Source organism: Crocuta crocuta, unplaced genomic scaffold (genome assembly GCF_008692635.1).
Source record: "Crocuta crocuta isolate KB4526 unplaced genomic scaffold, BGI_CrCroc_1.0 scaffold102, whole genome shotgun sequence".
NCBI classification, from domain to species: Eukaryota; Metazoa; Chordata; class Mammalia; order Carnivora; family Hyaenidae; genus Crocuta; species Crocuta crocuta.
Genome location: NW_027530019.1, coordinates 6058141 through 6202319, shown reverse-complemented (window position 1 = coordinate 6202319; position 144179 = coordinate 6058141). Strand labels below are relative to the sequence as shown.

General features: G+C 38.8%; 4 protein-coding genes and 1 long non-coding RNA gene across 10 annotated transcripts in view; 3 read left to right on the top strand and 2 right to left on the bottom strand.

The window, feature by feature from the left end:
- LOC144231756 (uncharacterized) overlaps positions 1–27243 on the bottom strand; it is a 64184-nt gene extending 36941 nt beyond the window's left edge. For 2 of the 3 annotated variants that reach the window (XR_013335178.1, XR_013335179.1), the window contains exons 1-2: positions 27146–27243; positions 3087–3210 (exon numbers count right to left, since the gene is read on the bottom strand). This is a non-coding gene — a long non-coding RNA (uncharacterized LOC144231756). Of the gene's footprint in view, positions 1–3076; positions 3211–27145 lie in introns of all 3 variants that reach the window. The other variant, XR_013335180.1, reaches the window with a different exon arrangement.
- Positions 27244–55923: 28680 nt separating this feature from the next.
- Positions 55924–82025, top strand: SLC24A5 (solute carrier family 24 member 5). The gene is made up of 9 exons (XM_077764458.1): positions 55924–56044; positions 56745–56924; positions 74244–74327; positions 74422–74525; positions 74859–74959; positions 76645–76925; positions 79005–79211; positions 81090–81191; positions 81703–82025. The coding sequence occupies exons 1-9, from the start codon at positions 55924–55926 to the stop codon at positions 82023–82025; spliced, it is 1503 nt and encodes a 500-aa protein (XP_077620584.1).
- On the bottom strand, positions 81947–133405 carry MYEF2 (myelin expression factor 2). The gene is made up of 19 exons (XM_077764366.1): positions 133351–133405; positions 129810–129993; positions 111773–111997; positions 106924–107132; positions 105633–105685; positions 104441–104448; positions 104245–104338; positions 100560–100751; positions 99692–99845; positions 99096–99145; positions 98912–98975; positions 94009–94110; positions 92489–92539; positions 92122–92190; positions 91783–91881; positions 91427–91489; positions 89483–89691; positions 89352–89403; positions 81947–82767 (listed from the first exon to the last, which is right to left on the bottom strand). Exons 1-19 carry the CDS (start codon positions 133403–133405, stop codon positions 82604–82606), a joined length of 2097 nt encoding a protein of 698 aa, XP_077620492.1. The 3' UTR covers positions 81947–82603.
- Positions 129724–138307, top strand: CTXN2 (cortexin 2). 2 transcript variants are annotated; one of them, XM_077764328.1, is made up of 3 exons: positions 129724–129866; positions 131382–131416; positions 137511–138307. In XM_077764328.1, exon 3 carries the CDS (start codon positions 137568–137570, stop codon positions 137811–137813), a length of 246 nt encoding a protein of 81 aa, XP_077620454.1. In that variant the 5' UTR covers positions 129724–129866; positions 131382–131416; positions 137511–137567; the 3' UTR covers positions 137814–138307. The 2 variants fall into 2 exon arrangements, with proteins under 2 accessions (XP_077620454.1, XP_077620455.1); XM_077764329.1 differs by lacking the exon at positions 131382–131416.
- Positions 138308–143286: 4979 nt separating this feature from the next.
- The window catches only part of SLC12A1 (solute carrier family 12 member 1), a 98754-nt gene continuing 97861 nt past the window's right edge, over positions 143287–144179 (top strand). For all 3 annotated transcript variants that reach the window (XM_077764326.1, XM_077764325.1, XM_077764327.1), the window contains exon 1: positions 143287–143703. In XM_077764326.1, the coding sequence (XP_077620452.1) occupies positions 143287–143703 (417 nt within the window). The remainder of the gene's footprint in view (positions 143704–144179) is intronic.

The window sequence follows — 144179 nt, the reverse complement described above, 5'->3', positions numbered from 1 at the left end:
ACAGATCCCTAGATTTCTCCCACAGAGACTCTGATTCTGTAGATCTGGGCTTGGGTCCTGGAACTATAAACCACTAGGAGCTATTGAAACATAAGCATCTGGATGAATGAAACCAGGTTAGGAGGCGATCACAGCAAATACAGCAACAGTGACAATCATAGTAATAACTATATGCCACGCATGGTTGTAAACTCTGTTACCTGTTTGATCTGCATATCAGCCGAATTAGCTCCATTTTACAGAAGGGGAAACAGAGGCACCAAGAGGTTAAGGCCCTTGAGTAAGATAGAGTGGCAGCATCAGATGGGACCCAGGAAATTCTGTCTTGAAAGCCTGTGCTCTGAACCACTCTGTCATTCTGCTCCTTGAGGTTGGACAGGGTCCTCTGGCCTATGACGAGCGCAGGGTTATGTCCTCCTCTTGCAATGTCCTCTGGGTGCACAGTGTCCCCTTCACATTAGATCACCTCCTCCACACTGCCACAGTCCAGCCGTCTGTCCAGTTAGGTGGAATGTGATGGAACCATCCGGCACTTCCTTTCAGCTCTGCCTTCCATGCCTGTTAGCGGAGAAAAATTGAAACTGCCTCTGGAACATGTGCTATTTTTTCTTTCTGATGTTAATCTAAACAGGTTCCTTATCTCCTTAGGCCAACTGATGGTGCAGCTCTGACAGCAAGTAGTCTGGGAATTAGGCTCCAGAATCCAAAGATTATACCAAACCCTACTTATCTGGGTCAGACACTTCCCCAGGTTTTTAGGCTGCAATTTGGGTGGTTTCCCCCTCGGGGACATCTTTAGGACTCCTTCCCATCCAAATGCATTCTGCTGAAATCCTTGGTTTTCCTCGGGTTTCTTCCCTGTCTTTAATCTGAATGTTCTCTTTAGCTGACCTGTTCATAACATGACCCTAAGGAATTCAAAAGTGGAGGTACCTCCATTAGGAATTCGTGATTCTTGGTTTACCATTAGAGTGGCTCAGGAGTGAGGAGAGCGACACCAGACTTGGGAACAGAAATGCCTGACAGAAGTCACTTATAGATGCTTTGGGGTCAAAATGGGAATGTCCTTCAGAAGCTTCGATGAAACTGCAAGGAGATTCATTCTTTATAAGTAGCAAAGCACCAGCATTTCCTACAGTCCAATAAATCCTCTCTAAGGCCAGGCCAGTTTGTCACAAAACACAAAACAAAAAACCCAACAACCTGGTGCAGGATAGGGCTTGTGCCCCATCTTAGCATCTCTCACCTGCTTGGGGAAGGACGCCAGAATCTAAGTTTCAAGACCTCACCTGTGCACGACTGTGAGTCAGAGGCCAGATCACGCAGCAGAGCAGTCCAGGAAACCCTCAGGCACCTTTTCTTCAGAGTTAACCTGTCCTTGAACAGTTAAGGGAGGCTGGGAGGAGTGTCATTCTGACCATAAATATAATAAAGTGGATGACGGGTACATTGCTAGGAGGATCCTGGAGACCCTGTCCCCTCCAACGCAGAGGCAGGACAAACTGGGTCATTGCATTGCAGTGGCATGTGGGATGCAAAGCCAGAGCACAAATTACGATGGTGCTCACAGCTCTAGCCCACTAAACATCAGCACGGTGGAGACTGCAAAACACCTATGCCTGGTGTGGATGATATTTTGAATGTTTGTTTATTAGGCTGGTCTGGGGCTGTTGTCTGTTTCCTAAGAGCAAAATTGTCTCATGAAGTTCTCCACAATTGCATATATGAATTTGGAATATGAATACTAATAAAATAAAGTGATACACCTTCCACTAAAACTTTATTTGTAGATTTTATTTTCTGCTTACAGGAACATTGATGTGAGTGCTTAGGTCTTTGCTGCATTTAAAGTGCCTCTTTAAAAATCTCATCTGGAGCAAATATTCCATTAACGTTTTGTAGTATTTGGCTCCGTTCCTTTGTGTCTTCGTTGTTTGCCTCCCCGCTTCAAGGGAGGGATGGGAAAGGGGGAAAAGGAAGGCAGAGTTCTGGCCATCAAAAAGGCAATGCATACATCATAAGGCAACAGAACAGGATGAAACAGACAGAGCCCAGCAAGATAAATTCTTGTAACAGCAAAGGCAAATCTTGTGGGAAAATTTCACTCTCCCCATAGTCCCTAAACAGCAACCACCAAATCTTTATTTTGATTATTTTTTATATTTATAGCCATGTTCCACAATGGATTTTAGGTGGCTTCGAGTAGCTATTGTGATTAATTTATTTTGGTAGTTGACGAAACCATCTCTTGGAGTTCCCAAATATTTGGCCAAATGAATTGTGCTTCCTGGGATCTTGGCAGAATGGATCCATCTTTCCAAAGTAGTTCTGATGACCAGGTCAGTCCTGGTCAAGGGCTCCTAAAAATAAAACTGACCATTTCGCTGGAGTCATCCCAGAGTTTGGGTGAAATATTTCACCACACAGAACCCCTGAAGGAAGCCCATCACTGATTTGTCTCCTTTCATTAGAGCTATTTGAAAGTTTGTGTAGTGTCTCACCACATATATACCAATAGCTTAGGAAGGTAAGGAGCCTTGGTGGGGTTCATACCTTCCCCACAAGCTCTTTGCAGGAAGCCCAGACAAAGGGGACCAGAGACCACTGCTTCATGAGGCAAGGCATTGTCACAGAACTACAGGGCAGATTAAAGCCTTGCTCTACTCTGATCCTAGAAGAAGATCTTGAGAGCCCCAGGTACACAGCTGAGATCTGGTGCCTCTTAGCTACTATACTACATGGCTCCATAGAGAGAAGAAAATATGCACAACAGAGCACTTGTGGAGGGCGAGGTAGCAGCACATTGACCCTAAGTCTTAACACAAATAGTCCCAGCAAGTGTCAGAATCAACCCAATTATGCTAAGCAACTTGCACCGAGGAAAAAGGCCAAGCCTCAAAGGTGGTGCAGTAACAGGCTGGGGGCAGTCGTGACTGGGAGCATGTCCCCCACTTTATGTGGCCATTTACACTAGTAGCCTTGGTTAATCAGAATGTAAAGGATCCTCAAACCCATATAAACACAAAATTGATAAGCCTAAAACTGTGAGGTCCTTGATGTCACCTCTGTTACTTACCCAGACTTACCAGGCATGCTGTTGTTTCCTTTGCTACTGCAAAGTCTGCCCAGAGATGGGATGGGGAGGTGGAGGCCAGTCACGGCAGAGCTCACACCACTGGAGCACTTCTTCCAGCCATCAATGTTCAAGCTCTATGGAAAAAAAAGACATGTGGGGCGCCTGGGTGGCTTAGTCGGTTAAGCGTCCAACTTTCGCTTAGGTCCTGATCTCACCATTCGTGGGTTCGAGCCCCTCATCGGGCTCTGTGCTGACAGCTCAGAGCCTGGAGCCTGCTTTGGATTCTGTTTTTCCCTCTCTTTCTCCCCCTTCCCTCCTCACGCTCTGTCTCTCTTCTCTTTCAAAAATAAAATAAACATTAAAAATTTTTAAAAAATGACTTGTCTGTGTGGTTTAGGGCTAGTAATAGCAAAATGCCCAGCACCTTGTAAGCAATCAATAGTATTTTCTGAATAAATGAATGAATGGAGTCTACCCTCAAGAGAAACCTAAAAAAAAACTACTTCAGGGTATCTTCCATTGCTGTATTTATGGTTTGGAAAAGAAAATTCCATGGACTGGATCATAGAAGTCAAATGATGTCTGAGCTTCTAGGAGCAGAAATGAGTATCGTGAGACAGCTCAGCCAGGCCACCATAGGAAGACGGCAGTGAGCAAGGCAAGGGTAAATCGCGTGGTATCACCAGGAGAACCCGGATGCACCCACAGTCCTAGAATGCTGGCTCTTGAAAGGACTGTCGATGTCATCTCCTCCATCTTCCCTGTCAATGAAAGGACTCCTTCTCTGTAGGTTCCCTCCAAACAGAATAGGATGCAACAGAACTACCCAGGGCAGTTTTTAGGTCGCAAATAGGTAGTAAATGAGCATCCCTCACCTCCCAAAATCAGAATATCAGAAGGATATCAGTATAACCAGAAGGAATAACATCAAGAGGGTATTATCTTTAGAATGTTTAACTCATTTGTTCAACAAATATTTATTGTGTCCAGGCTCCCTCAGTATAAAAGAGTGGTTGAGACCTAAACTCTGACCCCTAGAATAAGGTACCACTTGCATATGTAAAGCACTCCACTGTTTACACGCAATTTGATTTGATGTGATGGTATGGCGACATCAGAAGTTGCCAGTAAGGAGAAAGTGGCTTCCTCCTAAGGTCTTAAAACCCAACCACCCAGCATGCCTGGAAGTTTTCCGTCAAAGGGTAGCAAATATTCATCATCCTGCAACCCTGCGTCCTCTCCCTTTGCCTTAGTCCTTCAGATCGATAATATAATCATGCTCTAGTCTGCAGGTTTTACATTTTCTATTATTCTTGTTGATTGCCACTCGATTTTTAAAGTTTATTTTTAACTTAATGGTTCTAGTGGATTTTCTGGTTCATTAAAGATTTTGGTTTTATGGTAGACTTAAAGGAACAGAAGAATATAATTTTATCTGATTTTCTTTCCTGACCTACAAATCTTAGTTTGACAATATTTGCCAAGGGTGATTTTTTGTAAGTGAGTGTGTTCCAGGGACCATTATTTCCATGAATGTATAAAGTTAGCTACAAAGAATAAAATTCTCTTTTGTGAAATAACAATTTGGGAGTCTGAGGAGATTAGGGTGATTCAAGGTGTGAAAATGGAGGGAAATCAAGCAAAGTAGGAAAAACTCTGTCTGGTTTAACTGCCATCTCTATGACGCTGGGTAGGCCACCTGCCTTTCCTGAACTCCAAATTTCCCATCTGCTAAAAAAAAAAAAAAAAAAAAAAGTGATGGCAAGATTCTGGATAGTATGTGCAAGCACTGGAAGTCCAGCTAGCAGCAGCTATCACGGCGGCAAGTGCGTGCCATGAGGCAGCCACACTCAGGAGCTGCAGGGCGGGGGCGTCAGGCTTGTCTAGACACTGGCTTTCCATGTAGGGTGGTGGGCACCTCTACTACGGCGATGCTAATGTAGACACTCCTCTGGCAGTTCTGAAGACTAAGCTGGGGTACTCAGCAATGGGGCATGAGGTCTGTCTCAGTCTCAGAGGGCTAAAGTGCACCTTCTAGACCAAGGGACCCATTTGGGGGGCACCTGGGTGGCTCAGTCGGTTAACCGTCCAACTCTTGACTTCGGCTCAGGTCATGATTTCACAGTTCATGAGTTTGAGCTCCATGTCAGGATCCACAATGACAGTGAGAAGCCTGCTTGAGATTCTTGTTCTTTCCCTCTCTCTGCCCCTCCCCTTCTCCCCCTCTCTCAAAATAAACTTTAAAAAAAAAAAAAAAAGACCAAAAGGCCCATTTGGTAAACAAGGCCAGCTGCCTGAGGAGGAGCAAACACCCAAACACCGACCTTCTAACTCACCTAACCCAGTGCTGTTCTCACTCCACAACAAAACTCGCGTCTGCTACCCTTGTTATCCTCAGCCTCGAAAACAGGTGGGAAAACAAGATTGCTACCCAGCTTTTGTTCTTTGAGATTTTAACAGTGCCCCCCTGCAATGTGGGCCCTCAGCTCACACTGTTCACACAGAAACCTCTAGCACGTTTTGGGAGAGGCCAGGGTGTGAGCTCTGGAGAGTGACAGCCATAGTACAGGTTTCACCAACTCCCACACCGGGCTCAGCCCAGGCTGGCACAAATGTCAGTTTGTCCTGGGACCTTGCTTGTGCTGCTGCTTCTGCCGTTCCATCTAGGAAAGCAGATCTTCAGGTGGAGCACAGACCACACTCTTTCCAGTCCTAACCCCAGTTCACAAACACCCTCTCCACACACTTTCACGTTCAGGTGCCGATTCGCTCCCCTGAATTCTCCAAACGGAGTCTCTCCTGCTGTCCCCAGATCCCACAGGTCTGAATGCATTTTTTAGAGCATTTCTCTTTGGACACCCAAGAACCTGCCTTGACCCCTTCTGAAGATGCCCCAAGGTAGCCTATGGTTAACCCAGCCCTGTAGCCACTGTCTTCAGCTTATTCACATGTCCTGCCCCAGCCTTTCAGGACATAATCCATGTCACTTTCTAAGACTGACCAGGTCTGGGGTCTTCCAAACAGAAGGTCTGCCTCTTTTTTCAATTTTCCTTATCACTTGTCTGCAGCATCTCTCCATCGCAGAACCTTGAAACACAACCTGAGGCTCAGTTAGGCACAAAGCATTCGACTTTACTATAAAAGTGTAGACTTTCTAAGGGACAAACTCTCTTCAACTATATAAAAGTAGATAAATCACAGCCATGCATTATCTAAAACCAGAGGCTTGGAATCTGTTTCATCCCATGTTCTTTTCTCATCCTCACCCTCTCCCAGCCTGTGCCCATCCCCCCACACGTAGCCCTCTTCAACACCCCAGCAAAACATAGCATCTGCCATAATGGTGTGGGCCAGTGTGAATGCACCCTCCTCTGTGTCTGGTTTCTCTGCATCTTATCATCCAGTTGAGGCTAGGCTGCACTCCAAGTCACTCTGACATTCGGAGAAGTGCTCCTCCCCCTGCCTCCCACAGACTTCTCCCTGGGTTCCTCTCTCCACCAACTCTCAGTCTCCCCTCCATCTCCTAAACCACTCCAGATTGTCTCTGCAAACTTGCCTTTGGTCACTCTTGACCATCCTGCAAACACGGGCACATCCTTGAGCTTTCAGGTCCTAGGCTCTCAAAAATGCCTTCCCTTCTGTTCATCTCTGCCCCATGTTAGATAGGGCCTATGTCCAAGCTCATTATCAGGGTCTCAGCAAGTTTCCCCTCTGGGGAGACAGAATCTTGGCAAGGGGAGCAAAGGCTGGATTTCAACCCTGACTTGCCCCTAGAGTGGGCTCCTTAAGTTCCATAACTGTAAACAGATGCTCTGCTGAAGACGTATACTTTGACTATTAGACAAGGAAGAGACCACAGGAAGGGGAGTCCCCAGGAGTTTGAGTTACACTCCCAAAGTCACACATCAATTAGAGGAGCCAGCTCAGAACTATAGCCTATGTCTCCTGAGTCTTAGGCGTGGGCTCCTTGCACTATTCCACAAATGCTGGCGATCACTGCGCTTCCTTGACATCATTAGCACACTACCCTCACATGTAAATTCAGAGAGGTTTCTGCCTCAGTCAGATTCAAGTCACAGAGCAGCACAAGATGAGGGATGGGCATTTCCAAGATTCCCATTCATGGATTACATCCACGGTAGTGCTGGTTGCGGTTTACCTGGGCCTGAGCCTGAGGTGTGTGAAATCCTTAAGAAGAAGGAGGTTGAGAGGGGCCAACATGGCAGAGAAGTAGGGAGATCCTACTCCCTGCATCTCCCAAACAAAGAAGGGCTAAAGGCAAAGGGCTCTGAACCCCAAGAGTCTGGGGAGAAAGGAGACGGAAGCTATAAGGAAGAAAACAGGAAAACCAGACAGCCCAATAGGTGCGTGATTGCAAACTGGGGGAGATAAAACGGGCTATGGAGGCACAGAGGGAAGGGATCTCCTTCTGCGGAAAGACAAAGGAAGAGAAAGAGCAGTTGGGGGAGCGTAGGTCTGTATCTGGACAAGAGACAAACCTCTGACCGGGATGGAGAGGGATCCCATCATCCCATCTCTAACTGCAGAGCTTTTTTTTGGACTGGAACCGGATACCCTGTTCATATACCTGGGGAAGAGGGGAGTCACCTCCGGGTTCAGTGGTACGTCAGGGGCACAGTCGGCAGCAGGAGAATCCGGTCCCCTCCCCCGAAGTGCTGCAGCACAGCCAAGGGATTACATTTCGTCAGCATCATTAAAGCGCACAGAGCAGGAGTTTAAAACGCAGCTAAGTGTGGGACATAGGAGACGGCGGAGCGAGACAGCCACCTTGACTGCATCCCCGGCACAGTGAGGATGGATCCAAAGGAGTGATTTGGAACACCTGTTCTGTGAAGAAGGGACTGGAGGGTCGCCATTTTTCTCCCCACAACCTCCAAGGCAGGGCTTCAGGGGTTGGTCGGTGGGGTCCACAGTGGAGGCGGGGCCCTGACATCAAACCACGCCTCTCGTTGCTAGACAGCCGCTTCTCTACTGGAGCTGCGGAGATGCTACAAACCAGACCAGCACTGTGGCATTGCCTGGATTAACTCTAGGTCAATTCTTGTTATTCAGATATACTCTGCCCTTTCTCTTTCTTATCTCTTCCCTCATCTAGGCTGATCACTTTGGTTATTGGTTTGCTTAAACTGACAGATTTAGTGCATTCTCTTGATGCATGTTCTACACCTCCTGCTTTCCTTTCCTTTCTCTCTCCCTCTTAGAATAATCAGGCCATACAGTTTCTCTGGGAAACTTTATCTTCGTTTCTTTTTCCTCACCTCCCTCCTTATTCTCCTTTCTCTCTCTCTGGATTAAGCCTTTTAGTCTCTCTGCCTGGTCAGTGTTCATTTTCTCTTTCTCCCCGCCCGTCATTTCTCTCTTTATATATGCTCTTCCATTAGCACTGCCCCCACCCTCTTCTTGTAGCTGGTGTTTCTGGTTCCCTGCTTTTAGATTATCTTTTGTTTTTTTGTTTTGTTTTGTTTTTGTCTGTTTGCTTTTGTTTTATTTGTTTGTGCATTTGCATGTTTTTGTTTCCTGTTTTTTTGTCTGTCTGTTTTCTTTTCCAGAGCTACTTCAAGAAACAAACCAAATGACACCTGGTGGAGGATCCAAAACATCACTGTGAGTAGGGAAATAAAATAACCAAAGTCACAACAGAGAACAAGTAACACTCTCCAATAAAACACCTCCTGAATGGGCAGGCCCTGGACAGTGTATGAGCCCCCTTTAATACAGCAGTACTTGCTAGGTGCAGAGCACATAACAAGCTTCTAGAACTTACAAGGGACAGGAAACTAGCCAAAATGACAAAATGGAAGAATTCTTCTCAAAAGAAATTCCAGGAAAAAGTGACAGCTAAAGAACTGATCAAAGCAGATATAAGCAACATAACTGAACATGAATTTAGAATAATAGTCATAAAATTAATTGCTGGGCTTGAGAAAAGCATAGGAGACATCAGAGACTCCATTGCTGCAGAATTCATGGATCTTAAAAATAGTCATGGTGAATTTAAAAATGCTATAAATGAGGTGTAAAATAAAATGGAGGCAGTGACAGTGCGGATTGAAGAGGCAGAAGGGAGAATAGGTGAATTAGAATGTAAAGTTATGGAAAAAAGGGAAAGCTGAGAAAATGAGAGATAAAATGATCCAGGAGCATGAAAGGAGAATTCGAGAACTAAGTGATGCAATCAAATGGAACAATATCCATATCATAGGAATTCCATAAGAAGAAGAGAAACAGAAAGGGGCTGAAGTATGATTTGTACTTGAACAAATCATAGCTGAGAACTTCTCCACCTTGGGGAAGGAAACAGACATTGAAATACAAAAGGCACAGAGAACTCCTTTCAGAGGTAACTTGAATCGATCTTCTGCAGGACATGTGGTAGTGAAATTGGCAAAATGCAAGGATGAGAAAGAACCCTGAAAGCAGCTAGGGATAAATGGGCCTTAACATACAAAGGTAGACACATAAGGGTAGTGGCAAACCTATCTACTGAAACTTGGCAGGCTAGAAAGGAATGGCAGGAAATCTTCAATGTGATGAACAGGAAAAATATGCAGCCAAGAATCCTCTATCCAGCAAACCTGTCATTCAGAATAGAAGGAGAGATAAAGATTTTCCCAAACAAACAAAAACTGAAGGAATTCATCGTCACTAAAACAGCCCTACAAGAGATCCTAAGGGAGACTCTATGAGGGAAGTTGCAAGGAACACAAAGTACCAGAGACATCACTACAAGCATGAAACCTACAGATAACACAATGACTCTAAACCCATATTTTTCAGTAATAACACTGAATGTAAATGGACTAAATGTTCCAATCAAAAGACATAGGGTATTAAAAGGTATTAAAAAATAAAAAACAAGGCCCATCTATTTTCTGTCTACAAGAGACTCATTTTAGACCTGAACACACCTTCAGATTGAAAGTGAGGGGATGGGGAGCTATCTACCATGCTATTGGAGGTCAAAAGAAAACTGGAGTAGCCATACTTATATCAGACAAACTAGACTTTAAAGTAAAGGCTGTAACAAGAGATGAAGAAAGGCATTTATAATAATTACAGGGCCTAGCCATCAGGAAGAGCTAACAATTATAAGTGTCTATGCACCAAATTCAGAAGCATCCAAATATATAAAAAAATTAATCACAAACATAAACAATCTTATTGATAAGAATGTGCTAACTGCAGGGGACTTTAATACTCCACTTACAGCAATGGATAGATCAACTAGACAGAAAATCACTAAAGAAACAGTGACCCTGAATGACACATTGGACCAAATGGACTTGACAGATATATTTAGAACTCTACATCCCAAAGCAATGGAATACACTTTCTTCTTGAGAAAGTGGTACATTCTCCAAGATAGGTCACATACTGGGTCACAAAGCAGCCCTGAATAAACATAAAACAACTGAGATCATATGGTGCACAATTTCAGATCATAATGCTATGAAACTTGAAATCAACCACAGGAAAAAGCCTGGAAAACTTCCAAAAGCATGGAGGTTAAAGAACATCCTACTAAAGAACCAATGAGTCAACCAGTCAATTAGGGAAGAAACTTAAATATATATGGAAACAAATGAAAATGAAAATACAACAATCCAAACTCTTTGGGATGCAGCAAAGGCAGTCCTAAGAGGAAAATACTTTGCAATCCAGACCTATCTCAAGAAGCAAGAAAAATAACAAATACAAAAATCTAACAGCACTTCTAAAGGAACTAGAAGCAGAACAGCAAAGACACCCCAAACCCAGCAGAAGAAGAGAAACAATAAAGATCAGGGCAGGAATAAACAATATACAATAAACAAAAATAATAATAAACCAGTAGAACAGATCAATGAAACCAAGAGTTGGCTTTTTGAAAAAATAAACGAAATTGATAAACCTCTGGCCAGGCTTCTCAGAAAGAAAAGAGAGAGGACCCAAACAGATAAAATCACGAATGAAAATGGATTTATTGCAACCAATCCCTCAGAAATACAAGCAGTTTTCAGGGAATACTATGAAAAATTATATACCAACAAACTGGACAACCTGGAAGATTTGGGCAAATTCCTAAGCACCTACACAGTACCAAAACTCAAACGAGAAGAGATAGAAAATTTGAGGATATCTATAACTAGTGAAAAAACTGAATCATTTATCAAAAAATCTCCCCTCAAATAAGAGTCCTGGATCAGATGGCTCCCTGGGGAATTCTACCAGACATTAAAAGCAGAGTTAATACCTATCCTTCTCAAGCTGTTCCAAAAAATAGAAACGGAAGGAAAACTTCTGGATTCATTCTATGAAGCCAGCATCACTTTGATTCCCAAACCAGACAGAGACCCAGCAAAAAAGAAAGAGAACTACACGTCAATATCTCTGATGAATATGGATGCAAAAATTCTCAACACGATAGTAGCAAATAAATTCAACAGCATACAAAAAGAATTCACGATGATCAAGTGGGATTCATTCCTGGGTTGCAGGGCTGGTTCAATATTCACAAATCTATCAATGTGATACATCACATTAACAAAAGAAAATATAAGAACCATATGATCCTGTCAACAGATGCAGAAAAAGCATTTGAAAAAATACAACATCTTTTCTTAATAAAGACCCTCAAGAAAGTCAGGATAGAAGGAACATACTTAAACACCATAAAAGCCATTTATAAAAAGCCCACAGCTAATATTATTCTCAATGGGGGAAAACTGAGAGCTTTCCCCCTGAGATCAGGAACAAGACAGAGATGCCCACTTTCACCACTGTTGTTTAACATAGTGTTGGAAGTCCTAACATCAGCAATCAGACAACAAAAGGAAATAAAAAGCACAGAATTGGCAAAGATGAAGTCAAACTTTCACTTTTCACAAACGACATGATATTCTACATGGAAAACCTGACAGACTCCACCAAAAGTCTACTAGAACTGATCCGCTAATTCAGCAAAGTCACAGGGTACAAAATCAACATACAGAAATCGGTTGCATTTTTATATACCAATAATGAAGCAACAGAAAGAAAAATACAGAAACTGATCCCATTCACAACTGCACCAAAAATTATAAAATACCTAGGAATAAATCTAACCAAAGATGTAAAAGATCTGTATGCTGAAAACTATAGAAAACTTATGAAAGAAATTGAAGAAGACACAAATAAATGGAAACATATCCCATGCTCATGGCTCGGAAGAAGAATATTGTTAAAATGTCAATACTACCCAAAACAATCTACACATTCAGTGCAATCCCAAACAAAATTGCACCAGCATTCTTCTCAAAGCTAGAACAAACAATCCTAAAATTTGTATGGAACCACAAAAGACCTTGAATAACCAAAGTAATATTGAAGAGAGAACCAAAACAGGAGGCATCCCAAAGTCTGGGGACTTTAGCCTCTACTACAAAGCTGTCATCATCAAGACAGTATGGTATTGGCACAAAAACAGACACATAGACCAATGCAATAGAATAGAGAACCCAGAATTGGACCCACAAACGTATGGCCAACTAATCTTTGACAAAGTGGGAAAGAGTATCCAATGGAAAAAAGACAGCTTCTTTAACAGATGGTGCTGGGAGAACTGGACAGCAACATGCAGAAGAATGAAACTAGACCACTTTCTCACGCCACGCACAAAAATAGACTGAAAAGGGAGGAAGGACTTGAGTGTGGGACAGGAAACCATCAAAACGCTGGAGTAGAAAGCAGGAAACAACCTCTTTGACCTCAGCCACAGCAATTTCTTACTCGACACATTCTCCAAAGTCAAGGGAATCAAAAGCAAAAATAAACGATTGGGACCTCATCAAGATAAAAAGCTTCTACACTGCAAAGGAAATCAACGAAACTAATAGGCAACTGATTGAATGGGAAAAGATAGTTGCAATGACATATCGGATAAAGGGCTAGTACCCAAAATCTATAAGGAACCCAACAAACTCTACATACATTATTTGTTATTGAAAAACAAATGATCCGCGGGGCCTGGGTGGCTCGGTCGGTTAAGCATCCGGCTTCGGCTCAGGGCATGATCTCATGGTTTGTGGGTTCAAGCCCTGCATTAGTCTCTGTGCTGATAGCTAGCTCAGAACCTGGAGCCTGTCTTCGGATTCTGTGTCTTCCTCTCTTTCTGTCCCTCTCCTGCTCACGCTGTCTCTCTCTCTCTCAAAAATAAATAAAACATAAAATTTTTTTAAATAAATAAAAAAGAAAAAAAAAAGAAAAACAAATGATCCAGTGAAGAAATGGGCAGAAGATATGAACAGACATTTCTCCAAAGAAGACATCCAGATGGTCAACAGACATATGAAAAGATGCTCAACATCACTCATCATCAGGGAAATACAAATCAAAACCACACTGAGATACCACCTCACACCAGTCAGAGTGGCTAAAATGAACAAATCAGGAGACTAAAGATGCTGGAGAGGATGTGGAGAAATGAGAACCCTCTTGCACTATTGGTGGGAATGCAAACTGGTACAGCCACTCTGGAAAACAGTGTGGAGGTTCCTCAAAAAATTAAAAATAGAACTACCCTGTGACCCAGCAATAGCACTGCTAGGAATGTACCCAAGGGATGCAGGAGTGCTGATGCATAGGGACACATGTACCCCAATGTTTATAGCAGCACTTTCAACAATAGCCAAATTATGGAAAGAGCCTAAATATCCATCAACTGATGAAGGTATAAAGAAGATGTGATTTCTATATACAATGGAATACTACTTTGCAATGAGAAAGAATGAAGCTTGGCCATATGTAGCAACGTGGATGGAAATGGAGGGTATTATACTAAGTGAAATAAGTTAGGCAGAGAAAGACAGATACCATATGTTTTCACTCATATGTGGATCTTGAGAAACTTAACAGAAAACCATGAGGGGAGGGAAGGGGGTAAACGTTACAGAGAGTGAGGGAGACAAATCACAAGAGACTCTTAAAGATTGAGAACAAACTGAGAGTTGATGGGAGGTAGGGGAGAGGGGAAATTGGGTGGTGGGCATGGAGGAGGGCTCTTGTTGGGATGGGCACTCGGTGTTGTATGGTAACCAATTTGACAATAAATTATATTTTTTAAAAATAAAAAAAAGAAGGAGGTTTATTGTATTGGAGGAAGAGAAAGAAAAAGAAAAAAAAGAAAGAGGGAAAAGAGAGTAGAGGATTGATTTTCATTGATCTTCCTTTCTGGATTAATTTTGATATACATATAAAATGTCTTTTGATTTATTTTAAACCAATTAAGTATCTATTTGCTGTTAGGAAAACAAATCTCTAAACTGCTCTTTATGCTTTTGTCCTAAGTCAAAACATCTGTCTTTGTTTTGAGGACTGGGGTGTTTTTTTTTTCTTATTTTTCCTTCTTTTTTTCTTTTTGATAGTCCTCAAGATAGTCACCCCAATGCCACGGTGTCATTAACTCAGTTACAGCTTAGATTCTACTGGCTCTTCCCCATGGTTCCTCCAGCTGTTGGCAGCCCATTGTCTTACTCTGTAGAGAGTCTGGCAGAGACTGCAGCTCATGGGCTGTGCAATATGAAGAGATACCAGGGAGCCATCCTCCAGGCTTTCACAATGGGAAAGAGATCTCGCTGCTGAGAGCTTTGACATGGCAAGGAATCAGGAAAGAATGAGGCTTCTTCCATCTCTGCTACTCTGTTTGAGGCACAGTCTCACCAGTGGCCCAAGAGAATGAGGAAACCTCAGTCTTGACAGCTGAAATCAGCCACAGGATCTGGCCACAGGAGGTAGGCCACAGGAGCACCTACCAGGTGCTAGTCCTGTGCCGGTCTCTCCTTCTATATTCTTTCATTTTCCTTCTATTATTTTAAGATGAGGATACTCAAGCTAAAAGAAAGTGATGCCACATCATCAAGAGATAAATTCACATAAGGTAAAATTGTTACAGATAAATTAAGACTGAAAAGGGCCCAAGAAGCAAGATGGGGTGATGAGAAAATAAAAGAGGGGAGGCACCTGGGTGGTGCAGTCAGTTAAGTGTCTGACTCTTGGTTTTGGCTTAGGTCATAATCTCATGGTTTGTGAGTTCGAGTCCCACATCAGCACTGAGTGTGCTTAGGATTCTCTCTCCCTCTCTCTGCCCCTCCCCTGCATGTGCTGTCTCTGTCTCTCTCAAAATAAATAAATACATTTTTTAAAAGAAAGAAAGAAAATGAAAGAAAGGAGGAAAAAAAGAAAAATGACTATACTCACCATTAGGCCAGAATTTGGGTACCAGGGCATCTGTCTTCTGGTAACTTGAACCTGAACCCATCTTGTGACCTGGTGCTCAGGTGATGTTCAAACATCCCATGGCCCCACTCTTAACGTAGGCCTGGGTGAAGCCCCTATAATCTGGTTTGCTCACTTGCACGCCCATGGCTTGCTCTTTAGAACCAAGAACATTTACGTCTACTTTGTCCAATGGTGCACGTTGTCTCAACTCCTTTCTTCAGACTCCTCAGGGAAGACATAAAACTTCCCATTGGGGGGCCATTGGCTTAGCCTGAAGCCTTTATCCCAGATGGATTTGCATCTGGCTAACCACTCAGGACGTACAGGTGATATCCATATTTTCAGTTCACCCAGACCATCTGCTCACTTTGTAATAACGTTGTCCTCTAGTCTGTGCTAAGGGACCATTTAAGAAAATGCTGCTTTAGTAACTGAGCCCTTTGGTGAGAATTTAAGATGGATCCTTATTATAATTACCTTGATCTGATAGCCCATAAAACTATGGTGGGTTTCCAATAAAGTCCTAATTCTCTCCATGAAATGGAGACAAGAAGACATTACAAAAAGGTGGCCTTTTTTTCCCTCCTAGATACCAACTAAGTCATTCTTAAGTCCAGCATCAGAAGAACATTGTTGCCCAGTTTATTGATCTCCGCAAGCACGTATTGACTATCATGCATAAAGGTTTCTGATAAACACACAAAGGGAGACAGCCTTGATCAGATGAACTGAAACCCTCACATAAGTTTGGGGGGGGAACCAACATATGACCCTCATTATGCTAACATGGCAGGTTTTATTTTGCTGACTAGATATTTTTACTCTGACTAGAGAGTGGTTGTAGAAGGGGGGGAGGAAAGAAAGTGGACAAAAGTGCTGCCTGATATAGACATTTGATTACAATGTTGTGTGACTTATGATGGATTCTCACTTCCAATAAATACCTCACAAAACTTTTGAGAAAATCTACATTTTTGTCAATGTTTAGAGTTTGAGTTTTTTCCATGGGAATAGATGCACTGAAATGCTATGTTGGCAGAGACTTCTAAGGAGGACACAGCTACACGGTATTATGCAAAAGGAGATGAATGTGATTCTTGCCCTTGAAGAATCCATGATCCGGTGGGACTGATAAAACAATTAAAGAATACCATGGATATGGGGAGACTTTGGTCAGCACCCAAGTTAGGTGCAAAGTCAAAGCAGTTCAGAGCAGAGCATTCTGTTATTTTGACATTGCTTACATCATAAACATCAACTCAGTACTGATTTTTATTGTCCCATCTGGTGAAGTCAAGGGTGAAGAGAATAAGGAAGGGTGAAGATGTCTGTTTTTCATCTCACTTGATATAACCTAAAAATGTGTAGTTGTAAAAGTAATATGAGACAACTCACATAAATAATTCTATCCATTGAGATGGAGGGACTTCTAAGCAATATGCCAAAGTCATAAATAATAAAGGAAAAGACGGTGATATGACAATGATATCGCACAAAGCGCACACACACGCGCACACACACACACACACAAACTTAAATCTAGTTTTAAATAAACCTGAATAAATATTTGCGACATGTATCACACATTGTCATTTTTTAAAATTGGTTTACATTTACCTTGATTTTACGCTTGGATTCTTACCAAGCTCTGCCCTACGTCAATATAACAATGGTTTCTTCAAATCATTAATAAAAATATATGCACCTGAGAAACTTTCACTGACCAGAGAAGATACTAGGTAAATGAAAACTCAGTACAATGTGGAATCCTGGACTGGATCCTGGAACAGAAGAAGCATATGTACCCCAATAAGAAAATGAACAAAGCATAGGTACAGATAATTCAAAAGAAGAAATAAATAAAAGTGAATATAACAAATGAAATACAAAAAAATGTTCAATCTCACTAATCACCAAAGGAAAATTATTTAAGTTATACATACCATCCATATTACATGTAATATATATTACACATGCATGGATTGGCAAAGACAGATAGGTGACCTCCACTGTGACTCTGATATTAATTGATCAAATTATAAAATCATCCACTTTTCTGCTTTGATAACCTTATTATTGTCTGTAATTCGCACAAGTTTAAGCTAGTGTCATCTGTCACTTGGATGACTACAATAACTTCCTAACTTGTCAACCGTATTTATTCTTGCCTATTGATCAGTTCTCACCTCAACCAAAGTTATCTTTTTAAAATAGAAATATGATCCCTAAACCCTGTCTATATCTCCTTTTGCTATTGGAATAATAAGATCCTTGGTAAAATGTACAAATGCATCTGTGGCCTGCTCCCTACCCTTATCTCCAACCTCACCTCACACTGGGCTCCCCTTCACTTTCACACCAGTCACAAAAACGTTCTGCAAATCCCCTGCAGCTACATTTGCCCAGGCTGTGGTTGAAGAGCTCTTATGGCCCCACTAGCCTCTTTAACCACCACTCAAGCTTTAGGCCTTATCTGAAATGTCTCTTCCTCCAGAAAGCCATCCTTGAACTCCCCACCTCTGCCAAATCTTCTCTACCGTCCTCTCTAACAAGACTATATGTCTTTCCTTAGTAACACTTACTCCAAACTCCATAAGTCTGGGCAGGGATCACATCTGTTGTTATCACTATTGTTTCCTAAATACCTAGCACGTGGTACTTGGCACACACTTGGATCTCAATAACTATTGTTGAATGAACTATCAATTTTTCTGAAGACCAATTTGGCAACATATGTCAAAATTTTAAATATGTATATCTTTGACCCAGAAATCTGCTTCAGGAAATTTATCTTTCCTTTACTCTCTCTCTCTCTCTCTCTCTCTCACACACACACACACACACATACACACCAGGGAGTAAGTCCTGAGATTTTCCACTTTTTAAAGTATGTGCCTATTACTTACATAATCAAAAACAAACAAGATATTTTTATTCTTGGAGAAAATGTAAGTTAAGAGTGTCTTCTCTAAGTTGTATCAAAGTGTCCCCAGGTGAAAACAGTTGCATCCAAAAAGAGGACATCAAAACATCACCGTCATTCCAGAGACAACCTCAGAATGCTGTGGCAAAAGTCATAGCAGGTAGAGAATTTCAAGTAAGGATAGGGGATTTTCAAGGACTCAAGGATGTCATCAGAAAAGGTAGCGTGCAAGTCAGGTTATAAAGGAGAGTTAGGACTCACCTAGATGAAGAGGGGAGTGGTGGGGAAGAGTGTGTGTTAGCAAAAGCATCAGCACCAAGAGAGGTATGGAGATAGGAGCATGCAGGGCAGCAATGTGGCCATTTGGTTGAGTATAAGAAGCATAGAGAGAGGCAAAGTGCAAGACAGAAAAGGCAGGCTGGGGCCAGATCACAAAACCTTCAATACCCAATGGGAAACCATGGTGGGGGTGGGGGGGAGTTGAGTAGAGAGTAAACATGGCAGGTCCCATACTCTACTATTATTTCATTTCTTAGTTTTGAGATAGTAAAATATGCTATTGCTCCTAGTGCTGCAGTGAATATCCTTAGACATCTTTCAGGCGCAAGCTTAAATATAATTGTAGGAGACATTTTTAAACATGGAATTGATGTATGGAAGGGTATGAACATTTTAAATGTTGATAAATACTCTGAAATTGCTCTCTTTAGAGGTTGTATGAATTTACATCCTTAAAAAATGTGCAAATGTCTGTCTTTCTATACTCTTGTCAAAAACAAGTTGTCAAAAATGCATTTTAAGAAACTTTGGATATTAGGTGAAAATTGCAGCTTTAGTATACATTTGCTTATTGTGTAAGAACCTAGGCATCTCTTCAAGTGTCTTAGTACCATTTATATGTCTTTTTGTGAGTCATCTGTTCATGACCTTTACCAATTTCTCTAGTAGAGTGTTGGTCTTTTTCTTATTGATTTGTAGAAGTCCTTTATATTTTAACAAATTTAGCCTTTTGTCTGACATGGTTGTTATAAATATTTCCCCCTGATTTTGATTGGCCTTTTGACTTTATTTTTTGTCTTTCCTACCACACAGAAATCTTTGATTCTTAGAGACAAATTTATCAGTCTTTTCTTTTATGTCCCGTGAATTTTATCAAGCTTCGAAAGTTCTTTTCCACTCCCAGATCATTAGAAAAATGTTTTCCATTTTTTCCTAGAACTTTGATAGTTTAATTTTCATGTTGATAGTCCATCTGGCACTTATTTTTGGTTAAAGGAGTTAGGAGAATACAACTTTATTAATTTCCAGATGGCTACCCAATTGTCTCAACACCATTTACTGAATTTAAATTTTCCCCCACTAATTTAGATATGCTGCCTTTATCAAACACTAAGTGTTCATAAAAGTATTGGGATCAACTTCTGATTATATTCTATCTTTGTTCTCATTTATTATGTACCATTCAGCTATATTAATTATGGTCACTTTTTAATAATTTTTATATCTGTTAGAGTTTATTCCCCGATTGATTTCCTCTTTTCATAACTTTCCTGCAATATTTTATCATACTTATTTTTCCATAAGAACTCTCAGATCAGCTTATCTGGTTCCAGAAAAAATTTTTTAAAAGCCCTGTGGGTAATTTTATTGAGGCCTCATTAAATTTATAAATTAATTTGGGGAGAATTGGCAGTTTTGTAATAATTTGTGCTCTTGGCCTTTCCATTTATGAAAACTTTTTCTGTGTGTCTCCCTCATTAGCATTTGAAAGATTTCCTCACATAGATCTTAGGAGTGCTCCTCTCTATGAAGATTATTTGTCAACAGTTAGGAGAGGACTGACAGGAGAGGGCTGAAGCTGGAGGTGAGGTGGTCAGTGAAGAGAGAACTCCCCAGGCAAGACATAATGCAAAACAGAGCTCTAAGAAGTCAGTCAAAGTCAAAACAGCAATTTTTTTTTTTACTTATTGGAAGCTAGAAGCAAGGGAGAAAAAAAGGAATCAAAGTCTTCCCTAAGGTTTTGAGCTTAAGGAACGAGGAGTTCGGGAGGTAGTGTTATCAGAAAAAGAAAACAAGGGGAAGAACGAGAGTGTAAGCAAAAAGATGATATATTTGGCCCAGGAAATGCTGGCACTCAGGTTCCGGCAAGATGGCCTGGGTGGAAATGTCCATCAAGCAAGTGGGAACAAATGTCTGAAGATACAGACACAGGCTTGGAAAGTAAACCCATAGGGTGAAGATCAACTCTCTTCTGGGGGAGAGAGTTAGCTAGAAGCAGGAGGACAAGGGCACGACCTTGGAGACGATCTTGTGTGAGGAGAAGGAAGACGAGCCAACAGAAGAGTCAGGAAGTGAGCAGCCAGAGTAGGGGAAGAAATAGTCCAGTGAAGAATCAAGGAGAAGAGAAGAAACAAAGGTGAATGAAAACGCTACCGTATTTGTCCTACACCAAGCATTCTCAACCTATTTTAGAGACTGGTCATCCGAGGTTTAACTCTTGACTCTGTTACCTATCAGTTATATGGCTTGAGGCAACTTAATAAGCTTTCCGAGCCTCAATTTCCTCTTCTGTAAAATGGAGATAATAATAGTACCTGTTTCACTGGGCCACTGTAATGATTAAAAAAAGATACTTCTGGGGCACCTGGGTGGCTCAGTCAGTTAAGTAACCAATTCTTGGCTTCGCCTCAGGTCATGATCTCCTGGTTAGTGAGTTGCAGCCCTGAGTCAGGCTCTGCACTGACAACTGTGGAGCCTGCTTGGGATTCTCTATCTGCCTTTCTCTCTCTGCCCTTCCCCCACTCACTCTCTGTCTCTGTCTCTGTCTCTCTCTCAAAATAAATAAATACACATTAAAAAATAAAAGAAAATAAAAGAGATACTTCTGCAAAGATTGCGGGCACTCAGAAATACTAGCTCCCTCCTTTCTCCCTCTCTCTATCTGCTGGAGTTCATAAAGGTCTACAGAATTCCCAAGCATGCACAGCTAGTGAGCAGCAGAATTTGTGATTGTATGACACTAGAGATACTTCATTCTGGAGGAGTGTATGATCAGCAATAAGCAATGACATCAAGGAGGTTGAGAGTTTAGCAAGTAATTAGGACATCACAGGTGAGCCAGTATGGAAAAATTCCTCCACAACAGTTGGTACAAAAGCCAGATTCCAAGAGATTAAAAAACGAATGGCAACTGGGTACGTAGCTAGAGGAAATGAAAACTATTTCAAACAGATATGTGCACTCCCATGTTTCCTGAAGCCTTATTCACAATAACCAAGATACGGGAACAACCCAAATGCCAATCAGTGGATGAATGTATTTTAAAAATATGATATGTATATATATATACATATACACATATATAATGGAATATTATTCAACCACAAGAAAGGAGGATATTCTGCCATTTGCAACAACATGGACGGACCTTGAGTACATTATGCTAAATGAGGTATGTCAGACAAAGAAAGACAAATACCATGATATCATATTTATGTGGAATATGAAAAGTCAAACTCGTAAATAAATACAGAGTAAAATGGTAGTTACCAGGGGATCATGGGTGGGAGGATAAATTGATGTTATTTGAGGTTACAAACTTGCAAATAATAGTAAATAAGCCATAATGATATAATGCCTAGTAAAATGAATACAGATAATATTGTGCTATAATTATGTAATGTGCTATATATCAATACAATGGCAATCATATTACAATATAAAACTGTACCAAAGTAACACATGGCACACCTTAAATCTATGCAGTGTTATATGTCAAATATATGCAATTAAAAAAAAAAAGAAGTGAGTGGCTGATTCCCTCCTGTGGTCTCTGTTCCTGCTCTCCCATCAGCCTACTTTCTCATGTACCCTTCCTTATGTGTATACGCAGGTGACACGGATTCAAGTGTAGTACCCTGCACACTGTGTTCTATACCTAACTTTTACTAACAAATTTCCTGGAGCTTCTTCCATCTCTGTATATAGAGAGCATCTTCCTTATTTTATACAGTTACATCCCAGTGGGTGGATATATTATGATTTCGTCTGTTCTCCATTGATAAACATTTGGGTTGTTTCCAATCTCCTGCTTTCATAAATAATGCTGAAATGGTTAACTGTGTGTACATGTTGCTTCACACAGCAGTTCTATCTCTGGATAAATTCCCCAAAGTAAAGTTGCTACAGGACAATTTCTTCATCAGACTTACAAAGAGAATCGATGAATACATACAGAAACCATAATTCTTCTATGGGGTGTCCAGTTTAGCACAGGAGCAGATAACTAAAAATCCCTAAAGGAAAAATATGTCTTACTTCCTCTCTTTGCCAAAACAGAAAACAAACCCAAACACCCGTGATGAATGTGTTTTTTACTCCCCATTTAATGTGCTTTGCTCCAGATGTTATAGAAATCATTGGGTTTGATGCACTCCGCTATAATTTTTATTCACAATGCTGTTCGAAATCTCTTGAATAACATTAGGGAGGGTGGCTGAGCTTTGCAGGAAATAATATAGAGAAACCTGAGCTGGAGTTTGTTAGAGTGACAACTATAGAGCCCTTTTACGATGGCATAGCTTCAGCAATCATGTATCCCTAAATTGAGTTATCGGGTTAGTGGTTGGCAGGCATGCAAGTTCAAATTCATATTGTTCTCCCACTCCTTTCCTGGTGGTTTCCAGCACGCTGACCCCAGAAACAACTGTATAACCCTCCATTTATAACAAGAAGCCCGTTCTTCCATGAGGCTTCGAGGACTAAGCCAGCTATCATGTCCACGGCTGCCGGGAGTGGAGACTTGGCACTTTCAGTGTGTGGGATTGAAGAGCCAAAAGGGACTCAAGAGCCAAGGGGTGGCCTGCTTTACTTATTCCTGACATCAATCATTTCCTTCTAGATGATTCTGACAGTAAAAGAGCTGAATTTTTCCAGAGGAGCTCCATCCCCGGTCATGTCCTCATAAATCAGAACTAGCTCCCCTCCCACAGTTTCACTCCAAGGACTAGCTCTGCAGGCTAAGCAGAAGGCCAACCCAGACGCCCCAAAAAGCATGCAAGGGGCCCTTACTCAAGAGAGCTCTGTAAAACAGAAGAGGAACAGCTAAGCTAGGCAAAAGCATAGAAGTATTCAAGTGCTGTGCTTTGTAGCATTTTCTTATCAAATTAAAAAAATGAGTGTAACCACAAAGAAGTTAGAAAGCTTAGCCCTGAAGGAAGAAAGAACTGAGAGATTGTCAGACGGAGCGGGATGCAACCAGTGACATAATTCTGAAGATGGTGCCACCTGGTGAAAATTCAGAGTGAGTGTAGGGTTAAAGAAATCAGCTCAGGAAACTCCAGTGCGCCAGGAAAGCTGGGAGGAAAGGCATCAAAAATCAAAGTGCAGCTGCTCTTTTTGCTGTTTAAATCATTATATATTAGCTGAAATCTTAGTTTGTTGGCCAACACTCAAAAGTGACATATGGCCAATAAAAGGTTTGGTGGAGTTTTCCATCTGCTGTTCAACTTTACCCATGGCTTCCACGTGTACGGCTCAGTGTCAGGGCGGGCTGCGCTTCACAGTCCTTTCATGAACTGAATGCAGGCTGTTAAATGGGCACGATCCTACGCCAACATATGCCACCAACCCAGCAGGACATTTGACAAGTTGACGCGCATGGTGCCTGGAATTTGTTCTCCACTCAGATCCAACCAGCATCGGGGAGACATGGAGTGAGAAGCGCGTGAGTGGACCAGCCCTCTGGAGTGTTGCAGGTGCGGATGCCACAAGTTGTACAATCAGCGTTCTCCCGAGGTGTCATCTGGACACTCTGCAAAAAGCTCGGGGGACACAACATCACTCTGGGTGCTCGTTAAATTCCACTCCAAATGCAGAAGTACTGGCCAGTGCCAGTGGCTCAATTTTGGAAACCGTATTTATTGGGATTAAAATGCAAAGAGAAGAGGTTTCTTTTCCTGGCTTGGGGTTGTTTATTTCATCCACCTCAGAAGCAGAATTGCCTGCACTTGAGCAAATTGGCCCTCTGCCACTAATATGCAGGGACCCCTTGGTGGTCTTCCTGCACTCTCATTTTTATAGCTACCCCCAGTGGCGGACACATTTTGACTCCAAATCCTGGAATAGGAAGTATCCAAGATACTCAAAATCATTCTAATCCCTTTCTCATTGTTGTGCTCTTCAAAGCAGAATTGGAGAGTTACTGATATCTGCCGCAACTTCTTTGTTTAAGTAAAGGAACAAAAGTGGTCCCCAAAGGTGACTTCGCTGTAGCCCAAAGGAACACTAGCAAGAGAAACGGTGATGCACGCTACTACATCTGCTTGCATTTTGCATGATGCTCTCATCCCCCTTGCCTATTCTGCACCGGTCAGAAAAATACTGCCAGAGGCAGAGGGAGATTCGGGGCTAGACAAAGAAAGCCCTGTCGAGGACTCCCGTTTGGAATCTGTTGGCAGAGACGATGGAAGGGCAGGAGGGAGACAGGGGAGGGGAAAAAAGACTTGTTGAAATACTACATAGGAATTGATGTAAAAAACTGAAAAGTCCCTGAGTCTGTGAGGAGGTGGCACAAATTATAACAATGAATCATTTGCACAGAAATGGGCTCTCAGTTCTGACAGACAGCGAGGATTTAGGAAGACAGATTCCTCCCGGGTTCAGCAAGAAGCTAAGGCAAGAAAGCCAGTGGCGCTTGGGGTTTGGCAGAAAGTCACAGACTCTTTCTCCAATGTGCTGACTTGGCAAATACTCAGTCCTCGAGGAGCCAGGCTCTCCAGAGACTGTAATTTTTTTAACCCATGTGTATTTGAGGGAAAATTTAATCTCTCTGCCTCTGACTCGTTTACACTTAACTCATCAAAAAGTTGTTTGCTTTGTGCTATTTGATGGCCAGTAAGTTAGAGTCTAATTTAGAAACGGCCTCTGGTCCTGGGGAAAAAAAAAAACCCAAACCCAGATGACAGACTCAGATTGAGCATCTGCTTTGATTACAAAGTTGGGAGGTTACTTCTTTGGGTAACAACACTGCAGGGAAGGGGGTCATCATGTTTTAACTCCGAGTTCCCATGCTCCCAACACCCAGTGCTCACACATACACACACTCAGCTAAGGCAACAGGCCTGGTAGAAGGTGTTTGGAACTGGAGGCCTCAAGGCGCTGTCCCCTAATTAAATCAGGTCACGGTAAAGCTGCAAATAGCAACGATTAAGATGCATCCTCCTTCACCACTTACTTACAGGCACAGAATCTGGATGCAGATTGCCTTGGGTTCAAGTCCTCCCTCCCCTTATTATAGTACGTTAGGCAGGTTACTTCATCCTTATGTGCTTCTGTTTCTTCATTGGTGAACTATGGGCAGGGGTAATAGTGCCTGGGTCATAACGCTGAGGCTTAAATGCATTGATTCACACGTAGTGCTCAGCACAGCCTCTGCACAGAGGAAATACTTACTTGGTGGCAGTTTAAAATCAATGAACTGTAACCCTTCTCGCCAGGTGCAGCAGACACCATCAGCCACCTGTATGTGTCACCTCAGATCCCCTCAACCTCTCCTGACTTGCTGTCAGCGTGCCTGGCGCGATGCACAGGTGTCTGGCGGCAGGACTCACCGCACTCCCACGTCATGCAACTCTTACCTCCTCGGGCACCTCTCTACGGGCTTGGGTTAAGTTCTCCTAAAAGCGGATCCAGAGAGAATTTAGAGTGGTTGCTAGGAACACTGATGAGGGATGGGAAGAAAGCCAGGACTATTGGGAGGTGTTGCTGCGGTACCTGGGCCTCCAGGCCACTGGAAGCCTCTGGAAGAATGCACAGCACATGCCTTATAGTTGACTTGCCTAAGGGACGAAGACACCAGAGTACTTAGCACCAACTCTTAGTTCCCAGGAAAGTTAACTCCCTGGTATGTGGGCCAGACGTGCTTCTGCAACCAGAGAGAGACTCAAGCAGAGAGCTTCAAAATAGGGGGTGCTGATGAATGCCGGAGACCAAAGTGACCCCATCTATGACTGAGCCCTGGGGCTTCTCAGGATTCCACTCAGGGCCTACACATGCAACCAGGGAGCACAGGGAAACTACAAACCTGTGGATAACCCTTTCAGGGGACGGTGGGAAGACAAGAGCCAGTGGACAAATTCTTCCTCCTCTCTTGCCTCAGGTTTGACTGTCCTGGCAAAAGACCCAGTTTATACAGCTTCTTGGAAAATGGTGTCACGAGATGGAGCAACCCATCTCAAAGAAGGCGAGCTCCATAGTCCATCTTCACCCCACCACCCATATCCCTCCTCTTCCAGCCTCGGTTCCCCCAGCCCTCCCTCTTGCTCCTTGGAACTAAGTTGTTCCATTAAGCCTCTCAGGAAGCCTGGCTAGACAGTGGGGTTACTTATTAATTCCAGCCTCCAACACTGCACCAACCTCAAAGAAACTAGATCTTAGTTAAGGGGTACAGAGGTGCAATGTGACATATCAAATCACGTGTGACCTACGAAGAAGATTTAAGACCTTCTAAGCCATCTGGGAGAAAAGATTAGATCCTAGTACTTGTGTGTTCCTAGGAAGAGGGATATAGTTCCTACAGATTATGGTCCACCAAATGCAGGTCCCTCGATTTAGGAAAAGTAAAATTAATGCAGCAACGGAGGGGTCCCATTTGGTGACTTCTTGGAATGGCTGCATTCTAGCCGTTCAGTTTTGTCCACAACAACCACAAGCTGCCCCTGACGCTAATCAGCAGACAGCAAGGATCACCTGGTGGAAAATAGTCCTTAACAAACATAGATTAAAGCAGATACTGCAGTTAACTTCAAGTTAACTTCAAATGTTTCTAGACTAGTTTCAGTTTTTGATATGTTCCAGGTATTTTGAAAGAGAAATGAAGTCCCTTCTCTAACCTGGTAAAGGAAACAGCTGTCTGGACACACGACTGTCCCATGTCCGTGGCACCGAGGAATCAACCCCTGTGGTCCTCCTGCTCAGTACTCCTGGCACCAAGATGGCGGTCCCCATCCCGGGGCCTCCCTGCTGCCTGGCACCCAGAAAATACCCTCTGTGACATGAAGAGCACGTCGCTTTGCATCTGCAAGGATGCTTGTCAGTCTCTCACTCACCAAAGTGCAAATGGATATTCAGTGAGGATTGTGACCTCCATGGCCCGCCATGAAGGGGCAGAAGCAGCAATGACCCATGTGATGTGATTTCCGGATGCTCCTCCTGCCCAGAATTCACCACGGGAAGAACTTCCGGAACCTGCAGGAAAGGAAACTGCCATTTACCGAGAGCCTCTGTGTGGAGTCATATAGCAGCACCTTCCCACATGTTAGCTTGGGGATGGGCAAAATCTCCCTGTGAGGCCCAGAATGCAAGTATTGTAGGCTCGGTGGTCCATACCATCTGGGCAGTAACTACTCTACCCTACACCCAGCACAGCCTCCAAGCAGCCATAGTCAGTCAATACACGGGAGGGTGCAGCTGTGTTCCCATTCCTTTACTAAATCAGAATTTGGCCAGCAGGCTGTAGTGTGCTGACCCCCGGGCTAGCTCACATCACTTTCAGAAGCGCTCCCAGCTGTAGGCACTATGTTCCTGATGGAGCTTCTTGTCCAGTGCAGTCACTCTTGAGGGACATCACTCAGCAAATCTCAATGAATGCATGATTCAATCACCATCCACATTTCTAGAGATGAGGAGTGGAAGGAAACACAAGTCTTCAGGATAAATGCGAGTCTCAGGAGATGAAGAAAGAAAGTCAGAGGAACAAGAAAGGACGAGGTGACAAACTGTGAACTTCAGGGGTGGGGGGCAGAGTAGAGAAGGTCTGGGAAGGAGAAGGAGGGCTTTATGGACACCTTGCTGCTGGTTTGGACCATCCCAACTTTTCCCAGGAGGGCTGTAGGCAGTATCCCACCATGACTCAAATATGGTCTGGGATGGCTCAGTAGGTTAAGCACTGAACTCTTGATTTTGGTTCAGTTCATGATGTCGCAGTTCGTAAGTTTGAGCCCAGCATCAGGCTCTGTGCCAGCAGTGCAGAGCCTGCTTGGGATTCTCTCCCCCACCCCCAAAACAAATAAACTTAAAAAATTTTTTTCTGAAAGTCAACTGCTTTGATACAATGGATACTGCTTCTGACAGGTGGTGGGAACTTGGATAAATTGTTAGTTCTGGGCATCAGATTTCTCATCTGTCAAGTGGGGATTCCTAAGATTGAAGTGAGGATCCAATTAGATACTTCATGGAAAGTGCTTGGCCATGTGCTTGGTGTGATGTGAGCACTCACTCCATAATAGCTGACTGTTACTGCCATTTTTACCTGGAATGAGCCTAAGGAAGTAAAAGATCTCTGAATGAAAATACCAACCCTAGGTTCGCAGATGCCCTGAGTGGCTGTTCTATAGCTCCTCTCTCCTCATAAGTAAGAACCTATGGGGCGCCTTGGTGGCTCAGTCAGTTAAGAATCCGACTTCAGCCCAGGTCATGATCTCATGGTTTGTGGGTTTGAGTCCTGCATCAGGCTCTGTGCTGACAGCTAGCTCAGAGCCTGGAGCCTGTTTCAGATTCTGATTCTCCCTCTCTCTCTCTGACCCTCCCCTGTTCATGCTGTCTCTCTCTCTCTCTTTCTCTCTCAGAAATAAATAAAACATTAAAAAAAATTTTTTTTTAAAAAGAAACCTATAAGTGAGTCAGCTGGCCTGTCTGGGCTCATAATAATCATAAACAGTGACATACACTCAGACAGAAGTTCCTCCTTAAGCCAGCATCCATCACACTTTGCCCCAAGAAGTTTCCCTTCCCTGACTTTATACATTTAAATGTAGTATGTCTAGCAGTTGATCACTGATACCACAGGGGGTCCTTCTGTGGATCCAACCTAAATGCTGGGGCTTGTTTGTCCAGTCATTTATTTCAAGCATTCTTTCTGGAGGGCTTACTGGGGCTTGAGTAGAAATACAAGAAAAGATACAAATTAGATAAAATCTATTGTTTAGGATATGAAAACTAACTGCTTTTTAATTATCTTTGCATGAATTCAGACAAAACCCTGTTTGTGGCTCTTGAACCAAAGAGGTCAACATACAACAAGAAGATTAGAATCAAGAATTTAGAATAAAGTTTCTAAGAGAAAACAAAGCCACCACTAGAAAAATAGGAAAATGAGAATTGGAAATGGAATGTTTCCTGGGCTCAAAATGCTCATTTATTGTGGAGACCTCTGGCCTCATCAATCCTGCCCCCTCCCCCCCAGGATTTGCAGACTCACATGCTTTCTGCCTTCTCTGGGAAGCCTGAATTCACAGCTCGAGTTCATATTGGTTCCTGGCTTCTCTCGCTGCCTCTCAATCCTGGCTAAGTATTAAAAGAATCCAGGGAGATTTTTTTTTTTTTTTTTTACAAATAGTTTATTATCCAGGGAGCTTTTAAAAATGCTAATGCCCGAGGCTTCTCGGTGGCTCTGTTGGTGAAGCATCCGACTCCTGATTTTGGCTCAGATCATGATCTCACAGTTTGTGAGTTCGAGCTCCATGTTGGGCTCTGTGCTGACAGCACAGAGACTGCTTGGGATTCTCCCTCTCCCTCAATGTCTCTCTCTCTGCCCCTCCCCTGCTTATGCTCTCTGTCTCTCTCTGTCAAAATAAATAAATAAACTGAAAAAAAGTTTTAAATACAGAAGGGGCAAGATGGCGGAGTAGTAAAGAGCTCCGTACTTGCAGTCACGCCCATACATCACACGGAAAAGATCTGAAGTCATTGGAAGCCTTACAAAACCTGAGAGGTTGGGAGAAAAAAGACGCAGAATCCACTGAGAGAGACTTCTAATGTGAGTGCGAACCGGGGAAGATAAAATCGGGCCGGGATTGGAGACTCCAGGGTGGGAGGCGATCCCCCTCTACCCTCTATGGGGAGTGAGAGGGGGGAAAAGGAGTCCGAAAGAGAAAAACCTCCGCTCGGGGGAGAAAAACCTCCCCTCGGTGCATAGAAAGACCGTACTTGCCAATACCTGCACACCAGGTCCCCTCACGCCAACTGGTCCTGGGGGGAGCTGAGCACACNCTCTGGTCGCCAGCTTGCTTAAACAATCACAACAAGTCCATTCTGTAGTGGTATATTCTACACCTACCGACATTTTCATCTCTTTCTCTCAGGAGTAATTAGACTATATAGTTTCTCTGGATAATTCCAGCACCCTTCTCTCACCTATCCAACCATATTCTACCCTTTACCTCTTTGAAAAAAGCTTCTTATCCCTCCTGCCTGTTCATTCTATTTCCAATTTTGCCTCATCCCCGCCCTGTCTTCTCTCTCTTTCTCTATGCTCTTCAACCAGCACTGCATACACACGGCTATTTAACTGTAGCTGGGAAATCCAGGTATATGCTTTAAACCGTTCTTTGTCCATCGGTTTTTTTCTTTTTTCCTTTTCTTTTCTCCTTTTTGACCCTTTTATGTTTTTTATACTCTCTATTATTTGCTCTCCCTCCTCCGTCTTTTCTCTTAACTTTTTCGTTTTCCCTCTCGCTTTGCATGTTAGTTGAATTAGCCTGTGCGTTTGTGTGCTCCTGCTCCCTGTGTGTTTGTCTGTCTGTTTTCTTTTCCAGGGCTACCTCAAGAAACAAGCTAGAGTACACAAGGTGGAGAGTCCCAAATATCACTACGAATAGGAAAATAAAATAACCAAGGTCCCAACAAGAGAGACCAGGGGATACCATTCAAAAAACACTCTCTGAAAGGATAGGCCCTGGAAAGTCAAAGAGTCTTCTTGGATATAGCAGTGCTCATAGATACAGAAAGCATCTGTATCTATGTCGGTTAAGCANGGGTGTTATGTGGAAACTAATTTGACAGTAAACTATTTGTAAAAAAAAAAAAAAGAAAGAAAGAAAACAAAGGAAAAAAAAAGACAAACCAAAAAACAGACTCTTAACTATAGAAAATAGCCTGATGATTACCAAGGGGTAGTAGATGGGGGGAATGGGTAAAATAGGTGAAGAGGATTAAGAATACACTTATCATGATGATCACTGAGTAATGTATAGAATTGTTGAATCACTATTTGTACACCAGAAACTAAGATAATACTGAGTATTAACTATACTAGAATTAAGATAAATAAATAAAAATTTTAAAAAGAAAAAAAAGTTTTAAATAATAAACCCGATTTAGTTAGTCTAGGTAGGATTAGATATCATAATAGCTTTTAACTTCTTATTGAAATAAAATATTACTTTTGGAAAGTGTATACAAGTGTTCAGTTTGATAATTTTTCACAACGACACAGGCCCCTGTAACCAGCACGCAGATCAAAACTCAGATCCCCACAGTGCCCTTATGTATCCCTGCAGACCCCTCCCCTCCCTGGGGAAACACTATTCTGACTTCTAACAGCATAAGACACATTTTGTTCGTCTTTTTATTTGAGATAAATGGAATCATAGAGTATGATGTTTTTATATTTAAATAAAAGTTTAAATTTTAGAGCAGCTTATTTTTACAGAAAGGGTATAGACAGTACAGGGAGCTCCTGTATAACCCGTATGAAGGTCCCCCCCTGTTAACACCTTACATTACAATGGCACATTGAAGTATGATATTTTTTTTATCTGGTTTCTTTCACTCAACATTATACTAAAGAGAGTTATCCACATCGATGTGTACAGTTGTCAATCTTTCATTCTCATTGCTGAATGGTACTCCATTACGTGAATAGTCCATAATTATTTATCCAAACTACTGTTGATGTGCATTTGGAGAGTTTCCAGTTTGGAGATCTTACAAGTTGTGCTGCTATGAACACTCTCAGAGGCATCTGCATTTTTTAAAGAGCCCTCCAGGGATTCTAATACGCATCCAGAACTGGAAACCACTGATAGAATCTAGACCAAACAATTCATCCCTGCTTGGATTGTCATTCTGTTATTTCTCATCCCTGACTCTTCTCTTCCATGTTAGGAGGAAGAAGGATGGTGTTCTCATACTCCTCACGATGCACGGGATAGTGCTGGAGACAAAACGGGTCTTCAACAAATGCCTGTTTCTTGATTAGTCAATTGATCACACTTTCATATTTCACATCACTTTTTGCTCCAGGTTTGAGGAAACCATCTCTGTGAAGCAGCACCTGTCTGGCTGGTGGGGCAAGCTGTGTGGTGCCCACCTTGACTTCATCTGGCCTGCTGTAGACCTGCCCTCTGGTCCTCACAAGCTGGGTCCTGGACATGCATCTTCAGGATATACTTGAAAGACCAAATTTTGAGTACAAATTTAAGGGAGGCAGGATACACAATGAGCCCAGGTCATCTGGGATGTGATTTATCAGAATCTTCTTTTGTATATTAATTATTTCTCAATTTTCCTCACTTTTCCAAAAGGCATTTATCTTTTCTTTACTGATTTTTTGGCAGCAGCTTTTCATAGCGAAGGAAATCAACCCCTGTTTTTTTATCAGAGATGTACCACTTATTTTCAGTGTGTTTGCCATGGGCTTTCATATGTAGCGCCCCCTGGAAACCCTGTAATCTAAGCTTTTCTTTTCCTTCCACAATCCTCTCCAAAGCTCCGCCAATGTGCCCGGCACTGTGAACATTCCAACCTGTTCCCAGAATGGGACATCAGACCCTACTTCTTCCTGGAAACGTGACTGGGATGCCGCTGAGTTTAGCTATATGTTAGTTCTCTAGGGTTACTACAACAAACTACCATAATCCAGGTGGCTTAAAACAACATAGATATGTTCTCACAGTTCAGGAGGACAGAAGTCCAAAATCAAGAAGGTGGCAGGATTGATTCCTTCTGGAAGCTCTGCGGGACAGACCATCCCATGCATCTGTCCTAGCCTTTTCAGGTTGCCAGCAGTCTTGGTGGTTTTTGGCTTACAGACAGATCCCTCTAATCTCTGCCTCTATCTTCACATTATTTTCATCCCTGTGTGACTGATTCTCTGTTATTGTTAATTTTATGTGTCAGTTTGGATGGGCCATGCTCCCCAGATATTTGGGCAAACATTATTATTCTGGATGTTTCTGTGAGGTATTTTGAGATAAGGGTAACATTCAAATTTGCAGACTTTGAATAAAGCTAATTGCCCTCCATCAAGAAGGTTGAGGCTCGCTCAATCAGCTGAAGGCCTAAATACAACAAAAGATTGATCTCTCCACAAACCCAGTTGGACCTACAATCAGCCCTAACCCCTTACGAAGAGGAAAATCCACCAGCAGGTGACCTTGAACTGCAATTTCAGCTCTTCCTTGGACCACCAGGCTGATGGCCCACTCTAAAGATTTTGGATTTGCCTGCCTCCATATGCATAGGCCAATTCCTTAAAATTAATCTTTTTCTGGGGTGCCTGGGTGGCTCAGTCAGTTGAGTGTCTGACTTCAGCTCATGTCATGATCTTGCACTCTGAGGGTTCGAGCTTCACATCGGGCTCTGTGCTGGCAGCTTAGAGCCTGGAGCTTGCTTCAGATTGTGTGTCTCCCTCTCTCTCTGCCCCTCCCCCACTCACCCTGTCTCTCTCTCAAAAATAAATAAATATCAAATAAATAAATAAATCTTTTCCCCCCTCTCTTCTGGAGTATGTTCTCTTAGCATTTCTTCTCATCACTCTGTATAACCCACCTATATTCATCATAAAAGGACCGTTCACACATCCTGCCATTGTCCGCCATTTTCACATGCCTTGCTGAGTGGGGCTGAGTCATACCCACACAGCTCTGAAGGCATGAGTTAGCTATGCCACAAGGCTCCAATATTGGAAACTTCATCTTGGCCCTTGTCTCTACTACTGTACCCACTTATTGTACAGGAATGTTTCCATCCTTTTGGGGATATAGAAAATCTACCTGTAAACTGACTATGTTGACCTGCCCAATAATAGAAATTAACTAAGTTCGTAACTACTGGAAAACAAAGACATAAACAACAGAGACATGATGGAGGATCCCAAAATGTCTGAATTCCACCCCCAGAACAGATGGTAATGCAAGCAGGTAGTGTCCAAAGAGTAAGCCAGATGGCTGGATAAGTTTCTTAGAAAGCCCAAAATATAGGAAGACAACTGGCATCAAAATTCTTTATGCCTCTGATGAGAGGTGCTGAAGGATTTTCTTTTAAGTATATTCCTGGATTCTTGGTGCAGTGATGTTTAGGACTGCTAACCAGTAAGCATGGTGGAAACAAGCAACTCTGACTTCTCTCTACAAGCCACGCTCTGCATTGTGACCGAAGATGTTGTTCTCTACTCTGATCACACCCCTGTACTGATTCAAATGGCTCAGGGCTCCTCCCTCTATCATACAGGTCCAAACATAATCCAGGCCGAGACTTCCTCTAGAGAAATGGGTCACTCCATGCTCCTCACCCACACCTAACCATGCCACTCTATTGTCCATTACACAAACACACGGGGCTGTCACTCTTCCATGCCTTGGCTCATGCTATTCCCATGTGTGTATTTCCATCTTCCTGTATTCTGCTGGAATATATATATACATATATACATATATATATTATATATACATATATATACATATATTATATATATATAATACATATAAATATGTATATGTATATATATACATATACTATGTATGTATATGTATATATATACATATATATATATTTGGGCATCAGTGGCTGGGATATATATATGTGTGTGTGTGTATATATATATGTTTCCACTATACTACATTGCAATGAATAAATCAGAACTTGAAACCATGGTAAACTTGTTTTAAGGGGGATGGGGATGTAAAAACAAGTGTTACAAAGATACTCATAGCCTATGGGCATGGAAGAGCTTCAGTGAATTCTGGAAGCACGTTCTACAGCAGCCTCCTACCTTCCCCCTGTTCACACTGCTTAAAGTGGGGTTGCCGTTCAATCCCACTGGTGATAAAGGCTGGAACACATAATGCTTTCAGTGCTTACTCACCATTAGGGCTTAGTCACGAACTCCCGTTATATTACCTTAGACAACCAAATGTCCTAATCAGATTCCAAGCTTGGCTGTCACTAAAGCTTTGCTTCACATAAAACACGACATTATGAAGCAGCCAATTTGAGTTTTAAAAATTGGATTTGAAAAACTCGTCTGCACAACACACAGTCCTGATTGTTACCTCATCTCTCATCCTACCCAGCCTTGGCTGCTCACCATCCTTGCACCTCCCTGAGCTTCACAAAGCCCTTACTCCCACCTTCTCCTTATCTCATCCTTAATAGGGTGAGTATCAGAGTTGTAAAGGAAGGACTGGTTATAAGGGAAGAGGTGAGGCATGCGATGATGCATTGTGCTCAAGTGTTATTTGATAACTTCTTTAAAGGTGAAAGTGTAGTTGATTGTTTTATAGTCAAGTCAGAATGCTCTCAGATTGGAGCACCTGGGTGGCTCAGTCGGTTAAGCATCCAACTGTGGCTCAGGTCATGATCTCACAGTTTGTGGGTTCGAGCCCCACGTCAGGCTCTGCTGACACCCAGCTCGGAGACTGGAGCCTGTTTCGGATTCTGTGTCTCCCTCTTTCTCTGACCCTCCCCTGCTCACACTGTCTGTCTGTCTCTCTCTCTCTCTCTCAGAAATAAATAAAAAACATTAAAAATTAAAAAAAAGAATGCTCTCAGATTATCTGAACCGAGATGTCATGTGACACAAGGCAAGAAAATAGCAATTGCTGTGGCTAGGGGATGGAGATGGAAGGACCTTCACTTTTCAATATATATTATTAACACCATTTGCATTTTGTATTATGTGCATGCATTACCTCTTACCAAAGCATAAGTGAATTTTCTTTATGACTATATATGCCATTAAGGGACCCCTTGCACTGGGATCCTAGAGAATAGCGTGTGACAACTCCAGGAGGGGACAAGGTCAGTTAAAATTCCTATTAATTCCATTGTAGTTGTACCATTGCTTTGGTGGAGATGTAAATTTGAAGGTTCTCTTAGAAATGTTCTCTTTTTCTAATATTGGAATTGGAGTCTAGAATTGGCTGTGAACTTGTAAACAACAACTGAACATAGGACATAGGCTCAGTATCACTCCTCCTACAAGAAGCTGAAGAATGATACAAATATGTGTCTGAGAAGCAAGGGCATATTGAGGGATGCAAACTCATGCTTCCTGATTGGTGAATAAATATTACAATCCTGTAACTCAACATACAGCCAGTAACCTCCAGTGGTAGAGTTTATTGGCTTATTTATCTTTCAGAAACTAAACCAGCAGAAACAACATGCTGCAAATACGTTTCATTCGCTCTCTTCAGTCAACTCCAGGTGAGTTATTAAGAATGTTACTCTTTTATAGGCTATCAATACTTTTTCCACCAAAAAGCTATTTTAATTCATTATTGATGCTTTTAAAAAATGCCACTGGCTAGCCACCACCCCATCGATGGCAGAGGATAAAAGAAAACATCTAAGGAAATGGATGAGTACAATCATTGCTTTTGTTTTAATATGGCTTGTTAAATGATCTCTCCTGATGCATGTGAACTCAGTGACGTCTCCATTACCAACCACAATGCTGGGAGTGCTCACAGAAATTTACCATGCACACCCTGCTCTGCTCTCCTAAAAGCAGACACTCAGTGTGGCATAAGAATTACACCTTAGGGCTCTAGAGCCAGACTTCAGTGCTTCACTAGCTACTAGCTAATAACCCTGGCTAATTGTCTTAACTTCTCTGCCTAAGTCTGCCCATCTATAAAATAGGGATAACAGCCATATCTCCTGCATAGGGGAGTTATGTGCAATAAATAAGGTAATGCATGTCAAGAGCTTGGCAGCAAGTGAGTGCTCCATAAATATTAGTTATTATGATTATATTATAATAGGAGAGCCAGACTCGGTGCTATTATATCTGGAAATTTTTCTATCCAAGTACTTCTTCATTTCACTGTTGCCATATCGATGATCCAAAATGAGTGTGGAGAACACACATGTGTTGGTCGCCATATTCCCCACATTTTGTTACCTCATTGTGTCTCAGGCCTTCCCCGTGTTTGGTATTCAGCAATTTATAGCTGAGCAACCTGGAGACACTGATTCTCTTCTACGCCCTCCTCTTCTCTGCTCTGATGCTGTCCTTAAGCACAGGCAGGCTGGTGAGGGCCAGTGGAGTATCATTCCAAGGCCTAAGGGAGCCCTAAACCTCCCTTTGTCCCCAGTCATACATGATCTCTGGAGAATGCCTGAACTCACACAGTTAAGTCTTCAGCTAAAAAGAATGAAAAGGAAAAAGGAAATGGAATGAAAACTCTCCTAAAGAGAAATGGAACACAATCTTAACTTGTTCCAGTCTACCTCAAACTCAGGCTTAAGACATGATAGAAAAATATGGTGATTTGGGTTCCTCTGAGTTATCGTAAGAACCAAATCCATAGGCTTGAGTTATAAAACTTCCTGAATAATAGAAACATAAGTTACCTTTTGCCCTGGGCCCACTCAAATCCTCTGCATCATTCAGGACTATTCTATACAGATTCTGTCCAGGAATAAACTCTTCGTGTTCTTGAATGTCCATCATGCCTTGTAACTTAACTACAGCCCTTATTGATCCCTGCTTTATTTTAAGCTTATGTGTTATGCATGTTGGTGACCATGTTCTAACTCTTCCATTGAGCTGTCAGAAAGCTGAGGTCAGGGCTCCTACCCTTATTTCTCATCCACAGCTTGTAATCCATGTTCATTTTCATGGTGTGCCATCCTAATCACTCCAGCCTACACTGATAGCCTCATTTGATGCATAAGCAGTAACATTAGAGATTCAAACCTATAAGTGACTTTATATTCACACAGCCTCAGAAACCATGACATAAACCAAGGAATAATCAATGGCATCATTTTAAATAGTGAGGCTAAAAATGGATTACTTGCTCCTACACAGAGAGGAACAATTATAGCTCGCGCTGCTATAGAGAGGAGGGATGATGCTTAATAATGTGATAGAGGAAATCTCATGAAGCTATAGAAATGCTCAGCTCCAACCTGGAAGCTACTTTTCCCACAAAGGGTTGCAGACCTTATTAATAACCACAGCCCTTAAAAATTCAGATTCTGGCCCCCCAAGTCACTAATCCTCATAAAGGGAACGGGGTAGCCCAAACAATCTCATTTTCGATCTGTAAAACTCGGGAATTTATATGACCATTGGCAGCATGTTGGAGAAGTACTGAAAAGGAGATAAGATCTCAAAAAAAAAAAAAAAAGTACCTGACGGACTCTGTCAGAGCCAGTGATGTCAGAGCCAGAAACAGCATTTTGTTTTCATCAACATAAATCTACCTCAAAGCTCATGCCATTCAGGGCTAAAGATAGACTGCCTCTCAGACTTTCCCTCCAGTCCCTTTCCCCTCCACTACTTGGAAGATTTACAAGAAGCCCTGAAAACAGGACAAGTCCTCCTTTCTCCCCACAGCTCCCTCTGGCATCTTAGAAGTCTATGTCCACATGGTCCCTTGAAGTGTGACTGCTCTGAAGCAGAGAGTTTCCGCTGGTCTTGCTGGTGCTGCGGTGGCCTCTAACCTTGCAAGCCTTGCCCTTCCCAGAACACTGCTGTGGAGAGCAGGCTGTGAGTCCCAGCCACGCCCCAGGCTGGCCTCCAGACCCTTCTTAACACTCGCCTCAGCATGTCCTCAGAGGAGCTCCCTCCACATTCCTCTTCTCCAAAATACCCAAGGCTGTCTCCAACGAGTTCAAGATTGTATAAAACACCAGAGGGACTGTTGTCCTCAAGCAGCTTCTCCTCACTGCCCTGCAAAAGTTTCCAGAACAAAGAAATGCAACAACCTTATTTTTTTAATGTTATTTATTTATTTATTTATTTTTTGAGAGAGAGAGAGAGGGACAGCGTGGGCAGGGGAGGGTCAGAGAGAGAGGGAGATACAGAATCTGAAGCAGGCTCCAGGCTCCAAGCTGTCAGCACAGAGCCCGACGCGGGGCTCGAACCCACAAACCGTGAGATCATGACCTGAGCCGAAGTCCGATGCTTAACCGACAGCTACCCAGGGGTCCCAGAAATGCAACAACCTTGATTTCCATTGTAAACAAGAAAGGAGGAGGGAGGAAAATAGAAGAAAAAAAAAACAAACAGAGAAAACCTGCACCAATTAATATCTCAATCCTTTATTTTTGCCATAAACAAAGACTTTGTAATAAAGGCATAAGCAGGACACCCTGGGGCAGACAGGACCTTTTCAGATAAAAGCAACAGGAGAAATGCAGAAAAGAAACTAGTTTGGACCAGAACTAATCTAGTGAAAGGTTATCTCCAACTTCCGCAGTGAGGAGGGAGCAGAGAAAAGGGCAGAATCCGCCGCATATCTTCCTTTGCAGCTTGAAGTCGATACATAAGAACAGTGAATGGCGTTTCAGTTCATTTTCCACAACGTGGTTACGATCTTCAGAAAACCCAAGATGCAGAATCCTTTCTAAAAGTTTTAGAAATAGACACTAGATTCTGGAAAGCACACTTGAACACTAGAGTCAAAGCAGTAGGTGAAACTGAATAAGCAGCTCCCCCAAGGAAGACCAGCCTAAATCCAGATTATTTCCATCTGTATGTGCAGAATATGAAAATCACACACAGTTTCTCAAAAGGAATCCAGGTGTCCGGGTGAGACTTTTGCACAGCACAGAGGACTTGAAAAATAGCAGATGCTTCCATCCAATATATTACACTGCTCAGTTACTGAGGAAATGGAAAATCTGGAAGTTTGCCAGCAATGCTTAATCAAAAGATACGTGCTCTCCAAAGAGGAGCAGAGATAAGCCTGGCTTATCTTTTTCATCACCAATGTGCCCTGCACAAGGCAGAAGTTTTCCAACCATAATACATGGTCCCCAAACTTTTGTTTTTCTGTTTTCCCGAGCTGTTGGCCAAATGGTTCCAAATGGAATAACAAAAGAATCTTAAAAAGGTGTGGTGAACAGTCAACAGCCAGTGTGCACACGTGTGGGGAAATAATGTATAACCTTATATTGCACAGGTCACGGAGTAATACGTGCTTATTGTTTAAAAAAAAAACCAAAACACTAGAAGTTGTATAGATAAGCCAATAGTAAGAGTCAAGAATTACTTACTATCCTACCACCCAGCAATAACCACTATGAACATCTTGGTAGATATCTTTCTGGACTTTGTTTGGACATACACAGTAAGTAAACTATACATGACATTTTTACAAGACTAGAGTCATTGTACATATTCTTTTGTAAACTGATTTTTCATTTAGGAACAAATTTCCATACAAACAAATAAACCTCTGCTTATTTCTTTTAGCATCTATAGAGCTCTCCATTGAACCATTATTATTTTAGGAGAAAACGTAGGTGATCTCTAGCTTTTCAGCATTATAAAAACTATGCCAATGAATGAATATTCTAGATGCATGCCTGGCCATTCCCTTATGACAAATTCTTTAAAAAGGAACTTGAGGTCAGTGCTGTGCAGATGTCGTAGGTTGTTTTGATGTACATTACCAAGCTGTCCTTCAGAAGTGCTGTTCCAACTTATACTCCCACCTGAGTGGTGTGGGTGAGTGCCCAAAGCATTAGGCCTCATGCTGTACAGTAAACTCATTGACAACCAACTTCTCATGGTTGTAAGAATCTGCAGCCCTGTGACACACTGTCCATCGTGTACACACAAGGACACGTAAGGACAAAAACGTGTATGCTGATAAATAATACAAATGTCACCTCCTCGGAGAAGCCCCCCCAGACCACTCTTCAAAATTGTCGTCCCTGTCGCTCTCTACACTTCTCCTGGGATGTATTACTGTGGGTATTCTGTTAGATTATTTGTTGATTGTCCTCCATCAGCAAGGAGACACCAAGAAAGTAAGGTCTTTGTCTCACTAAAGAAGTTGCCGGCACATGTTAGGAACTCAATAAATATTTGCCACATGCATGAGTGGGAATCGTGATGGTCCCTCTCATCGGGTTACAATGAGAATCAAATGAATAAGGCACAAAAAGTGTTTAGCATTTGCTTAGCACATCAAAAGCACACAATATATGATAACTAATGGTTCTAATAGTACTAATAATAAACATTCCTTTTCCAGACTCATTTTTTAAATTCAATACTGAAAATATGACTTAATATAATCTGGTTTCACATTCTTTAACACATAGCCCAGCTTCTCCCAAGAAAAGACTTGAGGTAGCTTACAAAAAGATGTAAAACATACTTTGCCAACATAACTTACATCTTTCTGGAATATTTTTACAGTTGTTGATAAAATATTAATGCATTTTTCTTTTCCCATGCATATATTTCATGGCCAACATAATCAACAGTCTCATTCTTCTCATAGGCAACACTTACTTGAGACCAGTGATCAGCCTTCACAGAAAGACGCTTACAGTTGTCCCCAGCCAGGTTACCCATAGTGGCCGGTCTTGGCCCCCAGCGGTGCCGGTGCCTTTGCTGAGGTGTCCTTGTGTATCACTCTCTGTCCTGTGGGTTCCACATTTCCATGTGCAGAAAACAACTCTTGTAAAATATAGTAGGTGTCTCAACTAGCATTCTGGAATAAACTTCCCCATAATGACAGTATTCATGCACTCCCTCAATGTATTTAATGACCCTCTAATACCGTGTATTGCAAAGCTCACAGCTGTCACACGTTTCCTCTGTTTTTCCTTTTCCTTTTGTTTACAGTGTGTAGATTTTTGTGCCCCGCATTCCTCTGTGGTTAGTCCTGTACAGTTTCCCGTGCCCTCTCACTTCTGTTCATCCTTCTTATTCTGCAGTGGCCTCTGTCCAAATTTGTCATCTTGAGCTCTGCTTTATTATTGCATTTGCATTTTTAATAAGGCTCCCAGAGTCCTTAGTCATGACTTAGTTTTTTTAATTCTTCTTCAATTATTTGATTAAATAAACATATGCCCCCCAAATTCATAAGATTCTTTAATTAAATGAATAAAGGCTCAGATAGGACCTTTTGATTTAATTGATAATGCTCAAAAATGTGTTTACCTTTTGTAAGCAATTCTTTGCTTGGTATTAACTCCAAAATAGGTGACATGTTTAACATTTTGTGTTGTAGGAATTTCAAGGTGAACTCAAAAACATTATCCAAATAAATTCTGAGACATATGTATTGTTTACAAATGGTAATAATCTAAATGTTCAGTCTTACAGTTTATTAAATAACAGGTTTGCTTTTACATGATCACCAGAAGTGTGCATCACTTGAAATGGTCAAGATAAAATTCCATCCAGCTGAACCTTGGGAAAACACACTTTACCATTAAATATTCAAGAGCTATTCTAGAAGAGAAATGAAACATGAGAAGAAATCACTGAGTTGAGGAAATTAGGAAAAGATAACAAGATAAAGCAAAGGGTAAAATTATTCCTAAGAAATAGATACCGTATTTTTCTGCATAATTGCTGACGGTGAGCCTGAGCCATGAATTTGGCTGTAACAGGCAAAGGAAAGAGGAATACATATTTGCTTATGAGGCTCACAAAATGTCTGTTCACTTAAGAGAGTCACAGGTCTTCCTAGCAATGAAATTTTAGAAAAGTTTCCCTTGTGGGTCCTAATGAAGGGAATACTGTGCAAGGGAGTGAATTACTTCCTCAGCAAGCCCTGTCTTAAATACCAGGGAGAATTAAACAGGAGTGCTTCCATAGCAGCAGCAAATGTCATTACCCACAAGGCAGCTCACAGAAAGTGGTCCATAAGGAGTCAAGACGATGGTTCTAGGGTATGCTCTCAATTCTGGAATAACTTCTAGAATTTTTAAAAGAATGGACTGATTTGCTCATTGGGTAAACATTTATTGAGTATTTTATGGGTCAGGTGCTGAGCTGAGCGTTAGGGAGGAAATGGTGACAAGACAAATGTAGTTCCTTCCTTCAGAGAATAATATACTTGTTGGAAAGATAGACCAACAACCGCAAAACATTGAGAGGTGTGCAAAATAAGGCAACATCTAAATGCTGAATTTTCAGCTCCTTGACATTCTCCTCCCCAGTTGCTTTACCCTCCATGGTATTACACCTGAACCCATCTTCTCATCACACACTACCTTGTTCTCACTGCAACCACACCACCTTCAAATCTGTTTCATTCAAGCCTGTCTAACCCATACCTTCTCCCCTAACTCCGGCTTACCTACACAATTCTTTAACCTCACTGATATCTCTACACCATCAACCGCATTCCCGTTAGCTGCCAGTCAGTCCCCTATTTTTATGTTCCTTCTGAATCATTTAGATCACCTGATCTATAATTATTATCACCTCCTTGAAAATTTCCTCTCCTCCTTTACATCTTTTCTGTCCCACCTGCATGGAATAAAGCCAAGCTTGATGGAGTCCAGTTCATCCACACCTGTATTTAGAAAATAGAATATTCCTGGATGAAAAACACACACATGAAATATAGCTGATCAGTTTCACTCTAAATTCATGACCAGAAACCTGAACAAAACACTCAACACTCTTCTTATGTTTCCTCAGTAAATTAGCTTTTCCAGACTCATCATGATTAGTTCATAACTTCTATAGTCTCTCTTCTCAAACATTCTTCAAATATGAGTTAAACATGATTTTTAAATGTTCTTTATGATTAAAAGATAGAAGCCATCAGCTAAGAATTTGTACTCTTCCTCCCCACCAAGTCCATAAGTCTGTCTTATCTATGCCCATCTTCTCCATTTCTCTTTTTCTACAGGAGGAAGCAGAGCTCCCCCAACAATGGCCCAACACCCCCTGGAGCTCTGGAGCCCTGATACCCGGCACCTTCTCAAGGATCCCCTTGTCTTTGCTACACTTTTAGTCTCTTGCTTGTCATTGGATCATCCTCATCAATGCATAAACATGCTATAGAATCCCTGTGGTAAAAACAAGTAAACAAATAAAAACCCAAATCCCTTACCCAATATTTTCCTCCAGCTGCTATTCAATTTCTTTCTCACATAAAACAAGCAAACAAACAAAACGAACTGCTTCTTTCCTTCTCAGGGTTTATTCACATTTTACTTATCCACAGGACTCTAAGAAAACTTCTTGGTTAAGGTCACCTGTGATCTCTGTGCTGTCAAATGTAATGGACTGTTTGGTATTTTGCCTTAAGTTTAACCACTCCCTGCTTGAAAACCAGCCATTTTCCACTCTGCAAAGCCACAATCCTCTGACTTTCCTCCTACCTCAGGGACTGGTGTGCTGAAATTCATTCACTGGATCCTCCTCTTCTTTCAGGCTGCACCTCTGAGCTGTGTACTCTTATATTCAATCGCCTACTTGACATACAAGAATAGTGGGCAAGAGAGATGACACCCTTGTCAGGAGGCCATTCTAGAACTCTGGGCAACAAATGATGGTAACAACAGATATGGAGAGAAGTGTGTTGACCCAAGAGACATTTAGGAGAAAGAAATATGTGGATTCAGAGATTGAAAGATATGGCAGGGGATGGGAAAAGTAGGAAGAGTCAAGGATGCCAGCCAGGGTGATGTCATTCACTAAAACTGGGAACGTGGAAGGAAAATGGGCTGCATGTCATACATCCTTCAGAAACTTTCCAGGAACCTAGTTTCTCCCAGCTGAGCATTTAAGAAAATTTAGGCAGTAAGCAGAGGGTGTGAAATGTATTCCCCAGCCAAAAATGTTGATGTGCAGGTACTGGCCCTGAAGAACCGTAAGTCTTGGCCGTCTGTGACTTCCAATAGTGCAGGGATCAGGTCTGCTCTGTTTAGCACTCTGTCCTCCAGCGCTGGCATTGCATCTGGCATACAGCAGGTGCTTAGGGAACAGTTATTGAGTAACTGAAAAGAAAATTTAACTATCAATAAGATAAAAACATAACCCCCCCCCAAAAAAAAAAGAAAACGAAGAAGGGAAAAAGGAAAACATAGTTAGCAACTTTTTATGAACAGTTAAAAACTGAACCAGGATGGATGCTTCTGTCTTTTGCCTCTCTTTCCTCATGTATAACATGGTAATATTGGTAGCAACCTTCTTTTAGAGTTACTGTAAGAATTAAGTACAGTAATAACTGTAAAGGCTTAGAACAGTGCATGGATCATAGCAGATGCTCAATGAAAGCTATTTTTATTATTGATTTTTTAACAGAACCTCTACTCTGCCGTGTAGAAGTACCAAATGACTTTCATGATTTTTTTTAAAGAAAACCGTAAGTCTTAAAGAAAGAGAGGAAGAATCCTGGCTAGAACTTCTGAGCCCTGCTTCAGTTTCCCAGGCACATGAAGACCTGGACTCCATAAAACAGTCAGCTGAGAGACTCTACCTGCATGGCAGCCCTTTTTCTATTTCTCTTTGTGACCTCTCCTCAAAGGAAGACAAGTCTCCTAAGGGGATACTGAGTGAATGCTAAAAGTTGCAGCAAAATTCCTTACAAAAGGAATCCAAGCTGCTGGTGTTTTAGGGTTCTTCCATGTCATACCTCCCTCTGACATGAGTCTATATGCAGGACAAATTGATGGCTGCACAAGTCACACTCAAAAAGTTAAGGACACAAGGCCCAGAAAGAGAGGTGACCCTTTAAAAACAAACCTCTCACTCCATTTGTTTCTAGGAGGAAAGTCTGAAAACCTCCACATTAGAAGGATCCACCAGAGCTGCTTAAGCTCATGAGCAAAAGGAGACCAGAAAGCAATACAGACCAGGCTGAAATTAACATATTTTAACTAGACAAAGCCATTTCTGCCATCTTGGCTGCAGGTCCCCTCCTGCCTAAACAGCCTCCCAAAGCATCTGGGAACAGAGTTGGCTGAGGAAGAGACCCAGATGAGACCAGGCCCGTTGTTCAGTGGACCACAACATGGTGGTGTTCATCCAAAGAGCAACAAATGCAAGGTTTGCCTAGCACTCTACAGCTTACAAAGCTCTGTAATATAGATACAATGGGGATAATGTTTTCACGATCTTTCAAACTCTTTTTTTTCCCATTTCTTCTTGCCCTGTGACTGGCCACTTATCCATGGAATCAATGGCATTCATGGCTTCAAGGAAAGGGGAGACACAGCCTACAACAAAGAAGCCATTCCTCAGCTTTGAGTTTCAAATTCAACTTGTTTTTTTTCTACCCTTGGACAACAACATTTTTGAAAGCCAAGATGAGTTGAAGGGGGAAAAAAGCAATTTCTAAAATCTAAAACTCACTGTTTATACATGAAGAGTAGAATTCTCCCAAGCTACAGACAGGTGAGAGTCTGCATAGGTAGGTCTCTCTGAACTGTCACTGAGATGCAGTCGGGGTGTAAGACGTTTACTGGGATTCAGCATCTGTGAGAGGAAAGGGAGGAAGTAGGATTTAGGGGTGGAAGAAGTCGAACTTCAAAGCAGGTGAATGTAGCCACAACCAAACCAGTGAGAGGCTCTGAAATGAGCATGAAGCATCCAAGTTGTCTACGTCTGGCTAAAATGTCTGAACTTCTACATGCCAGCCTTATTTGGAGGTGGGCTGTCCTGGGAGCAGTGTGATCTCAGATGAGGTGGCTCTTTGCTGCTCAGACAGCTCCTCAAGGGGCTGAGAGGTGGAGGCCATAGGCTGGAGGCCACCCCCAGCACTGGGGCAACAATCCTCCCTTCCGTGTCTCCTACAGTGACCTTCCAGTTTGGAGAAGAACTGGAAAAAGAGGCAGAGAAGGAAAAATAGTGCGATATGCATGTCCTTAGGTTCTAGAAAATGGTAATATTGTTCGAGCTCCTTGGGAATATCTAGTCAAAGACAGAGCAGAGCAAGTAGCCCAGTGGTCTGGAAAGCAAGGGCCCTTTTCACAGAGACTTGTGCAGACCGTGCCTTCAAGAGATCAATTGACAAAGACTGACCACGGCCACAGTCCCAGCAGCATGGGCAGTGGTCGATCCTTTTGATCCACTTCCCTCCTTCTCCCCTAGCTCCATACTCCCACCACCGCAGTGAGCTAGGACACCCTCCTTCTCTGTGTGCTAAGGAAGGACTTCAAAGCACATGGTATGATCTGCAGAGCCTATCCCAACATGGAGAGAATTACAAAGCACTGACTGGCTTTCTCTCTTCGGGGCCAGATTCTCTTACGTTCAGTCCTCATGAGCTCCGGGCCTCACTCTAGGGCTCTTGAGTTCCCAGCCTAGGGCAGAAGCTCTAAGGCCAGCAAATTTTGAAGAATCCCTGATAAATGCCTTCATTCCGATTATTTATGGTAAAGGAGGCATCAATCTCCTCACGTCGTGTTGGCAGCCTTCAGAGAGCAGACTAAGGAAAAATGATGATGCTAAGTCAGACCCTGAGGGGGTTTATTATATTAAAGCGAAGAAAATAAATCTTCGCACTCCAGCATATTTTAGTCAGGGCCTCTCCACTTCGTGTCTCATGTGCCACCCCTTCTGAACACCTCAATGAAATAGAGCCAGAGGAGGAAATGCGACGTCAGGCGAAGGCAGGTCTTTTTCCAGATCACTCACTCATTCAACCACCAAGTACTGAGACACTCCGGGAAGGCTTTTCTTTGGAGTCTGAGGACAAAGACAAAGAAAGGTTGCCACAATTAAGTATCACGAGGCAGGCTAAAAGCAAAATTGCAATTTGTGTAAATGTAGCTAATGAAAATCCCTCATCATTTTGCTCCCCAGCCGAGAGCCTGCCTGACGCGTCCCACAGCACTGCGGGCTGAGCACTCTGCCGAGTCCTGCTAACAAGAAACGTGCTCTCCTGGGGTTGCAGTGCAGAGGGGGAGGGGACAAATATTCTAGGTCTGTCATCATGCAGCCTAAAACACATGTGGTATTATCCCTACTCACTGCAGTTCAGAAAGATTGAAGATGCGGAGAATTAACGGAGGTTTAATTAATTCTAAAATTATTTTCACTCCAAAATGGCTTTCAAAATTTTTTTTTAACATTTATTCATTTTTGAGAGAGAGCTGGACTGCGAGCAGGGGAGGGGCAGAGAGAGAGGGAGACACAGAATCCGAAACAGGTTCCAGGCTCTGAGCGAGCGGTCAGCACAGAGCCCGACATGAGGCTTCAACTCACGGAGCGGTGAGATCATGACCTGAGCTGCAGTTGGACGCTTAACTGCCTGAGCCACCCAGGTGCCTCCAAAATGGCTTTGTAAATAATATTTGGTCTGAAAAAACTTGAACTCCCCCTTTGTACTCAGAGAGTTGGAATATGCCCCCCAGGAGAAGGGGGGGAGATACAAATTTTGAAGACTGTGAATTGAGAATGTTGTGAATAATTCTCACCGAGGATTCCCAGGCTACTCTCTTAAGCAAGCAGCCTGAGGGAGGGCCACACATAGACACCAGCAACTGAGACACTGAAGCCTGCCTCTGACAACGCATCACATTCAACACTCACTCTATCCCAACCCCCTCCCCCAGGTTGTTCTGAACATGATGACAATCAACCCCTCCTCTTATTAAGGGTTACCTGTGGGGCTTGATTCTTCATGTTTAGACTGCAAAAGGCAATGGCAAAACATATGCACTTTTCTTATGTATATTATATATAGATATTATATGTGTGTACATATTTTATGTGTCTATATTACATAATATATAATAAAACGTTTAAAAATAAAAAAGTTCTATCAACAAGCTGGAGTCAGAGCATGGGGACAGCCTTAGCCTTCTGCCTCATTCTCTTCCTCTGTCCTCACAGTAATAGGGGTAGCCTATGAAAGCTTTCATTTAAGAGTGCAGATACTAACAGGCAGGGGGTGGCAAACATCCCTAGCTTTCATTCTATGGAGGAGAATCAAAATATCTTTTCAAATGACAGATTTCACAGGGCTTCTATTAGTAGATTTTTCCTATTTCCTCCCACAGGAAGTTGGAGAGCTCAGCCGTGTTTGAAGCATCAGCAGGTGGAGCTGGAGAGCTAATGGAGCTGCACGGTTTGGGCCGCTTCACACAAATGCTTAGAGAACAGAGCAAAGGGCCTTTGGATGAGACAAAAGAGCCCGTGTATTCTTAGGAGGTCCCAGGGATGTTGTCAAGGAAAAGTCACTGTGAAATTCCTTATGGGGGCGGCTGTGTGGCCCAGTCGGTTAAGCATCTGACTTCAGCTCAGGTCATGATCTCACAGTTCATGAGTTTGAGCCCCACATCGGGCATTGTGCTATTGGCACAGAGTTTGGTTCAGATCCTTTGTCTCCCTCTCTCTCTCTGCCAGTCTCTGTCTGTCTGTCTCTCTCTCAAAAATAAATAAGCATTGGATCACAGTTCAATACACCTCTGTCCTGATTTTAATGGGTTACTTACTTGGCTATTTAGAAACAGCCGAGTAAGTATGTATCGGACCTTACTGTGAGGTCCACCTCAGGTTGGTCTCATTCACAGCTGTGTGGGTGCAACTCAGAACCATTCAAAACATTTTCAAGACAGCTTGTTTTGGAGGTTCTCTATCTGTTTGTTTATTTTAACTTCCATTCTGAGTACGAACCACCAGTCAGAGTCCAATAATGTTGAATACTAGCAAGGGCTAATTAAGAAGATATCCACCCTAGGCCTTTCAAAGTACAGATAAGCCCAAGGAAACTGAAGAAGTGAAGTCATTGTCCCCAGCTCAGACATCCCATAGGTTCACGATTTTGTTTTGTTTGCACAGCGTGAACCTCGGCAACAGTTCAGCTGTATGCAACTTTACATAATAGATGAGTTTCCTACTGGTTGTATGCAAATAGGATCTTTGTCAAGGAAACCATATGTTCAATGTGCTAAAAAAAATTCTGGTTAAAAAAATACAACCATGGATTCTTTTGGTTAAAAACAAAAAGGTATTTCAAGAGACAGGAGTGGCATGGTTTTGCAGTCTTCCCAAATCTCTTAGTAACAGACCAAACAATTAGATAGCAAAGACCCATTAACAACATTTAAGATAAAATTGTGTCGGGGTGCCTGGGTGGCTCAGGCAGGTAAGTGTCTGACTTCGATTCAGGTCATGATCTCACAGTTTGTGGGTTCAAGCCCCTCATTGGGCTCTGAGCTGACAGTGCAGAGCCTGCTTGGGATTCTCTCTTTTCCTCTTTCTCTGCCCTTCCCTCACTCTCTCTCAAAAAAATAAAATAGAACACAATAAAAGTGTCAAGCTACCATCACCGCCAGCCCCAAATACAAATGAATGAGGACAAAGAACCTTCAGGACACCAAATATGCCACCAAATATGCACGATATCAGCTTCTATGTGGGAGAAAGTACAGGAAAGTCATAGGGAATCTGACTGACCTGACAACAAGATGCCCCAAAATAACAACAGAAGTTTGATAAAGTACAACAGGACTCTGTGAACAGGAGTTGAAACCAAAAATGGTTTGGCTCAGTCCAGTAGTAGTTGAGTCCAACGAGTCACAATAAGGTTTGATACATATGAACTCTCAAAACTGATCAAGCAGGGGTCCCTTCTAGGATAGGGCTGATACACAGAGATTTGAAACCACGTATTGAAACTCTTGGTCATGCGATAAAAGCTAACCAGATCGAGACAATCGGGAGAAAAAGGAAAGCGAAGGCCCCAATAAAAGTAGGAATGAAGAACAGAGCCAGTTAATTTGAGAGAGCAAGCCATGATATGTTTGAACACTACAAGAAAACAATAGAAGAGCAATCCCTGCAAACTGAGGGAAGCTACACTGAACACCACCTTCTTCTTAAAGTTTAGGAAGAAATGGAGGCAACTGAGTGGCTCAGTTGGTTAAGCCTCTGACTCCTGGTTTTGGCTCAGGTCATGCTCTCACAGTTCATGAGTTCAAGTCCCTGCTTGGGATTCTGTCTCCCTCTCTTTCTGCCCATCCCCTGTTCTCTCTCTCTCTCTCTCTCAATCTCAAAAATAAATAAATACACATGAAAAAACAGTTTAGGAAAAATTAGTTTCACATAAAAGTGAGAAAAAGAATGATGTGGAGGTCAAATCCCACACAAAGTGACAATAAGAATTAAAGAGAATAAGGGGCAAAAATAGCACTGTTTCCGAAAGGGTGGCATGCCAGGTGACAACAGATCAAATTATATTAAAATCTAAAAGACATGAAGAAAATCATACAAGATAAGAAGAATCGCATAAATCAGAATTAGAAAGAAAAAGACTCAGCAATGAGGTGGTAGCCATCCAGAAATACTAGATATAAAAGAAAGGCTTCTGAAAAATTGAGTATGAAACTAGAGGGAACACAGGAGCAATAAACGCAGCACAGAGTGTCTTAAAAGAAATAGAAAGCAAAGAATAAATCTTCTAAAATCAAGAAGAAACGAAGAAAAAGATTAAAAAGATCTATGACCAAGTAACAATATTGAAGATATCCAAAGAATATCCAACATAGAAATAGTGGAAGTCCCTGAAAGAAAAAACAAACAAACAAACAAAAAACACACAAAGAAAGAGAACAGAACTAATACAGAAAACTATAATTCAATAAAACTTTCCTGAAATAGATTTGAAGCTACATATTGAAAGAGCACATTACGTACCTGAGATTATTGACTTAAAATGACCAACACTGTGATATATTCTAGTAAAATTACTGAACTTTAAGAAAAAAGAAAAAAGTCAGGGTATTCAGGAAAAAAACAACAAATGACATCTAAGGGGAAAACAATGATATAACTATCAGCTAGTCAACAACAATGCTTTATGCTATAAGAAAACAGAGTAACATGTTTAAGATACTCAAGGGGACAAAATGTGAGCCAGTGATTTTATATCCCGCACAGCTGACTTTCAAGTATCAAGACCACTGACAAATCATTGTGACCTGAAAGAACCCAAGGAACACTGTTCCCATAAGCTCTTCCAAGGGATTCAGTAGAAAGCATCAAAATGTCCAGAGAAACATCAAGCTTGGAATGATGGAAAACATTAAAAATGTTGTTACTTGTGGTACCAAGACTAAGTAGGGGTTAAAAGGAGTCATTTAATGACTATATGCTCAGGCAATGCAGATAGGTTATGGCTCTCAGAATAGAAGGAGAAGAGAAAGGGCATAAGCAAATTTTTTTAACTTCTCTCAGTAATTACATTAGTGGTGGTAGAATCAATTTCATTATTTTGAGACTCATATAAGTAATGTTGGACCAGTAAATCAGTAATTATGAAATACTAGATATTCTAATTGAACCATCCCCTGTGTCCTTGAGAACTAAGAGAAGTAGGATCGTTGAATGGGAAGTATGAATATGAACTCATGGGGCATTTTTTAAAGAGATATCGTGGGGGTGGGGCAGGGAGGATTGCAAACAAGGAGTGATCCAGTAGCAATGAGCATTCCTAGCAATCCAGATTCTTAGATCATAATCTTGAAGTACTTTCCACTTAAAAGAAATGAGGCATTTTGGAGAAATGGCTGGCTTCACGCATGAGATGAGCCTGGAACATCTCTTTCATGTCAGGTAATAAAAAAAAAAAAAAGCTATCAAAACTAAAGGTCACGTCAAAGGCTCTCAGAAGTCAGCCTAAAGATAAAGCTCCCACCAGCTAAAGATGAGACAATTTGAAATTCAAAAAAGATAATAGTTGCAAATGGAATCCATCAAATATATTTAAATACATTGATTCATAATAACTTTTTAAAATCTAGTTGGTTATTTTTGGAAGAAAATTGAGAGCCAATTAACTTGAGAACTGTTCAGTAGAGGAAAAGAATCAGGCATGTATCTTATCCTTTCTATATAACCTGGATACCCCAAGAGTCAATGATAGAAATCATCTCACTGTAAAATATTCCAAGTAATAAGTGAAGAAGAAATTATAGAATTAGAATGTAACCGTTTTTGCGATCTCTAAGGAAAGAATAGCTGCTAACATCACAAAAGGAAAGACAAGCAAACTTCGTGAGCTTTCTGAGGAAAAATCACACCACCCACCCCCTTAGGTCATGCCAGGGGGACAGAACCCAGTCTGATTAAGCTTCTGCATCTAGCTGCCAATTAACAAAAACAAAGGAGACCAAAGAACATATTGAGCTGTACTCTATTACACACTCAACAGAATCAGAACAGATTCAGTGTCCTGGGGTTTTTCAACAGACAAATTGTAAGGAAGAGAAAAAGAAGGAGGGGAAATCTGTAAACTAAAAGAAACAAAAGCCTTTTTTCCCTAAGCCTCCACTATAGGGTTCCTCATTTAGGAGTGGGCAATAAACAATTAAAAATACATACACACAGAAGCGATCACTATGGAAGTCAGTAGATGTTCACTTTCAGAGAAAAGGAAGAGATGGGTTTGAGGCACATGAAGGGGCATCTGGGGTGGTTGACAAAGTTCTATTTCTTGATCTGGGGTGCTTACAAAGGAGTCCCTCTTATAAAATAATAATAACAATAATATAACTATAAACTATGTTTACTTCCTGTGACTATATCTGTGCTTTATTTTACGATACAAAGCTTTTTTTAAGATCCTTTTGGAAAATGAAGAATAAATGTATAAAGCAAATCTAATTAGCCTTCTAAATTTTTTTTTTTAATGTTTTATTTATTTCTAGGAGAGAGAGGGAGACAGCGTGAGCAGGGGAGGGTCAGAGAGAGAGGGAGTCACAGACTGAAACAGGCTCCAGGCTCTGAGCTGGCAGTCAGCACAGAGCCTGACGCGGGGCTCGAACCCACGAAGCACGAGATCATGACCCAAGCGAAAGTCGGACGCTTAACCGACTAAGCCACCCAGGCGCCCTCTAATTAGCCTTCTAAATATTCTTTCCTTGGTAAATTCATATTTGTTTTTGGTTTTTTTTGTTTTTTGTTTTTTTTATAGTTTATTGTCAGGTTGGTTTCCATATACCACCCAGTGCTCATCCCCACAAGTGCCCTCCTCCATGCCCATCACTCCCTTCCCCTCTCTCCCATCCCCATCAGCCCTCAGTTTATTCTCAGTATTCAAGAGTCTCTCATGGTCTGCCTCGGGTAAATTCATATTCTATTTTATAGTTTGCCCAGAGCAAGTTCTGGGAATGTGTTTTTAAGAATCATTACAATGTAATCAAACAGCAAATGTTTATTAAGTACCTACTATGTGGAAGATGCTCCTGTTCCATTGTAATTGGCTTGTATCTTTGGATATTTGTTGTTTCTTGCATTAATATTGTGCATTGGAAATATTTACTGTGGGTTTGAATTATTGTACTATTTTGTTTGTTTATAATGTTTAGTCTTATCAATTGGTTGAACTACTGCGTTTTGGAGAGGAAAGGTTCATAAGTCACTTCTACTCAATACAAATAAGTGGCCTCTACCCCGGGCCTTAGCCACTGCTGGCACTGAGGTTACGGTCCAGTGGTCCAGGGCGCCACCTCCTGTGGCGGTCAGCAGCCAGAACGCTGTTTGCTGAGCGTCTGCTATGTTCTGGGCTACACTTTGGTGACTCATCATCCCAACCTCACAACCACACCACACATCTGGATAGACAGTTCCTAGAAATGACAGTTTCAGAGAGGGTTATAATGGCTACCAATTCCCAGCAGAAGGAAAGGGCATTTGAGAATTTTTACCAGTCTAACATCATCAACCTCCAGAAGCAACTTCCTCCTTTCCACCAGAAAAACACAGTTTCTAAATCTAAACCTTAGCAAACACATCTATTGTTATGCTTTTTCTGCAAAGCAAAAGAACTGTGAGAGTTGGAAAACTTAAAATAAAGAAGCCGTTTGGACAAGAAGCTTTTCTCTTAATCGAGCGTGATACATTACTAATTATAATATAGATGGATGGTAGATAGATAACATTGACCAAGTGGCAGAGATGACTCTAAGCAGATTACATGCGTTCATTTATGTAATTCTCCCCACAGAGGTGATGTGGTACTAACCTTCCTTGTTTACAGATAGTGGAACTATCTGAGGAACAGAGAGGTTAGATAACATACCCAAGGACACATCACTAGTAAGCAGCAGTGCTAGGATTCAGACCATGCGGTCTCGCTCCAGAACCTGTTCTGTTAGGCACACGTTACTTCACATGTTACTGCCCTAAGTTCTTAACACCTTGATAAGCATGCTCAGTCCACGGATAGGGAAGAGAGCAGTCTGTGTTTGAAATCCCTGCCTTGTCAACTGTGCATTTTAGAATCCCTGGCAGAGCTAATCAATGATCCCATAGCATCCATCATGTCTCCACAATAGTTGTGGAAGCTGTCCACTTCTCTCCAGGCCCTGCTCTGGCTCAAGCCACCATCATTTCTCCACCAGATTATTGCAATAGCCTCCGAAGTTCCCTTTCTGCCTCTGGCAGAAATTGGGAAATTTATTGGGGAAGAGGAGGACAGGCCAAAAAGAAATGTAAAAAGCTGCCAATCTAGCCAAGGAACTCACACACACCAGCCCCAGCGACTTCTAGAAGTGAGAGCTGGAGAGAGGGAGATAGAAGCAGTTGCAAACCCCAGGCATTCCAAATCTAGAGAAAGTCACAAACACGGCCACTATGAAGGCCAATAAATAAAACCGTGCCTTAGAGAGCACACCGCTTGGACCTGCCCTCAGGGACTGCAGCTGTACGCAAGAATTGTCTGTTCTCCTCCCTCCCCGCACCCCCTTCCAGCCTCTCTGAAGCTTGGGGCTTCTGATCACAGAAGCTTGTCTGGTTCCTTTCACCCTCCCTCTTGCACAGGCCTTGCTGAGATGCGTCCTGAGCAGGGCAGCGAACAGGAAGGAGACTCCTCACATGATCCAGCTTAGTCTCCCTTTCCCCCTTCCCAACCCGGCAGGCTGAAGCGAGAGCACGGCAGAAATGCAGACCGAAGGGGGCCGTCGGTGGGCCAGAAGGGCTCTGCTCCTTGGCATCTTCTGGGCCACCGCACACCTGCCTTCCCCGGGTGCCCCCCTGTCGCAGCGCCTCCCGAGGGCCACAGGTAAGTGGACACTGGGGTCAGCTGCCCCTGCTGCTGCTGTCACGTACGGATGAAGGGACAAAGAGGAAAATTCTCACTTGACTCACTTCGGCTTATGCTTCCTCCTCTGATTTTTAGCATTTGAAAGAATATCAAGCACTTTTGATGCCTCGAATAAGTTCTCACAGATAGCTCAGAAATAATTCACAGACAGAACGAAACAGGCGGGTGTCCAGTTTTGGGTTTGTTTTTTTTTTATTGTTAGAGACTTCATCCTGAAAAGAAAAATCTTTTGTCTTAGAAATGCTCCGCAATAGTGGAGGATTCTTCGCAGGCCTGTGAACAACTTTGGGCTCTGAGCTGGGAAAATGAAATTGTACAGTTATTAGAAATCTTTCTCATCACAGACATGGTGACCCTTTGAGGAAGAGGAGGGGTTCAGAATTCCCTTTCAGAAATAAACCAGAAGAAAGAGTGATTTCATGATTTTTCTTCTTGTAGTTCTCTTACTATCAGCAGCTTATTTCATTAAAGCACTTCTTTTGGGTCCCAAAGGTTATATTTTTTAATTTCTACAACTGCATCATATTCAAAAGTGTTTTATACATTTTCACAAGCGTTCTTGAAATTCTACCATTACCCCACACTTAAAGAGTTTGCTTGAGGAATCTCTCCCTGTGGGCTTGGATATTTCAAACTTCCTCCTTCTTTTTCTTACCAGGAAATAGCACCCAATGTGTGATGCCTTCGTCCCTGGAGTTTCCTGAAGGGTTTTTCACGAAACAGGAGCGCACAGATGGAGGCATCATAATCTACTTCCTAATTATCCTGTACATGTTCATGGCCGTGTCTATTGTCTGTGATGAGTACTTCCTACCCTCCCTGGAAATCATCAGTGAATGTAAGTGGCTGGAAATCTCCCCCATCATTTTCCAAATTAGTTGTGCCACACATATGTGGCTGTCTTTAAAAAATTTTTTTAATGTTTATTTATTTTTGAGAGAGAGAGACAGACAGAGTGGGTGTAGGGGAGGGGCAGGGAGATGGAGGGAGACACAGAATTGGAAGCAGATTCCAGGCTCTGAGCTGTCAGCACAGAGCCCAATGCGGGGCTGGAACCCACGAACCATGAGATCATGACTTGAGCTGAAGTCAAATGCTTAATGAACTGAGCCACCCAGACGTCCTACATGGCTGTCTTTTAAACAGCTCAGCAACCGTTCTGTCCATCTCAGCTGGTTTCAGAGCACCCCCTTCTGTGTTGTGGGGCCCCTACCTTCCGGAACTGGCCTGCCTGTGGTTTTTCTTGGTGGTTCACATGCAGCAGAACATCTTTAAATGAGTACTCAGCACTTTTTATTTTACTATCTCCAGAAACTCTTTGTCTACTGTACTACCTGACTGGTGGTATGTTGTAAAACATTCCAGGTTTCCACATATGTGCACTTGGTGTGCACTCCTAATACAAGGGACTCCTAATACTTGCCATTTTATACTTTCAAAAACTTTTTTTCAGTTTTATCTAAACTTGTAATTTTTTAAAAGGTTGACGGTAAACAAATGACATTAAGGACTATCTTCCTCCCCTCTTCCTTTCTCAGCCTTCTTCCAGTAAGGAAAGTAACTGATGCTTATGAAACAATAAATAAATAAATCCTGTGTCCTATGTAAAGTGACCTCAGTCATCTGATAATTGTAAATTTAGTTATTAAAAATTAAGCTCAGGTTTCTGAAAATAAGATCTTCCAGGCTAAGCCCCTTTGTTCCATCCCTTCAGCCAGGTACATGGTCCACAGTTCTGAGCTAGCAACCAGTGTGTGTATGTTTCATCAGTATACCAGTCCCTAAAATCAGGAGATCAGTGATGATTCAGACCATATAAGCAAAGGGCCAGCAGAAGTTTCCAGTCTGTCTCCTGCCTGGTTAGTTGCATTGGTTAAACGTACTCATTTCAGAGAAGGTCAAAGTTCAGGGTTAGGTTTCCTACTGCATACTCACAGAATTGCCCAGAAACTGCATCTTCTCCCCCCCAAAACCCATGCACACATATGCACACACACATACACACACACACACACACACACACACACACACACACACACACACACACACTTGTTACTAACATTTCTTCCCAGAGAGAGAGAGCTAGAATATTAACTCTCTTTTTTCTCATGGCCCCAGCTCCCCAACCCCACTAGAAATGCTAGTTCTTTTCTCTCTTGTTTGCTGCACCATAGCACTACTCTTAAGACCTAAAACAGGACCTGGCAAGAACAGAGGTTCTTGACACATATTAGTTTAAAAAAATTTTATAGAAAAGGTAAGCATGTTTGTTATTATTTTTATTTAACTTAAGTAGGTGTAAATATATACATTTTTATCTTGACATTCCATCTTACATTGCCATCAATATTTTTCTATAAGAGAGTAAATTACTTTCACATTATATTTTTACTTTGAAGAAATGCAAGAAAAATAGAAAAAAAGTAAAAATCACCTACATTTTCATCACCCAGAGACACCCCCTCCCCCGTTACCATTTGGTGTATTTCCTTTCTATCTTTTAGATCTAGCTATATATATAGTTTGAGGTACGCTCAAAGGTACACACATTTTCCTCATTTAATATTTTATTCTGCACATTTCCCCATATTATTAAATACTCTTAGAAACATGATTTTTAATGGTAGTATGATTTTCCAAATGAATGAAGTACCTAACACTGGGTTTTATACATAGTAGGTACCCAGTAGATATTTATCATAATTTAAAAATTTTTTAATCTCATTGGACATTTTTTTCATTCTAAGCAATGTTGTGCCCACACGTGTACAAAATCTTTGGAAACCTCTCTGATCATTTTTTGTATTTTTAGTTTTAAAAAAAAATTTTTTTTAATGTTTTATTTATTTCCGAGAGAGAGATAGTGTGAGCAACGGAGGGTTAGAGAGAGAGGGAGACACAGAACCTGAAGCAGGCTCCAGGCTCTGAGCTATCTGTCAGCACAGAGCCCGATGTGGGGCTCGAACCCACGAACTGTGAGATCATGACCTGGGCCGAAGCCGGATGCTCAACCAACTGAGCCACCCAGGCGCCCCTCTCTGATCATTTTTTGATAAAGATGCAGACCTATGCATATTTTAAGCTTTATTTTATACATTGCCAAAAGCACTTCGTAAAAGGTATGCCGACTTACACACCTCCAGAATGTGAGATAGCTTCCAGTCCAGAAAATCATGAATAATATCTTTTAAAGTGTCTTTGTTAATTGCTTTAAAATGGAATGTCACTTTATAAAATTTGTATTGATCTTATTATTTGTGAGGTTGAACATTTCATGTTTATTTCAATTTATGGTTTTGCTTTTTTGCTTTTTTGCCCATGTTCTGACAGGAGGGTATTTGTCTTTTTCTTACTGATTTCCAAGACATTTTTTAATATTAGGATACTAACCCTTTTTCTAATATCATTTCTACTTCACACTTTTTCATAGTTTGTTGTTTTTGCAATTTGTTTATCACATTGAAGTGTATATATTTTTAAGTAAATTTATAAACATTTTCCTTTATGATTCTCCTTTTGGTTTTACACTTAGAAATTTTTATCCCCAGGTCAGAAAAATTGTCATAATTTCTTTTACTTGTAGTTTCTTTTCTTTTCCTTTCTTTTCTTTTTTTACATTTCCTTTTTTCTTCCACTAAGAATTTGTTTTGCTATCAGATGCAATGCCATTTTTCAGAAAGTTTATCAATGTTCATGCATTAAATTCTTATATATATGTATATGCCTCTGCTTCCAAACTCTTAGCTGTTCCAAACTCTTAATAATTTGTTTATCCTTGTGCCAGTAGTGAACCTGTAATTAGACGACCTACATAGATCATGTTAATTATATCATGCTAAGAAATTTTAAATTCAAGGTACTATGTCCCACCTTGAAAATTTCTCTTCCTGGAAAACAGAAAAGTCAATTTTTTTTTCTTTTACGTTGCCAAACAATGACTTGACTAAAAAAGTAAATTCATCAAGAATTTTGTTTACAAAAAATTGCCTTGGCAGTGGTAAATAAATAACTTTTCTAGCCCTGCAGAAGCAATTGCATTAAAATTTAGACTGCTACTTCAAAATAATCTTCATTAAGTGACTTCATCGAATATTTATAATAATGACTTCCACCAGGCCACTTGTGGAATTACTTGGAAACATCATCAACAGACAAGTGAATGGCTCTTTGCTCTGAAATGTAATACAGTAGCTATTATGAATGTGTAAATTGGTATTCAGCCCAGAATTGGGTCCACAATTCCAATGTGTGGGAGGTCAGGAGGGGGGTACAGTTTCCCCCAACAGCAAGCAATTCTGACATTATCTACCCATAGACAGTATCAGATTCCAGACTGCCCTTCCCATCCCCAGCCCCCACAGACCTCAGATGGCATTTGCAAGCCTAGATTATTAGCTGTGTTTCTAACTAACTGGTTATGGATTGGGAATTCCAAAGATCCCCTTTTTGGGTTTCAGATACCAGTCATAAGGCTAAGGTTGTTATCTATACTTCTGACTAACTGACTATAAATCAGAGGTTACCATGACCTCCTTCTTGGGTTCAATTAATTTGCTAGAGTGGCTCACAGAACTCAGAGAAACATTTTACTTACTAGATTACAAAAGGATATAACTCAGGAACAGCCAGAAAAAGGGAAGAGAAACATGGAGCAAGGTATGAGGAATGCCCTCTACAGACATGCCACTCTACCGGCTCCTCAAATCCCAGCTTTTTGGTTTTTAATGGAGGCTTCATCACATTGGCATTATTGATTACATCACTGACCATTGGCACTTGGTTCTGCCTCCAGCCCTCTTCCTTTCTAAGGAGACCTGTGGGTGGAACTGAAAGTTCCCTCCCTCTAATCACATGGTTTGTTCCCTTGGAAACCAGCAGCCCCTTACAGTTGGTGCCCAAAATATACCTCATTAATGTGACAAAAGACCCCTTTATCAAACTCTACAGATAGGAATTTCCAGGGCTTTTGGGAGCTGTGAGCCAGGAATCATGGATGAAAACCAAATATCTACTTTTTTTTTTTTTTTTTAATAAATCGCAACCCATCTCCTGGTCTTCAAACATGTATCCTCCTTATAGCAAAACAATCATACAAGTCCAAAGACACTGGCACGTTACTCTCATTCAATTCATTAGTAACTACTCAGTCCCCTTGCTGAGCTAAACTGTAGGCAGTAATACTAGCAATAGCCCTGCCTTCAGTTCATGCCTGATCGTGCAGTGTGAGGTCACCCAGGTGCACAACTAGTGAGCTATTTTTACCACAAACAATATGTCTGAATTCACTGTTAATCTCAATTTGGCAGATGGGACGAAGGTCCATCTCATCCCACCAGGCCCCCAGGAATTGTGACATAAAGGTTGAAGACAACCATTGCTTAGCAATCCTCCCTGTTTCCAGTCCTTGTAGCTAGCTGCAGCCCCACTCCTTTGACGACTGCATCTAGCAAGGGGACAAAACAACAAAAATTTGAAATGATGTGAGGAAGAGAGAATACCAACACCTTCCCCCTCTTGCTTTAACCCAGATCCACCAGAAAACAAAAAGCCCTTTAGTGGGAGACACTCCTCTTGGATACCTCATGTTCAGGGTGAGGTGAGCACACACTGGTGAAGGCTGTAGGCCAACTCTTAGTGCCTTTATCTCCCCCCGTTTTCAGTAACCAATATTTCAATTGCCCACTCCAATTCTCTAGCAAACTTCTCTCTCTGCCCATTGTTAGATATTAAGGACTGTAAAATGTGTTCCTTGGTCTGAAGAAATGATGGTCAGCAATCCAAATCAGTGCAATATCTATAGCTCCTGTTCTTGTATAGTATTTTGAGCACTTGCATCTAATACCAGGGAAGCAAAACCCATTTCAGAGGCAGTGAATACCACTGTCAGGACCCACTTGTAAGCACTGAAGGCTACTAGCATCAATCTTCCTTCCCAGCTATGGTCAGGACCTTCCTGCCAGGGAATCTGCCACATAGCCATCTGGAGTCTCTGTCTCTCTTGTTGGCAGCTAGAACAGTTCCTATTGGCATTCCGTGCTGCTGGAGATACAAGAAGAATGTGTCTAGATTCAGCCCATCTTTGTATTGCTCCAGACCCTCATGTCCACCCATTCCATGAACCCAGGTAGTCATCTCAAAGGAGCACACAGGGATATCTACTTACGTATTTCAATTGCCTTCCAAACATGGGAGTTCTTATGGGCTGCCACTCTCATGCACCTTTCAAACTTTCATAGTGATTTCCACAAGGTTATGCCTTAAATGGGCACACCTTTAGCACCCACATTTCTATTGCCTTTCTAATCTGACCATGTGGCCACCCAAATAACAAGTTCCTTTTATCCTTTCTCTTCCCAAACCAAATGCTTCTGTGAGCCAGGGCCATTCCAGCAAATCCCCGTTTACTGACACCAAACTAGGTAAGTTCTGAACCCCCAAAAAATTCTTTTGGTCTTTACAGAGGCTTTATTATACAGGCATGATTGAGTCAATTGGTCAACCTCCAGTCCCTCTCCTCTTCCTAGAGGTCAGGGGTGGAACTGAAAGTTCTAACCTTCTAATTACAGGGTAGTTTCTTAGGTAGGGTCCCAAAGTCACTTTGTTAACATAACAAAAGATGCCTTCATCACTCTCAATTCCTAGGAAATTCCAAGCGTTTGGAGAGCATGAGTCAGTAACTATGGCTGAAGACCAAATATATATGAGAAATATATTTTGGTCATCTGAATGACCAAATACGTATTTCTTATAAATCACAATATCACATGTGTGATTGATGGATGCCCATGCTGCTGCTAAATCTTCTTCAGCTGCTAAGAACTGACCCTGGTCTTGAGTGCTGAAAATGCTGGCAACAAAATGAGATAGAAATAGTGCTGGCTCGATTCATTTTTTAAGTGCCTATAAATTAATTCTGTCATTTCTCTTTTCAAGGTCTAGCACAGTCTCATCCAAATTAGGACATCAGCAATAAAAAAACAATTTCCCTGGAATTTGTTTACATCCACAGAAACTAGCTTCACAAAAGTCTGCAAACGCTTTATGTTTCCCCATAGTTCTTTTGAGGAGCATTGGGTCATAATAATTCCACCCATTTTGTCAACTAATAAGGATTAATGTAATCCTGAAAGCAGTTTACTGAAGCATTCCACAATGCGCTGGAGTGTTTTTGTTTATTTATATATTTAGTTATTAGCTATTTGTCAAAAAACAATTATAGAAGACCAAGCGTGGCTCTAAATTAAATAGAGATGGTTTCATTTGGTGTTCACAGAAACCCCACAAAGTCAGGTCTATGAGATTGGTTTTACTGATGAGAAGCTCAGATGATACATAACTACTTAAGTCTAGGCAGTAGGACACTGCAGAGCCTGCTCTATCCAGTGCTAACATCCAACAATGTTCTCAACCATATATTCTCAACCAACATCCAACAACATCTCAACCAATGTTCTCAAGTGCTCTGATACAATTTGACACATCCTTCTTTGAGGCTAGTATCCATAATATGGTTGTTTCAGAAGGACTGTTCTATTTGAACAGCCTTTTTTTTTTTTAAGTTAATTTATTCATTTTGAGAGTGAGAGTGCGCATGTGCAAGTGGGAGAGGGGCAGAGAGAGAAGGAGAAAGAGAATCCCAAGCAGGCGCTGCACCATCCGCACGGAGTCCAACGCAGGGCCTGAGCCAAAATCAAGAGTCAGTTGCTTAACTGACTGCGCCATCCAGGCACCTGTGAACAGTCTTAAAGGATGTTTTCATCCCAAGGGCAAAAAAACCGACAACAACATCAAATACTCATTGTCACTGTGGAGGAAGTCTCCTACAAGATTAAGAGAATCCACTGAATTACTTAAAAAAAAATCAGTTTAGACTTTCGGCAACCTATTGGAGGTTGTAAATTGATGTTATAAAGACTTGCCAAATGTAATAATTAGACTCTGAGGTCTAAGCCGTTGGTTGTTTAGGATGTCCATGAGATCTTAGCATGGTACCATGGAACCAAATTATCACATGGGCTGCAATGACCTTCTGTAGGGTGCATGTTATAAGTCCCAACCTAGAACACGATGGGAGAATTGGCAGGACGATGGCCCACCTCAGCCCCATCAACTCATTACCCACTCCTCAAGCCACCAGTAGTGTTTTGTTTGGTCAATAGAAGGCTATTCAGCAAGGTGAAGATAGAAGAAGCTCAGGACTGGAGTCTCCACACAGAGCTGGTGGAGGGCAGACCCTCTTGCTGATACCCACCCTGGGCCCTTTTTCTGTCTGTAGCTATCTATGTTGACCTGGCAATTTCTTCTAGAGTCACCACCACTTCTTCCAGCAAGGCTCTTTCTTTTCTCCTTGCTCTACTTATGATCATAGAAGCCACACAAGCTTTCCTCCCCACCACAACTTCAACACATACTTCTGTTAGACAACCTGAGGCATTTTGGTGTCATCTTTAATCGGTGGCACCAATATGGGAAAATGCTGTTGCTATGCCCTCTTCCTCTAATCCCTTTTTTATATCCACTTATGTTCTATAGGAAAAGAGCCTAATGATGATGCATTGAACATAGAGGAACGAAGTGAAATTAATCCACATCATAGAGGGAATAAAAATCACACTCGTGTCCAGAGCATTTTACCTTCAGAGATAAGACCTAGTTTCTGAACTGGGAATTACAATAAGGATTCAGGGGAAGGAATTGATGGATGTCATTAGAGGTGGAATATTATCTGAGATCAAGGGAGCTAGAGATAATGGGGTAAAGAATAAAGTTAAGGGAGCCCCTTATCCCCACCAGTTGTGCTACCCTAGACCACTAGTTAGGTGGATACACTGAGGTGTGTGTGAGACAGAGACAGAGACAGAAACAGAAACATACAGGATTCCAAATGAGGACAAGGAAGAAAGTGGCGGGTGCGGGGTGGGGGGGTGTCTTTGTGGTCTCTGGTCATTCCCGTAAGCCTGACTTATGAAACTGTCTAAAATTCCCATGCTTGGTTTGTAAAATTAGTCACATTTGGTACTATTTGCTTGGGGTTTCTTCTACTTTCTTCCAAAAGCTCTATGATATACTTGCTGGATGGTCTATCACAAGACTGAGAATCACAGCAGGTGCTGGGTGGGGAGAATGCCATTCTGCTATACTGAGATAGTCAAAGAGCCCACCCTGAAGCCCAGCACAGCCCAAGCTCAAATCCCAGCCCCACCACTTACTCGCTCTGACCTTGGGCACAGTGCTTAACTTACTCCATCCCAGCTATTTCAGAAGCACAAGGAGGGTAATGAGAACTCTTAGCTCAGAGCTGTGTGCCAAGTACATGAGGAAATATAAGTAAACTGCACACGCCACTACCTAGCACATTGTAAACATTCACTAAATATTCTTTATTACATAAGGACAGACTATAGAGATTATGATCTTTTACTCAGAAAAAAATGAAAGTGGAGAAGGTGAGCGATCAAAGTCAATATGGATATGTTTGGGGCAAATACCAAATCTAGGGCGCATCTGCTATACCTTGAAAATCAAGTTTAAGGCAAATAAAAGCAGTACTACTTCACAGGCTAGGAAGTACATTTATGAAACCCATCCTCTTATCTAATCTAATTCTCCATGTAGCAACTTTAAGTGATACCTCAACTATCTCTGGAATACTCTATCTAGAGTCTCTTTTATTTCTTTTACATTAAAATCCATACAATTTTATTCTATCTTTAGTGATCTTTTCTTGTTTAAAAAGTGGTATCTTTAAAGTATATTTAATTTAAATATAAATTAATGTTATGTATGTATATAAATTAAAAATATAACATAAACCATATTAAATTATAGCCCAAATAAGACTACTAGATCTCATCTCTATAAGCAGTTTGGTTTTAGAAATACAAAAGTTCAGCATAAAGCCAAAATAAATCCTTTTTATGTATCCTTTTGATATGTAATAGGGGTCTTTTAGAGTTGTTTAGCCACTGTTTAAAGTAGCTTTCTTTGCCTTTTTTCAAGCTAACTTCATAGAAAACTGAGGACTGGTTACTTGACATAGCCCAAAGTCCACAATGAGCTGGCTAAGACACGTCTTTTTAAGTGTTACACTAATATATATTCAGTAAGGAATTCTAAATCCCTCCAACATGCTATACCTTTGAGATATAGCATGTCTTATTTTTTTTAAATTTTCAAAATATTCCTTTATTTTTTTGAGAGAGACAGAGTGTGCGTGGGTGAGGGGCAGAGAGAGAGAGGGAGACATGGAATATGAAGCAGGCTCCAGGCTCTGAGCTGTCAGCACAGACCCTTACATGGGGCTCAAACCCACGAACCACGATATTACAACCTGAGCCGAAGTCAGATGCTCAACTGACTGAGCCACCCAGGCGCCCTGAGGTACAACATTTCTTAAGTGAAAATTATCTTAATAAGGTGTTAGGGAAAGATACTTAGATAAAATATTTAATTTTTTATCAAAAGTTTATTTTTATTCACTCTGCTTTAAATCCATGCTTGCCCATATTCAACTGCAACGTTATGTGTCAGAAATAGACAATAAGAGAGAAATGCGAGTTTTAATTCCAGGTGGAATTGGTTCTAAATTGATAAAAGTGAAAGGGAGTTGAATAATTCCATGGGTATGGCATTTTGGATAGCCGACAGTTTCAGGGGATTATTTGGTTCTTAATCCTCATGAAATTTACAGAGGTCAAGCCTTCCCAAAGAACAAAGAATCAAAGAATTGTGCTTCCTCCCTGCCACAAAGGCACTCCTCCTCCTCTTAAGAGCATATTCACCCTCTTTGCTCGTCTTTTCTCTCTGATCTAAGTTGTGGTCCCCTTGGATTGCCTCTAAATCTACTCCAGGTATATGGATCTGACTAAGTGCCAAGTTGTCTGGGTATTACCAAGATGCTGTTATTGCAGATACAGAAAACAATAATAAGAGTAATAGCAATAATAATAATAATAATAATAAAGCCATGCATTAATCTCTTTGCTTTACCTACATGGATAACTGAAAGAGGAGCCTTTGAGGGTAAAGAAGATCTAGGTGTCTATCTCATCTCTGCAATAACTACCTCTGTGACCTTGGGCACAAAGGTAGTTATGGAGCCAAAACTGAGGTAATTGTGAGGTTTGGAGATAAAATTTTTTATACATGCATTATATGATAGGCTTTGGGCAGGTGCAAAATCACTATAATATTATAGACATTAGATTGGAAGTTGGAGGGAGTCCTCTTAAGTGGAATTAGGTCTTAAAAAGCATTATACAGGGTTTTAGAATTTATTCCCTCATAGCTCAGACAAAATATGATGTGGTAACTATAAAGAAATCAAAATGTTTTTATTTATTGCTAAACACATCACAGAACATATATATATGCTGTACCTTGAGAAGCTAGGCATTTATCCCTATGATGCTAAAGCTGTACTGAAAAAAAAATCTAAAAATATACTTGAAATGAATGTTAGAACCATTTTTGCAAATCATAAAAAGCACATTGTTTTGCTGTCACACTTCATTTTGGACTGTAATTAAACTACTCAGGATGACTACCATTCCAGTCACTGGAGTTGGGGCTGAATGACCTTTGACTGGTCATTCTAATCCATTCACAAAGCATGAAAATTTGCTGTCACTGGTGAGTTTCTAAAATTGTATTAGAGGATGCCAACTTACATATAGCTTATGCTTATAACTATTAAAATGTGCATTGTGAAAAGGGCTGGAAATACATTAAAATGATAGCAGTGGTTAAAACACAATGGTAAACATATAAGTGACTCTTCTGCTTCTATATTTCCACTCTATCTCCTAAATTTTCAATAACATAGGGTTTTTTTTACAATAAAAGAAATTTATTTAACAATAAAAAGTGGCATAGAGTCTAAAAGCATAGAATCAATATCCTACATTTTGATAAAAATTGACAAAATTAGAAGACACTGCCAAGATTATGTTGGTGCCAACACTCCAGTTTACATATGGCAAAATGTAAGGTTTGTCTGAATAATGTGTCTAAAGTCTCATATTAAGGTACTGGCAGGGCCAGAATATATGTTTCCATTTTAGTTTAAAACTCTTCCCACTATATTATCTTTCCAGAAGAGAGTTTTCAAAAGCTGTTATAAGCTTTTCAACATAGCATCAGAGAAGATAACATGCGTAAGAAAAAAGTCTGATGAGTTTTGGTTTAAGTTGTGGTCCCCATAGACCACAGTTCATTATCATAAAGTTGCACTTTATATAAACAATGTAATGATATCTAAACCTATAAAGAAAACTCACCTTGAACAGTTCTCCTATATCCTGAAGGAAATGTGATTATTCCTTCAGAGTAATAAAGAGGAAAAAAGTAATAGCTCTGGGGGGAAAAAAACCAGAACAATTTATCTTTAATAATAAACTATCACAGAGAGAAATGCTACCCAAAGGTCAGCAAAGACAAAGTCAGTCTATTCTAAAGTTCAAAGGTATAAACCATTTTACAAAATATGCTTAGAACCTTAAGATATGACTTGTTAAAGTATCTTTGAAGTTTTATACATCCATCTTTACAGAATATTTGCTTTCATAACTCAATTAGAGCCCAATGAATAGCAACACACTTTATTGTTACTGCCTTTTGATAGTGAAACTATTCAAAAGGGCCACTTATTTCCCTACCTTGTGACAAACAGCTCAATAGATCACCTTTTCCCTCCCTAGACTGAATTTTTCTAATGAAGCAGTCTTCAGCTAGCATTGGTCATTTGTTCTTCACCTGCACCAAGTTAGGACATTTAGGTCAAAATTAAGCATTTTTTCTTTTTCAACTTCATCCACATATTTAATTAGAGAATTAAATCACAGGCCCTGATTTAATTAGAGAATTCATGCCAATATCCAATATCACTAAATTTACACATTCTCTGGAATATGCTAGAAAACTTCCAAAGTATCTCTGACTCCTGTTTTATTTCCCATAGGAAAGAATAGAATGGGGGCAGTCATATGCCTGTGCCATGAGGCAGGGAGGAAAATAACTGAGTCACCCAACATGTTATAATTGGCCTGCCTGAGTGCCAATTTTACATTAGGTTTCTGTGGTGAAATAGAAATAGCATTGGATTTAGAGACAATAGACTTCGGGTTTGTGCCCTACCTTCTCACATGTGAGACTCTTACTATCCATGTAACTGAGTTACTTAACCTCCTGGGCCTGTGTCTTCATCTGTAAAATGGAAACACCACCACTCATATCAGAGGATAATTGAGATTATTAAATTATGTATATGAAAGTGAACTGTAATACCATGAATGTAAGATATCATTTATTTCATTCCTTCATTCCTAAAATGAACAAAGTTAATCTCAAAGCAATATGCCCTATTGTGTTCCATTTTAAAATTTTATGGCCAGTTGGTCTTACTACACATCACAGAGTCAGATAGATAGATGATAGATAGATAGATAGATAGATAGATAGATAGATAGATAGATAGATAATAGATAGATAGATAGATAGACAGACAGGCAGACAGGCTCTGACCAGCAAAGGAAATGTTATGAAATATGTTTCACAAAATATTACTTCTCTGCCTTCATTCTTCACTGCAACTTGTTCATCAAGCAACATGACCAGAGGCAAATAGTGAGGAACATCTACCCAACTATCCAAGAGGACTTTTCACAACAGAGGCTTAACAGATGGCAAAATAGCTCAGACTACAGCTGGTTGGGCCTCTGAGACAAAATAACCTCATGAGTCGGGCTGGTATCACCGGCAGGAAGGAGGTGGATGACTTTCCAACCACTTCCCATATCTTTCAAAATAAAAGCAAAAATCCTTGCTAGGATTCACAAGTCTTACATGATCTAGCCACCTATTACCTTTTACCTTATCTAACCTTTTACCTAATGCTAACTATAATCTGGGCTTTCAGCACATCATAATCTTTTTTGCTGGTAGAGGGTCTTGCCTCAAGGTTGATGGCTGCTGACTGATCGGTGTGGTAGCTGTTGAAGATTGGGGTGATGGGGCAATTTCTTAAAATAAGACAAAAATGAACTTTGCCACATTAATTGACTCTTCTCTTCATGACCAATTTCTTTGTACGATGCAATGTTATTTGATAGCATTTTACCAACACTAGAACTTCTTTCAGAATTGGAGTCTTCCTCTCAAACCCTGCCATTGCTTTATCAGCTAAGTTTGTGCAATATTCTAATTCCCCTTGCTGTCATTTCAACAGTATTCACAGCATCTTCACCATCGCAGGAAACCACTTTCTTTGCTCATCTGTAAGAAGCCACTCCTCATCCATTCAAATTTTATCATGATATTGCAGCCATCCGGTCACATCTCCAGGCTCCACGTCAAATTCCAGGTCTCTTGCTGTTTCCACCATGTCTACAGTTACTTCTTCCACTAAAGCTCTGAAACCCTCAAAATTGTTCATGAGGGTTGGAATCAAGTTCTTTCAAACTCCTGTTCTATTGACATTTTGATGTCTTCCCATAAATTGTGAATGTTATTAGCGGGACCTAGAATGGTGAATCCTTTCCAGAAGGTTTTCAATTGACTTTGCTGAGATCCACCAGACGAATAATTATCCATGGCAGTTAGAGTTGTGAAATGTATTTCTTAAATAATAAGACTTGAAAGTTGAAATTACTTCTTGATCCATGGGCTGCAGAATGGATGTTGTGTGAGCATAAAAACAGCATTAATCTAATTGTGCATTTCTAACAGAGTTCTTGGGTGACCAGGGCATTGTCAAATATTTTGAAAGGAATCTTTTGTTCTGAGCAGCAAGTCTTAACAGTGGTCTTAGGATATTTATTAAACCATGTTGTAAATAAATATACTGTCATCTGGGCTTTGTTGTTCCATTAATAGAGCACAGGCAGAATAGAGTTAGCATAATTCTTAAGGCCTTGGGTTTTCAGACTGGCCAATGAGCATTGACTTCAAGTTGAAGTCACCAGCTGCATGAGTTCCTAACAAAAGCCTGCCCTTAGAAACCTTGAAGCAAGACATTGACTTGTCCTCTCTAGTTATGAAAGTCCAAGATGGCATCTATTTCCCTATACAACACTGCTTTGTCTAACTCAAAAATCTATGGTTTCGCCATTTTCATTAATGATCTCAGCTAGATCATCTGGATAACTTGCTGCAGCTTCTATATCAGCACTTACTGCTTCACCTTGCACTTTCTTTTTTAATGTTTTTTATTTATTTTTGAGACAGAGAGAGAGACAGAGCATGAGAAGAGGGGGGAGGGACAGAGAGAGGAGGAGACACAGAACCTGAAGCATCACCTTGCACTTTTATGTCATGGAGAGGGCTTCTTTCCTTAAACCACATGAACCAATCTCTCCTAGCTTCAAACTTTTCTTCTGCAGCTTCCTCACTCACCCCTCTCAGCCTTCATGGACTTGAAGAGAATCAAGACCTTGTTCTGGATGAGGCTTTGCTGGAGGGAATGCTGTAGCTGGTTGGATCTTCTATTCAGACCACTAAAATTTCCTCCACATCAGCAATAAGGGTGTTTCTGCTTTCTTATTTTCTGTGTTCACTGGAATAGCACTTGTAATTTCCTTCAAGAGCTTTTCCTTTGCATTCATAACTTGGCTAGCTATTTGACACAAGAGGCCTAGCTTTGGGCCGGTCTCTGCTTGAAACATGTCTTCCTCACTAAGCTGAATTATTTCCAGCTTTTGATTTAAAGTGAAAGATTTGTGACTCTTTTCAGCTGAACATATAGAGGCCACTGTGGGGTTGGTTATTTATTGCCCTGATTTCAATATTGTTACGTCTCAGGGAATAGGGAGGCCTGAGAAGAGGGAGACAAAGAGGAGAACAGCCAGGCTGAGGAGCAGTCAGAACACATACAGTATTTATCAGTTTTCTGTCTTAGAGGAGTGCAGTTCATGGCAACCCCAAAAAGTTTCAATAGTAACATCCAAGTTCATTGGTCACAGATCAGCATAACAAATATACTAAGGGAAAAGTATGAAATATTGAGAAAATTATCAGATGGTGACATAGACACATAACATTAGCAAATGCTGCTGGAAAAAAAAAGACACTGATACACTTGTTTGACACAGGGTTGCCACAAACCTTCATTTTGTAGAAAACACGTATCTGTGGAGCACAGTAAAGTGAAGTCAGCCTCTATATATGTGTCTATCTCTCTCACTTTAAAACCTCTAGTTAATTTACCTTCTCTGCAAAGGCCTTTCTGGCTACCCAATCTAAAATTACAATCCTTTCTTCATGACATTTTATATGCTCCCCACTTCCTGCTTTCGCTCCTTGCTCTTTCTAACATAACACATATTTTTGCTTATCTTGTCTGTTTCTTTTCCCCAGAATTAACGTTCCAAAAGAGCAGAAACATTTATCTTTTATTTTTTCTGCTACATTCCTAGCACTTAAAAAAGCATCTGGCATAGTAGGTGCTCAGTAAGTGCAACAAATAAGTGAATAGCCAGGTGTTCTAAGTTATCAATGGCTGCTTAACAGATCACCCCAAAACCAGTGGCTTCAAACAACAATCATGGTATTACCTCTCACAGATGCGTTTACTGGGCTCAGCTGGTAGTTCCAGCTTGAGGTGTCTCATGCAGTTATAGTCAGAAGACTAGAATTATCTGAAAGCTCCCTCATGCCTGGTGCCTGGGATGGGGAAATTCAAAATTTGAGGGGCTGAAGGGGTTCCTCAGGCACCTCTATTTCTGTATGGGCTCTTCACGAGGTCTCTCTCCCGTATAGGAGTTTCACGGTGGTTGGGCTTGTCTGGTGGCTCAGGATTCTAAGGCAAAGGCCCTTAGAGAGAGAACCATGAGGACGTTTCTCACCTTTTATGTCTTAGCCTCAGAAATACTATGGCTCTGCCATATTCTGTTAGTCAAAGCGGTCACACGGGGAGACATAAGCATAGGCTCCACTTTTGGGGGGCTGAGAGGCAGGGAATGGAAAGGTTCTGGAAAATCTCATGAACACAAATATTGTAGCCATTTTTGTAAGATATATTCTGCCCCACCAAGAATAAAAAGGCATGCTACTTCCATAGGCTACTTATTAATCTACCAGTAAAGGCTGGTTGGGGATTTCTGATGCAACCTTGTCTCAGCCTTCCAAAAACAAGGTGGTCTTTTCAACATGGCTTTCTCTTCTCCTTCCCATAGTAGATCCCTTAGTTCTAAAATTGAAAGAGCCAAAAATGTCTTAAGGCTCTTCATCCCATTGGGGCACACCTGATTGGCTCAGTTGGTTAAGCGTCCGACATTGGCTCAGGTCATGATCTCACAGTTCATGGGTTCAAGCCCCATGTCGGGTTCTGTGCTGACAGCTAGCTCAGAGCCTGGAGCCTGGTTCAGATTCTGTGTCTCCCTCTGACCCTCCCCTGCTCTCTCTCTCTCTCTCTCTCTCTCGCTCTCTCAGAAATAAATAAAACATTTAAAAAAAAATTTTTTTAAAGACTTCATCCCATCAATCACTGAAGAGAGTGGAAGTGCTTGTAAGTCTGGGGGATATACACAGACTACTTGAATCCTTGTATTTTCTTGTGTTTCCTACTCCAAAGTTTCAGTGGTTGTAGGTTTTAAATCAATAGATTCTAATTATACAAAAGTAAATCTTATTTGGTGTTTAGTGACCTAATTTCCTCTCATTTGTATTGACATGGTTGACATAGCCAATTTGTAAATAAGCTCCTTAATTCAGCCTCACTTACGGATCTTAAAAACTACCAATATCCACTTTTTGTCCTCTTTAAAATTGGATTACAACGCCTGAAATACCTCAATTTCCTTTGTCAACGTACGGAAGCACTGCTGACAGTGTCGTTTGAGAGAAGTCCGGCGGTTGCCATACAAGCCCCACAGCCAGAAAGGAAGGCTTTTCTGGGTCCCACAAAATCCCCAAATCCCGCACCTTGCCATCCAGAACCCCGAGTTGCAGTGTAGCTCCGATGGTCCCTGGCCGCCTCTCCCCTTCTACGGAAGCATTAATGAATGCATAGAGGGAGCGAGACACTGGATTCCTCTAATTTTTGAACCTGTTTTATTTCTCCAGTCTAAGTCACGGTTAGTGCTTTTCTGTGAAGCTATAGACTTGAATATTTAGTTACAGAGACATCCCATCGTCACTTTAACGTAATTTCGTTTGCCTTCAGCCCTTGGACTGTCTCAGGATGTTGCAGGTGCAACTTTTATGGCAGCCGGCAGTTCAGCTCCCGAGCTGGTTACTGCTTTCCTGGGTAAATATCGCTCCTTATATTTTTTTGCTTCCTCGATGTGATTTTATCTTCTCCAAGTCTAGCAGCACTAATGTAGCAATTACCTTGCTCGTAGGTGTATTTATCACAAAGGGAGACATTGGCATTAGCACCATTCTCGGATCCGCACTGTATAACCTCTTTGGCATCTGTGCAGCTTGTGGCCTACTATCTAACGTGGTATGTGAAACACCTTTACTCCACAAATTTACTGTCTTGACACATGACAAAAAGTTTATAGTCTAAAGCAAACAGGGCATTCATGTGTTCAACCCAATTTATTAATCAGTAGAAAAACATGGATTCCATTTAAAGTTAACCTGCAAATCGCTCCTGGTCAAATTTATGACAACCAGAGAAGGTTCTGAAACACAGTTTTTCTTAAAATTCCTTCTTCTGTAAGCAAAATGCAAAAGATTACGGTATTTAGCAACAAACATACGGTTTTAGTATTGTGCTAAGCATGTACTCGAAGCTACCGTGTAATGGAAACAGCAAATTATCATTTTACAGGCCTCAACGCTATCATGTTGGCCCTTATTCAGAGACTGTGCAGCATATGCAATTAGTGTAGCCGCAGTCCTTGGCATAATATTCGACAACCAAGTTTACTGGTAAGCTTGAAACGATCATTACTCTTATGTAAAGCAAAATCAGAGAGGGTTTTATGAAATTCTGATGGTTTAGCGATGTCTTTTTTTCAGAAATGTTATTTCTGTCACTTCTCAGTTACCTGCCACTTTGGCACCATTTTCCCACGTGCCTCTGACCTAACTTCCTCCTCACAGTTGCTGGTTGGATTTTCCCTTCTTTGAAACTTCTTTAGTCACGCCAGTCTCGTCTCACTAATCACTGGACATTACCACGCTTCCCTCACCCCTCGGCCTGTTCCGGTTCTGCTGTTGTCCATTAAAGCCCCAGCAGTTGGTCTTTTCTTCTATTGGGTTGTTTACTTTACCTAGGTTAGAAGTGGCCAGAGTCACAAGACCGGAGAGAAATGATGGAGGAAGTAAATTTTAAAATCTTTAAATTCTTCCAACTTTTTTCTCTGATGTTCACTTAGCAATGACTATAGCCTTCTTCCTCGAAGAATCAATGGTATTTAGGTATTAGCAATTGTTTGCTTTCCTTGTTACCTCCCTGTGTCTTGCTGTTGCAAGAAAATGAAAAAGAGGGTGACTCAGTGGACAGCTAACTTTTCCACTAACAAGAGCCAGGTATCTATTAGGTGTTTGTCACTATGCTAGGAGTCACGAGAGATGGAGAGGAACGTAAAATGCATAGCCACATAGGCTGTGCACTGCATAATGCTACAGGATACCAGCAAAATAGAAAACAATGTAAACGGCACCTTTCTGGAGTATTACAACTTAGCAATCCTGCAGAAGATCTGCAGACAAGAAACTTAAAATCTAGCAGGGAACAAAATTTCTAAATGAATCATCCTGAAATCTAGTCTGTCTCCCAAAGAAAGACGTGGCTATAGTAGGGATGGTTCTCGGACTCACTAGTGGTCTCTAAAGGGACAATGACTGTAAGAGTATCCAAATCTATGCTCCTTCCCTCCATTAGGGAAAACAAGAACTCTGTGCTTTCAGTGCAGGAGAGCTTCACTGGCTATAAAACAAAATGTAAATGAAAGGTTCAAATGTAATGGTATTACCTAATCACAACTCTTTAGGAGATCAGAGTATAGGACAACAGTTCTTAGTGTCCATGGTATGTTTTTATTTTTAAAATACCCTTATTTTGTGAATATAAGCCAAATTTAGTTCTATCAAAAAAAACCCAACAACACAACTCTGTAAACTGAAAAGCCCCAAAGCCTTATATATTCTGAATAGCTTACACAAAATTCTTATACCAGATTTCAATAGACACAGTTAAAATGAACTATATTCTTTTATAATTACTGCATATTTTGGGGAACGTATGCTACCAATGAACTGAGGTAGAGAATGTCCATCACTACCCACTAGTTTAACTTTTACTTTGAAAATCTACAATTTTTATTTTCAAAGCATGTTTATGCCTGTAATTTAGAAAGTTATCTATAAATGAAGACAGTGAGTTAATAATCCTTGGTTTTATTTGAAGAGAAAGGAATGCAAAGTTTTTATGCATAAACTTCTAATAATGCTGTAACCAAGTTTGGACACAGCTATAAAACCAATATACACCTAGAAATGTTATTTGCTTGTTGCTGTGTTGGAAAATTATGAAGCAGATACTGCCCCCAAACTACTAGCTCTACAAAACCTTTTTCATTTTAAAACACACAAATTTCTCTAATTTATAGGTATGAAGGAACTTTACTGCTTTTGATATATGGATTGTATGTTTTGGTGCTATGTTTTGACATTAAAATTAATCAATATATTATGAAGAAATTCAGCCCTTGCTGCACTTGTCTTGCTGAAACTACGGACAGAAGTGAGCAAGAATCACTGATGGGATGGGAAGACGACGGTCAACCGCTCATCCGTCGGCAATCAAGGACTGACAGTGGGATATTTCATGATGATTCTGGCTACTCTCAGCTTCTGTTAAGTTTGCATGATCTTAGTCAGGTTTCTGAAGGTAAGAAGCACATCATCCCCGCTACTAAGCCTATTCACTAGAAAAACGGGAGTCTCATCTTGATTCAGCAATTACTATATGCTTTTTGTGTAAAAGACACTGTGGATATTCAGACATGATGAAGAGAGGTGGTCACTATCCTTAAGAAGCTTCCAATACTGTAGGGAAAAAAGAAAACAGCTAAAAGATGAAGGTTTAAGTACTATAAAGAGGAGAAAATCAAGTACACCTGTAGTTCCTAAGTGGGACAGACTGTATACAATTTGTATAAAAGCTAGGAAAGATCATCACAGAGAAGGGAGCATTTAAACGGAGCCTGGTAGAATAGATCAGACTTTAACGGATGACCTGATTGATGACCTGATTTATAAGGGCTACGGAAGTCTGTTATGTAAATAACGTAGAAGTAAAAGTAAGGTATATTCGAGAAATTGATGCCAAGGAATTAGTATGAGCAAAAGGCCTGGGCAAGAACTAGCATACCTGGAGCCCAAAATGTACACATTAAGGAAGCAGAGAAAAGGTAGATAGGAAAGAATAGGAGAGTCTTGGATGCTAGTATGTAAGTCTCTGCAGGTTTGTGAGCAAGGCAATGAGAGGATATAAGAAATGGAGTCGTGAAAGAAGCCACTAAAAAAGCTGATGTGTTTGGTAGATGCCTGGACAGAGCAAAGGAGTAGGAATGAAAGAGACAATGCAAAGGAAGCATCCAAGATGAGACAACTGAAGAACTGTACGGGGCCAGAAAAGGGAGCAGAGGAAGTTCTGAGGCCTTGTTCATGACTGAGAAAGTGCGAACACCACTTATAAAAACTTGGAATTTAGGAAAATGCACTAGTGTGGGGAAAAACAGTTGTTTGAAACATGCCATGTGAAGAAGGAGCAGAACACTGGGATAAATACATTTAGTAGAAGTTAAATTCACGTAGGGCCAGAAAGAGAAATTTATGCATTAGTTTTTTACAAAGTGCTTGTATGAAACTGAATCTAAGTTTACCTAAGTATCTTAGGAAGCTATTCTAATTTACTACCTACAAAAATTACAACATGACATTTCCCTTCTTATAAAAATTAGTTTCTAGCCTTTCAGGTGCAAGTGGCATATTGCTAAGTTAAATTTTATAACAAAAAATTCAAAGGAACCACTCCAAATTTTTTTATTACACTAAAATTATATCTAATATTATTTAATGGTTCGTTGGCTGAAGCTCTGCAAATTTTTTTCGGGAGTTATTTTACTGGCACTAGTTGTAATGTAATTTGATGCAATACATGGCTACATTATTATGGTACATTACAAAATTGTACATTATTTTGTAAATGCCATGCAAATTTTAAATAATTTTCAAGTGGACTCTTATTTCTATCCAATATATTATTGTCTTCCACTAACTTAACAAATTAAATAAAGGAACATACTCAAGTTTTTTAAGTTATACACTGTAGATTCCATACTTGTTCTTATAATTTCTTAAAGGCTCTTCATAAGAATTATAGTGAATTCCAAATTTCACAAATACATGTTAAGAAAGAAAAACTGAAGCCCTGCAAAAATCACAATGAGAATTAGAATGGAATATTCAACTCAATAAATATTATGCTATAATTACTTATACACCTTAAGTATGTATTACCTGATACACAGGGCAGGCTAGAGACATCATCAATATTGGAGAACAGAGACAAGTAGATAGTTATAATCAGTAGAAGGCAAGTTAATCCCATAAGCAAAAAAAAAAAAAAGTTACTAAAAACTATTCCCATTGTAGAAAACCAAGAGAAGTCCAACTGACACTTCATAAACATTATATCTAAATACATTTGAATGATCCAAGATATTTTGATGGATTTAAGGTCCCAAATCAAGAAACGCTGAGTATCACATTTATACTGTCTGCCCTAAAGTTTCAATTAGTTTCTTTTTGCCAGCAATATCAGTAATGAGGTATTCAAATGTTTTAAATAGCCTCTTAGAAACTGATACAGCTAATTTATTTCAATATAGCTTTCTAAATGGACATTTCCAACTTAATTGGCCATTTGAGAAAACTCAAAATCATTTATTTTTTTCTTCAACAGATCCACCAAGTGTTTTCAACATGCCTGAAGCAGACTTAAAAAGAATTTTTTGGGTACTATCCCTTCCTATCATTACCTTACTTTTTCTAACCACACCAGATTGTAGAAGAAAGTTCTGGAAAAATTATTTTATTATAACCTTTTTCATGTCGGCACTATGGATATCTGCATTTACATATATCCTGGTTTGGATGGTCACAATAACTGGTATGTATCAATAGTGCAAGAGCACAACTTAAAAATAATCAGTTTCAGAGAAGAACTGCATATATTCACTAAATGCAGTCTAACTAAGGAGGAATGTCTCTTTATGCAAAGACTAAAGATACCTGCTGTTTACAAAAAGATTAAAAATTACTCTACCAGCAAGATCACTCAGGGGTAAGTTGTATGTTACGTATCAAAACTATAGTCTCAAATATTATACAGCCTAGAGTTACAGGTCAAAGGATCTTCTTATAAATGAAATCAAGTACAGAGGATGCCCTCCTATTATGCTAATACTTAAATCACATTGTATGGGGCCCACAATATACTCTATCTATTGAATTCCATCCCACAATGAAAAATATAGCAAAGGGACAGTATTTTGAGAGAACAGTGTGTGCTCGCTGTTTAACTGGATTATATTTCATTTTGCTTTTTAATATGGCAATACAAACCAACTATGAAATGAGTAAAAAGTATATAAAGTAAAATTTCAATTTAAGTTTCTACTACCTTCATGATTATAATTTAAATATTACTGCCTGGCCATAATCAGCTCTAGTTCCACAGAACTCCAAAAGAAAAGCTGAATATAAAGATAGAAAAAAATCAAGAGTTTCTCCCAAAAAAGTTAACCCAAATGGATATACCAGAGCAAGCAAACTACGGTCTGTGTGCCCAAACTGCCAGGACTCCTCTGTTTTGGCTCATCAAGTTTTACTGAACGTAGCCACACCCAATCGTCTCTATATTATCTGTGGATGCTCTTGCACTGTGACGGCAGAAGTGAACATTTGCAACAGAAACCACAGAGCCTGCACTGCCTGAAATAATTCCTACATGGCCCTTCACAAAAGAAACTTGCTGATCAATGACTTCTCCAAAATTAATAAATGACTTAGAATAGCATGCTAGCAAAAAGCAGAGTATTTTTTTCTTTTTTTTAATGAGAAGGATGAAAAAGTCCAAATAGCTTGCATATTAAATCTCCAAATTTTCTCAGCCAGAATATATTTGACAATAGTAATCAGGAAAAGAGCAAAATCAAGTAATAGATCATAGAACAGCCCCCAAGATGATAAATATTAGTGTTATTTATGTACATATGAACTCTGGAAAACCAGTAACAAAAATTAACAACCAAATACAATTCCAATATCAATATAGAAAGCATGCAATAAACAGCTACTTAAAGTACTTTTGACATTTTAAGAAAAAGATTCTAAAGTATTCAACTGCAACATTAAAAGAGCAATTACATGTATTTTCATTTAACTTCCCTCTGATTCTGTTTCTGAATACATTTCGGAAAAATGCTGAACTGACACCAAATGCAACAGAAGGATTAATAAATCGGGACCATAATGTTAGGAAGACTCAAGGAGAACCTTAGTTTTGTTTTCCTTTGTTTAAGGTCTATCACCAAAGTAGGACTTAAAAATGTGTACCAAGTTAACGCATTTACAGGTTAAAAACAGCTATAAACAATTTGCTTAATTCTGACCACTTTAAGAAAATGCTTTGAAAAAGAGAAAATAATCAATCTTATTATTAGCATGTATTATGCAACAGCCTTGATGAGATAATAGTGAACATCCAAACCTTCTGTAGGCATACCAGGTAGGGGAATTATTCCTTAGTAGAATTTTGTCTATTAAATATCTTTAGATATGTCATTAAAAATCTGTGCTATCTGTATTACCCAATTTACCAATCTTATTCAAATACTTTGTTAGCTAAAATCTAAGTACATATTGGTTGTGAAACCTAAATGTGCCTATTTTCGTTTTGTTCAGAAAGTAAGTATCTGAAATAACTGCAGAGAATGGTTACTCAATCTATAAGATTTGTAACTTGTAGTATCTATGTTTATTACAGGGGAAACATTAGAAATCCCAGACACAGTAATGGGCCTTACTCTATTAGCGGCAGGAACAAGCCTGCCAGACACGATTGCCAGCGTGCTGGTTGCAAGAAAAGGTAAGAGCTAGGTCCCTTGGGCTGCAGCGCCCATGCTTCAAGCCTGGCTGAGATAGACTAAGAGCAAAAGTACCTTGATAAATATTTATCTCCTCAGCATACTCTGAAGAGAAAAAAAAAAAAAAAAGAGTGACTCAAAAGAAAGGATTTACTATTTAATAGCAGATTCATTTCACTAAATCTAAACCCCCAAATAATACTCATCTGAAATGTGCATTCAGTCGTAATTAACCATATTAAATTAGAATGAAAAGCAACAAGTAATCTACAGACCTTATTGAAAAATGGTTTAATAAATAAAGATAATTATTATTAAATAAATGTTAAGACTTTAAATACTAACCCCCCCAAATTAAAAAATACAAATTCAGTAAGACTTCTGTTCTAATATAACAATTTTCCAAAACCAACAAACAAAAAAATTCCAGTGTTTTTTTATGAAGCTTATTAATAAAAATACAGTATTGGTGTGCACATTTTAACAACATGCTTTTTTTTTTTTTTTATGAAGGCAAAGGAGATATGGCTATGTCTAACATCGTGGGATCCAATGTGTTTGATATGCTGTGCCTAGGTGTTCCATGGTTTATTAAAACTGCATTTATAAACACATCAGCTCCTGTGGAAGTGAACAGCAGAGGACTGACTTACATAACCATCTCTCTCAACATTTCTATTATTTTCCTGTTTTTAGCAGTTCACTTCAATGGCTGGAAACTAGACAGAAAGCTGGGAGTAGTCTGCCTGTTATTATACTTGGGGATTGCCACATTATCAGTTCTACATGAACTTGGAATCATTGGAAATAATAAAATAAGGGGCTGTGGAGGTTGATATTAATAGTGTTATGTGGAAAACATGGATGATGGGAGAAGGAAGAGAAGAAAAACTCCATTTCCTCATTGAAGTCAAATAAAAAATGTCCTGAACTTTAGAATCTAAAACTTACTTACAATAATTCTTTATCACCAAAGAAAAGTAATTTAAAACCAACCAAAAATCGCATCCTAATTTGTCTGAGCCCTTTCTTTTCAAGGACAATCACAAATATAAAACGGAAGTTTTGAAAAAAATCATCTATGTTTTACCTTACAACAAGTTGATAAAAGTTGAGGAAACCTGAACAAATCCCACTATGTAGTACTGAAAGTAACAACAAGAAAATGGCTTATTTCATTAAAAACAGTATAACCATTCATTTAAACTGAATGACCGACTTGCTGTCTTTAAAAACCCAAACTTGAGATTAACAAAAATCACAGTATATTCAACACTATACTGTTAAAAGCTGGTGGGAGTTTTAAAAGTTCATTTTTACAGCTTTTGTAAGCATACAGTATTACTAAAAAAAATGACTTTTTCTAGGAGATTCAGCAAAACAGATGTAAGAATGTTCCAACCGTGGTCTAAAATTATGCATTACGATCCAAGCGAACATCGATTTCTCTGCCACTGATTTTTATGCCATTCATTATTCTGCACGCTTTTTCAGCTGATTCTGGGGAGTCAAATCTGACCGTTCCACAGCCTTTTGACTTTCCATTCTCCATTTTTATTTCTGCAAACATTACATGACCTGTAAAAGAAAAATTATAGAATTACTAGTCAGTTTAAATGGATTTCATTTCACCACACAGGTCTGACATTCCTCACAGCCAATGAAATGATACATAGCTGGCTAAAAACATTAACGATTTAAAAATAACATCATATAAACATTATTTTCATCATTTTATCTTCTGAATATAAATATATTGAAGTGTACAAAATAGGAATCAAAATAAATTTGCTTAAGATTTGATATTTTACTAAAGTAGAACATAAAAATATTTTTTATGTAAATTCTTAGTTTCTGAAGTAAATTTATAGCAGTAAGGCAAACAGGACAAAATACCAGCAAGTCACCATGCACAATAACAAACTTACAAATTTAAATAAAATTACTTTTAGGAAAAAAATAGTTTTTTCACTTTCTGCCCAATCTCCCTAATTCGCTTCTTTCCCTTTTACCCTCCTGTTCATTCCTTCATCACTGCAAATACTAGCGACTACTTAGAATTTTAATTTTTACCAGGCCACAAAAGGCCCCACTAATTCTGCTTATTAATAACCACAGTGCCATTTATTTATTCAATACCACAATTTGAACTTCGGTGTAAGAGTACCAAATAGGTTATGGAACTAGGCATGGAAGAGATATCATCGACTTAAATCAATGAAAGTAACAACAGTGATGGTAAGGACACAAAGAAGAACCTCAGAGAGGCTTCGAGAGGAGGAAGAAAACCAGACAATTGTTAATATCACTCTTGACTCTAGAGACTGGTATTTGAAGTAAATCAGTATCATTTATCAAATTACAAAATGTCCATAAATATCTACCACCCACATCAGAACACTTTCCAGAGTGAAATGGAGAGTGATTAGTAATTACACACAAATAACAGATGAAAGGGAGACTATCTCCAGGCAAACTGGGATCTATTATCACCAGGTCCACACGGGTCTAGGGGAGTTGTGTGCCCACTTATCATACTTCCTTTCCTTGAATCTTATATAGTTGCCAAATCACTACAGGCTAATTTTAGTCTGGCAACATACTTAGAAAGCCAAACATATTTAGTTCTATAAAGGGACAAAAACGGAGAGGGAGACAATAAAAGCAAGGGCCTTATTTTAAAAAAAAAAATCACATAAGCCCTTTTCCAGGTGAGAGGATCTATTTTAATCTTGATGCAGGAGTAGAAAATCTTTTTCTATTTAAATCTGGATTTGAATGTTTTATTATCTATTTACAACATCCTAGATGACTTTTCTACTTTGGTTTTTCCAACCAGTTCCCCAAACCCACCATTATTGCATTTTTTTATAAACCAATTGGTAGTCAACTGCTCACCCTAATTAAATGGTCCAAGTTAATAAAAGTCAGAATGAGCCAAAACCATGATCTTGTAACCCAGGCCAGGGAGCCTTTAACTGTGTTCTAAAAGTTATAAAACAGACTAATCACCAGAAAAAGTTATATTACCATGGTTAAAGTAGATTCAAACAATATATAACCAACCTACAATTCGTTAAAACAAAACAAAAAACACAGAAATCACATTTTCTAAGAAGCAACATAAAATGAAACTTTAAAGAAGGATGCAGAGCAATTTCCAGAGTCCTCTTAATATCTCGAATGCTGGGACCTAAAAAAAGCAAGTTTAATTAAAGCATACCTTGGTCAATGGCAGCACCATACAGTGATTTCGATGGATTTTTTGTGGAGAATTTTCAAGGGCTTTTAAAGTTAGAGGTTCTTCCTTATTCTACTTTTACCTTTTATAAAAACTTAGGGCTTTTCTTAACAACGGGTTTATTAGCAATAGTAAGGATCAATCAAGTAAGAAATCTTCTAAACTTCAAAGGAAAATAGGCCTATCTCATGCAAAATCTGTCTCAAACTTTCAGGACAAGCTTCTCTCTCTCTCTTTTTTTCTCTCTTAAATTGTCTCTCTCAGTTTAGGAATCAACTGACACACCCCCAAGTTCCTGACCCCACCATGACTCACAGCTCTTGAATCTGACAAGCTCTCTCCACCAAAATGTTTCAATACTCTTACAGTTTGGACACTCAGGCTATAGAAAGTGGCTTATAGATACCTGTTTCATAGTACGACTGTCCAAAAATCCCACTAGGCATAGAACCAGAGAGAGTGGTATGTTTTCTAATCCCATAAAAACACCAATTGAGATAATTTACTTTTCTAAAGATAAATAATTGAGGAGAAAAATAATTTAGTTTCAAATAATTAAAATCAGACCCCCTTGGCTATATTTACATGCTCTGAAGATCTTTTTAAATGACATAATATCTACTGATCTTGTATGATTCTAAGAAAAGCAAAAATAGAACTCCTATTTTATTAATAGTATAGGACAAAATAGTATATACAATGAGAAATCAGTATGACAGAATAATCAAACATACTGCTGTTACATATATCAGTTAAAAAATGACTTATCCTGCAGTGAAAGAAAACTTTTCACTTTATTTAATCCAGCCTATTAACAATCTGTGGGTATGCTTAGGGAAAGGCTGACATAAAAGCATTATCTAAAAATAGACAAAATTAAAGCAAAATAAATGGTTCAATAAACTCTACTACCAAAATAAAACTGTAACATAACCACAAAAGAAAAAAGCAAAATTAGATATTCCATAAGAAGCTGTAAGTATGATATAAGGGACAAAGCCCGAAGTTTTAGTGTTTCTTCACAAACAAAAGAAAAGGACTCTACCAATGAATGCTCTTTGTATTTTATTTTTACTGTTACTGTATTATTTTTTACTATTAAATTATTTCAGAGTTAAAGTCCACTGGTCATGCTTGAAGCAGCACGTGCTTTAGTAAATAAAATCTACCCCAAGTCTCTATTTTCTAGCCAGTTAACAAGCATACTGATCCAGAAAACTACATAATGGAAATCTGTGAATCAAAGTTGTATTTGTCTACATGGTTTATGGCAGGAATAATTCAACAGGCTTTCCTTGCACTGCAGTTCTAAAATCCTATGATCCTGCCACATATCAAGCCAGGGCAAAGTACAGCTAAAGTGTATCATAAATATGGAGGCAAGTTTGAAAGACTATGCCTATTTGACCCTATTAGCACAAACCTCAACTAACCTCAACTAACGTGGGGTCTAACTCTCAATGGGACAGTTAATTTATTTATACTCAGCCTTCTTAAAAATGCATGTCACTGGGGAATTACATAGGGTAGGATAAGAAATGATCTATTTTAGTATACTCATTCCTCATCTTTTTATGTTTGGGGAACACAATCTCCCCCAAATTACAAAGTCAGAGGAAATGTTGTATTGAAGGTAGTATAACCTAAAATACATTTTCTTAGCCTTTGTATTTTTGCCCCATCAAGGACAGTTAACCACTACAGATGGTCCCAGCTTAAAATGATTCTACCTAGAATTTTCAACATCATGATGGAGGAAAAGTGATACACAGGAGAAACTGTACTTTGAATTTTGATCTTTTCCCAGGCCAGTGGTATGTGGTGTGATACTCGTGATACTGGGCAGCAGCCACGAACCACAACTCCCAATAAGCCAGGCCATATGTTCATCATCATTCTGTACCTACACAGCCACTGTTTTTCACGTTCAGTATAGTATTTAATCAATTACATGAAATATTCAATACCTTATTATAAGGTAAGCTTTGTGTTAGATGACTTTGCGCAACTGTAAGCTAACAGAAGTGTTCTGAGTATGCTGAAGGTAGGCCGGACGAGGCTACAACAGTCAGTAGGCTCAGTGTAATTAAATGCATTTTCAACTTATGGCATTTTCAACTCGGGATGGGTTTGTTGAAATGTAACCCCATCGTAAGTCACAGAAGATCTGTATAGACATTTAGTAGGAGACGGCTTTGCTGGTGAGCCATTTACCGACAGATATGATCTGGGGAAGATGCATGGAGTACCACTAGACTCTTACTAAGAAGCAACCAAGAGGATATACTTACTCACTTTGGGCTCAAGGGTGAAAAACAACAACAACAAAACTGCCTTTTACTGTGAAAGAAGTCATTACCGACTTGGAACAGGTTAGAAAGAAACTTCCCATACTAAGAAAGAAAAACCTCTCTTAAAATTTGAAAATAAAGTGATGTGGCAGAAAAGTGGATGGTTCAGTTCATACAAGCCAGATAATTTCCATAGTTGTCAACAGCTCAACACCTAATTCTGTATTACCATAACTTATTTTCTTTCCCATCAATGCAGTTCAAGGTTAAAAAGAGGAAGATGGTGGGGAATTATTTAAATACGGCATTCATTTAATATAAATCTAAAAATCAGGAACTTTTACAGCAGAACTGATAAGAAAAATAAATATCATTACACTCATGATACTCCAGATGAAAAAAAGGACATGAGGAGAGCTAAAATAATGAAGTAAAGAATAATAATTTCACATTCTATTTTTTAAATTTTTTAAATGATTATTTATTTTTGAGAGAGAAAGTGAGTGAGCGTGGGGGAGGGGCAGAGAGAGAGGGAGACAGAATCTGAAGCAGACTCGGCTCTGAGATTCAGCACAGAGCCTGAGGCGGAGCTCGAACTCATGAACCGCAATATCATGACCTGAGACGAAGTAGGACACTTAACCGACTGAGCCACCCAGGTGACCCCACCTTTCATTTTATTAGCTAAAACACCGTACACGTTTTTAAAATGTAGATTTGGATACTACTTTTTTCCTTTCAGAAAATGTGTTTGAATTGCTGATGTCCGTCTATCCAATCAATGCCGCTCCAACAAGAATCCCAACCAACACAAGACCTCAAGTTTGCTGCAAGCCTTGCTCATAAGTGACCTCAAAAAGAAATGTGCCTACTACACATGATAAAGAAAAGTCAAATCAATACTGGTCACATTTTCATGAATGTCATTGTGTGCTCCACTTTGTTCTTTTTTTGTCAGTTCTACTTTGAAAAAGAATGCCATTTATCTCATTTGGAGATGTTTATTTTTTTCACTGGAACTACAAGAGACATGACCTATACCTGCCGCCACTGCTCCTCACTGATGTACTCTGCTAAGGCCCTAATATGGCCATCCCTCTGCAGTCTGTGGGATTCACGGCCAGGTGCTGCTGCCTCATGCTGGGAGGTAGGTGCGCTCACTCCTGCAAACACTACCAACACTGCAAAACTGTTTTCTCCTCGTGGTACCTGTTTCATAGTTACCTCATTTTCAACATTTTTACAATTAAAAACATTAAGTTTCTCTTATTTGAATAAAATATACATGAAAACAAACAAACAAAAAGATAACAAAAGGAGTAAAAAAAAAAAAAACCATCTTTGATGGCTTCACACCGCATGTTCCTTGAGGGCAAGGGTACAATCTTTCACTGTTCACATGTCTGATTCTAATGACAAGCCGACTGCAAAAACACACTATTTGTAGACTGACCGACTGAGTAAGTAACTGAACAAATGAATGAAGATCAGCTCAGAGTACTTAACTCCCTCATAAACATTTACTAAACTCTTCCTATATGTACCGAGGTGATGAAAAATGTTAGAATGAAACAATGGCAGTTTCTGCATCAAGACCCTCCATCTAAGAGGGAAGAAAACCCGTGAACAGAGTAAAACAACAGAGTCGGGTACAAAGAACACAGCAGATGACATCCACGTGATCACAGTCATCACCAGTGATCGCCACCGCTTAATGATAGTAGCCAGAGGCTACTTCTGTGGGGGAATACTAAACTTATCCCCTTTGTGATCTCAAAAATAGTAAACATATATTCCAAACACTCTTAACGTTCCATCACTTCTCAAGAACTCAATGTACCACTTTTAGTCCCTTTTCATCACTACATGCCACCCATATAAGCTTACTATTGTGATCGGAGTGTCTCTGGGATACCAGGCAATAGCAGGCAAACATTGGCAGGAAATCTGTTAGGCTGTTCCACTCACACTAATTCTCTCATCATCATGCAAAAAGCCCCCTTCTCAAGTAATAAAACCGCCTAATCTTCTACAGACCTAACGAACACATTACGGTTGCACACAGTACAGTACCCATCGCAGCCAAGAAAAGTTTGTAAAAGGGCTAGAAGGGCCACCAGAATGTACCTAAGGAACTCCAGGCAGTGGGCCCTATGCTATCAGCTAAGTTTCCTGTGTTGCACAGGAAACAGAATGTGTAGAATGGGTCTCATCGATTAACTCCACATCATTTGGACACCAGCATTATGGGGATCATGCTGACAATGCACTGCACTGCACTACAAACAAGGAAATGTGTATACCCTTTATTAGTACTTTCCACACAAAAAATCTTCTGAATTGCAAGCAATATATTAACCTTTTAAAAATCAGGTAATAAAGCAAGCCCTCTCTTTATCCACAGGAGACAATGACAGGCTCTACTCTAAATCTTGTTATTTAGAAGCAATTTGCACAGCTCCTTGTCAGAGGGAGGGCAGCATAATTTATCTCAAGTGGAATTAGACCTGTCATACTATCCAGGAACAGGTATCTGAACAGGTAAAGTCTAAACACAGAGCTTAAAGGTTTAAAATCAATTTTTCCTCCGTAATCAATATTATTGTATCTGCAGTCATTAGCATACTTACCACACTGACTGAATTTCTCTTTTAGTTTCTGCCAAGTCAAGTCAAAAGGCAGCTAGAATGAAAAAAGGTATTAGTAACAGATATACAAAGAAAAAAATAATTTTAAGTACCCTTTACATTTAGTTGCTTACATTTCTGACAAATATCTGGTTGCCTTTGGAGCCTATTCTGTCTCTCATTCCGCTTCCCATTGGACCGGATAGAAATCCTCGATCCATATCGATGCTCCTTTCCAGTATAGCTCCTATCCCTGGTCCCATTCTATCAAAGCTGGAGCTCATCCGGTCTAGGCCCATCCCCATTCCTCCAGTCACACTGTTCATGCCACCCATGCCACCACCTGGATTTCAAGAACGGAAAGGGGGGGATTGGGGAATTTTGGTGTTTTGGTTTTCAAAACGAAGAAAAAGGAGAAAGAAGAGGAAAAAGAAAGAGGAGGGACAGAATCATTTTTGAGAAAGAAAGGGAGAGAAAAATTAATTCATTTATGTAAGTAGATAATGTATAAGCATAAAATTATTTTCACACCCACAAAGTAACAATCTTCCGAGAAACAGAATTTGATCTATGTTCAGTTAGTTGAATGTTAATGGCTAACTGAATCCATTAATTCTAGCCACTATGTAAATACGTCACACATACGTACTGCTATAAAATTATATTCCAATCATAAAATATAGCATATGAATTATATAAATTATCTACCTGTTTTATCCATTAATGTTACAGTTTTTGTCATATTTATTTTTTAATGCCCTGTGTACTAACTGCTACAACAAAAGACATATTACAACTCCAACACGTTAGCTGTTGCTCTCATCATACCATAGTATTTTTTTCACCTCAGTATCTGCTGTTTCACATGCAATTTCTCTTTTCATATCAATTCAATTTTCAAGAACTACAGAAAAACAACTTTTGACCTCAATATTCTATAGAACTTAAGGAGACAACAAAACATGGAATCACGTCCCTCGAGCCAGAGCTTGAGAATTTACCCAGAGCTCATACCAAATTTATTCTTATGCACGGAGTCCCCTTTATTATTCCAATCCTATACATCCTCAAAATGTAATCCTTTTTTCTTGTACCTAATATCCCCATACAGAGAAATTTCAAAAATTAACATCACCCTCACAATGGCTTTCTATGAATAACAAATATAAAGTTAGGGAAACAGAAGTATAAACAACGAGGTGAAAAAGGAAAGTAGGGAAGTTATGATTACTGGGAAAATGACCAAGGCTAAAAAACATGATGGAAAGGAATGAGAAGCAAAGAACAATGGAAGTAAATATCCTCAGCTGACAGGACTTCTAAGTTTACCCTTAGAAAAGTTCAAGTAGGCTATATTTCCTAGTTTTGAGATTTCAATCAATTAAAGGAAGTCAATAAAGTACGGAGAGCTCACAGAGACATAGCTCAGTAAGCAACAGAGATCAAAAACTAAGCCATGTTTTAAGATTTAATAGAAGGCCTAAAATGTGGTAGCGGAAACAGATGGAAGAAATGTGGCATTCCCCACTGCTACAACTACGCTTGATTCCGTCACAGGAAAGGTTTCAGAGGAGAGGAAATAAACGTTTCTTGTAAACTTAACCTTCAACCCCAGGAGGTCTCTAGAGGTGCTGTAACCGGGGCAATTCACCTGCATCTACCGAAAAGACACAAGATGTTCACAGATGAAATAAGCTAGTCACCAATAGCAGTTGTGGACAACAGGCAAGGAAACAAAGTTGGTGCTAAAGCAAAAGTTCCTCCTGACACGTGATCAGGGAAATCCCCAGATTCCTCAATTGGAATGGAGCTTCTTGGATTAGCTGACAGTTAACACATACTCTGTTGTTAGCTCAGAAATGTCAAAGAAGTAAAATTCAAAGTTAGTTTAGAAATTTCAAACAGTGATCAAAAAGCTCAATCAAAAAGCTCAATGACTTTCAAAGTTTCTCTAAATTATGACAAAACACATGAACACACAAGAACAAAATATGACTATACTATAATAACTACTCTTGCAAAGTCTTTTGCAAGCACTCAAATATTACTGAATAAATTCTAGTAAAATTTAAACCTACTTATTCCAGATCCTACTGGACCCATGTTAGAAGCTCCTATTCTTCCTGCAATCATTGCACTGCCTAAACAAGGATGGAAAGATACTAATTAATCGGAAGAATCATATTTTAAAATTCCCAAGGTACTATGCTCTCAGCTGTACAGTAACCAGAAAGTATAAGTCTTCTAGAAATAGGGTTCAAATATGTAATTTACTGAAAGAGAGAGCTAGTACATTAAAATTCCTAAAGTGGTTTTCATCAAGTAATACATTACATGAAACATTATCAATTTCCAATTTTTCACAAAAAAGGAAACAGACTTTAAAAAACATAATCTGCAAAAAGGAAAAGGAGAAATATGCAGCCAGCCCTACCAAGTCTACCAAAGGAATCTCCAAAGCCTCGATTGATTCCAATATCACCACGTCCAAAATCTCTCTCCATGCTACTAGTCATCGCACCTCGGTACAGCTCTGAAAAGATTATGCAACAAATTAACCCTTTTTCAAGTGTATCAGTACGTGGTAATCCATTTAGGAACATAATGGAAGTGAACTGAAAAGACAGCAAAAGTCACAAATACCAGAAATCTGTGATTTACCAACTTACCTCACATGCCATGATAGCCCCAGTCTCGGCAGGCCTGTCCCTACCCGCTACGCCCCATACGCCCGCTGGAGACATTCACTGTGTCCATTCCTACATTTACCTACCTCCCATCCGGCCAACTCCTCCAAATCCGCCCATGCTATTCATTGCTTCCAGACCACCAAACCCAATTCCTATGGAATAAAGATTAATTTTGAGATGTGACTGTCAGCTATCTAGCTGAAAGGTACTTTTTGTAAATGTTAGGTCTCACCAGTAAGCTCATATCCACCCTACCTCGTGCGGGGGTTTCTTAACATATCATTTCCCATATCTCTTAAGTATGTACCAGGCTCAATTTCTGCTAGCAGCCTTTAGGTATGAGCCAACAATAGACTGGCCTTTTTTTTTTTCCTTAGAATTCTCAACACAGCTTCTAATGTACTAAAAATGGTACTGGGCACATACAAAAAAACAAACGCTTATACATACCTCCTCCAATTCTATTCATTCCTCCAAAACCTGGACCATCCATTCCCATACCTCAAATAAAATACACAGTATGTACGTTCAGTCAATCTTACTTTTAGGACTAAAGAATGACATAGCGCAATACAGCAAAAGATACCACTGGTCTAGGCAGGACAGAATGCGAGAGAAGCAGTGGGTACACACGTGGGGAAGTGCTATCTATGCACAGCAGCTGTCTAATCACGAGTCTTCAAAGAGGTGTCTATGAATATTTATTAAATAAGAAAACAAAATTCACATTCGAGCAGAGAATATCGAGGACTAGGTACCTGTTTGTTTTCTTTTTTTCAACACACATGCACACACAAACACAAGTATCACCACAGCAGATTTAGAGATCAAGTCAGAAAGTAAAGTCTCCTTTCAACATGGCAGCTAAGGGAGCAATAAAAAAACTAGAGAATAAGAAAGTCCGTGTTCAGGAGGGTGGAAGGCTCAAGAGTAAAAGTTTCTATCTATTTGGGTCAGACTGATTACCGTAGCTACCCTGATACTTTAAAGTTTAGCTACAGCATCTCAGCAAAAAACAGGAGTCTGACAGCATTTACTACTCACTCAATTAAGACACAGTTCTCAAAGTATGGGCTGGGGTCCAGCAAGTCAAAACTATTTTGTTTATCAAGTAATATTAAGATATTATTTGACTGCTTACTCTTATTCTGTCATGAACATAAGGTATAATTTTGCAGAAACTACATGACATATGCTACCATAACATACAAACAAAATGCAGAAGCAGATATAACAGCATGGCTGTCTTGCATTAAACCAAACGTTAAAGAGTTCTCCAAAAAGGTAAAGCGATGTCACTCCTTTCACTAATATTTGTATCAGAAAATATAACTTATTTTCCGAAAAATTATATTTATGTTAATACAAGCTGGTTACTGTTATTCTAAATAATCTGTAAATATTTTTAAATTTCTAAGTTTTACTTCCTAACGCAATAAATATTAACAAACATAACCACGTAAACAAATGCACTTTGGGATTGTCAACAAATGTGAAGAGGATGAAAGAGTTCTGAAACCACAAAGTTTAAAAACTAGTCTTCAAAGATAAACTGTAAATTAATCCATGTAAAGAGCCAAACAGCTCTCTGAAAAGCTACCTTCACAGCGATAAATACAAACCTGCTTATGACAGTGTAGCATTTCAGCCATTCCACAAATACTGTATGTCCTTGATACACGAGACACTACATTAAACATTCTCCTCCCGCCTCAAAGACATTTTAAAATCCAAGGTGCTAAAAGACTAGCTACAACACAGCTGGCCTCAGAGGAACCCTCCTGACCTTTGCTCGCTTTATTTCATGTTCTCTGCTCTCAAGGTTTCATTCTTTTTTTTAGACTGAGTGACATCCTACATATTCAACTAGAAAATAGAATCCTTTAGACATTATTATAAACCAGTAAATGTAAGCTTTATAATGTAGCAATGTATCATTTAAAAAGAAACAAGGAAGTGCTACTACTTACCACTTGGGCCTAAATTTCCCATTACACCACCTATGTTCAACTGGCTGGCACTAATAGGCTGCCCACCTGGCCCAAGTCCCATCCCAATGCCTCCAAGACCGCCTAAAACACAAATAAGAATGACATTACCAATCCGTGTATGATTAACTAACTGGCACAAAATAAATGTTTTAGGCTACATGCCTGTAGTAATATTGCCAAAATTTTGCAAATTTGCAAGTAAGAGCACTGGTTCTTGTTTTCATCAGAACACAGCACAGTGAAGAAGCCTCACTAATACCATCTATTAATGAGAAGTATTTTATGAAGCAGGCCCACCTTCTATCCCAGTTTCATGGAATACTAAAAAGAACTTCTTATGAAATACCAAGAGGACTCTGAATAATATTATATACCTTATGAATGGTATATATATCTGAAAATGAGGATCTTGCTCAAATTCGTAAAACTACTTAAAATAGGAGAATTCCATTTAAGATGTTTCAAATCAAACTAAAAAGCCAAGAACAACAATGAAAACAAAATGTTGAATAAAACAAATGTTACATTACCTGGCTTTGTTCACGACATACTTATTTACATTTATATGGCACGTTAAGTGTTTTCACATCTATTTGCCACAGAGGAGGAAATTTCTGAAAGCTTAAGTTACTTATATAATGCCATTTAGCTATGTGATTAAGTTAGGACTACAATTTAAGTTTTCAGTCTCTAAATCCAGTATTCCTTTTACTACCTCTCTTAAAATAAACTAATTAAATTTGTTGAAAATAGACTTTAAGAGGTTAATTTGATAACCTTAAGGACTTAACAGGTGACTGGGAACTATTTTACTCTATCAAATCTGAGTATGGTTTTAAAGTTCTTGGTAGTCAACATAGCAATTAAGTGGTAGGAGCTGAGAAAACCATATACTGTATATAGTGTGTGTGTGTGTGTGTGTGTGTGTGTATTGTTTTAGATAAAGTACAGAAGCATGTTGTGTTAAAATGAAAAGATCAATGTCATCTGGTAAAAGAAATACTGGTTTTCAGCTCAGTACCTAAAAACGGTCTAACTGAAAGCAATAGCAGGCCTACCAACAAGGCTCACGTCTGCACCGAGGACTTGTATTCTCATCTCCTGATATCATTCTTCACTAAAAGAACTGGCCCCATCCCATTGTCTCAGACAAAAAAAAAAAAAAATCTTCACAGATCTGGGAAATCATGTTTTCACCAAAATCAAGAGTATCAGTGGGGCGCTGGATGGTTCAGTCGGTTAAGCGTCCAACTTCGGCTCAGGTCATGATCTCAAGGTTAATGGGTTCGAGCCCCGCCTCGGGCTTGGTGCTGACTGCCAGCTCAGAGCCTGGAGCCTGTTTCAGATTCTGTAGTTCCCTCTCTCTCTGACCCTCCCTGTTCATGCTGTCTCTCTCTCTCTCAGAAAGAAATAAAACATAAAAAAAAAGAGGATCAGCATCATAGGAAGTAAGGAGGCTCCCATTTGACAAGTTACAATAACTTGAATAAAAGAAAGGGGAAGGGAAAACTGGGACATTAATAATGATTAACTAGAACAACAAACTGATTCTGCCGAAGTTTATGAGTTCATATTATATCTCAATCGAGAATAATATCTAAAAACATAAATCTCGAAAAGAACAGATATAGATGTCTGAATACAATGAAGAATATTTTTTATCCTAAATAAACAGAAGAGTATTATTAGTGGAAAAGTAAAATGGAAGCCCCTGCAGGAAGCCAGGACAATCTTGAAAGATGACACCCTAAGTGATAAGGTAAACTTGGCTGAGACAAGAAAAGGCTGCCCTATAAAGAAAGAAAGGGCAATAGTCAAAGACACATCAACTGAGAATTTTCCAGAATTTGCTTAAGAAAAAAAAAAAGAATTCTTAGATTGTGTAAGCCCAATAAAAAGTAATTCAGAAAACTGCATACCAAAGACAAACACCTTAAAATCAGCTACATGAAGAACACAGCTAACCTATAATGAAAGGCCATTTTAACTGGTAGCCGAAATAGCAACAATGGAACCCAGAAGGCTGTAGGATATTTTCAAAGTGCTGATAGAAAACAACTATCAATCTTAAACTGTATAACCAGTAAAGCTACCTCTTAAGACATTAACAGACTATCCAAAATTGAGACAATTTACTAACAACAGCTCCTCAATGAAAGAGTTTAAAAATATATGCTTCGAGAAAAAATTAGCACCAGGATCTGTGAGAGTAGAGAAAGGTAAGACAAAAAAATGGTAAGTAGCAGTAATGCCTAATTTGTGGGCATGAAAAAACCAATACAGAACTAAGACAATGAGCAATAACAGCATATAATTCACTAGAAAAAGTGATTAGAATTAAAGCATTCAAAGGTCACTATATTACTGAGTAAAAGAATAATTATATTAACATCAGACTTTACAGATATATTAAAAATCCTGGCTAACCACTAAATGAGAAAGCAAGATAGGAGAAAATATCTGTAAAAAGCACAAAACTAGAACATAAAATAATGGGGATTAACCCAAATAAATAAATAAGTGTGAACAAAGCTGTTATTAACTGTATCAGTATTAGACAAGACTTAGTAACTAAAGATAAAATCATTTTATAGTGATAAAATTTTGATTCATTTGGAAACTGTATCAGTTCTAAACTTAGATGTACCTACTTAGTGTCAAAATATTTAAAGTAAAAACAAAAAAAAAAAAAAAAGAAAAGAAAAATCCAACATTCTAGTGGGAAATTATACCACATACATCTCTCAGTAACTGACAGCCCAAGCCAACATGATGATTAGTAGTGATGTAAGACAATGTAAATGGATTAACAAGCCTGATTTAATGGAACACTGCACTCACCAAGCACACCTAGAATATGTATAACAAAGTGCCTTAGACCATAATGCAAAGTCCAAATTATTAAAAAAATCACAATCATATCTTCTCTGGCCACAATAATTTAACAATAAGAAAATGCCCCATATGTTTAGAAATTCAAAAACGCATGGCTTAAGAAGTTATAGTAATAATTTAATAAAAACTAAATCACAATAAAAATACTCCATAGCAAAACCTGTGTACAACAATTAAATGTACAGTTATAACTACTTTTATTAGGAAAGAGAGGATGTAAAATTAGTGAAGTAAACCTTCAACTTAAGGAATTTGGACAAAAATAAGAGACCAAACCCCTAAAAATAGAGAGAAGAAAGTATTAAGGAGCATAAATTAAGATATAAAGAATGAAATTGAAAGCACAAATAAAACTGAAAATCTCGAAGCAAAACTGACCAAGAAAAAGAGAAATTACAAACCTTCAGAATTTATCAGAAGAAAAAACTATAGATGTAACAGAAACTTAAGAGACTAGTTTATGCCAATAAATCTGAAAATGAACAAAAATGGTAAAAATCTTAGAAAAACAGAAATTACTGGGGTGCCTGGAGGGCTCAAGGTGGTTAAGCATCCAACTCTTGATTTCAGCTCATGTCACAATCTCAAGGTCGTGAGCCTGAGACCCCTGCGTGGGGGGCTCAGTGCTGAGCCTAGAGACTGCTTAAGATTCTGTCCCTCTTTCTCTGCCCCTCCTCCACTCTCACTCAAAAAAAAGATTTTTTTAATGAAAGAATTAGAGCTACATCTATCAATAGAAATATTGATATTTAAAACAATATAAAAACAATATTAAACCAAAAACAGCAAGTTGCAGAATAATATATACAATATGATGTCACTCACCCCAAATTTTAAATCCAGCAAAACCATTTCATATAATGTTTATGCTTGTATAACTGTGTAGCCAAATGACTAAACCTAAACAATAAACACTATATTCATAAGTTGTTTCCTCTTGGTATGGTATCTGGTGGTCAGGAGAGGGGGAGTTTCAACCTTATCTGTAAAATTTTATTTTAAAGAAAAATCATTATAACAAATATGGGCTGTGATCGCTACAGGAGTAATTATATTTTTGTCTGTATATATAAAATATTTTATGATTAAAAAAGCTTAGTAAAAATCAGAGGAGGTAGAGTAAAATAGTAGGAACAGCTAGTATTTTTGAGTGCTTACATTATTCCAGAACCGTTATAAGTGCTTTACATATATTAACTCCTGCAACACTCATGTCAACTCCATGATACAGGCAATATCCTCATCTTCATTTTGCAGATGGAACATTGAGACAAAGATATTAAATACATTACACTGTTTTATAATCATTTGGAAAACAATTCGATAATACTGATCAATATGCACACCTGAAAACTTGTAAATATACTTGAAAAGAAAGAACCAAAAACATACCAAATATTTGTATAAGACATGAATTATCCTGCTGGCAATTAAAAAAAAATTAAAACAAATTAAGTATACCTAACATTACAGTAAAATAGTTATGAAGTATCCATACAATGGGCTATTATACACCCAATAAAAATATTTGGAAAGAATTTTCCAACATGGAATACTGCTGATTAATGTTAAACAAACAAATACAAAATTACAAAATTACTTATATAGTAGTACTCAACTATGTAAAAAAAATATATACATATAAATAAAGACCAGAAAAAATACACAAAAATGTTACAATGGAGGTTATATGTGGTAAAATTAAAAGGACTTCTTTTTCCCTTCGCTATATCAATTTACCAATTTTTTTTTTAGTATGTATTGCTTTTATAATCAGGAAAATCTACCAAAAAGAAAAAACATGGTACATATTTATCTTCTCAGTCTTCCTCGGCAATCATGACAAACTATCTCCATAACACCAAGCTAACCCTAAACTGTGGGCAACCTGGGATATAGGTACAAAAATAAAGAGTTTTGCTTAGCACACAATAAAACAGAAAAAAATATATAGTCTGCACTGTTTCTAATAATAGCTTTCACTTACGCGGTAACTGTGGTGTTTTACTGTCATGTGAACGGTAGTCTTCATGAGGGACAGACTTGTCATCCTAATTGCAAAAAAAGTTTATTGTGTGGTTAATTCATAATCAAACAGATCTGTAATGTAGAGGAGAGCAGATATAAGATTTGAAGAGGTGGGACGGTTGAAGTGATATGCAGGAACTCACCATTTTCACATGCATAGGTCTATCAAACAAAAACTGCCCATTGAACATAGCTGTTGGTTCGGTCAAGGAAAACCAGTTGAAAGGACTATTAAGATTATACTTGAACACACATTTTAATAATCCTAGAGTCAGACTACCTCTATTACTTTAATCAACATCTTTACTATTTTACTTGTTTTAATCTCTTCCATATACTCAAAGAAAAATCTTGAATTCTTTGCCTTATAGTTTTACTTTATAAATAAAATATAATCGTTTAAGGCAACCACTGGGGGGAAAAATAACAAGGCTTCATTTAAAGCAACTGCATTAATGTACAATGGATTACATTAACTGTTAACAGCAGATATACATAGAGTTAGTTGTGGCAGGAAGAGAAAGCAGAAAAGAGTTCAGACCAGGCTTACGTAATACGGCTAATTCAAGTTTTAAGAGTGACTTTAGTCCTTGGACATAATAAAGGTTTTATGTGCTGGAGACTAAAGCCTAATACACATTTCTAAGCCAGGCAACTTTAAATTCCACGACCCCCACAAAATGGTATTATCCAGCTTCTTCACCCATATTAAATATCGCTAAAGTGTAAATCAGGATACAAATTGCTTGAACTGCTTCAATTGCTTGTTCAAAAGTGACTGTGCCCATTCCTCTGCTCTTGCCATCTTTGTCTTCTTTAATATCTGCCCGCTTTACAGTTCCAGCTATGCTGAACACCTCCTTTAGCTTCTTCCAACCAACTTTGAAGTCAAGCTTAACATAAAATTATATAAAGTTACATACCTAATAAACCCCTCTCCCCATTTATAAATAATACAAACAAATCTTTTCTCAACTCAAAACTATAAAGAACTATACTTCTTGTTAGATGGTACATCAATAGTATTCAAATAAAAACATCTTAGGTTGTTTAAAATTAATTAACCTACATCCAATGTTCTTACTTATCCTTATTTTTTTTTAATTTCCAAAACAGCCTCTTATCCGCTCAATCCTATTTTGTACATTTGAAACTTGCTGATCTATTTTTACTGAGAGAAAGTCGTATTTTGGAAAGTACTGTTGCTATCACTGACTTTCAAAACCTTAGAACAAATGACAAACCAACTACAATGTGCACATTCACAAAAATCAAATATCAAAGCTAAAGAAAGAAATCCATTTACCACTATGAACAAAAATCCCATACAATGAAAGTAAACATTTTCAAGAACTGCAAAGATATTTGTACATTCCACAGTTCCCTTTTTAAGAATACTACTCATATTTACACTTTAACCTTATATTTTTATATATATATATTTTTTTAAACCGGGTTTGAGTTTCCAATAATTGCTATTTTGCTTACTTTTGTTAAAAATAAGCAAAATGTTCTCTAAACCTACAACCCATTCATCTAATTTAATAATCTCATGATTAGAACTAAATATCTGAATGACAAAATTTTAGACTAAAGCTTAAACTTACATTAGCAACAAAAATTGTGGAACCAAGTCTACCAGCCTGCAAATTACTGATAACCTCAGGAGGAATGTTTGGATTATTGAGAATGGAAGGTGGTAAATTCATCAACCCCGATCCCATATCGGGTACATGTCCTCCTGGAAATGATCCTCCTGTTCGTTGCAATGCCCTACGAGCATTTTCTCCATCAGGGTCCTATAACACACATTGAATGTTAAATACCACTAGATACATCGGTAAATCTGTATCATTAAAATAACAACTTCAAATTCTACAGTAGCTATCCCAACTGGCTCAAATTATTGGCCCTCTTGAAGAGTGAGCTTTTTTTCTTATCCAGAGTATTCAGTCCCATAAAAACCTGTGGACAGACAAAAGATTTCAGTCTCCAGAGGTGTCAATTAAATACCTGTTTTCCAATCACTAAAGTCACTTAAGAACTTGAAATTAGTTTAATTTTGCCCTTATACTAGGGTACAAATACATGACACATACGCATAAAAATATATAACTCAAAGAGGAACAAAATACTGTACTTACTGTGACTCTTTTCTTGCTAAAATGCAGTAATGGTGAATTCTCACCACTGGATGCCCAAGGCAATGCCAAATCAGACTAATTCAAAGCTTTTTAACAGTGGAACAGACTGTTATAAAACCCAGGAATATTGGGGTAAAGAGGAACTACTATAATGTATAAGTTTCATTCCTAAACAAAATACAATTACTCATTTTCCGACCTTTTTCCTTCCTCAACAATGATGATGATCTGACAATGGATTATGATCCGAGATGAAGGTGGGGGGATAAAGAAAGGCTAAGTGTCCAAGTGAACAACGATAATAAAAGTTGCTTTTTATTAAGTTTATTAACTGTATAAGAGAAATATTCTACCTTTAAACAAAACCAAAACAGCAAGTTTAATTGTACTTCTCATTCATCTCACTAGGTGGAATGCAAAAAAATAAACAAACAAAAAACACATAAACACACTGATAGACTATCATCTGTGATACCACATGACAATGATAAATGTAACCATCAACTCTATACTCCTGCTCTCGGTCTGGGAATATTAATAAAAAGAGACCTTAATAAATTCTCTAGGAAGGCTGGGAGAATAGAAGGTGAAAAAGTAAATACAAGAATAAACGTATACCAGCTTCCAAAGTATTTCTTCACCATGAAGAAATTAAGGGAAATACAGAAATAAAGAAATAAGTGTTTTTAAAAATGCTGCAAAATTTTTAACCTAGTAAATAATAAATGTTTCAGGTCTAACTAAAGCTTCAAAACCTTGGCACAAATGCAAAATTTATGATAGTAGTTAGCTACGGGGAGAGAAGGAGGGGTAGGAAAGGTGTTTCATAAACTACTGAGATAGGTTGTTTGTCCTTAACATCTTAATATTAATCATATCGCTATATTTTGATTTGTCTTTTTATATTTTAACATATATAAATATATACACACAAATACATAAAAATGTATAAAACATATATAACATACAATTTATCTAAAACAAAGTAGCCACTATATAACATGGTTTTTATTCTTCTTTTCCTCTTGGATGACAGTCTGCCAGTCACTACCTGCTATTGCTATTAGAGGACCTAGAAGTTTACAACTGCTCCTAATCCCATTTAATATAATGAAAAAATGCAATTCTGTTATCTGGTAAGGAATATTGGAAATATATTTTTTCTTAAGACTCTTACCAGTAGGTTTAGCACTGAGGCCAGCTACCCATTTGTAAATCAGACACTCCCAGGAAAAGGACCTTTAGTAATATTAATCCATAAAGTTAACTGAATAAAGAATACTTCATCATTTAGCTAGGCCAAACTCGGTTATTTCTCCCCTCCCAAAAAAGTTAAAAATGGAAGTATCCTACATCAGTTTGGATCACATAACTCTATTCTAGGGTTTCTAAAATATTACTGAGGATACACAAGTGCTAAAACTTACAAAGAACATAAACAACACGGGCTTGGTCTTTAGCGTAAAAAGCACCACATAAATGGCTGGCACACACTACAACAGTTTAAACTTTCCCTAGTTCCCAGTGAAAAGCAAAAGAAAGAAAGGAAGGAAGGGTGGAAAGGAGGAAGGAGGCAAAGAGCGAGGGAGGGAGAAGGGAAAGGAGAAGGGAAGCAGGAAGGAAGGCAGGAAGGAAGGAAGGAGGGGCAGACAGACAGACAAACCCCCCAGGCTCAAATAGAATTAGAGGAATTCAGAAGCTGACTCCAAAAAAGGGATGTGGAATACTTGTATTTGTTGGTAGCATGGCCTTTAATTTTAAGCTATTATATATAACCTCATACTCAGAATCAAGAGACCAACAACCAGGAACATTCCCTCTTTGACTGGAATAACAACAAGCAACTATTATTACAGCTACTGTTTAGTATGTAGTTATATAATATTTTGAGCACTGTGTAAGTGCTTTATATAATAACATCACAATTATAGTTAGTAGTTAACATTTATTAAGTATTTTACATATATTAACTGAGATCTTAAAAAACTATCAGATAGCTTCTAATATTATTCTCACTTTAGTGATAAATAAACAAAAAAACAGAGCATAATTAAAGTTAAGTAATTTGTTGAGTAATTAAAGTTAGGTAGTTTGCTAAGTAATTAAAGGTAAGAAATCTGCCCTGTGTCACCCAGATTATCTGATGTGGGAGCTTGAATTCTCTACCATGTTATCTCAATTAATCCTCATAAAAACCCTATTAGGTAAGTACTATCAGTAGTACTATTACAATTACTAAGGTTTAGAGAATAAGCAACCTGCCTAGTCACAGAGCTAGAAAGTGAGTTGGGACTCAAATCATTACTATACCAAATTAAACTTTGACTGACAGTAATGCTCTACTACCAAAGACTTGCAACCTTGCTGGCAGAGACCCTTCAGAGTCCTAAAGTACATCCTCAATCATTTGCAACACAGACTTTAGCAAGAATATATACATAACTGGTCTGTGATCAATCTACTCAGATTAGCTGAACAAGATGAACTAAAAGGAAGACATGAAAATGACTGCTATTCAAGCTAATCATTACCAAGGTCAATTTCACTAGTTCTTTTAAATATCTTCTGATTATTCTTTTGTCAATGTATTTATACTACTACCATGCCATACAAAGGGAACATCTCCACTTTCAGGTTTTCCAAGTTCCAGTTACAAATTTCACTAATAGATTCATAAGTTTTCTTATATTTTAATCTGACATAGTTTCAGGGTGATTTTAATTAAAAGTGAGTATCAATTTTATTCAAATCCATAAGGTATTTGCATTACTAAGAAACCTTTACTATCAACTACAAGAATATCTATTTCTCAAATTAAACAACACAATTTAAAAACTGAAAATGTCTACCCCAAATAAAGTTGACATAATAAACTTTGCCAACGTTAAAAATCTGAATTTTTTAAAAATCATATACCTCTGCTTTTAACAACTTGGAACAAATCAAATATATAGGAACTCTGCTTTAAAGCAAATAGGAAACCATGCACAAGCAAAACTATCATGAATTATATAACGCTTTAACAAGCATCTAGGCTTCAAAAATAAAAAGTTATAGTCAGAGAAATACATCTGCAAAGATGAAAACCCAAAGAAAACATGTCTTTACGTTCAAAAGTTTAAATTATTCCAAATATAAGAAATCTTACCTCTTTAATATTCAGGGGTCTTCCACTAAGATCATATTTGTTCATAGTTTCTAGTGCTTTCTTTACAAATTCTTCATCTTTGAATTCAACGACACTTAATGGGGAAAAAGTTATAAAAAATGTTTATATACTAAATTTTCTTTTTCTCAATCAGAAGTTTAAATTTGACTGAAGATACTTAAAAAAAAATTCTTACCCACAACCCTATATCCAGGTAGATTTGTCAATATATGCAAAAGAAAAAAAGTTTTAGATCAGTAGATGAAGTTAATGGTAAACTCTGTATAATACAATCCCTTTTTATCTTTTACACTTCCAGAACATAATAGCAAGTGACCACAAATCTTCTATCTATTTAAGGCAGTAGAATCTAGCATTTAACAAGGTTGGAGCACATCTTTACTTTTAGAGGACTCTTCTTTAAGACTGAGTAAGGGATTTGCACAAATTCAATCAAAAGTAACTCAAGGAAATAAGTGAAGGTTTCAATGTAACAATTCTTACACTGTTATGAATATTTTCAAAAGATGAATTATGTACAAATTGTTTTAATGTATATCTTTCAATTTTATTAGGGTCAAAAGGAAATAATCTCATGTTTAATTAACTACTGTTAGAGAAAACTGGCTGCACACAATTTAACAGCATCCAGTTTAAGTATATAAAATAATCACCTATGCTAAAGAAATACACCTACAGAATCATTTTTAAAATAATTATTTGTCATTATTACTGTTCAAAGTGCCATTTGAATGTGATGACAAGGTTTTTCTCATGCACCCAACTGGTTTTTGCAGTATAAGTGAACACTGTTGAAAGCTTTCCATTGGATTCTTCAGTATATTGCTTTCTTGTTGCTAAAAGTCAAAACCTATGATCAACCAATTCCTTCTAAGTCAATTTAATCATCAGTGTCATTCATACCAATTGGTCAGAGCACTGCCTCTTATGTAGTCTTGCAGGCTACCAAATTAAGTTCTTCAATAGAAGTTGCAAACATACATTCTGAATTAACACCTTTAAGCTATGGGCTTCTCAGAAAACTCTTAGGGAATATTATCAATGCAGTAACTTTTAAAATATCCTTGAAGACATCAAAACACAACAAAAGAAAATCCTATGTTAAAATCTGTTGGCTAAGAAGAAGCATTACCTTAAAGCATTAGAAAAGTGAATGCCCTTTATGAACATTTACAAACCCATCCCTTCCAGGCAACTTGTTTGGTTTGGATAAGTGTCAGACTTGCTAGTATAAAGCCTCAAATCTTGCATAATAAAGTAAAACAAAATGAAACTTAAGTTTCCAAAAACTGGTACAAATATTATACAAAAAGTAAACTGCTGAGGAACTTTTAAACCTCAAGCAGATTATTGCCCACAGCACTTACCCTTGATTTTCCTTCCGCATCCTTAAAGAGCTCCACGTATGTAACCTCACCAACTACATAAGACATACAAAAGGAAGATACCAAGAAACAATACATTTAAACACCAATATCTTGCTTTACTGCACACCTGTGCACAACTCTACAGAAAAGCACCTATTATTCACCAACAATCAAAACCAGACCAACATACCTCCTATCAATGGCTATGTAAATTTAACTAATTTTCTGAAATGTACATCATCCACATTCTCTAAAAAAGCTAACAACCATATTAACCTAATTCATACTACAGATCATATTTTGGCCAGCATGATATAGTTGGTGAACAAATGCACATATACATACAAATGGTCCCTTAGCCTATCATATTAAAAACATCAACATTAACACTTTGCAAATAACTTTGGTCGCCTACACACAACAGCTGTTTTAAGGTGACTTTCTACCTGAATGTCTTCAATCATGTTTGCCATCAGTAAACTAAATTTACAAGTCATGCTTCACAGCAAGCCACACACTTTCTAAATAAAGTCAATGAATAAAACCAATCAAATAGTTGTCACCTTACAACAGATACACCAATGCAAGGGTTTTTTTATTTATTAGAAGAGATCAGCCTCAAAGCCAAGTACATAGTTTGCAGGACTGGTTGAAACTCAATTTTTCAAGAGATAACAAAGCTAACTTTTACAAGATCAAATATTAAAATTATTTTTCCCCAAAACCAACCATATATATAAAATGAAGGTTTTCAGGTTATTCTAAAAACAAAACTGCAACAGCAGTAACGCAATTTTAATATAGAACTGCAGAGACAGCATCATGGCATTCATGACAATGCAAACAAAATGAACTCCACAGCCAGATTCCAGACTCCACCAAGATAATAACAAAACAGCTTTTGGAAAAAAATAATCAGACCTTATTAGTCATACTTTAACACGCTAAATGTATTGCTTAACTAATGCAATAGTCCTTTAAAAATCTATAAAAACTTCAACTAGACAAAGCAATCACTTTAACAAAATTCTTGGTGGCATGCATATGCTGGCTCACTACTATACCACTAAAATGGCAGGGGGGGGGGAAACTTCATTTATCCATATGACTTTGTAATGAAATTGTGTCACGTGAGAGAAGAGGAAAAGATTAATTCATGTGTCAAGAAATAAACAAAAATCAATTTTTTGAGTCTGTGTGGCTCAGAGGAATAAAAAAGTTTGCTTAGGTCTTCCCCCTTCTATATGAAGATTAGCCAACAGTTTATCGAGGGTTTATCGAGGATAGTTACCTTTTTCTCTCATCAGATCTTTAATAGCTTGCCATTTCATGTCATATGGGATGTTGCTAATGAAAACTCTGTTTCGATTTGGACCCTTCTTTTCTCCAGTGCCCAAATTCTTATCTTTTGAATAAGGATGAAATCTATTGGCCTTCTTATTTCCTGAAGATTTTTCTTTTAATTCAGATTTATCCTCTTTGACTGATTCATCATTTTCCCTACGAATTAAAAACAAAACAAGAAGAAAATCTCAGTCACGTTTCTAATAATGGAACCCTACATTACATAAATATTGCATATTTATCACTTCACTTCCCAAAACTCTCCACCAAGTTAGACCTCAGCAAAGCAGCTGAAGTGTCAGCTTGTCTGCTCTGAAATGACCAATGCCGTGTCAAAGCAAGGATTTGGGCATATTACCAAACTTCTCATCAAGTTTGCTTAAAAACATAACGAAAATACATAGCTTTTTACACACCCATTTGACTGTCATAATTATTTCTATTCCCAATTTTGATCAACATAATTAATTGGTAAAGTATCCTAGTATTTTCATACTCAACATTTTCGATGCATTAACCTATAAATTAAAATAGGGTATTTCATAGAATCATACAATTTTTACTAGTAGTTATTACCTACAAGGTGGGATGGAGTGGAGGTAAGCAGCAGTACTCAAAGGCAACATGTATCAACATTTTATAAATCTACTTTTTAATGAGACCCTAACTGGAAAAATATTTAATTTATAAGACTGCAATCACAATGCAACTATATGATGCTACCCACCAACCATCCATAACACCTATGTATATACTTAAAGTAAATTCTATAGATGAAAATCTGGGTATGTATTTTAAAAATACGATTTACCTTTCAAAAGGAATCTTTTTTTACAGAAGAAATAACAATAGGTTTTAAATCACTAATTATTCTAGTGACTCTGAAACTAATTAATACTTTTATGTAATCATATACTAATAAAAATCTCTGGGAAATCCAAAATTTTTAAAGCTTCCTGAGTTTTTCCAACAACCACTCAGGTTTCATAATCCAGGCACTCACTTATCTTCTAAGCCAACCAACTGTGGGCCTCTAAACAGTAGTGTTCCACATACACTTACTGTAGTCATCTTTTCCATGAGATATTGACCTTTTTAGACACTACCTTTCTGAGCAGGTAACAACACAACCATAAATACCGTATGGAATACTCTGTAAGAACAAACCATCTGCACTGGTATGAGCAGCACTTAGCATGGTGACTGCACATAACATGTTGCTCAATAAATATTAATTTTTGAATGAATGAACAGTCAATTAAAAACCCATGCTCATCTGAGCACAGATGGTGCTGCTATCTGCCAGAAAAACTGTTAAAATCAAGGAAGAGACATTAGGGCCAAACTTGCTTTGCCACCTTTTCAGACCTTGACAGGGACACGTTTACAATCAAACATCTTCTCTCATCAGAAATGGCACAGTCTAGAAGAGTTCTTCACAACTGTCCAGCTCCAGCAAGTACCTACCTGTCTGAACAGTGTGCCACTTTTGAAAATGGCAGCAAGCAGCCAAAAGGTACAAAGGTCTTTACTCTGGTTCTTAGTAGATACAAAAGCAAACTCTTCTTTTTAATCTCCCAAAGAACATATGTACATAGTAGGCTGAATTCAGTGAATGTTTGTAAAATAACTGTCTCTGTTTAGGTAAGCAGACATCTATACAGTCTCTAGCTAAGTAGGTCTTCTACCTATCTGCTTCCTAGATGAAACCAACTGTGAAAAATACAGAGTTCTGATACTATGTTCTTCTTTTCTTTTATGAATATTGTAAGCATTTGCTTACAACAATCTGATAATTTCACTGAAAAGCAATGATATGTAGGATAACCGCTCTAAAATATTTATTCCAAGTATGACCAGAGAGAGCGATTTCTTCAGGTTTTCCCCAATTAGTGGCATATTAGAGATATTGCTACACTGCTATCTACAGCACATAAATTATCTGTGGAAGGCAGACCAGTTTAATGGCTAGAGGTATGGTCTGATTAGAGAAACAAAGCTGTAATTACTTAATTCCTGAACTCTTTTTATGTCATAAACACACAATGGAATGGACAGTTAAGATACAGGTGAAAACTCTTAGGGAAATGATGCTACATAATACCAAATATTGGCACTATATCCAGAATTCCATGTAATAATTCCCTAACGATTCACTTAACCATCCCCCCTGAAGGTACTGGAAATAAAGACTGTGACTATCTTAAGTCACAAAAATGTTCTCTACTCTTAAGATGAATTACGCCTACCCAAGTTATAACATAAATTTCTGAAAAACCAATATTCAACATCAAATAAGAATACATAGTTTTAATATGTGATTTTAAAAACATGCTATAGTATGAAATCTAAAATTAAGCCCACTTCCATTCTTACTCCTAATATGGTAAAAAAAATACTACTCTACTTCAAATATTTCACCTTACTTCGATGCTTAATATTTTATACCCTAATGTAACCCTCAATTTCCATATACGCCAAGATATTAATCACACAGAAAATAATGAAGAGTTATAACAATACTGCTATTTTTCTTCCTGTTCACTTAAGAAAAGGAGAGCTAGTATACCATTTTGGCATAAAAGAAAAGACTAAACCTATGAAATCCTAGGTGTATAGTTTCATAATCATAAAAGTTCACTTCTGCATTTCTTAAACATGTATTTACTAGGCCTTTATAGATATAAGGCCTTGGGGATACAAAGATGAGTAAGATCGTGGTCTCTATCTTCAAGGACTATGGATTAACCTCAGTAGTCATTTCAATCTTGCTAAGCGGCACTCTCTTCTCTTCCAAGCAATACATACGTTAAAGGCAATATTTGTTAATTTGTATAACCTCTATGAATTCTTACCCTTAAAAACATATGGCAGTCAAGGGTTACGTGTTGGATTGTTAAACTACTCTAGTTGGTTCACAGGGTCAAAAAAAAGGTTGTTAGTTTGATGCAGGTAAATGTCCCTAGTTACTCAGTATGAATGACCGACCTATGGTGGACCATTATATGGTTCTTATGGAATTGACAATACAAGAAACCCTCAAGAGCAAATTTGCTTCTTTACTCAACTTCGGTAAAGGGGAAGGTATGAGAGATGAATTATAAGCAATATGAAAAGAATCTTCATTTGTATTTACTACTAATATTTATTTCTTCACTTCATATTTTCCTCTTCCTCAATTTGAAGTGAAAAGAGATTCTTTTCCTACCTCTGTCCTCTCTTGTCTAGCTAAACCACAATGAGACTTTAAGAGGGATTAGAGATTTTTAGATCTGGGAGGTTTACATGCCAGCTTTATCTGTACAGACACTATTATATTAATCACAACCAAGTATAGTAGGGCTTCTCTTTGTCACACAAGGCTGTACTTTTTGTTCAGGGGAAAAAGGTGGCAAGCCCACGTTTAGATATAAATAAAAAACACATATTTTAAGTTTAACATTCCAATGCTCTTTATTCTAAGTTGAGGCCAAATCCCTGAGAGCCCATATCTTGGCAGGCACGGTAGAAAGTGCTCACTTTCCAGATGCTGTTAGTGAGGTGGCACCACTCTGCACGGAGGAACAAATTCCACCCAGGTCGAATCTCTTACACCTGCACCTCTATTCTGCCTAGAAGATGCAACCTATCCTATTCAAACCCAAGTGAGAGTAAGAGTGTCATAACTGAGCTGGGAGAGCTATCTTATCTGCGATCAATTCCTACACAAACTAGTCCAGGTCTTACCATACTGCTTCAAATGTTCTTATACAAAAGAAAAGAACATTTCTCTTTTCTATTTTAGTGTGATCAGATGTTCACTGCTTTCTACTCCGAGGCATAACTGAAAGGAGGAAAAGGATGTTTTCAGTAAACTATTAACATACTTCCAACTTCAAGTTTAAAGAGGTGGGCATATGCAAGAGAATGCCTGATTCATATCCCCCTATATAACAAGAACAATGGGGAGAATAAGATTTCCTTGTAACTGGAAATTACTATGGATTCGAGTCAACTAAATTCTTTACAGACACTGATGACAGGGGCAATCTTAAAGGCGTCAGACTTTCTCCAAATTAAAAAAAAATTCTTATTTTACCATTTTACCAAAATTAAGAACAAGCCATCACACAAGGAGTTCTTAAAAAAAAAATAACCTGCAAGGCTTACAAACATTTGCAGAGGAGGTGGGAGACCAAGGCATCACGCTCATTTCCCTTTCTGAATAACCTCTTACCAATTCAAGGGTAACACAATGGATTTTGGCTCACAGCACATTAACCTTCCTCTTTGGTATATATATCAGTTCAGAAATTAACACACACTTGAGAAAGCAACAGCAAACACTGAACTTATAAAGCTCTGAATGAGGCCGGGAGATCGGGGACTATTCCTTTTAAATACGTTCTCGGTAGTTCAGAGGAAATGTCCGATGATGTCATCCCTAGTTACTCCCTAGTGATGAACACTAACTACAGTACTGGGCTTTAAAAGGGGGACCATTTTCCTCCAGACCGTGGCGGCCGCCGTGCTTTGCTCAAAGATTCTCCAGCTGGAAGTCTAGGAAGAAGGGGTGACCCGCTGTCTCCGGCTGGAAACAGGAGAGGGGCATCGGCCCCCCGGCTCGCACCCCGGTTCACCCGGCCCGGGGCTGGAGGGAAGGGGGGCCTGGGAGCGGCCCTGGTGCACCTGCTCCTCCAGCCGCCCACGGCCCGGGGCTGGGTATCCCCCACCGAGGCCCAGGCAGGCTTCGCCCCCCTCCCAGGCCGACTCCCCGCCCCCCACCTCGCCCTGATCCCCGGAGGAAAAGACAATACATTTTAACGCCATTGGAGCTGCTGCTGTGCTGCGGCGGCTGCTTCTCCGGCTCCGGCGGGTGCGGTTCTCGCCGNCGGCGTCCGCCATCCCGCTGCCGATGCCTCCGCCTCCGCCTCCGCCTCGGCCGCCTGCGCTTAGGGGCTCCGAGCGCTACAATGGCGGCGGCCGGGAAAGCGGTAACGGATCCCGATTTGAAAAGGCCCCGAGCGCTCAGTTGCCCGGATCTCGCGAGAACCGGTCGAGGCCGGGAGACGGGGAGAGGGTGTGAGCCTCGTGTGGGGGTGGGAGTGGAGGGGTGGGGGGCCGGTCAGGGCAGCCATTGCGCCAGTCAGCCCTGCTTCAGCCCAGGGAAGGCTTAACTTGTCCAGAAGCCCCTAGTGGGGCCATGTTCTGACCACCAGCCCGCCTATCGCCTGGCACCCAATGGGGTCTTCGCTTACAAAAGTCAGCTCTGAGTGCTAGAAATCCCTAGAGCTCTGAAACCCAGACTTTTCAATTCATTCCTTGTAGGGGCAGTTTAAATGGGAGAAGCACACACCACTTTGCATCTTTAAAGACGTCTGCAAATCTTCAGACTCCCCTTAGAAATCCTTTGAATAATGCAAATAAATCACTTGCCACTTAAATGCCTAGGCACCCTGTGGACATTCAATAAATAGTTATTGATGACAGGTTGCAATTCATCGAAATGAATAGCTTTGAATTTCTTTGAATTCTGGTTGTTTTGAAGAAAGAGGCTTTCTTTTGGAATTCAGCTATCAGCATACAAAAAGAAGACTGAAGTTTTTTAAATCTCTGGGCAGCAACCCGAGAGGAGAATCTGTAGTTTTGCGGAAGAAATCTTCTACTAGATTGGCTGATAATGGGCATTTTGGCTTGGAGTTCTGTTTATGTTGATGAAAATTATATTTGAAGCAGTTATAGGCTCTCAAATTTAATTACTGTATGGTGTTTTAAAGTTTAGTCCTAGATTTCCCCCCTAAATATGAAAAAAGCAACCCGTTAAACTTAATTCCTAAGTCTTGAATACTGTAATAGTATTTCACATTGAAATAAACTTTTTCAGCTGAAAGACCTTCCCAAATGTTTCTTTTCATAAAGAAGCAAACATATGGTTTACATGCTTTGCAGAATATCACACACACATTAGTGATAAAGTGGTAGTTAGAAACTAATACTCAGGTGATATATAATTTCCTCATTTCCCCCCTGTTCTTTGACATTTAATGTTCTTACATTTAATGTAAGATTCTGCCCCCAACCAAAAAAATTACCTTGGAACTTCTGATCCTGTATCAGAAGAGTTGAGCTACTTCACCAAACACATAAAAATCAGAACAGTTTTAATCAAGAAGACTACACTCAGTAAAATACTGCTGTTTTGGGTGCTACTGACATTGTTTAACAAACACAACACACACTGTTGTAGTTGCTGCATGAATTATTTCTCCTTGGTCAATCCCAAGACTTAGCATTTGGAATAGCAGAAAGGCATCACATTTCGACACAGAAAACCTGGGTTAGAACCCCAGTTCTCCCACTTTCTGCCTATAACTCCTTGGGCAAGTCACTTAACTTTTCAGTCTTTCTGTAAAAAATAAGGATGATAATACCTACTTTACAGAATTAAGGTGAGAATTAAAAGAAAGCACTTTATGTAGGGCAAAGTGCTATATGAATATAAAGTAGTATTATAATTCCCCGTCTCTCCAGACTGAGCAGGGTTTCAGTCAAAGAGAAGTCAGGTGATTTTCCCATAGAACTGAATTATAAGTACTTTTTTTATTTTTAACATTTATTTATTTTTGAGAGACAGAGTATGAGCAGGGGAGGGACTGAGAGAGAGGGAGTCACAGAATCCAAAGCAGGCTCCAGGCTCTGAGCTATCAGCACAGAGCCCGAGGAGGGGCTTGAACCCATGAACGGTGAGATCATGACCCGAGCCGAAGTTGGCCGCCCAACCGACTGAGCCACCCAGGCACCCCTGAATTATAAGTACTTTCAAAACATCCATTATCCTCTGTTATTCTTCTGCTATAGTTAAATTTAATGATGAAAACTTAATCCTGCTTCCCGTAACACAGTATATTCTTGCAAAATCTTTCAATAGATTCGATTTAATATTTTTTAAGAGAACTTCACACTTAAAACAAAGTAGTAGGCACATGAGGAATATGAAAATAAGTATGGTACTGTTGGGAGAGAACATTCATAAAGAGCACTATTTGAGTGCTATAATAGAGATAAATGTGAAACAATTAAAAATTTATATCTAAAACAAGAGACTGGACTGCATGCTATAATGTGCTAATTAAAATATTCCATTAAAATATTTTTCTTGATTACTGAGCTTTTTGGCTCCCCTTAAAATATTGTGTCTAAGACATACACTTCCCTCACTGTAACTTAGTACTGGTCCTAATGAATGTAACAAGGGCAAAGGTTAATTTTTATAGGAGGATTGATGAGTATTTCATAGAAGAGCTGGATCTTAAAAGATGGAGAGAATTGGGGCAGCTTCTAAAGAGAAAATTAAGGGGCGCCTGGGTGGCTTAGTCGGTTAAGCGTCCGACTTTCGCTTAGGTCATGATCTCGCGGTTCGTGGGTTCGAGCCCCGCATCGGGCTCTGTGCTGACTGCCAGCTCAGAGCCTGGAGCCTGTTTCAGAGTCTGTGTCTCCCTCTCTCTCTGACCCTCCCCTGCTCACGCTGTCTCTCTCTCTCCTAGAAATAAATACAAAATATTAAAAAAAAAAAGAGAAAATTAATACTTACTACTCCATCAGACTGCTCTATAGATGTTTCCTTCCTGTCTTGCTATAAATATTATACTTACCTTAGCTAAATCTGTGAAAAAAAACTGTTAACATTCTATTGCTACATTCTATTTCTATATTTTCCTTCCTTCCACTGCTTTATCAGCACAGAGCCCACAAACCGTTAAGATCATGACCTGAGTTAAGTCAGACACTTAACCAACTGAGCCACCCAGGTGCCCCCCACTGCTTTTTTTTTTTAAGTTTATGTATACATGCTGAGAAATTCTTTAGTAATGCTTTAGTTTTTACTTCTCACAATTCCCACTGCAAATGCTATCATTTATAATTGCACAAAATGTATTACTGGTACAACTTCATATAACTAATTGCTTAGTTTTCTTTCTTACAAATTGGAGTGTGTGGAGGGGTGGGGATTGAAAGAAGCAATTATACATATCTGGAAATTTAACCCTAAAATTCCAAAATATTTTCAACCAATACTTTAATGTCATATAGAAATTGTGTTCACCTGCTAGTAACAGAACTAGAAATAATTATGTCTTAAAATAAAAGTTTCTACTTTATTAAGTTAAAACAGTAAAAAGTCGGCACCCTGGAGCAGGTATAGTCATCATGGGCTCAAGTTTCTTCTAATTCATTCACCAACCTAGTGTGTGGCTTCTATTCTTAAAATCGCCCTATGTCCCAAGATAGCTACTGGAGATCTAGGCACCTGTCCTCGGTAGAAGCCAGAAGCAGTCCAGAAAAGAGGGATCCTATCCAGAATCTCAAACAACATTCCCATTTGTAGGTCAAAACGTAGTAATATGAGACACTCAGCTATAGGGGAGGCTGGCAAATAGTTTCTCATTTTGGCTCACTGCCAAGTTCTGCTACCAAAGAAGAGAATGCAGTGGCAACTTGGATAAGATCATCCTTTTAATTTGTCTTTAAGCACTCAAGGCAAAGACCAACAATATGAAGTCAACCAGAGAATACAGTATGATTTTTAAGTCAATTTACTTGGCTTTATAAAATTAAATGGCTGGATTTGGAGCCACTAATTTTCCAAACTTTAAAGAATTGAAATTCAAAAAGGAATTTATGACTTTAGAAAATACTGTGGGTTATATGGAGACCCATATATAGCTCCCTTATTCATCATGGAAGTTCATTCTATGATAAAAAAGTGGATGTCAGTTATTGTCATTAGAAAAAGTATAGGGAAAAAAGTATAGATTTATTCTGACAATGAACTACTTACTATTTCGTTTCCCTCTCTCTCCTCCGTCACTCCCTCCTTCTATTGCTTTGCTTAATTTAGAAGTCTAATTTTTCACATTTAGCATTCTAAAAATACATCCTAAGGAAAAGTCTCTACCCACCAAATGAATCTTAGAGTTAAGGCAATTATGTGAATAATCCAGGCAGAAATCCCACTTTCACCTCAATTATTCAAATAACTCAGATAATACAAAGAGTTTTGCTTGAATTCCTTAGATAACGGTTTCATTTTTCAACTTTACAAAGCCAGGGTCATCACCCAATAACAGATTTAATTTTTATGAACAATATTTGGAGATTTTTTTTTTCTTTGAAGACTAAAGACTCCTGTAATTCCTAGACATTTACTTGTCTCAATTTTTATTCACCAATTTCTTAACTTCTATCACCCTGCCTTTTCCTCAATCTCACCCCGGTAACTCCATTAAAAGGTGGATCCAAAGAGCCAATGTCTAAGGTCTCTGCCCTTCTTCCCTTCCTATAGGCATAGTTGCTCCCTCCTCTTAAATAATTCCATGAGCTGAGTTTCCTCTGTCCAAAGCAATGGGTATTGTTTGGCAATATTTTTAATCTAGTTCTAGACTGAGTTCTAATCTAAAGATTATTAATGAAAATGATTATTTTAGAGCATGTATTGTTTTTCATTTAAATAATTACCTTTTGTAGGACTGTTATTCTCAATTTTCAGTTACAATGTTTAGGAGAGAAAATAGATTTCTTAGAGTGATGAATAATAAAATTCAATCCACGTGCTGTCTTGCATATTTGAAGATAATCCTATAAATGAGATAATAACTAACACAATCCATATTCCTCTTTTGTTTGATAATAGAAATCTATTTAAGGTGACAATGAAAATTGCTAAAAGTTGCTATTCCCTAGCCTCATTTGCAACTCTGCCTGGCCAGGTGACTGTGTTCTGGCCAGGAAAATAAAAGCAGAAATGTGAGGACCAAGTGGGAGTTTCCTTAGAAAGAACTGACTTGACTGGAAGAATGACCCTTCTGCCCTCGCATTCTTTTTCTGCTGGCTTGAAATGAAGAAATGACGTCTGTAGCAACACCAACCATGTTTGACCATGAAGTGACCTTGTGATTGGAAACTAAGTGCTGAGGATGCTAGAATAGGAAAATAGACTAATAGACTAATCAGCTCATTATTAGAAAACCACAGTGACAACTCTCACATTCCTACTGCAAGATTTTTTTCCAAAGGAGGAAATAAATTTCTATCCTGATTAAATTGCTGCCAGTCGGTCTTTCTATGATATACAGCCTAATGTAATCCTGATGATCATTGTTCCCACTGAAATGATTGAGTTGCATTAATAGTTTCTTCCATACTGTGGTAACACAACACTACTTTTATAAAGTATTGTTTTTTTTTCCTGAAGACATCATTTACGTTGGCTTTTGTTTGCTCCTTTGCCTTATGGTTTAGAACACTGCAAGTTTCCTCCCTGATACTCATTCTCCCTTTTTCTCCTTACTGAGAGAACCACAATGTTGTGTAGAGTAGCAATGTGTCCAGCTAAAATATTGGGAGTGGCCATAGGACATAACTCTATCTATGAAGTTATAAAGAGAAATATGCTAGGGATTCTAGAGGGTCTTTCCTAATAAGGTCTTTGCCTTCTTTCTTTCCTGCGAAGGTAGAGGTTGGAGTATCCCTTTGGAAATCACGATTGGACAGGAATAAGGACAAAATCCACAGCTAAGGATGTCAGATCAGAAAACTAGGAACTGAACACTGATGACCTTACTGAGCCATTGTGAAACCCCCAGGCTGCCTACACCCAGATTTTTTATTTGGGGAGAAAAATAACTACCTTTGACTTAGCCGATGCCATTGGATTTCTGTTACCTCAGTTTCATGACACCAAACAGAATCCACAAATCCTACCCTTTTGCAAACTTTTTTTTTTTTAACAAAGGACACATCCTTCCTGATGGCTGCTTATTGAGTCTAGTTCATTGGAAACAATGGTTTTACAGTAGTGTACAAATGTGGTACCTTTTTTTCATGGTGTATTGCAGAATGGTGGGCTAGAGTGATTTCATGTCATTGTATTTCCACCCACAAACTGTTTAAACATGCTAAAAACATTAACCAATACCCAGCCAAGCACTGTAGATATTTCACGAAGGATTTAATGCACGAAGACTTAGAGGTTTACACAATAATGAGGGCTGGGGGAACTTGGAGCTATTGTTAGGGCTTGAAAAAAATCCTCTTAAATTTTATACCAGTGCCTCTCATTAGTAGAATTTGGTTAGAATACTGCTGGCAACAGATTCTGAGAAATATCTCATACAGGAGGAATATAGAAGTGTGAGGATGGTGCTGAGTATCAATAAATAATATTTGGCATAATGTCTAAGCCATTTGGCAAATAGAATGACTATATTCATTTGCTCATTCATCCATTCACTCACTGTATCTGTTACATTTAGGAATGTCTCTAACTCTAAATAAGGTTAAATATGTAAAAATACTTATATCAATGTTATCCTTTTGACTTCCTCAACAAAGCTCAATTGTGAGTTCTTTGAATTATCCTTCAGATTATTAAGGAAACTGCAATATATTATAACTGTCAAGATAAATGTTCTGATGGTCCAAGTCATTGAGGAAATATAGGCTTATATAGGTGTCCATTTACTTTCAACCTCGATTTCTACATTTAGGCTCCTAATATTTCTGGAAACTAATGTCAAAAATGTATCTGAAAAATCAGACCTTATTATTCCCAACTGTTTATTGCTTTAAAATTCATCTAAGAGCAGGGGTGCCTGGATGGCTCAGTTGGTTAAGCATCCAACTTTGATTCAGGTCATGGATCTTGCGGTCTGTGAGTTTGAGCCCCATGTCAGACACTGCTTTCAGCTCAGAGCCTGGAGCTTCCTTCAGATTCTGTGTCTCCCCCTCTCTCTGCCCTTCCCATGCTATGCTCTGTCTCTCTCTGTCACTCAAAAATGAATAAAAATGTTTAAAAATTTAAAAAATAATAATAAAATGAGATTCATCTAAGAGCAGTAAAATAAGAACTAGTATGTATAGAGAGGTTTTATGTAAAAAGTTACTAAATTAATCAGTCCTCAAAACATCAGGTTTATACTTTTTCCCTTAAAACCTTCCTACTTTAAAGTATTATTTTATGCAATAGTCACTAACTTCAATTTTACTGACTTTTAGGTAGTATTGAATAGAAAGCTCCTATGTGAACCTTTCTAATTATCTTCTGTAGTTGCCTAAAGTGACTTTGTATCTTACCAAACATTCTTTCAGATTAGTTTTGCTTAGAATATGAGCAGTGTGAGTTTTATTTGGCTAGCTTAGTTTTAGAAATCTGATATCAAGTGTTCAAGTGTTACTTCTCCAACAATGCACACATTTCTAGGGAAAAATAAAACAAAACAAAATAACTTTTGCTCTACAAAATTATCCCCTGAAAATAACTGGTCACTTTAAAAAGTGAAAAGACAGAGAGGCTCCTGGGTGGCTCAGTCGTTAAGTTTCCAGTGTCAGCTCAGGTCATGATCTCACAGTTTGTGAGCTCGAGCCCATGTCAGGCTCTGTGCTGACAGCTCAGAGCCTGGAGCCTGCTTTGGTATCTGTGTCTCCCTCTCTCTTTTTGCCCCTCCATCATTTGCACTCTGTTTCTCTCTCTCTCAAAAATAAATAAACATTTTAAAAAAGTGAAAAGACAGACTGGGACAAAATCTATGCAAAACCTACATCTGATAAAGGACATATGTCCAAAATATACAAAAGTCAATGATAAGAAAACAAACCACCCAAATGAAAAGCTAATAAAGTTCTGAACAGACACCTCACCAAAGAAGATATAAGATGGAAAATAAGCATATGATGTTCAGTATCTTATATCATTAGAGAATTGAAATTAAAACTTTGAGATACCATAACATAGCTATTAAAATGGCTAAAATCCAAGCCATTGGCAAATTCCAAATGTTGATGAAGAGCATGAAGCAACAAGAACTGTCATTCTCTGCTGGTGGGAAGGTAACGTGGTATACTCACTTTGAAGGACAATAAGAAAGCTAAACATAATCTTACCATTCAACCCAGCAATAGCACTCTTAGTTACATACGAAAATAATTTGAAAATTTATGTTCGTACAAAAGCTGGCACATGAGCATTTATAGCATTTTTATTCATAATTTTCAAAAGTTAGAAGAAACCAAGGTGTTCCTCAATAAGTTAATGGCTAGGGGCACCTGGGAGGCTCAGTCAGTTAAGCATCCGACTTCATCTCAGGTCATAATCTCATCATCCGTGAGTTCCAGCCACATGTTAGGCTCTGTTCTGACCGCTCAGAACCTGGAGCCTACTTCAGAACCTGTCTCCCACTCTCCCTCACTCACATACTGCCTCTTTCTGTCTCAAAAATAAATAAATATTTTAAAAAAGTGAATGGCTAAACTTTGGTATATCTATGCAGTGGAATGTCATTAAGCAATAAAAAGAAATGAACTATCAAGCCATGATAAGTCATATTGCTAAGGGCAAAAAGCTAGTCTGAAAAAGAAACAGAGTGTGTATGACTCCATATATACAATTCTGGAAAAGACAAAACTAAAGAAAAGTAAAAAGATCAATGGTTTCCAAGGGTAAATGATGCAGGGGAATAAGTAAGTATGGCACCAGATATTTAGAGAAGTAAAACTATTCTGTTATAATACCACGATGATGAGTATGTGACATTAAGCATTTGTCAAAGCCCACAGAACTGTTGAACAACACAAAGATGAACTCTAATGTAAACTATGAATTTTAGTTAATAATAATGTATCAATTACAATTACAATTACGATTACAATTACGATTACAAATACAGGAGCGCCTGGGTGGCTCAGTTGATTGATTAAGTGTCTGACTTTGGCTCAGGTCATGATCTCCTGGTTTGTGAGTTTGAGCCCCACATCAGGCTCTGTGGGGGAAGCTCAGAGCCTGGAGCCTGTTTCAAGTTCTGTGTCTCCTCTCTTTCTGCTCTGCCCCTGCTCACTCTCTCTCTCTCATAAGTAAATAAACATTTAAAAAAATTACAACTACTATCAACAATTACAATTGTTCACCAATTGTAACAAATGCATCACACTAATGCAATGTGTTAATAATAGATAAAACTATGGGGAAAGGGGGAAGGAGGTATATGGTATCTTTCTGTACTTTCTGGTCAATTTTTCTGTAATCCTAAAACTGCTCTAAAAAAACGCCCACTCAATTAAAAAGGTTAATGATAATATTCAGGAGAAAAAATCATGCAGGGTTGGGGGAGACTGGGAAACAACGTAAATCCCATGTAACTTCACAACCAGAGCACCACAAAAACACTTACAATGAAAATACTAGCACAGTTAACAATACAAGTTAAAAATGTACAATGTATACAGGCTTACCTCAAGAAGCCAGAAAAGTCTCTAATATACAACCTAACCTTATATCTAAAGTGGTTAGAAAAGAAACAGCAAATAAAGCCTAAAGCCAGCAGAAGAAGAGAAATAATAAAGATTAGAGCAGAAATAAACAATACAGAAACAAAAAAACAGTAGAACAGACCAATGAAACTAAGAGCTAGTTCTTTGAACGAATTAATAAAAATGATGAACTGGGGTGCCTGGTTGGCTTACTCAGTTAAGTATCCACTTCTGCTCAGGTTATGATCTCACAGTTCTTGGCTCAAGTCCTGCATTTGACTCTGTGCTGACAGCTTGGAGCCTGCTTCATAGCCTGTGTCTTCCTCTCTCTCTCTCTGCCCCTGCCCCACTCTGCCTTTCTCTCTCTCTCTCTCTCTCTCTCTCACACAGAAAAAAATAAATAAACAAACATAAAAATAATAAAAAAATAAAAATGATAACCCTGTAGCCATACTTATCAAAAAGAAAAGAAAAAATACCCAAACAAATAAAATCGCAATTGAAAGAGGAGAAATCACAACCAACACCACAGAAATACAAATAATTATAAGAGAATATTATGAAAAGTTATATGTCAGCAAACTGGGCAATCTGAAAGAAATTGACAAATTTCTAGAAACATATAAATACATACAAAACTAAAACAGGAAGAAATAGAAAATTTGAACAGACCCATAACCAGCAAAAAAAAAAAAAAAAAAAAAATTGAATCAGTAATCAAAAACTTCCCAACAAACAAAAGTCCAGGGCCAGATGGCTTCCCAGGGGAATTCTACCAGAAAATTAAAGAAAAGTTAATACTTATTCTTCTCAAACTGTTCCAAAAAACAAAAATGGAAGAAAAACTTCCAAACTTCAATGAGGCCAGCATAACCTTGGTTCTAAAACCAGAAAAGGACCTCACTAAAAAGGACAATTACAGATCAGTCTCCCTGATGAACATGGATACAAAAATTCTCTAAAAGATACTCACAAATTGAATCCAACAGTGTATTCAAAGAAGTATTCACCACAATCAAGTGGGATTTATTCCTGGGCTGCAGAGGTGGTTCAATATTTGCAAATCAATCAACATTAATTAATTAATCAATATACAACATTAATAAAAGAAAGGATAAGAACCATATAATCCTCTTAGTAGATGCAGAAAAAGTATTTGGCAAAATATGGCATCCATTCTTGATAAAAACCTTCAACCAAGTAGGGATAGATGGAACATACCTCAACATCCTAAAGGCCACATACAAAAGACCCACAGCTAATATCATCCTCAATGGAGAGAAACTTAGACCTTTTCCTCTATAGTCAAGAACAAGACAATGATGTCTACTCTTATCAATACTATTTAACAGAGTACAGGAAGTCAGCCTCAGCTATCAAACAAAAAGAAATAAAAAGCATCCAAATTGGTGGGAAGAAGTCAAACTTTCACCATTTGCAGATGACATGATACTCTATGTAGAAAGCCCAAAAGACTCCACCAAAAAATTGCCAGACCTAACCATGAATTAGGCAAAGAAGTAATCATGAATTTAGCAATGTAACAGTATATAAAGTCAATGTACAGAAATCCTGTTGCATTTCTATACACCAATAATGAAGAGGCAGATAAAGAAATGAAGGAATCTATACCATTTACAATTGCATCAAAAAAAAAAAAAAACATAAGATAACTAGGAATAAACCTAACCAAAGGGGTAAAATGTCTGCACTCTGAAAACTATAGAACACTTATAAAAGAAATTGAAGAGAACACAAAGAAATGGAAAAAACATTCCATACTCATGGACTGGAAGAACAAACATTGTTAAAATGTCTATTCTGCCCAAAGCAATCTACACATTCAATGCAATCCCTGTCAAAAAACCATGAGCATTTTTCACAGAGCTACAACAAATAATCCTAAAATTTGTATGGAACCATAAAAGACCCCACATAGCCAAAGCAATCCTGAAAAAGAAAAGCAAAGCTGAAGGCATCATGATTCCAGACTTCAAGCTGTATTACAAAGCTGTTGTCATCAAGACAGTACGGTACTTGCACAAAAACAGACACAAAGGTCAATGGAACCAAATAGAAAACCCAGAAATGGACCCACAACTATATGGTCAATTAATCTTCAACTAAGCAGGAAAGAAAAGCCAATGGAAAAAAGATAGTCTCTTCAACAAATGGTATAGAAAAGTATAAGGAAAGGTTGAATTATGAAAACAGGGACAAATGCACAAATATCAGGAAGAACTGTTAGTATGCATTTTCAAGACAGAGCATGTGGCTAAACTGAGCCAAGAGGAAGCAGGCGTGAATCGGCGTGTGGGAGGAACTGCTTTCCTCCATAGTTTACTGCATTCAGCTATGTTAGTGTGGACTTTGAGTTAAACTGCTTTCACTTGGTAGTGAAAAGGAAAACTGTGTAGAAACTGATTGATTTCCACATTCTATTGACACACTTATTTGTCAATTATGTATTAATTGGTTCATATTAGAGAAACATCAACTGCAGCAAAATGAACTGCTTTTGTTTCTTTGTTTCCTTAACCCAATAAAATAACTTAAACCAATTAAATATATTATACCATGGTTATGGCTCCCATATTCGTGCAGATTGTGCCCAAGGTATCCTACTATACTCATTAGCTTCAAGAGTAAATATAGTAGAGGGCTTAAAGGACACTTGAAATGAAACAATTTAAGGCTTATGGGCAGTAAATTAAAGCCATTTAAATGAAACTTCATTTAAATAGATCACGCTGAACTAAAACATTTAGTGCATTTTTTTCTTTGCAGAAAAATTTACCATCAAAACATAACATCTCATTTTCAATGGTACTCATCAAACAGAGCAACATTAGATCATTATCACACTGAAGTGTCATCATGCTCAATTCATTTATGAGTCCACTCACTTTAGATAATTTCTTCACTGTTGACAAAAATCCCATAGTCATTTTCTAATCAAATCTAATCGTCCTATTACTGTACTGTCTAATCCTATTTCAGTGTATTCAGTATTGGTATTCTCCAGATATCAGATGGTAAAATGACCTAGAGGAAGAGCTCCAAGAAAAGAAAATAGAAAGCTAGCGACACCTGGGTGGCTCACTTGGTTAAGCGTCCGACTTCGGCTCGGGTCATGATCTCCCGGTTTGTAGGTTCGAACCTGGCATCGGGTTCTGTGCAGGCAGCTCAGAGCCTGGAGCCTGTTTCAGATTCTTTGTCTCCCTCTCTCTCTGCCCCACCACCACTCATGCTCTGTCTCTCTCTGTTTCAAAAATAAACAAAAACTATAAAAATTAAAAAAAAAGAAAACTAATAGAGTGGTTAAAAAAAACACAGCACTGTAAACCAGTCAATACTTAGTACAAAACTGAGAACAAGACGATGGACCATTCGTTTATAGCTGAAAATTTTAAATTGTTCCTTGGATTATGTGGGACTAATAAAAATGGACTAATAAAAAAGGGCCTGTGAATGCTCTGGGTTATGAGCAGAATTATCTGCGTATATGTATTTTAAGTAGAAGGCATATATTTCTTATTGTAATCTCAATCAATCTTAACCCTCCAAAAAAATTAAAACTACTCATACAGAAAAAAAGCGTGGGTAGCTTAAAAAATAACACTCAGGATAGGTAGGAATGTATTTCTTTTTTTAATGCTTTATTTCTGAGAGAGAGAGAGAGAGCGTGAGTAGGGGAGGGTCAGAGAGAGAGGGAGACACAGAATCTGAAGCAATCTCCAGGCTCTGAGCTGTCAGTACAGACCCCGATACAAGGCTGGAACTCACAGAGCACAAGATCATGACCTGAGACGAAGTCGGATGCTTAACCAACTGAGCCACCCAGGCATCCAGGTAGGAATGTATTTCTTAAAGAAAAACAGGTGACTTTTTGATATAGCAAATTATCTAAAGCATCTAAAGCAAAATAGGATTTGGGTTAAAATTTTAATATCTATAACAAAAATAATTTATATTTGTCTTTAATACATTTTTTAGAGTTCTGCATTCGAAAGTTGTAGTGTCCAATATTAGAATAAGTAACAATACTTTGAATAAAAAGACCCAGCTACATTAAGACAGTTTAGCTTAGAAAGAAAAATCAAACATCAGCCAGGTAAGACAGCTTTCCAAGAAAAGCTGAAGGTGACATGTTGGCCTAATAAATTCAAGAGATGATCCAACCATAGAAAGCCTGAGCACAAGAAGACAACTAGAGCCAGGGTGGAAATAATCCATAGTAAGAATAATTTTGCTCTGAAAAGAATCCTGAGCTGGCTTATTAGAAGAAATTCTTGCTTTTAGCTCCTTTGTGACATGACACCCTCATTGTAAAGTATATTCATTAGAATGGGGCTGTCATGTTCTGTAAATTTCTATAGTTCTATAATGTTTTCAAACAAGTTAGATAATCAACACATCTGCTCTCTGACATAAAAAAAAAAAGTCCTAGTCATATAAAGGACACTATGTATGATATAGAAGAAGAAACAGAAACAAAGTATTTCAGAACAAAGCTGATCTGTAGTTATATAAATTAAAATTTTCTTCTGCTAGCTTAACCTTTAGTACTGAGTCATAAAAAATTATATTTTATCTTCATAGCTAACTACATGATTGTTGTTTCTATAGTTTAGTATCTTATTAAAAACAAATTTAGGGGCACCTGGGTGGCTCAGGTGGTTAAGTCTCCAACTTTGGCTCAGATAATGATCTCATGGTTTGTGAGTTCAAGACTTGGGCTCTATGCTAACAGCTCAGAGTCTGGAGCCTGTTTCCTCCCTCCCCCCTTGCAGCCCCTCCCCCACTCGCACTTTGTCTCTCTCTCAAAAATAAACATTAAAAAAGTATTTTAAAAAACAACAAATTTATAGAATAACCATATATCCCTAAACGGTAACTCAGTCGTTTCTCGGCCTTTTGGCTAAGATCAAGTGTCTAAAAGGTACTCAATATTTGGGGCCAAAACATAGAAAAATAANCCCACAAACCACGAGATCATGACCTAAGCGAAAGTCGGACGCTCAACCGACTAAGCCACCCAGGCGCCCCTACTTATTTTTTTTAATGTTTTATTTATTTTTGAGATAGAGACAGCGTGAGCAGGGGAGGGTCAGAGAGAGAGGGAAACACGGAATCTGAAACAGGCTCCAGGCTCTGAGCTATTCGTCAGCACAGAGCCCGACGCGAGGCTCGAACCCACGAACCGTGAGATCATGACCTAAGCTGAAGTCGGAGGCTTAACCGACTGAGCCACCCAGGCGCCCTATTTACTTATTTTTAATTTCTTTACTTCATGTCTGATTTTGTGAAGACATTTATATGTGGACACACATTACAACAGGAAATTAAAAGAAAATAACATACCAATACCTGAGAAAAGAAAATTGCAGTAGTCAAGACAGTAGAGAAAGAACACAAATATAAAGGCCTTAACATTTTACAGGTACCAATTTTTAGTTGTTTATTTGACTTTGACATCCCTTGTGACTAAAGAAAAGGTAAATGGGATCACTTACATGATATACAATCTGTATAAGAGGATAATATACTACTTATCTTGGGATGGTTTAAGTGAAGAGGAAAAGTATGAGAGTTCAGTTCGTGAGATTGGCATTAAAAGAAATGTTCTTAGAGAGAACCTATATAAGGAATAACAAGCGATGTGTTGGCAAGTCCAAGGCTTTATTAGCAACCCTATAGTACACAGAGAACAGAGCATATAAACTGAAGACTGTTTTATACAGAATATTTGCATGTAAGCTGAAAGTGTAGTGTCAAAGCATAGTAAATGCAATTCTGCTTGGGGAAGGTCTAAACAATGCCACCCACATATTTACCTTTCTAATAATTCAGATTGCTTTGAAAATAAATCATAGACTATCCAGAAGCATGGATTAACCATGTGCTCTTTAGAAAAGAATTCATGTGTTTCATATCTTTCAATAATTTTTTAAAATAAAAATTGAGCAGCAGGCAAATGCTGCAAGGACCCAAAATGCAGATGTTCTGGGCTTTATCTCTTTTGCTATTCTTTATCATTTCCTTGGCAATGGAGAATAAAATATATATTATTAATCTCTGTGCTTCTATAAAACTTGATGAAACTTGCCATGTTGTTTTGCAATGTATCTCATCAAGCTCAGAGACCAAAGACCATCTGTCTTTGTATCTCAGCATCTTGCAAAGAAAGTAGAACATAATAGATATTTAATTCATTATGCTTTTCCTGAATGAGCCACTTTGCAGAGTTTCCAGAACATCACCACCATTCATATAGCTTGAAAAAGCTCAAGATCATGCAGTAATACACACCAAGAAACCTAATATATAGTCAAAACTTTCCTTTGGCATCAATTCAAAGGCATTAACCATCCAGAGGCATCTTCAAAATCTAGGTATATATGTGTCATGTCATGACACCACAGATCAGTATTTACTCAAATGATCTATGAGACAATGGCCCTATTCCACTGTTGTAACTGGGTAAGAATTAGGTATATAACATTCACATTGGTAAAATCAGTATCATGAGCATAAAATCATGACAACAGATCCTTGAACTGAGGCCCAAAGAAGCAGTAAAAACATCTTTCCATGAGCTTGGATTAGGTAATTGCAGGTTATACTGTAAATATATAGAGTGAAGTAAACATGGTATGTGTCCAGATAATGTCAAAATCAAGATCAAGTGATTAAATTTATAAACAGTTTGTATTATAGTTGTTAATATTGTGTAAACAAAATGTTAACTTCTGAACTTATGTGAATAGAATATTCTTACAGCAGTCTAGAAACATACATAGAACAACAGATGGAAGAAAACAACCTCCTTTCCCATACTCTATGAGTGACTGCATTACCAGAATACAGTATTTCTAGAACCTTGCTACTTGAAGTGTGGTTCCTGAACTAGCAACATCTGGCATCACCTGGGATATTGTTAGAAATGCAAAATCTGAGACCCAAACTCACACTTACTGAATGAAAACCTGCATTTTAGCAAGATCCTGAGATGATTCATATGCATATTAAATTTCAAGATGCCCTGTTCTGGCATAGTACCAAAATAAAATGTGGCCCTCAGCAAGCTCTTAAAAAAAGTCAGTAAAACCATGGTTAGGAATATGTCACTGGAAGAACTTTTTCCACTCTCCTTATTAGTGGGCAGTTAGTTCACCCATATTGTAGGGTGTTTAATGATTTTAAATAAAAAAGAATAAAATTTTTTGAGTATGGTCTTATGTGAACTTCAAGTTATACATTGCCCATTTTTTATGAGACCATGAAATTTCTTAAATACGTAAATATTCTGAATGACCATTACATTGTCTTCACTTTATTATTGAATTCTAACACACCTTTACATGATGTGTTTTCAGTATTTTTTACATGACAATGACCCAATTCTGCACTTACATTTCCCCCCATGGCTGACAATTTAATAATTTACAAGGTCAATAATTAAGTTTTCAGAGAATCTACAAGTGTTTGCAAATTGAAGGTTCTGGACATAGTATCCAAACATGAATAGAATTAGAGCCTTATAACTGAGTTGGACAATACCCCTAAGTAAAGATGAGGGGAAAGGTTTTATTGTTGTTGTTTTTCCTTTGTTAGTCTGGCTTTGCTTTCAATGAGGTTTAGGTTTAGATTCTACGTATTTAACACTGTTTAGGAAACGTGCCTTGCAACTACATATGGGCTTTAATGGAGTATTCTTTCTTGGTGTGAGCATTCCACCTACCTCCTAGGTAGGTCTTACTACGCAATTTTTCAGCACTACGGACAGCGCCTAGACTCCTATCCTAAAATGCGGGGGTGACGCGGCTGGGTTGGTGGGGATCTTGCCGGGAAGGATCCGGTTGGGCTTGCGTAGAAAAGAAAAGGTGGAGAGTAGGAGAAAACAACTCCAAATGACGCATGCAGTCCGCAGTTAAACCAATACACTTTCATTCTCGCCTTCTCTAAACGGATGAGAAGAAAGAAGAATTTAGCGTCTACTCCCTGACTGATACTGCGGTCAACGATCACAACAAAATGCCCGCGGCACAGATGCTGACACAGAAAAGAGGAAAATAGGATTTTAAGGATAAATTAATTAACCCCCCCCACTGCCTTAGGAATTCAAATTGGCGATGAACTACGATTGCTAACCTGCAGTGTGATATGAGTGAAAATGAGCATTTTTTAAAAATTTTTTTAGCAAAACTGAAAATAGAGCCTGTTGCTGCGGTGGCCGATTCCCTTCCCCCTCTCATTTCCCAACTCTTCTCCGTCTCACAAACACACACGGTCAGACGCCTTCACATATACGTGCGCGCGCGCCAATATTTACACCCTGCCACATCGAATACATCAGGTGCATTTTCCTGCAAATACACTCGCGCGCGCACACGTACTTCGCGGGCGCCCACGTCCTCTATCTCTCACCGACAGATAGACATTTACACACGTAGGCCAGGAGAGCGCTAACCACGGTCCTGTGACTCCACGCAGGTTCCCAGGACACGCCTTTTACATTGTTACTGAACCGATCAGCGAACACAGACAAACCTGCCAACACTTAAGTCTACTGGCTGGATTTCATCTCCATGGCAACAAGCATGGAAGGTGAGACATCGCTGCCTGCGAAGTAACTTTCTCCCCCTACCCTCTGCATTAACTGACTGGGTTCCAGTGCGGGTCCTGATGAGAAGAATGTCCTCAATCTCTTGTANTATTTCTGCTTCCTGTCCTGCTGCCAAAAATAAAATAAAATTAAATAAATAAATAAATAAATAAATAAAATGTGTGTGTGCAGTTAGCTTGCTGATGCTATGCTTCTTTAGTTTAATATGTCCAAAGAGAACTGGGGACAAACAAGGTGGAATGATAATGACAGTCTAGGTTTCTCTAGTGAGACATTTTGAAAATTTTCAGACCAGATTTCCAGTGCTTTGAATAGATCGAATGTCAGAGTCCTTGGGGAGCTATGCGAAGATTCTCTTAAGAGGGAAGTTCTCTTAAGGTTGAAATCTGAAAGATTGGGGGGCGGGGTGCAATTCTGGCAGATGCCAAGGTTTTGGATCTCTGGGAAGGCCTGAAATGTTTGCACTTCATCATGATGAAGATATCTGGGTTTGCAATTTAAGGTTTTCCTTTAATTCCAACACATTCTATTCCTAAGCTCTGTGCAGTAGACTGAACCAACGCTTCTTTTCCCTGTTTACTTTGAATGGGATTTAATAATCTTAATGTAGGGTGGGGGATGTGTCTATGTGTATATGGGAGGATTCATTATTTTTTAAGGCTGATATTTCTTATAGTTCTCATTTCATGAATTCATGAATATCCATATTATGAGCATTAAGGTTACTATATCTGATAACCAGTATCAAAATACTTTTTTACCAAGAACACCGTATTCCACTATAATAGTTGTTATTTCAGATATACTATTGGACTGTCATTAATAGATAAATAAACCAAAGGAAAAAACCTGTTGATTAAAATAAAATACTGGAGGTTCTTTTTATAATGGGCATTTACTTTTCAATATTGGTTTCTGTAGTTGCACATTGTTGCATGCAAACTACATGTTTCTATAAAATGAAATTTTATCTTTTAATCAGTTAACTTATTCATAGAAGAAAACAGCCACACAGCATTCACATGTATGAAAGGCTATATATATATATATATACACATATGTATATATATATATACTTTAGGTAGAAAAATGCTGTTTGCTTGACTACTCACAATGGTATGATTTGTATGGCTGACAAAGAAAGACGTTGTTTATTGGTTACTAACTACAAAGCCATTGAATGAGATTTTGGCCTTTTGGTTTACCAGTATACTGTTGGCCTGTTCTTATGACTCATCAGGACTTAGAAATCCCAGTTCCTGACAACTGCCATGAAGGAAATGATGCACTTTCAGCTAAATTGCTCATTTCTAAGGTACCTAAGTATTGATATTTTTACCCATATTTTATGGTGTAGGCTATTTAAAATGACTCTTACCACATGATTTTACATCTACCCTTTTTTTGAAAATTTATCTCTTTTTTCTCAACAGGGTTTATTTATCATGGTTTTGTAACCTCATGGTCTAAATGTCTCTCATTTTTCTATTTCCCAGTAAACAAGATATTAAGATGATGTTTTCCCTCTGAGGTAGGCATTGAAATGTCTGTTTTACAGAACATACTGATTTGTTTTGCTTTTCCATCTCTTCCATTGGCTAGAGAAAGTCAAAATGTATTTTTTATTCACATTTGTTGAGTTATTTTGGGTAGCTTATTAATTATGAAGAAATCAGTGTTGTAACTGGAGACTTCTATGTATTTTAACAATATTTTGTTACTAACAATACTTTTTAATCTAATTATGCTCCATATCAATAGAAAGGTGCAAAACTCATTGCACTTAGCAGTATATTCTCAAAAAATGTATGCTTGCTGTTGAAAGTGTACGTTATTCATTTCACAGAGCAAGTAAAATGGAAAGTTTGGGCAAATGTTTGAAAATTTTAGGCCTGAAAATACTGGTATATCAGTTGCTGCACATATGGCTTAAATTACCAAGAGCATCTATTTGCTGAACATATTGTTAGACAATTGTTTACGTTTTTACTAATTTGCTTGTCTGAACACAGCCTACAGCAACGGTCAGGTTTTCTTTTCAAGCTTAAAATATTATCCTTTTAGTTGTTTTTCTTGACTTGTATTTGTTTTTCATCTTTAGCATAAGGCAGAATTTTCAAATGAATATAAAAGTCCAAGTTCTTCTTTTTAAGATATTAATAAAACCTCTGTTCTTTATTACCCAATTTTGGGTTAAAAAATGGAAATTTCCTAGTCCTTTGAACCCTAAATATATTTACTTGGCTCTACTTTTAAAAGCTGAAGATACAATTATGTCCTTATTATTGGAAATAAGTAGTCTAATGATCTAATCTTCTGCACTTAAATATTTGTGCAAGTAAAACTTCCTTTTTGTCAAGTGTCTTTTACCATTGGATTTCATTTATTCATTTCCCATCACTCCAAAACCCTCTTCAATTATTGTCCCTCCTGGACATTCAACTGAAGCTTTAAAATTGATGAAAAAATTCTGAATGCCAACCCCAAGGTCCTGCTCTTCAGCACTTGTTTCCATCACCACTGCAGAATTCAACACTCTTTGCTAACACCTTCAGAAACTCTAGTTCCTTTGTTCCAAGTGACCTTCCTACTGCAGATTCACTTAGGACTCGTTCCTTATACAACTTCTACTGTGTACATATAAGGATGTATAAGTTATATATCCTCATACATTCCTTATACAACTCTGCTAGCAGATCCTTATTTCTTCTTGTAAGAGAGAGATTCTTTGAGGCTCATTGTTAGGCTTCTTTCATTTTCAATCCTTTTTTGTAACTGCAAAGAGAACCTTAATGGGATGACATCAAAATTGCTTTCTGGATTAATCCAGAACAAGTGATTCTGGCTTCCTACAGGATAACACTTCAAATATTAGAATGCACCTGTCATCTTCCTTGGTCTCCCCTTTCCTGCAAAATTCAGCAATTCTTTGCTTAAGTTTTGATCTGTAAATGCTTCTATGTATTAAACTCTCTGTGTCCTGGAGACATTCTTCCACACAGACTTTATTCGACAGTAATATCCTTAAGATATTTTCCCCACCAGGGTCATGCTGGTCAACATGAGCTGGACTAATTTATTTAAAACTGTTTATTGAGGGGCACCTGGGCAGCTCAGTCAGTTAAGAGTCAGACTCTTGATTTGGGCTCAGGTAATGATCTCATGGATTCTTGAGATAGAGCCCTTGTGTGAATCTGCGCTGACATGCAGAGCCTGCTTGGGATTCTCTCTGTCCACCTCTCTTTGCCCCTCCCCCATGAGTGTGCACATTTTCTCTCTCTCTCTCTCTCTCTCTCTCTCTGTGTCTCAAAATAAATAAAGTTAGAAAGAAACTGTCTATTGATGGATGTCTACTATGTGCCAGGTATAACCACCACAAATTCACTAAGACCAGAACTAAATCCTTTGTTTACTAAATTTACACTTTGCTTGCATTTTCTTTATTTTGGTTAATGAAAACATTACCTTTACACTTGTCCAGGCTTAAGAGAATGAAGTCATCTTTGATACCTCTCTCCATGGCCCACTACCTTCCATTATTTGCCAAAACTATCCCTGATATCTTTATAAACATCTTTCAAACCCATTTCCTCTCCCACACATCTACTTCGTAGTCCAAGCCCTCATTACTTCTCACCTGGAACATTTCTCTCCCACGATTCCCTCCCCCCCTGAAATCTATGTCTATTTTGTCTCATCATCAAGGCAGTCAGCCTTTAGGCAAATATATTGCAAACTCTTAGCCTGATAGTCAAGAGATTTCACATTCTGGCTCAACCTACGTTTCCAATGTTTTGTTTCCCATACTCCTCTCTGCTTGTGTCAAATTGCTCTGAACAAAATGACCCTCTGGACAAATTCAGCACTTTTCTGCCTTCATATTTATCGTCATGCTGTTTCTTTCCTTACATATCTAAATCTTCGGTCTTTATTCAAGACTCATCTCAAATACAATGTTTTACAAGAAAGCTTTCCTGATCCCTAAATGGGTGAAATTTCTAGTCTCTCTTAATTTGTTGATTTTTGAATCTTTTTTTTCATCAATATATTTAAGATAATACAACTAACCCCGTATGATTATTATGGGATTAAATAGAATAACATATGTAAAGCAGTGTTTGGTATACAGTGTATGTCAAATACAAGCTTGCTCCTCCTTCCCTTTTATGGCCTTTGTAGAAGCCTATACCGTTTTCTTGCTGTTTGTGCATGGATCCTCTCCATTACAGGCTAGAATCACTTTGAGTACAAATTGTGTGAATCTTCCCGGGAATGTTCTTATTAGTCAATCTGATAAAAACAAACAGAAACACCGAACTCTGAATGAGCTGCTGAATTTTGATATTTATCTTTGAGGCCAATTTTTAAAATCAAATACAAGTGTTTTTTTAATTCATTTCATTTTAACTAAATGTTAAATGTGTTTAAAATATGTTTTCTGGATATTTAAAATTAGATTTTTAGAAGCCATAACTTTATTCTTAAAAATTACATTTTTCAATAAATCTTCTTTGATTCAATTAAAAATATTTATTGGACCTACAATATTCTGGGAACCGTAACCAGTACTTGAGAAGTAGAGATTTTTCTTTTAAAAATAAAGTAACTCAATTCACAGATTGTTTAGGACTCTGAACAAAGCATTATCTGGTATGTTAGATGATTGTAATATAAAATACAAAGGATTTTGTATCTCTAACTAGGAAGATACCATGTTTTAATTTAATAATGACAAATGAATTGAGTGCTTTATTGCTACAACTAGTAAATGCCTCTTTTTGTTTGTCTGTTTGTTTGGTCAGTCAATGAGTTTTAATAAGAATAACAGAGTCTAGTGGATTAATCATTAAGAGCCAACTGACTTAACTCTTCTAATGATCAGCTATGATCCTGTGTCTCTTTCTTCATTATGAGTTTTTAAAATATGTAAATAAAGTTAACTAATATCATAATTATACGTAGTTTAGGTTATTTCTACATAATGGCAAAATGAACTCGGCAAAAAAATGTACAGATTATGAAAACTACCCAGATGTTTTAACTTCTGTGCTACCGATTGTTACAAGTTTGATTCCTCAGAAACCATATTCTGAGACAGAATTTAGTGTGGTTGTTTGTTAAGTAGCGCCCTGGGGCTCAACGCCCAAGGAAGAGTGAGAAAGTAGGCAGGAGTGGGCACAAGTTGAGCTGTGATGACCAGTGACAGTCTTGGTTTACTCCATAAACAACTCTAGAGCTAGAGTGATTTTTTTAGAATTCTGCTCCCTGTGTAAAGATGATCAGGCATTTTGCTCTCACATTAATCAGTCATTAAAAATGGTCTGCCTTATCAGTTGGGACTCCTGGGTGGCTTAGTCGGTTACACCTCCAACTTCAGGTCAGGTCATGAACTCCGGGTTCCTGGCACAGAGCCCCACGTTGGGCTCTGTGCTGACAGCTCAGAGCTTGGAGCCTGCTTCAGATTCTGTGCCTCCCTCTCTCTCTCTCTCTCTCTGCCCCTCCCCCACTCATGTTCTCTCTCTCTCTCTCTCTCTCTCTCTCTCTCTTTCTCTGTCTCAAACATAAAATAAAAATATTTTTAAAAAATCTTTAAAAAATGGTCTGCCTTAGGTATTGAAGTGATCTTGGATGAGGCAGCTCAGCTGAAAGGAGCTACAGCAGAAGACTATCTGGTGGCAATACTCCCAGCTTTTGGGCAATAAATCCGTCATTGAAGGGAGCCTGTTGTACACACCACAGTGTCCACCAGTAAACCAAGTTTATTGCTTCCTCTTACACACATGCCCTCTGAAATATTCAAGTGATATAGCCTAGCAAAGTCATGGCTTTAGTGAAGAAAGAATTCAGACTTGTTAATTGGCTGAATCAGTCTGTTACACGACAAATATTTGGTTTAGCATCTCCATATAGAAACATACTGCTTTTCAGTATCTCCACTTATTAAGCAAATGAACCAGAGGATGTATGGATCTCAGGAAAAGACCTTTAACTGACAAAAGCAAGAAAAGTAGAGATTTCATCAGAAAAAAGTTCTAGTTAAGTCCCAGGGTCATTAGATATTCAGTCTGGTCTCATGTCTCCTACAAGATAAAGAGTAGATACAAGAGCTCAATCAGTAAAATCACTCTGAGCCACTTAAGTGATACTAAATTAAAAAAAAAAATAGAGTATAGTCTATACCAATATGTATTAGGGCAGAAAAAATGATTTGATGGAAAGAAGTTTAACAGAGAAGTTGGAAACAATATTTTTCCTTTTATTAAACAAAAAGTCAAATAACAGCATACCCCCAAATATATTAAGTATTCCTGACCCCTAACGTTTGAAGATGAAGATAAAGCTGTTTTGTAATCCAAATCATAATAAAAAGAATATCATTAAATATTAACTGGTTTATTCATTGATGGATAACTTTGAAAGCTACAAGTTTTGTTCTCTTTAATTACTTTTCTTTATTCCTTACCTCCCATCCCTGTTCTGTCTCAGTGGTTTTCTGAAAATTGAATACAAAAAAATCCGAAGAGTCAGTCATTTTAATAAATAAGTCTTAAAAATTATTAGAAAAGCAACAATAAAAATGCAAACACTAATAATCTATTATTCTCAGTTATTGGATTGCAAGCTATTTGATGACAGTCCTCTCAAAAAGGGTGGCTATGGGTTAGTAACCTTTGATCTAAGTAACTCATCTTCATTTTAATTAATTAATTTAATTAACACTAACACATCAAATGGGAAAATCTATTTTGCTTCAATCCAACACATACTTTCTTAAGACTTTTGCTATAGTTTTAAAATCTCAGTAGAGTACGAGCTTAGGAGTAGGATTCTGGTTGGGAAGAGAACTGAGGAGCTCATCGTGAGGCTGAGTGTTTATAGAAAACATGCTGTTTAACTCAGATTTTATGTCCATTTAGGGTGTTCTGAAAGCTAAAGGGGATGGTGGGGCCATGGCTAAGGATAACCACAGCTACTGCTGCCTACTACTTGCAGGATGCTCGGTTGGGTACTGCTCTTACTAAAATAATTTTTAAAACACAATTTATCTCCTTAAGAAATTAGCATCTAGCATATGGAATGGTAGTGGGGAAGAAAACACAAAATCATACATCTAAAAGTGAAGGGAATGAAAAGAGAGAAGACTTTATACCTATTTAAAAGGATCAGAATCTGTATCAGACAAAGTGGCACTGGAGATAGACCTTAGAACCTGGACCTTAGACAGCTTCACCAGCTTACATGCTAGGATTATTTATGGTGTCTACACCTGCAAAAATGAAGTAAAAATTAGATAACAGTTCAGTTCGAAGAATCAGTGACTTAACCATCTCACAATGAATCAAAAGCTTCTAGGGTTAATTATTTGAATATTCACTCTCATATCTGATTTTATATTTAGTGCATGTAGGTACAGTTTCATGTGTCCACAGAGGGAATTCAGTAATTACTACAATAGAAATAGCATCTCCAATGCTAATTTGATCCTGATCCATATCTGATGATGTTTTCATACATCTTTTGTGAGTTAAGTCAAGAGCGTTTGAAAACTGCCAGACTTTATAAAATAATTATCTGCTCAATACCATATATGAGTAACACTAAACTGAGTCCAATTTTGTATCTAGGCCGAGAGGTGACTCCAGCAGGAATTCTGAAGAGCCATAATGATGTGACAGTGAATAATGAGTAGTACCTACTGTGGCAACTCTTCAGCTAAGATGAGTGTCAACGAAGTATCAGCTTTTTCATTGACTCTGGAGCAAAAAACTGGCTTTGCTTTTGTTGGGATTTTGTGCATCTTCTTGGGACTTCTTATTATTAGATGCTTCAAAATCCTTTTAGATCCGTACAGTAGCATGCCTTCCTCTACATGGGAAGATGAAGTTGAAGAATTTGATAAAGGGACCTTCGAATATGCACTCGCGTGAGAGTTCCACCTTTACGGTTTTTAGGGTTATGCCACTGAGACCCATGGAAGATATCATTGTAATCTCCTCAAGCATGCTGGAAGAGGCTCATTTCATTCACTAATTCAATAAACATGTGTGGCTGGCCAAGTCATCTAATCTCTATGGACTTCAGTGAGGAAGTTAACCAGAGGATTTTTAGAGTTCCTTTCAATTCTGGTGCCCTGTGAACTCTGTGAACATATCTGGAAACCCAGAGATCTGAAATGAATGAGGATTTAAGATGTCATGAAAAGTTTTTCAGCTTAGGAGTCTAAATTCTGTGATTTGAATTCTAATGTTGACTTAGCCAAGACTCTTTATGCCTAGAAAGTTGTCTAAGGGGAACCTTTCCACATCTGTAAAAACAAGGATAAAGAAACCTATCCTGCATATCTTTCAGGAATGTTGAGAGGACCGAGTGATGTATAATGAATGTGAAAGCAATTTGAAAACCATAAAACATTGTGGAAACATACCTTGCAATCATTATTCATTATCCTCATTGGTAATAGTGATAGGGATTCTCAAACCTAAAGAAGCAATGGCTTAGTGTAAGTTATTCCCTAATCAATCTTCACCGTCTTCATTTGACAAATGAAAAGATAGGATTATATTATTATGAAATTCTTAACAGCTACAAAATTTTAACTCCTTACGATTACCGAATGGAGAAATATAGTAGGAGGTAAATACATACAAAACTATTCTTGTCACTTGAGAACACAGAACTGCCAAACACACAGAAAAAAGAATGACTAATATTTACTAACAGCGCTAAATTGGGTGCTTTCTATTTATTAGGTGATTAGATCCCCTTATGAATCCTTTGAGTTCAACACTACTATTTCCATTTTATTATCTCAGGGTCACAGATGAGGAACTGAAGCTGAGAGAGATTAAGTAACTTCCCAGGTCCATCAAGCTAGAGAGTGGTTGTGTTAGGAATTGAACATAGGCAGTCTAATGTCACAGTCATTATTTGTAAACATCATGCTGTACTCCCAGGCACTATCCTCAACATTTCTGTATATCTTAGAAATATGGTTACTGCTCAGGTCACTAAAACCAGTTGTCTCAGTTATGGTTCCCTGATACTTTCCATCTCCTACTAGACTTAGAACACTTTTGTGTTGCCTGTTGATCTTCTGGACCAACCCCACACCTCAAGGAGGCTCTTTGAACCTCAGTAGGTATAGGAGTGTTGGCCTCGGACAACTTGTAGCCAGTTAGTAGTTTGGTCCAAGAACACCTCATTGAGCCAAGCCAGCTGAACACATTGAAAGTTGTATATGCCCAGGACACTAAGCACCTCCTTTGTGAACCAGGCTTTTAAAGTACTTGCTAAAATATATAGCCAAGTACCAGATCCACCATTTGTCTTCCAGGGAAGACACCCAACAAGACCCTCCATTTTGGTGACTAACATAACAAAACCAGATTTTTATTTCTAAAAGAAGGAAGACCCTAAAACCCAAAATACAAGAAAATTTATGAAGTATGAGTATTATTTCTGGAATTTCAACACTCACAAGCTTTTCATATATCATCATCTCCATCATAGTATTATTTTCAATCCCACTAAACAGAAATTCTTTTAACCAAAAGTGTATTTATCCATGGCATTTATTCATGATCTAGGGTTTATCTTGGACTTTTTGGAGGGAGGGGTGGGGAAAGAGTGGTCAGTGTCTGTATTTTCAGAGCCAGAAACAACATAAAAAATATGAAGGATGGTTATAATATGGATACATCATTGAATCTTCATGAAATGCTAATTCTTCTAGGAAAGTCCAATGTCATAGTCAGATCATCCTCTAGCTTCCCCTTTCCTAGAGCCCCATCAGGGAAGACAAGAGAAAAAATTGAGGAGCGTATCTCCAAACAGTTTCCTCCTGTTACCTTGCCCCTATGGCTGAAAGGCCTAAATTGAGTTTACTTTTCAAGGTTGGCTTTATGGATGGTGTAATTTCATCCCTATCCCCCAAACCATCTCCCATCTGCTCCAGAACATCTGAATCCCCTAATAGAGAACAAAGACTTTCATTTCACAGGTAAGATAAAAGGTTTAGAATGAAAATGTCTGGTTGATGTAAGACCAAAACTAAAACTTATTCACACACTGTAGTCAGACAGGCATACAGCAAGGAAAAAGGAAATTGACCACTTTCAGATGCATTCACAGTCTTTGGCAGAGAAAAAAGGTTAAGGAATAAATAGGTGGGCTCCTGAAAGAGGGATGGGGCTGAGGGAATGGTTGAAGGAAAAGGGGACTAGAGGTGGCAGAAATAATTGCAAGCTAATTCACAGCTTCCATCCAGGGCCAGTGAAAAGGACTTGTTTTGAGCCCCAGGCCCATCTTAGCTGTTCTAAATAACAGCAACACCCAAATGAATCTGAAATGAATCTGAATCCGAAGGGCATAATCCCATGCCTTCTGTGTGGGGAGTCAGAACTCTTTGTTCAACAGATAAATGCTTGCTAAGAGCAGAATGAGTTATTGGTACATAGTTGTAAGTAATTCTGTCTCTGTTTCTGAAACAGCCTCTGGCATTAGCCTGGCTGATTAGCATGACATTTACCTAAGAGCATCTAAGGAGTTTTACTCATATGTCTCTAGACCCTTTTCTACAATCCAGCATCTGTTCACCAACTTACCTTTCCTCCTACATTTTTTAAAAAATTTTTTATGTTTTTATTTATTTCTGAGAAAGAGAGAGAGAGCATGAGCAGGGGAGGGTCAGAGAGAGAGAGGGAGATAAAGAATCTGAAACAGGCTCCAGGCTCTGAGCTAGCTGTCAGCACAGAGCCTGACGCGGGGCTCAAACCCACGAAACCGCGAGATCATGACCTGAGCCGAAGTCGAATGCTCAACCGACCGAGCCACCCAGGCGCCCCACCTTTCCTCCTACTTTAATAGGCATAGTACTTATCTCAATCTCTAACGATTCACTTTGGAATCTTAGATAGGACTAAGTAAAAGTCGGCAGTCAATTGTAAACATTTCCAAAATAGTAAAAATGCTAGGTACAAACCACTGCTGATCTAAATCCTATCCGCAAATTTAGCTCATCTAATTTTCACAACAACTTTACAGCAAGGTAGGTAACATTATTATCCACAATGACATTTTACAGGTGAGAACGTTAAGGCCCAGAGAGATTGAATAATTTGCCAGAGCTCACACAGCTAGGAAGTGGCACAGCTGGGATGCAAATTGAGTATTCTGGCTTCAGAGTTTTCCTCCTAACCACTATGTTTTGCCACAGTTGTGCTGCTCAGGCAGCTGGAAATCACCTGGATAGTTTCTTATAAAACACAAGGTGGATTCATTCAATCAACCTGATTGAAAACCAATGACAGGACCTGTGTGGAGGAATTGTTTGTGCTGTCTTAATAATCACCATCTCACGGATTTGAGCAAAACCTGTCCCTCAACGACACTAAAAAAACAGGTTTCATATCAATGTTTTGCCAGGTAGAGACAAAAAGGTCATTTAGCAGTGCCACTGGGAATCTTACCCAGGTTTCATTCCTGCTTGAAACAGTTTTCCCACTAGGTAGAGATATTTTCAATAAATCACTGATTCTACATTCAGTCTCTCACTTCCCATGCAGAGAATTAAGCTAATATCTACTATAAAAAAGAAAATCATCTCAAATACCATTTTCTAGTCAAAAAGTATAGAAATTTTCTCTGAAGGCCTAGATTTTGCTGATGATGCTAAACAATAGGAGGTCACCAGGAATCATGAAGACAATGGGATTCAATTTATTTAGCCCTGAGCAACTCAATCACTGCTTATGGTTGGTGGATTATTACTGTGGAGCAATCCAATTCCCCTTATGAATTAAAGTAACTTTATGCAACTTCCTGTTTAAACGGATTAATGATTTACCACTGGTTACTAGTTGATGAAGTACTTAAGGTTCCTCAGGGCTAATGACTGGGCAGGGCCCACAATTTTATTCTAGACCAATCACTGCTCAGTCATCTCTTTCAAGGAAGGTTCTAACCAATAAGAAGAAGCCTGAAGTTTTGCAGTGAAAGCGAGGTGCCCCATATATGCCTGGGTGATGTTGAAACAGGTAAAGCTTCCTGAGAAGAACATGCCTTCTTCTGATGGTAAGTTAAACATTTCTGGATTAGGTAAAAAATCACACTTAATATTATGTGGTAACATAGATTCTGAGGAGTGGAGTAAAGGCGAGGATGTCAAGGAGTATGAAGAGAAATGGGATGGTCTATGAAAACTAAAGAGATAACAGCTTCACTTATAATGTCTCCCAAAAATGTTCTTTGCAAGTTGAAGTTAGAATATTTTTTAAATTTGGAGCACTAGCCCAGTAACTTCAAGAGAAAGGTACAGTTTTTTCTACATGTGTCTGTTTTTCTAAAAAGCCAAAATTTAAGTTACCAATAAAGAAATATTAATCTCATGAAAGAATGTTCTAAGATGGGCTCATATCATGGATTGTAAAAGAAGTGATTATGTAGTCTATTTATTTCTCGGTCAAATTATAAGCTTTTCAGTGAATTTGAGACTATTTCATTAAAGGGAATTAATAGGGCATGATTGTTTTACCTAAATATAGGGTACACCTTGTTTAAGGACTGAGTTTTATTTCCTTACACTGAATACTCATATATTTTTAAAGACTCCACGACATCATTTGTAAAACATAGAAATATATGAGCAAATAAAAGGCTAGAAAAAGATCCAAGAATTTACAGAGCTATCTTCTCCTCAGGATGTATTTTTATAAATTAACAGGCACGTGTTTTTTAGAAAATTTAAAAAATATTTTTAAACTTTATAATCATCATGGAATGTAATCATCAGTTAATATGAATTCACGTCAATAAAAAATACTTTGTAGTTTCAATATTTAGTACTGTCAATGAACTGTGTTTCAGACAGAATATTCTCATCAGCTCTTACTGTACTCACTGGTACAGTTAGATGTTTTCTAAAATCATATTGAATCTAAATGCACTGAGTCCAAGCAAATGCTACAACACAGATAACATTTTAATGACCCTATTGAAAATTCTGTTTGCTGAAGCGGGTCCCTTCGTTATTTATTATGGGATTTAATTGCTCAGGCGACTAGAGTTCCTGGAAAGGTAATTTTTAACGCAATGAACTTAAAACTCTATGTCTTCTTGACAGAAAACGATTTCCTCACACCCCTATCCCTACTTAAATGTATTTATATTACTTGAAACAAGTTTAATTTTCTCTTTCAATGGCAGCTTTCAAGAACCTTCTGAAGATTGTATAGGAGACAATACATCAAGAATCTATTTATTGAGTCTTCTAGAATAAATGCCAGGAGCTCCCTTACGTAAACACATTAAAGTTTATTTGAAGAGGCAATACATACATTTTTTTTAAAAAACAACAGCCATAAAGTAGACAGCTTAGTCCAAACAAAAAAGTCCTTTTGGAAGATGTCACTGAACTCTTCCAATGTGTTTCTGGATTCAGCGCCCAGTAATAGCAACCGCTTTCAGGTTAATGTAATAAATGAGAGCCGCGAGAGCAGCGCGGCTGTGGATAATAACACCGACCCTCCACATTATGAGGAAACCTCTTTCGGGGATGAAACCCAGAACAGATTCAGAATCAGCTTTAGGCCTGGAAGTCAGGAGTGCTATGACAATTTCCTCCAAAATGGAGAAACCGCGAAAACGGATGCCAGTTTTCATGCTTACGATTCTCACACAAACACGTACTACCTACAAACCTTTGGCCACAACACCGTGGATGCTGTTCCCAAGATTGAGTACTATCGCAACACCGGTAGCATCAGCGGGCCCAAGGTCAACCGACCCAGCCTGCTTGAGATTCACGAACAACTTGCAAAGGTAAGCTTCAGGGCACAGGCAAGCAGCCTCCCTTATTCCTTCAGGTGATCTTCTGCTCTTCCATAATGCTGTGAAGGTCAGAGTGTCTGGTGGAGAGGTCTATTCCAAGCCACCCTCCTTCCTTACAAAACTGTCCCTAGTTTCCAATAATTAGACAATACGCAGAAGTGTTTCACAAATGTTTACCGACTGAGCTCAGAGAACTAAAGAATTAACTCTTTAATTAGGCAGTGTATTGTCTTTTGTTTAAAGTTGTAGTCTCCTCAGTGCACACTTGGTTAAACATGCCAAACCAAATACTAAGCTGATTTCACCTTAGTATAAATGCCTCTGCAACAGTTGTAAGAAAAAAACCATCACCGGTGCTTGCTATAGTTAATACTGTGCTGCCAGCCTTTAGAACATGTGAGTATTTTATATTCTTTAAAGAGAAGGCCAAGATTTATAAGATTCAGCATTTTATCCCCTCCTCTTCA

Coding starts and splice junctions, on each gene's coding strand:
- SLC24A5 (XM_077764458.1), top strand. CDS start 55,924: ATGCAGACCGAAGGGGGCCGTCGGTGGGCCAGAAGGGCTCTGCTCCTT. Junction 56,925..74,243: donor CCTGGAAATCATCAGTGAAT/GTAAGTGGCTGG, acceptor GTTTGCCTTCAG/CCCTTGGACTGTCTCAGGAT. Junction 81,192..81,702: donor CGTGCTGGTTGCAAGAAAAG/GTAAGAGCTAGG, acceptor TTTTTTATGAAG/GCAAAGGAGATATGGCTATG.
- CTXN2 (XM_077764329.1), top strand. CDS start 137,568: ATGAGTAGTACCTACTGTGGCAACTCTTCAGCTAAGATGAGTGTCAAC.